The sequence below is a fragment of the Eublepharis macularius genome, chromosome 4 (assembly GCF_028583425.1).
Source record: "Eublepharis macularius isolate TG4126 chromosome 4, MPM_Emac_v1.0, whole genome shotgun sequence".
NCBI lineage: Eukaryota > Metazoa > Chordata > Lepidosauria > Squamata > Eublepharidae > Eublepharis > Eublepharis macularius.
In genome coordinates, this window is record NC_072793.1 from 181,333,367 (window position 1) to 181,475,755 (window position 142,389).

The 142,389-nt window shown below is 46.5% G+C and overlaps 6 protein-coding genes and 1 pseudogene across 6 annotated transcripts in view; 3 read left to right on the forward strand and 4 right to left on the reverse strand.

The window, feature by feature from the left end:
* Positions 1–1,863: 1,863 nt before the first annotated feature.
* Positions 1,864–11,429, reverse strand: LOC129327264 (zinc finger protein 501-like). Its single transcript, XM_054975755.1, has 5 exons — positions 11,376–11,429; positions 10,370–10,452; positions 6,370–6,496; positions 5,469–5,576; positions 1,864–3,512 (listed from the first exon to the last, which is right to left on the reverse strand). The coding sequence occupies exons 1-5, from the start codon at positions 11,392–11,394 to the stop codon at positions 2,308–2,310; spliced, it is 1,542 nt and encodes a 513-aa protein (XP_054831730.1). The 5' UTR covers positions 11,395–11,429; the 3' UTR covers positions 1,864–2,307.
* A 267-nt stretch (positions 11,430–11,696) lies between these two features.
* On the forward strand, positions 11,697–22,745 carry LOC129327260 (zinc finger protein 737-like). Its single transcript, XM_054975748.1, has 5 exons — positions 11,697–11,749; positions 12,939–13,021; positions 17,375–17,501; positions 18,544–18,648; positions 20,609–22,745. Exons 1-5 carry the CDS (start codon positions 11,731–11,733, stop codon positions 22,093–22,095), a joined length of 1,821 nt encoding a protein of 606 aa, XP_054831723.1. The 5' UTR covers positions 11,697–11,730; the 3' UTR covers positions 22,096–22,745.
* A 7,462-nt stretch (positions 22,746–30,207) lies between these two features.
* On the reverse strand, positions 30,208–37,081 carry LOC129327980 (zinc finger protein 239-like). Its single transcript, XM_054976725.1, has 4 exons — positions 37,060–37,081; positions 35,027–35,106; positions 34,659–34,785; positions 30,208–31,299 (listed from the first exon to the last, which is right to left on the reverse strand). The coding sequence occupies exons 1-4, from the start codon at positions 37,079–37,081 to the stop codon at positions 30,380–30,382; spliced, it is 1,149 nt and encodes a 382-aa protein (XP_054832700.1). The 3' UTR covers positions 30,208–30,379.
* A 2,547-nt stretch (positions 37,082–39,628) lies between these two features.
* Positions 39,629–56,080, reverse strand: LOC129327981 (class I histocompatibility antigen, F10 alpha chain-like). Its single transcript, XM_054976726.1, has 8 exons — positions 56,029–56,080; positions 49,653–50,036; positions 48,293–48,562; positions 45,591–45,839; positions 43,136–43,411; positions 42,085–42,367; positions 41,905–41,909; positions 39,629–39,711 (listed from the first exon to the last, which is right to left on the reverse strand). The coding sequence occupies exons 1-8, from the start codon at positions 56,078–56,080 to the stop codon at positions 39,629–39,631; spliced, it is 1,602 nt and encodes a 533-aa protein (XP_054832701.1).
* Positions 56,081–62,347: 6,267 nt separating this feature from the next.
* On the forward strand, positions 62,348–89,684 carry LOC129327243 (zinc finger protein 420-like; annotated as a pseudogene).
* An 8,120-nt stretch (positions 89,685–97,804) lies between these two features.
* LOC129328292 (zinc finger protein 260-like) lies at positions 97,805–123,796 on the reverse strand. Its single transcript, XM_054977255.1, has 2 exons — positions 123,651–123,796; positions 97,805–100,675 (listed from the first exon to the last, which is right to left on the reverse strand). Exons 1-2 carry the CDS (start codon positions 123,769–123,771, stop codon positions 98,931–98,933), a joined length of 1,866 nt encoding a protein of 621 aa, XP_054833230.1. The 5' UTR covers positions 123,772–123,796; the 3' UTR covers positions 97,805–98,930.
* Positions 123,797–128,697: 4,901 nt separating this feature from the next.
* LOC129326984 (gastrula zinc finger protein XlCGF57.1-like) overlaps positions 128,698–142,389 on the forward strand; it is a 22,175-nt gene continuing 8,483 nt past the window's right edge. The window contains exons 1-2 of the mRNA XM_054975337.1: positions 128,698–128,793; positions 131,459–131,588. Of these exons, the coding sequence (XP_054831312.1) occupies positions 128,713–128,793; positions 131,459–131,588 (211 nt within the window). The 5' untranslated portion in view covers positions 128,698–128,712. The remainder of the gene's footprint in view (positions 128,794–131,458; positions 131,589–142,389) is intronic.

Consider the following 142,389-nt stretch of genomic DNA (forward strand, 5'->3'; position numbering starts at 1 on the left):
GGACAAATATTCATCCAGTCTCTTCTTGAAAACTGCCAATAAAGGGGAGCTCACCACGTCCCTAGGCAGCTGATTCCACCTTTGAACTACTCTGACCGTGAAAAAGTTTTTCCTAATATCCAGCCGGTACCTTTCTGCATGTAATTTAAGCCTGTTGCTTCGGGTCCTACCCTCTGCTGCCAACTGGAACAGCTCCTGGCCCTCCTCCAAATGACCGCCATTCAAATATGTAAAGAGAGCAATCATGTCCCCCCTCAATCCCAGCGGCTAAGAACCAGCATAGTCCAAAAGAGAGAATTCCAGGAAGAATTCACATCCTGGGAGAGTTGAGAACGAAAGCTGCAACAGATAATCATAACATCATAACCTCCAGCTTCAACCCACAGGCATGGGTATGGCAGATGCTGCCAGCATCTTGACACATTCTCAGCCTAACCTACCTCATAGCTTTGTTGGGAGGATAAAATGGAGGCCACTTTGGCTCCCCACTGGGGAAAAAGCAGGGTGGGACTTTTTGTTCTAAATCTATTATGGCCTACAGTTTGTCACAAAAGGATAATCTTGGAGGCTGTTGCTTCACCCAATGTTACTTATTGCAACTCTTTTGTTAGGAGGTAGGGCTGGGGTTGCCAATTTTGGGGCAGGAGATTCCTGGATATCTGGGGGTGGAGCCTAGCGAGGGCAGAGGGACCTCAGCAGGGAATCATGCCAGAGGCCAGGTGTCAGTCTATGGATGACAGGCCATGGCAGATAGACCCCTGTTCCCTCACAGCAAGAAATCCATGATCTTGGTTAAAAGGCTTTATTCAGGAATCAATTCAAATCCATAGATATGTCCATAGGATTACTCAGAAGAAAAGCAAGCTGATAAGCAAGTTAACGGGAATATCTAGAAGTGTGAAACCCATTCTTCTTATAGAGCACAATTACTCGTCCCCCCCTCCCAACAGTAATACATAACTTTTGGCGCAAAGCAGTCTTGGGTACTCTTCGCATAGTTTACATATCAAGTCTAGACACTGGGAAGGCATAAGATTAAAGTTGAAACACCGTGATTCATGAGAACGAACAGTTTACAAGGTCAGAAGCCCTGGGAGCTTCAAAGCAGTTAGATAAGGCACCTGCGTCTTCAGTAGGCCTGTAAAAACAAGGCAATTTATGACAATGGCAATAGGACATCAAGGTACAGCATCAAATGATGGTTCACAGTAACAGCAACGGTTCATTGTAACAGCTCAGCTTAAAATAATGGCATGGATGAGGTGCAGACATGACACCAGGTTACCAAGGAGCTGATTTCTCCAGTGAAAATTAGGAGACTGAGACTGGGTAGGGAGGCCATGAAGAAACTAGAAACAATAATTAAGGAGAAGGAAATAGTGGTGGATAATTGAGATCAAGATAATTCATATTGTATTGTCGAAGGCTTTCACTGTGACACTTAGAGATCTCTGTCTTTTGGTGCTACACCTCTGAAGATGCCAGCCACAGCTGCTGGCGAAACGTCAGGAACTACAATGCCAAGACCACGGCAATACAGCCCGGAAAACCCACAACAACCATAATTCATATTGTTCTTGCTCCTTTGTTAGAGGGACCTCACTTCCGCATGTGGTGACATATACAGCATTAGGGGTGTGCTTTTTCTGAGACACTTGTAAGAAAAGGGCGTAACATGAGACAAATTCATCTCCTATTTAGATTTCGGAGACTCTTTTTCAAATCTATGGAAGATACGCTCTCTTAAGAGAGACCTGTCTTTCTAGCATGAAACGTGAGAAGTCCAAGCATCAGATCTTTCACCCATAAAACAAGTAGAAATCTTCGAGTTAATTGTTTTATTTAAAATAAAACGTAACTCTTTTCATTAGGCAAGAACTTGACAGGTACAAACAGATGCCAATTAAGCCTATCATCACAAAAAACCCACATGCAATAAAAATAATTTCCTAAACTTTACTAATTATATGAAGAAAAAACAGACTTTAACTGACTGGCAGAATCCTAGGCAATGTCTGGACTCCCCCAGCAAACACAGATCTCTGATAAAGTTTCTCCCCTGTGTGAATTCTTCAGTGAGAAGTAAGGTGTATACTCAAACTGAAGATTTTCCCACACTCCAGGCATTTATATTTTTTATTCCCTCTGAGAATTTTTTGGTGGAAAATAAGGCTTTTAAAGTCACTGAAGCTTTTTCCTCATTCCAGACCCTTAAATGATTTCTCCCATGTGAATTCTGTGACGGGAAGTTAGAGGATCTTTCCATCCAAAGGCTTTTCAACATTTCAGAAATTTATGGTTTCTCTTTCATGTGAATGCTTTGGTGGGCAGTAAGGCTTCCACTCTGACTGAAGCCTTTTCCACACTCCAGGCATTTGTACAGTTTCTCCCTGTGTGAATTCTTTGGTGGGAAGTAAGTTTGCTTCTCTGACTGAAGCCTTTTCCACACTCCAGGCATTTATATGGTTTCTCCCCCACGTGAATTCTTTGATGGACAGTAAGACTTCCACTCTCATTGAAGCCTTTTCCACACTCGAGACATTTATATGGTTTCTCCCCTGTGTGAATTCTGCGGTGGGTGGTTAGGTGTCCACTCCGTCTGAAGTCTTTTCCACACTCCAGGCATTTATATGGTTTCTCCCCTGTGTGAATCCTTCGGTGGGCAGTAAGGCTTCCACTCTGATTGAAGCCTTTTCCACACTCCAGGCATTTATATGGATTCTCCCCTGTGTGAGTTCTTCGGTGGGCAGTAAGGCTTCCACTCTCGCTGAAGCCTTTTCCACACTCCAGGCATTTATATGGTTTCTCTCCTATGTGAATTCTGCAGTGGGCGGTTAGGTGTCCACGCCGTTTGAAGCCTTTTCCACACTCCAGGCATTTATATGGATTCTCCTCTGTGTGAGTTCTTCGGTGGGAAGTAAGGTTTCCTGTGTGTCTGAAGCATTTTCCACACTCCAGGCATTTATATGGTTTCTCCCCTGTGTGAATTCTGCGATGGGCGGTTAGCTGTGTACTCTGTATGAAGCCTTTTCCACATTCCAGGCATATATATGGTTTCTCCCCTGTGTGAATTCTTTGGTGGGCAGTAAGGTTTCCCCTCTGACTGAAGCATTTTCCACACTCCAGGCATTTATATGGTTTCTCCCCTGTGTGAATTCTTTGATGGGCTATAAGGCTTCCACTCCATGGGAAGCCTTTTCCACACGCCAGGCATGTAAATATTCCCCTTGTATTATGGGTGTTCCATTGTATAGTTGTATCTGCTGTTTCAGAAAGTCCTTCTGCACTTCCAGGGCACTCTTCTCTATTGTCTCCTTTGGACATTTTCTGAAGGGGTGGCATTTCTTGAGAATTGTCACCTTGGAAAACATCACAATTTTCCCTCTCATTAAGTGGGTTTGTTCCCTCCACCACACTCAGCGCACCACAATATTCAATGTTCTCTTCCACATCGGAATACGTGTATTCTCTCTCCATCACTGGATATTCAGTTGCCACCTCCCACACACCATCTGCAGAAAAGAAAGAAAACTGTGGCATCAACACACATACATAGAAGTAACACAAATAGAAGTAACACAACTGACCTTGAGAATGGAAGGGTTCAAATGATTGATGTCTGGATACTTTCAAGCCTATGTTGGGAATGCTAGATGATATTCACCTATCCCTTGTTTGTGACAGTTAAATGGAAAACAGCACTTTAATGGGACACAGATTGGTGCAGAGATCCTTCTTCGACATGAACTGCAAGTCAGAGGAGCCAACCCAGAATGTAGCCACAAGACACTAAGTGTGTACCCAGAGAATGGACTGGTTGATTCTTTGGTCTTCCCAGCTCAGTGGGGGATGATGGAATTGGGGCAGTGCTGAAGGCCGTGTGGATTTTCTGCCTGAGGTGTCTGACCCACAAACTTCTCTCTGGTCGTAAATGGAAAGATATGTCCTGCAATCCTCAGAAAGGGACCCCACGGTTTCAGAACAAAATCTTGATCACCTTCTCTTTCAGTACAACAAAGGAGCAGTGGTCCAATTAAAGTCTTCAGTTCCAGCACCTCTTTTTTTTAGCAATAAAACAGAGGAAGGAAGAAGCGACACAGAGAAAAATACAGGGTCCAGCATACACTCAAGAAGAGAACCGGACCTGGGGAAGGACTTCACTCTCCCTTCACCTCCAGTTCCGCCCCCCGCAGGCACAGGGCCCCTGTGGATCCTCAGTCTGGGCTACATCCAGCTCAGCTCAGACCTTCACGGCTAACTCTGTGGCACTTTCGCTGAGCACTCCTGGAGGCTCCTGCACTCCCCAATGAGGGAAACGGCCCTCGAGAGAGAGGAGGCCCTGCTCAGAATCCAGGACAGAAGTCCTCCTGGTGGGTGATGGAGATTTGCTCATCTCAACTGGAATCCCCCATGACTCTCCCAACCTCACCCAGTAACCTGCTCCTTCCTCCGTATTTCAGAAGCCAAATGCAGCTGCCAGAACTGGGTAATGTTTGCAGTGTGAGCAAGAGGCAAGGCCCAAGCAGAAGAAACCAAGCAATGTGTTCCAGATAATGAGGTTCTTCACTACAGGCACAATATAGTAAATATAGTTTCAGGACTCGCATACAGACTCAGAAAAGGAAAATGGAAAGGCCGCTGACTGGCTTGATTCTTACAAGCTGTATGCATCTGACGAATTAATCCAGTCCTTGAGTTTTGGAGCAAAGAGTCTGCTAGTACCAGCTAGGCCAATAGAGAGGGGTTAACCGAAAGAGGACATGACCTGTTATCCTGCCCACCTCCAAAATCAAGGCTATCCAACAAGATAAACGTTTTTCAGCCCCAAAGCTGGTCTCTCTTCATATAATCCTGCCCTATTTATCCTCATCCATCACAAACATGAACTTTGGTTGGGAGACTCAAGCAGCTTTCTGACTCCGTGCTCCAAACAATCAGAAGTGGAGAATCCTACTTAGGGCCGAAAATATGCTTAGAAAGCTACAATTGTCTCTCCAATATGCTGGATTTTACTTTGGATGGTAGATCTTACTTTGGCAAATATCTATGGACCAGGCTCCTGAGAAACACTGACAAGACCGCTCTGTGCTGGGGGACTGGGGAGGAGGGAAGGTGTGGGCATGAACACATTGTTTGGAGTGGTGTTGTGTAATTTCTCTGTGGTACAGCATAAGCTTTCCAAGCGCAAGGTCTGTGGTTCAATCCCTGGCAACTCTAATTAAACGACTCTCAGGGGTAACAGGGCCGGGAAACGGCCGTGGCAGAGAGCTGCTGTCTGGAAGAAACAGAGCTCAGCTTTAAAAAATGGATCGGAGTGGGTAGAAGATGGAAGCTGCCTATCTTCAGACACCTTTCAGTCTTCACAAGCCTTTAAGTACTTCAGAGGATAAACAAGTGTGAACATAAGAACCCGGAAACCCACCAGCCCTTGGAAGGAACCACAAGCGACACGGAGACCCACTACAGACCTAGGCAGGCACCGGCCACTCCCTTCTCCTCTTCATCAGAGAACCCGATAAGTAGCTCCTCCTCTTCCTCCAGCCTGGATATGAGGTCCGGTTTGGCAATCAGAGTTCCTTCCATCAAAAAAAGAACCCCAGAAAATTATTATTGTTTCTTGTGCTTATCAGTTCAGCAATTCCAAGGCAGGTTCACTCCATACCTCCAGAAATACACAACAGGCAAGCAACAGAGTTACTGGAGGGGCAGGGAACACAGTGGGCCGTGAATCATCCATCCACTATTGGCAGTTCTGCTCCTGCTCCCAACCCAGTTGAGACAGAAATGCCAGCTGAGAACTCAGTCAGAGGCACTGAAGCCGGCAGACTTCCCTCCACGGCCATATCTCAGCACAGGTAAGGCAGGCCTGCCCCGACCTAGAGGGCACAGGCTAGCTTGATCTCATCAGATCTAAGTTCTTGGATGGGGAATCTCCAAGGAAGCCCAGGGCTGCTAACCACAAACAGGCAATGGCAAGTCATCTCTGTTCCTCTCTTGCCTTGAAAATCCTCTGGAGTTTTGTTAAGACAGCTGAGACTTGATGGCATCTTACACACACTAAAACACTCACCCAAGACAAGGCCCAGCCTGGAGGGAAGCCCCTGCTTAGACCCTCCCATTTCCCCAAAAACCTGGCATCTCTTGGCACCTTTTCTGATGCCCTCTCATGCGATCCCAGAACTGCTAAGCAGGCCTTTCTGTCCGTAAGACACAGCAAAACCCCTCAAACGTCAGAAGAAGGATCATGGAGGGGGGCAGCGATCAGCCATCAGCCCCAGGACACAGCCTGTCCACGTCCTTCCTCATTAAGGACCCCCCAGACTCTCCTCAGAGCATGACGGAGACAGCTCAGAAGAAAAGGACCCTCACCCAGAGAGGCCACGTTCCCAAAATTCTCCAGCATGACTTCCTTGTACAGAGATCTCTGGGCCGGGCTCAGCAGGCTCCACTCCCCCATGGAGAAATGCACAGCCACCTCTTCGAAGGACACTTGACCCTGAAGAAGAAAAAGGGAGGAAATAATAAAAAGAAGAGGAAGGAGGAGGTGTTAGCAATGTATGGACCAAGGTACGGCTAAATCCTACGTGTAGGATTGGACCTTTTTGAAAGTTTTTCCATACAGGGGTTGTTATTAAGGCAACAGAAAAGGAACACAATTTCGATCAGAGGAAGATTGTGAGTCAAAATGACTGACCAGCCAACGTCATTCTATTCCACTTCATTTTCGTTCCTTCCTTTCTATTTACGATCTCACTGTTGACGAAGACTGAAGCCAGTCTATCAGTTTTTGTTGTTATAATGTATGAATGTATTGTTATTATAATGTGTGTAATTCTTGTTATAACGTGTGAATAGTGAGCTACTGGACAGCTATGTGATTTTTTTTATTCAGTCATTGAAATATTTATGCCCCACCTTCCCACATGGTTCCAAGCATCTGACAAAATGATTAAAAACTATACAAATGAAGACCAAGATTAAAGTCCAACCCTTTCAAAATTAAATGAAGCCTGACCTTCACACCCCCTGAAAAGCCATGACTTGCAGCCCCCCTTGAAGATCTCCAAGGAGGGGGCAGGAGCCACGATGGAAAAGACCTGAGCTCTGGTTGATGTCTTTTATCTGTATTTTACATTTTTCATTGTTTCTGTTATGGGTGCTAGTTGGATTCATTTTATATATTTTTTTCGCTTCCACTTCCTTTGCACTTTGGTACTTCATTGGTTGGCAATTTGGAAAGCAACCATTTTTTCTTTCTTTCACCACAATATGCCACCATTTTCACGGCTGACTCGAAGCAGCACCTCCTCCTCTCCACCCAGTGAGATCCCTCTTACCCCTGAGATATATGAATGGCATTTTTATAGCCTGGATACATGAGAAAGAAGGACTACAGAAATTCCACCAGGACTTTGTTGCCAGGGAGCCCCCCCCCTCCTGCTCTGAGGCCTGCCATGAACTGTGCCAGTTTCCTGCGTTGTTTTTTTAAAGTTACACCAAAGACTCTGCTCTAGGGCAGCACTGCCCATGCCTGTGTCCTGACTGCCCTTCTCCTATGGACTATGCTACATATGCCTGTTTCCTGCCACTACTACAGACTATACTGTTTGTACACTGTTTCCTCCTTCCATGGACGCTTGCCTCACCTGGGCCCAGAGCCATGCTGTTAACAGCACAGTGCCAGCCGGGGAGACCCTCCACGAGCCTGGCCAGGTGCCCCCTGGTCAGTTCCCACGGGGAGTCTCTCGCAGGCCAGCCGCCGAGCTTGCCCTCCCTACCGGGCAGCCTGCTAGCAAGCCCCAGTCATGCCCAGGCGGAAGCCATGTTCTCTGGCAGCCAGAAGACCAGCCTGAACAGCCTGCTTGGAGAAGCCATTTCGTGGAAGTGTGCAGACCATGTCCACAGTGGCCCACCTCGCCCTGCTCTGCATATCTTGATAGCCGCCCCCGAATGGAAGCTAAAGTGCTGGCTGCCCTGGGCACTTCATGGTTGCATTTCTTTACAGCCTCCACATTCCAGGGCTGATACCATTCAGACAACTCCAGCTTCCTGGAAGATCCAATCAACCCGCCCAGCATTCCCCCTCCCTCCTTTGTCCCCTCTTCCCGAGGTGTCACAATCATATATTCAGATTCTAGGGTAGTTATAGAGCCATTAAGCCTTTGTTTCCCCCGTGAGAGCCACAGGGAAAGGCACCAGCCCCAGGTACGTTTTGGGGTATTTAAGCTGGCCTCCCTGGCCATATGGTGCGCGTGCCATGCCTATCCTGAACCCCTGCTGCCTCTCTCTTTGGATCTAGTGCAGGCATTAGATACCATCATGTCTCACTGCTACGTCTTTCTTCCACGCCGCGACCAGGTGAGTATACTCAGTTCCATCGTTCTCAAGTGGGCTCTACTGCTAATGCAACTATCTCTATTTTCCTACTCTTTATTTCCTAGTTCCTTGTATGTACCTTGTGTGTGTGCGCTATTGTAGGCATACACAATATTACTAGTAAAGACACGTTTATTGCTATTAGTCTCTCCTCTTTATTGCATGAGTGATCTGGAGAGGGACCCTGGTATAGCTGGTAAAGATCCGCACTAATTTAAAACCCAGACTGCAAGCTAATTTCCCCATTAAAATACTAGTTCTGGTAACAACTTCAGCGACTTCCTCTCTACCACCAGTCAATCCACACGAGAAGCACAATTTCTAGACCCCCACTATACAAATGCAGGATGGAGGCACAAGAACCACCTTAGAGAAGAAACCTGCTGATTGCCAAATGTATCTGCAGGCCTCCGGCAACCATCCCAAGCACACCAAACCATCCACCATCCACAGCTAAGCTCTACGCTACAGCCACATCTCTTCCAATCCCTCTGACAGAGATGCTAACCGGCAAGATCTAGAACAGATATTTTGGGGATTGCTGATCTAGTAAGGAAACAGATCAAAAAAGCCAGAATGATACCAACAGATAATCTGCAAGAAGATGGGCCCAAACAAAACAACATGCCCACCGGTGGCCACATGCAGCTCTCAGCTCAAACCAGTTCAACTCACCATTAATGACCTGCAATCTACGCTGGACTGTGATACTCCTCTCTCACAGCCATTGGGAGGCAGACCTTTCCTTGCCCAGAGAAAACTTCTCACTCACAATAATGAACTTCCTAACGTGGACACGGACTCTGGGACCAGGGCCTGCCATACAACAAAATCCAGACTCTGTCTCTGTATTCACCCTAACAACGTAATCTCTGGACCTCACAACACCACCCCCAGCATCTCTGGTTCATTCATTGATTGCCTTCCAATGTTACCTATGCCATCAAGTGACAACAACGCCCTTCCACTCTCTAGAACAGACAAACAGGTCAGTCCGTGTGCAGAAGAATAAATGGACATGAATCTGACTGGAAAACCTGCAACACTCAAAAAATCAACAGGAGAACATTTTAATCTTTCAGCAGCGCTCAAATAGAGAAACTTTAAAAGTGGGAATTATACTGTGAGATGCAGGAACAACTGAGTTCATTCACAAATTCAGAACAATGAAGCTCCCAGGGCTGATCAGAGACATGGAATTCTTACCTCACCACAGAGGCTAATTGTCTGCCTTACATTTCATATTGGACCTCACATCCTACCTCCCTTCTTTGCAACACTCTCTAAACCGTCTGACTGGGAAAGAAAGACTCAGAGGTCTCCATGCCTGGTTGCACCTGAAGAAGGAAGGACTTGACTTTCGAAAGCTTCTACTGTGGAAAATCTTATTGGTCTTTGAGGTGCTACTGGACTCCAGCCTTGGTTGTCCACTGCCGAACAACAAGGCCACCCATATGAAATTATCAATCCATCCAGCTTCCTATATTGATTTATTTACAAGAGTTTGGCATTTTTGCACCTGGCCCTCAACATTGTAAAATGGGCTTCTCCCGGGCAGCTAAGAAGAATCTCTCTCTCTCTCTCTCTCTCTCTCTCTCTCTCTCTCTCTCTCTCTCTCTCATACACACACACCCCTTTTCTGAATCATTCAACATCTAGCCCTCCACTATGGTTGCCAATTCCAGCATGCAACATTCCTGGAGATTGAAGGGTAACGTCTGGGGACGGAGCTCAGTGGGGATACAATACCATAGAGTCTGTCCTGACAACTGTATTGAAAATGTCAGTAGTGATTCCAAGAGAAATCCAGACCCCACCAGGAAGCTGGTAACCAGTACTGTTTTATTCTCTATCAGAGCTTCTTTGCAGATGTAAGCCGAGACAAGCTGTGGCTAGAACTAAAGGCAAAAAGCCCGATCCTTTGAGCCTTGGAACTCAGAAGGAATCATTCCTGCCCTCCATTACAGGTCTCTCCCCTGCCCCCCCCCCTTACCTGCGCTGGCTTCATGGCGGCTCCTTCCACTTCACCACGTGGAGGAGAGGCTGGAGAAGGCATCAGGGCTGCTTTTGGGCTACCTGCGAGGGAGAGAAATGGAAAACTCTTTATGCCACGCCCACATCTTCTGCGCCAGTGCCCACAGCGAGGCTCTTTCTGGATTTTCTCCAGAACACAATTCAATGTACTGAATCCAGAGCCTTTACCCAGACATCTTTCCTCCCAGTCACCCCTTTTATTCGGAGGAAGGTCCAACTGTCCTCATCTATTCATCCCGTCCCCCTGGCCGTTTTCCTCCCAACCGTGCCAAATCATTTACTGGGCACTGAGGCCCTGCGGGGAGCCCTTGGCCCTGCCGAAGCCCCCTAGTCCATCACCCCTCCAAAGGAGGTCCAGACCCTCCACCCTGCCGTACCCCTTGAGGACAGGCCAAGGGCGGAGAGGCCTTGAGGGGCTGGGGTGGGACTGCAGGGTTCAAAGCAGTGTGTTTTGGGGGGGGGGATTCCAGACCTGGATTTGGCAACTAGACATGTTCCTTTGCATCCTGGGAAAACTCCCCGCAGACAGAAAACTAGCCTTGCAAGGAGAAATTTTGTGCTCACTGTCCCTGCTTGTCTGAATTAGGTCAGAGAACGACATCTTCAAGGCATGCTGGATGGGGGCCTTTTCTCTTTTCTTCTGACCAGCACCTCAAACTGCTGGCCCTGAAGAGATCATATCCCTGGGTAACCACTCCTCCCTCCCCAAATCTCCCATCTCTCCAGCTGCTCTGCAGCCTTGACCCATCGCCCCCCCCTCCCCAGCCCCAAAAGGCAAGCAGGACCCTTTCCTAGTTGTGAGATTTTATTCCCCTGCTCTTCTTTGGGCACTGCAGAGTGGAGCAAAGGAGACTCAGGGCAGAGGAAGGGGCTCTCCCCAAATCAATCGCCCCCTCCCCTTTTCCTCTGACTTGGCTCTAGCATCCCCCCCCCCAATATCATCTCCTCCCCGCAAAGCCCCTCACCAGATTCCCATTCAGCCATGCAAGCAGCAGCGCGAAACAAAGAAGGGACTTTTGCAAGGGGGGAGGACAGGAAACGGGTTCTGCACAACCCCCCCCCCCCCGCCGCGATGCCTCTCTAGGACTGCAGACTCCCTTGTTTTAACCCTTGGAGAGCAGCTCCCCACTTAAGGAATGACCCGGGAGAGAGAAAGGAAAGGGGCCTCCGAGGCAGAGAAATCCCCTCTCCAAGGGTTAAAACAAGAGAGTCTGCAGTCCTAGAGAGAGGCACCTGGGAGGGGGGGGGGGTTGTGCAGAGTCGTTTCCTGTCCCCCCCCCCTTGCAAAAGTCCCTTCTGTTTTTCCCGGTTGCTGCTTGCATGGCTGGAAGGGAATTGGGTGAGCTCAGAGGGGCTTTGTGCGGGGGGGGGGAGGCCTGCAATGCAAGAGCCAAGGCAGAGGAAAAGGAGGGGGCGATTGATTTGGGGGGAAGAACCCCTCCATTCGGTTTACACATTCCCCCTCCCTCCACCGTGGGTTTCCGTTACTCACTCTGCAGTAACCAAAGAAGAGCAGGGGAATAAAAACCTCAGGAATATTAAAGGGTCCTGCTTGCCCTTTGGGGCTGGGGGGGGGGGCGATGGGTCAAGGCTGCAGAGCAGCTGGAGAGATGGGAGATTTGGGGAGGGAGGAGTGGTTACCCAGGGATATGATCCAGAGTTGCAGGATCTCTTCAGGGCCAGCAGTTTGAGGTGCTGGTCGGAAGGAAAGAGAAAAAGCCCCCATCCAGCAGGCCTTGAAGATGTCAGTCCCGGACCTAATTCAGAGGAGTTAGCCGTGTTAGTCTGTAGTAGCAAAACCAAAAAGAGTCCAGTAGCACCTTTAAGACTAACCAATTTTATTGTAGCATAAGCTTTCGAGAATCACAGTTCTCTTCGTCAGATGCATCTGACGAAGAGAACTGTGATTCTCGAAAGCTTATGCTACAATAAAATTGGTTAGTCTTAAAGGTGCTACTGGACTCTTTTTGATTTTGACCTAATTCAGACAAGCAGGGACAGTGAGCACAATTTCTCCTTGCAAGGCTAGTTTTCTGTCTGCGGGGAGTTTTCCCAGGATGCAAAGGAATATGTCTAGTTGCCAAATCCAGGTCTGGAATCTCCTCCCCCTCCCCCCCCCACACACTGCTTTGAACCCTGCAGTCCCACCCCAGCCCCTCAAGGCCTCTCCCCCCTTGGCCTGTGCTCAAGAGGTACGGCAGGGTGGAGGGTCTGGGCCTTCCCTAGAGGGGAGAGGGACTTGGGGGGTTCCGGCAGGGCCAGGGTCTCCCCGCAGGGTCTCAGTGCCCAGTAAATGATTTGGCAAGGTTGGGAGGAAAACGGCCAGGGGGACGGGATGAATAGATGAGGACAGTTGGACCTTCCTCCGAATAAAAGGGGTGCCTGGGAGGAAAGATGTCTGGGTAAAGGCTCTGGATTCAGTACATTGAATTGTGTTCTGGAGAAAATCCAGAAAGAGCCTCGCTGTGGGCACTGGCGCAGAAGATGTGGGCGTGGCATAAAGAGTTTTCCATTCCTCTCCCTCGCAGGTAGCCCAAAAGCAGCCCTGATGCCTTCTCCAGCCTCTCCTCCACGTGGTGAAGTGGAAGGAGCCGCCATGAAGCCAGCGCAGGTAAGGGGGGGGCAGGGGAGAGACCTGTAATGGAGGGCAGGAATGATTCCTTCTGAGTTCCAAGGCTCAAAGGATCGGGCTTTTTGCCTTTAGTTCTGGCCACAGCTTGTCTCGGCTTACATCTGTAAAGAAGCTCTGATAGAGAATAAAACAGTACTGGTTACCAGCTTCCAGGTGGGGTCTGGATTTCTCTTGGAATCACTACTGACATTTTCAATACAGTTGTCAGGACAGACTCTATGGTATTGTATCCCCACTGAGCTCCGTCCCCAGACGTTACCCTTCAATCTCCAGGAATTTTGCACGCTGGAATTGGCAGCCATAGTGGAGGGCTAGATGTTGAATGATTCAGAAAAGGGGTGTGTGTGTGTATGAGAGAGAGAGAGAGAGAGAGAGAGAGAGAGAGATTCTTCTTAGCTGCCCGGGAGAAGCCCATTTTACAATGTTGAGGGCCAGGTGCAAAAATGCCAAACTCTTGTAAATAAATCAATATAGGAAGCTGGATGGATTGATAATTTCATATGGGTGGCCTTGTTGTTCGGCAGTGGACAACCAAGGCTGGAGTCCAGTAGCACCTCAAAGACCAATAAGATTTTCCACAGTAGAAGCTTTCGAAAGTCAAGTCCTTCCTTCTTCAGGTGCAACCAGGCATGGAGACCTCTGAGTCTTTCTTTCCCAGTCAGACGGTTTAGAGAGTGTTGCAAAGAAGTGAGGTAGGATGTGAGGTCCAATATGAAATGTAAGGCAGACAATTAGCCTCTGTGGTGAGGTAAGAATTCCATGTCTCTGATCAGCCCTGGGAGCTTCATTGTTCTGAATTTGTGAATGAACTCAGTTGTTCCTGCATCTCACAGTATAATTCCCTCCTTTAAAGTTTCTCTATTTGAGCGCTGCTGAAAGATTAAAATGTTCTCCTGTTGATTTTTTGAGTGTTGCAGGTTTTCCAGTCAGATTCATGTCCATTTATTCTTCTGCACACGGACTGACCTGTTTGTCTGTTCTAGAGAGTGGAAGGGCGTTGTTGTCACTTGATGGCATAGGTAACATTGGAAGGCAATCAATGAATGAACCAGAGATGCTGGGGGTGGTGTTGTGAGGTCCAGAGATTACGTTGTTAGGGTGAATACAGAGACAGAGTTAGGATCTTGGTTTATGGCAGGCCCTGGTCCCAGAGTCCGTGTCCACGTTAGGAAGACCATTATTGTGAGTGAGAAGTTTTCTCTGGGCAAGGAAAGGTCTGCCTCCCAATGGCTGTGAGAGAGGAGTATCACAGTCCAGCGTAGACTGCAGGTCATTAATGGTGCGTTGAACTGGTTTGAGCTGAGAGCTGCGTGTGGCCACCGGTGGGCATGTTGTTTTGTTTGGGCCCATCTTCTTGCAGATTATCTGTTGGTATCGTTCTGGCTTTTTTGATCTGTCTCCTTACTACATCAGCAATCCCCAAAATATCTGTTCTAGATCTTGCCGGTTAGCATCTCTGTCAGAGGGATTGGAAGAGATGGGGCTGTAGCATAGAGCTTAGCTGTGGGTGATGGATGGTTTGGTGTGCTTGGGATGGTTGCCGGAGGCCTGCAGATACATTTGGCGATCAGCAGGTTTCTTCTCTAAGGTGGTTCTTGTGCCTCTATCCTGCATTTGTATAGTGGGGGTCTAGAAATTGTGCTTCTTGTGTGGGTTGACTGGTAGTAGAGAGGAAGTTGCTGAAGTTGTTACCCTAACTAGTACTAGTAATGGGGAAATTAGCTTGCAGTCTGGGTTTTAAATTAGTGCGGATCTTTACCAGCTATACCAGGGTCCCTCTCCATATCACTCATGCAATAAAGAGGCGAGACTAATAGCAGTAAACGTGTCTTTACTAGTAATATTGTGTATGCCTACAATAGCACACACACACAAGGAACTAGGAAATAAAGAGTAGGAAAACAGAGACGGTTGCATTAGTAGGAGAGCCCACTTGAGAACGATGGAACTGAGTATACTCACCTGGTTGCGGCGTGGAAGAAAGATGTAGCAGTGAGACATGATGGTATCTAATGCCTGCACTAGATCCAAAGAGAGAGGCAGCAGGGGTTCAGGATAGGCATGGCACGCGCACCATATGGCCAGGGAGGCCAGCTTAAATACCCCAAAATGTACCTGGGGCTGGTGCCTTTCCCTGTGGCTCTCACGGGGGAAACAAAGGCTTAATGGCTCTATAACTACCCTAGAATCTGAATATATGATTGTGACACCTCGGGAAGAGGGGACAAAGGAGGGAGGGGGAATGCTGGGCGGGTTGATTGGATCTTCTAGGAAGCTGGAGTTGTCTGAATGGTATCAGCCCTGGAATGTGGAGGCTGTAAAGAAATGCAACCATGAAGTGCCCAGGGCAGCTAGCACTTTAGCTTCCATTCGGGGGCAGCTATCAAGATATGCAGAGCAGGGCGAGGTGGGCCACTGTGGACATGGTCTGCACGCTTCCACGAAATGGCTTCTCCAAGCAGGCTGTTCAGGCTGGTCTTCTGGCTGCCAGAGAACATGGCTTCCGCCTGGGCATGACTGGGGCTTGCTAGCAGGCTGCCCGGTAGTGAGGGCAAGCTCGGCGGCTGGCCTGCGAGAGACTCCCCGTGGGAACTGACCAGGGGGCACCTGGCCAGGCTCGTGGAGGGTCTCCTCGGCTGGCACTGTGCTGCTAACAGCATGGCTCTGGGCCCAGGTGAGGCAAGCGTCCACGGAGGCAGGAAACAGTGTACAAACAGTATAGTCTGTAGTAGTGGCAGGAAACAGGCATATGTAGCATAGTCCATAGGAGCAGGGCAGGAAACAGGCATGGGCAGTGCTGCCCTAGAGCAGAGTCTTTGGTGTAACTTTAAAAAAACAACGCAGGAAACTGACACAGTTCATGGCAGGCCTCAGAGCAGGGGGGGGGGGGCTCCCTGGCAACAAAGTCCTGGTGGAATTTCTGTAGTCCTTCTTTCTCATGTATCCAGGCTATAAAAATGCCATTCATATATCTCAGGGGTAAGAGGGATCTCACTGGGTGGAGAGGAGGAGGTGCTGCTTCGAGTCAGCCGTGAAAATGGTGGCATATTGTGGTGAAAGAAAGAAAAAATGGTTGCTTTCCAAGTTGCCAACCAATGAAGTACCAAAGTGCAAAGGAAGACACAGTGGAAGTGAAAAAAATATATAAATGAATCCAACTAGCACCCATAACAGAAACAATGAAAAATGTAAAATACAGATAAAAGACATCAACCAGAGCTCAGGTCTTTTCCATCGTGGCTCCTGCCCCCTCCTTGGAGATCTTCAAGGGGGGCTGCAAGTCATGGCTTTTCAGGGGGTGTGAAGGTCAGGCTTCATTTAATTTTGAAAGGGTTGGACTTTAATCTTGGTCTTCATTTGTATAGTTTTTAATCATTTTGTCAGATGCTTGGAACCATGTGGGAAGGTGGGGCATAAATATTTCAATGACTGAATAAAAAAAAATCACATAGCTGTCCAGTAGCTCACTATTCACACGTTATAACAAGAATTACACACATTATAATAACAATACATTCATACATTATAACAACAAAAACTGATAGACTGGCTTCAGTCTTCGTCAACAGTGAGATCGTAAATAGAAAGGAAGGAACGAAAATGAAGTGGAATAGAATGACGTTGGCTGGCCAGTCATTTTGACTCACAATCTTCCTCTGATCGAAATTGTGTTCCTTTTCTGTTGCCTTAATAACAACCCCTGTATGGAAAAACTTGTAAAATGAGACCACCTGGAACAGTCAAGAAACCTGACTGATGAGCTTCAGCAAAACTCTTCTCAAAGTAATTCAAAATACGTGACAAGATTTACCCTTTTAACATTCACCCTTACAGATATTATCTACATCTTTAGATTGAAAAGGGAATCAAAAATTTTTTAATTGGTCAAACCACCCAGCTTCTGGGTGGATTCCAAATCCCTGTTCCAGTCCAATGCTGTCTTTGGGGCATTTTGACATTATTCAGAGTAAATATTCTGCCCAGTCAGACCAATTCTATGCGTCTGACTTTTGGCAGCCAGGTGCAGGACTTCCTCTCTGAACCAACGCGTTCTTTTGAAGAGCTGACTTTGCTTTGGGCCTAGGAAGGCTTATACCTTCGAACAGCCAGATGTTCAGGCCATAAAGGAGGATGGGAAGCGAACCCAGGGAGCTTTGCATTCCAACAGCCTGCTGTTCAGGCCCAAGGAGCCATAAAAAAGGGTGATAAGTGAACTCAAAAACTTTCAGAAAGGTCCAATCCTACACGTGGGATTTAGCCGTACGTTGGTCCATACATTGCTAACATCTCCTCCTCTTATTTTTATTTTCCCCCTTTTTCTTCTTTTTGCAGTGTTTGGTGTCCTTCGAAGAGGTGGCTGTGCATTTCTCCAAGGGGGAGTGGAGCCTGCTGAGCTCAGCCCAGAGATCTCTGTACAAGGAAGTCATGCTGGAGAATTTTGGGAACGTGGCCTCTCTGGGTGAGGGTCCTTTTCTTCTGGGCTGCCTCCGTCATGCTCTGAGGAGAGTCTGGGGGGTCCTTAATGAGGAAGGACGTGGGCAGGCTGTGTCCTGGGGCTGATGGCTGATCGCTGCCCCCCTCCATGATCCTTCTTCTGACGTTTGAGGGGTTTTGCTGTGTCTTACGGACAGAAAGGCCTGCTTAGCAGTTCTGGGATCGCATGAGAGGGCATCAGAAAACATGCCAAGAGATGCCAGGTTTTTGGGGAAGTGAGAGGGTCTAAGCAGGGGCTTCCCTCCAGGCTGGGCCTTGCCTTGGGTGTGTGTGTTAGTGTGTGTAAGATGCCATCAAGTCTCAGCTGACTTAACAAAACTCCAGAGGATTTTCAAGGCAAGAGAGGAACAGAGATGACTTGCCATTGCCTGTCTGTGGGTAGCAGCCCTGGGCTTCCTTGGAGATTCCCCATCCAAGAACTTAGATCTGATGAGATCAAGCTAGCCTGTGCCATCTAGGTCTGGGCAGGCCTGCCTTACCTGTGCTGAGATATGGCTGTGGAGGGAAGTCTGCCAGCTTCAGTGCCACTGACCAGGGCCGGATCGAGGGGGGGCAGGGGGGTAGTCTGCCCCCGGCGCCGCCAGGGAGGGGGCGGCGGGAGCAGCTCCCAGAGCGTGCAGGCGGCAGCATGGGCAGCCGCGCTGCCTTTCGCTTGCCCCGTGGGACATCAAAATGATGTCATCACGCAGCGTCAGGAGCGCGCGTGTGCTGTGTGCGTGCGCAAGGGCCGGCAAGCATTACCCTGGGCACTGGGAGCGCTAGATCCGGCCCTGCCACTGACTGAGTTCTCAGCTGGCATTTCTGTCTCAACTGGGTTGGGAGCAGGAGCAGAACTGCCAACAGTGGATGGATGATTCACGGCCCATTGTGTTCTCTGCCCCTCCAGTAACCCTGTTGCTTGCGTGTTGTGTATTTCTAGAGGTATGGAGTGAACCTGCCTTGGAATTGCTGAACTGATGCGCACAAGAAACAATAATAATTTTCTGGGGTTCTTTTTCTGATGGAAGGAACTCTGATTGCCAAACCGGACCTCGTATCCTGGCTGGAGGAAGAGGAGGAGCTACTTATCGGGTTCTCTGAAGAGGAGGAGGGAGTGGCCGGTGCCTGCCTAGGTTTGTAGTGGGTCTCCGTGTCGCTTGTGGTTCCTTCCAAGGGCTGGTGGGTTTCCGGGTTCTTATCTTCACACTTGTTTCTCCTCAGAAGTACTTAAAGGCTTGTGGAGACTGAAAGGTGTCTGAAGATAGGCAGCTTCCATCTTCTACCCACTCCGATCCATTTTTTAAAGCTGAGCTCTGTTTCTTCCAGACAGCAGCTCTCTGCCAAGGCCGTTTCCCGGCCCTGTTACCCCTGAGAGTCGTTTAATTAGAGTTGCCAGGGATTGATCCACAGACCTTGCGCTTGGAAAGCATATGCTTTACCACAGAGAAATTACACAACACAACTCCAGACAATGTGTTCGTGCCCACACCTTCCCTCCTCCCCAATCCCCCCGCACAGAGCAATATTGCCAGTGTTTCTCAGGAGCCTGGTCCATAGATATTTGCCAAAGTAAGATCCACCATCCAAAGTAAAATCCAGCATCTTGGAGAGACAATTGTAGCTTTCTAAGCATATTTTCGGCCCTAAGTAAGATTCTCCACTTCTCATTGTTTGGAGCACAGAGTCAGAAAGCTGCTTGAGTCCCCCAACCAAAGTTCATGTTTGTGATGGATGAGGATAAATAGGGCAGGATTATATGAAGAGAGACCAGCTCTGGGGCTGAAAAACGTTTATCTTGTTGGATAGCCTTGATTTTGGAGGTGGGCAGGATAACAGGTCATGTCCTCTTTCTGTTAACCCCTCTCAATTGGCCTAGCTGGTACTAGCAGACTCTTTGCTCCAAAGCTCAAGTACTGGATTCATTCATCAGATGCACACGGCTTGTAAGACTTAAGCCAGTCAGCGGCCTTTCCGTTTTCCTTTTCTGAGTCTGTGTGCGAGTCCTGAAACTATATTTACTATATTGTGCCTGTAGTGAAGAACCTCATTAGTTGGAACACATTGCTTGGTTTCTTCCGCTTGGGCCTTGCATCTTGCTCACACTGCAAACATTACCCAGTTCTGGCAGCTGCATTTGGCTTCTGAAATACGGAGGAAGGAGCAGGTTACTGGGTGAGGGTGGGAGAGTCATGGGGGATTCCAGTGGAGATGAGCAAATCTCCATCACCCACCAGGAGGACTTCTGTCCTGGATTCTGAGCAGGGCCTCCTCTCTCTCGAGGGCCGTTTCCCTCATTGGGGAGTGCAGGAGCCTCCAGGAGTGCTCAGCGAAAGTGCCACAGAGTTAGCCGTGGAGGTCTGAGCTGAGCTGGATGTAGCCCAGACTGAGGATCCACAGGGGGGCTGTGCCTGCCAGAGGCGGAACTGGAGGTGAAGGGAGAGTGAAGTCCTTCCCCAGGTCCGGTTCTCTTCTTGAGTGTATGCTGGACCCTTTATTTTTCTCTGTGTTCCTGCTTTCTTCCTATGATTTATTGCTAAAAAAAAGAGGTGCTGGAACTGAAGACTTTGATTGGGCCACTGCTCCTTTGTTGTACTGAAAGGAAAGAGAAAGAGTGATCAAGATTTTGTTCTGAAATTGTGGGGTGCCCCTCTGAGGATAGCAGGACATGTCTTTCCATTTGCGGCCAGAGAGAAGTTTGTGGGTCAAACACCTCAGGCAGAAAATCCACACGGCCTTTAGCACTGCCTCAATTCCATCATCCCCCATTGAGCTGGGAAGAGCAAAGAATCAACCTGTCCATTCTCTGAGTACACACTTAGTGTCTTGTGGTTGCATTCTGGGTTGGCTCCTCTGACTTGCAGTTCATGTCAAAGAAGGATCTCTGCGCCAATCTGTGTCCCATTAAAGTGCTGTTTTCCATTTAACTGTCACAAACAAGGGATAGGTCAATACCATCTAGGATTCCCAACATAGGCTTGAAAGTATCCAGACATCAATCATTTGAACCCTTCCATTCTCAAGGTCAGTTGGTTTACTTCTAAGCTCTGTTTTTTGTATGTGTGTTGATGCCAGGTTTCTCTTTCTTTTCTGCAGATGGTGTGTGGGAGGTGGCAACTGAATATCCAGTGATGGAGAGAGAACACACGTATTCAGGTGTGGAAGAGAACATTGAATATTGTGATGCGCTGAGCACAGTGGAGGGAACAAACCTACTTAATGAGAGGGAAAATTGTGATGTTTTCCAAGGTGACAATTCTCAAGAAATGCCACCCCTTCAGAAAATGTCCAAAGGAGACAATAGGGAAGAGTGCCCTGGAAGTGCAGAAGGACTTTCTGAAACAGCAGATACAACTATGCATTGGAACACCCGTAATACAAGGGGAACATTTAAATGCTTGGAGTGTGGAAAAACCTTTCAACGGAAAGATAGTTTAGCTTCCCATCACAGAATTCACATGGGGGAGAAACGATATAAATGCCTGCAGTGTGGAAAGAGCTTCATTGTTAGAGGAAACCTTACTGCCCACCAAAGAATTCACACAGGGGAGAAACCATATAAATGCCTGGAGTGTGGAAAATGCTTCAAGCAGAGTGGAACCCTTTCTTCCCATCAAAGAATACACACAGGGGAGAAACCATACAAATGCCTGGATTGTGGGAAAAGCTTCACTGAGAGTAGAAGCCTTACTCGCCATCAAAGAATTCACACAGGGGAGAAACCTTATAAATGCCTGGAATGTGGAAAAGAATTTCGACAGAAAAATTCTCTAACTTCCCATCATAGAATTCACACGGGGGAGAAACTATATAAATGCCTGCAGTGTGGAAAAAGCTTCCGTGTCAAAGGAAGCCTTACTGTCCACCGAAGAATTCACACAGGGGAGATGCCATATAAATGCCTGCAGTGTGGAAAATGCTTCAAGCACAGTGGAACCCTTTCTTCCCATCAAAGAATGCACACAGGGGAAAAACCATACAAATGCCTGGATTGTGGGAAAAGCTTCATTCGGAGTTCAGCCCTTACTTCCCATCAAAAAATAATTCACAAAGGAGAGAAACCATACAAATGCCTGGATTGTGGGAAAAGCTTCAGTAATAATGCAAATCTTACTCTCCATCAAGCAAATCACATAGAAGTGAAAAAGTACAAATGTCTGGATTGTAGGAAAAGCTTCAGTCATCATCAAAGTCTTACTACCCACCAAAGAATTCACACAGGGGAGAAACCATATAAATGCCTGGAGTGTGGAAAAAGCTTCAGTAGTAGCGGACAACTTACTGTCCACCAAAGAATTCACACTGGGGAGAAACCATATAAATGCCTGGATTGTGGGAAAAACTACAGACAGAGGGGAAACCTTACTACCCACCGAAGAACTCACACAGGGGAGAAACCTTATAAATGCCTGGAATGTGGAAAAGCCTTTGGACGGAAAGATACTCTAACTTCCCATCACAGAATTCACATGGGGGAGAAATCATACAAGGGCCTGGAATTTAGAAAAAGCTTCAGCGACAATGGAAGCCTTATTTTTCATCAAAAAAACCATGGAGGGGATAAAAAGTATAAATGCACATAGTGTGGGAAAGGCTTCAGTGATAGTAGATGCCTTTCTTACCATCAAATCATTCACACGGGAGAAACCTTATAAATGTCTGGAGTGTGGGAAAAGCTTCAGTCAGAACACAAAACTTACATTCCATTGAAGAATTCACACGGGAGAAACCTTATAAATGCCTGGAGTGTAGAAAAAGCTTCAGTGAGAGTGGAAATTTTACTGCTCACCGAAGAATTCATACAGGGGAGAAACCATATAAATGCCAGGAGTGTGGAAAAAGTTTCAGCTGGAGTGGAAACCTTACTACCCATCAAAAATTCATGCAGGGGCAAAAAATATAGATGCCTAGAGTGTGAGCAAAGCTTTAGCAGGAAGAATTGAATGAATTCCCATCAAAGAATTCACACACAGGAGACAGCCTGAAGTATTCAGATATTTTCATTCAAAGCAGAAACCATACTTCCCTTTAAAATAACTCATACTAGTGAAAAAAACTAGAGATTTCTGTAGTGTGGAAACACATTGCATCAAAACAAATTGTATCAGAAAACTAGAAGTGAATTCAATTATGTGTACTATTGTCGAAGGCTGTATATGTGTACAATATAATATTCAGAAAAACTGATTAAATGATTTGTAGATTAAAACTATATCCCTTTTTTCTCAAAAGGTTAGTTTTATAAAGAGAATACCACTGTTTACATTTTATAAATTGAGTTTTTGTATGGAATAAATACAGTTGTGGGAGCCTTTCTAACCTCAGCAGGAAGCCTCTTCTACTCCACAGGGGCCTGAAGAGAGAAAGCTGCAGTACAGGTAGTCGTTGCTCTGGCCTGTTAGCGTTGCTCAGGTGAGCGGAGCGGTTGCAGCATATCACTCTGTAGATATGTGGAACCGAGACCCTGAAATATTTTGAGGTATCAACCGGCACCTGGAATGGAACCTGACAACGAAACAGTATGTATAATATGAATTCATTGCCTAAATTTTAATAGTAATCACGTTCTGACATTCTGCAGCTACTAGCATTTCCATCTTCAAGGGCAGATCCATGAAGAGTGTGTTACAGTAGTCTGGCTACTTCGTTACTCTGGCTGGATCCACATGGCCAGATTGGCAGGTCACGGTAAAAAGCCATCCTGGATGTATAGAAGCAGATATATATTTAAGCTGAGTCTACTGTTGTAATTGTTTTTGCTCTGAGGCTGGAAAATCAGTAAAAGAACTAGTTAATTCAAGCTTTTGAGAGCACCAAATACAGCTGATCAAAGATACTTGTCATGTTTTAGTAGTTGGGAAACAGAGCTCTCTTAGTGTGTTAGCAGGATATCCAGCATTTTCCAGTGAGGAGGGGGAGATTAGGTCACCCAGCTCACCTGAATGCTTCCCAGCCATCCCTCCGAAGACAGATTGCTAGGTAAGATCTGATGCAGCTGCAATGTGGCTTGAATCCATCCGGAGCTCTGCTCAGGTGAGCGGAGCTGTTTTAGCAGCTCATGTTGGGCCCAGCCCAGCTAAGGGGAAGGGGCACAGGCTGCCTTGAAGGTCCTGTTGCAAATAGCAAACCAGATAAGCTGCCACCAGCTCCCCAGTCTATCCCTAGGCTAAGGAGTTAGGGAGCAAAGCTCCAGAGCGTGTTAAGGAATTAGTCAAGCAAAGCCTACCTTGCAAGGGTAAGCTTGCAGGCAGAGTTCACAGCCAAAGAATAATTGTTTGGTAGGTGGATCTCAAGCACACACCAGGTGAGTTCAACAAAGGCTTTATAACAGTGAGGCTTCAGAGTCTTAATAACCCACACAAGGTAAAAATATAAAGGTTTATTAAGTCAAGGTGCAAGGTTATAACACACATGACACAAAGTGAACACAAACAAAAAAACCTACAGCAGTAAGCTCTACATACCACACTGGATTCTTAGGAGGCAAAGCAAGTTGGTTTCTCAAGCATAGCAAGCAAAAGTCCCTGGTAAAGGGTGCACAAAACAGCAAGGCAAAAGATGGAGCTTCAGTCCTTCTCATCAGATAGAGCCAGAAGCAGAAGAGCATGGGCAGAGTTCTGAGGTAGACACTCACCAAAAGCTTTTTTTTATGTTGTTTAACAGCCAGGTTTTGCTGGAACCAAAGCGAGGCAGGCCTGAAACCACACCCGTTCCTAGCTTGACTACATCACCTGGCAAATGCGAAAAGGGACGTGTGGCAAGTCTGCAGCTCTTGGCACACGACCCAAATCTACAGGTGTGAAGTGAATTACCAATTAGCAAGAACAGCTTATCTCAACTGAAGAACAGAAGCACAAGTAACTTACCGCTAGCAAAAGGCCTCCAAGGTGGGAGGGAATTTCTCTAAACAAGGAAGCCTCCAAACCAGTTCTCAAAAGGGCTTCCCATATACTCTTAAACGTAACGTTTTTTCTTTGCAGGCTCAATTCAAAGTTTTGGCAATCTCATACAAAGCCCTTCCTGTCTGTGCGACAGCCTCACTCCCTCTGCTCCACCATGGCAGCTTCGCTCGTCTGAACAGGGCCATCTTCAGGTGCCACCCTGCTCAACTGCAGGGCGGTATTTGCAGAAGGCTCTGTCCAGATGAGTGAAGCTGCCATGGCAGAGATCCCTGCAGCAACTGGGACCAGTAGAGAGACAGAGAGAAGCCATGTTTCAGAAGCAGTTTAAAGGGACAACTATTTTCCTGTGGAAGCCATGACACGCCAGCGCTCGTCACAAACTGTTTTCCAGATGGGCCTCTTGATATGTAGATGCCAGAAACAAAGACCGTGATGCAAGGCACCCCCGGATCGCTGGTAATCCTACATCAAAATAATCACTTCCACCCATCAAACCTGGGGCCATCATAAAAATCAATCACTCCTCTCTGTCCTTTCATCCATCCTGAAGTGTTGCCATGGACCATCATAAAACCCGAACATTTCCCATCCACTCTTGCTCTCTGTCCTTTAGATATTCTTGAGGTGTCACAAATGCAAACATTAGATTCCAAGGTATCCATCCTGGATTTCCTTTACTCCCACTAAGGGGGCACATTAGTTGTTTTTGTTAAATTTCCTGAGAACCATTTGACTGGGCATGAAACCCACCCTGACTATTTAAGGGAGATGCTCAAACCCCTCGGGGGCTCCTCCTACCTAGTATAGAGCAGGCATCCCACTAGACACTCTGCTCCTTGCTATTGAATCTCTGCTTCTCATCAGGACAGGTGTGTATTGCCCACCAACAATATTCCTGCTAATGCAACCGTCGCTATATTTTTCCCATCTTTATTTCTTAGCCTTGTAGTGAATGTGTGTATGATTCTTGGACTCTGTAGGATCATAAGTTATTAAGTAAAAGCCTTGATTTATTGAAATACTGGTCTCCTTTCTTACTGGGTGTGCAGAAACTCTGACCCTGGTATATACACACAGGTTATGATTATGATCCCGAAATACATGCCAATTGCCTGTTAATTCCCCATCTTTGAGGCAGTTTGGCTAACACTTTTATTTTTTTCATATTGTGGATCTAGTAGGTATTTTCAGGTCGTACTTTACAGTGAACCCCAATTTTTGATATACCTTCTTGTCCCCCCTAAAAAGGAGATTCAGTGCACAAAACAGGGTTTCTGGAAGAAGTCCAAGCCCGAGCACTTCCTCGCTAATTCCCACCGCTCAGACAGCTGCTTCTGCTCCTTTGCAGGGGTGTTGAGAAGGTGGGCTGAGATCCCACCGGACACCCTTAGGGACTTGATTCCTGGAATCTGATCACCTTAGAGATCTCCCTCTTTTAACTCTGCAGACTGATCCCTCTCATCATAAACACCTCCAGGCTGAGCTGTCGGCTCTGCAGGTTCAAGGATGGAGCAGAGAAAACCCTCATCTCCTCCGAATCGTCTCTTTTCTGGATTCATCAGTTGCCTTTTTGTGGACTTCGCCTCTTTTAAGCTGCCGGGAAATGGATCATGCTAGAGTTTGGAGGGATCCTGATTTCCCTCTGGTGGGGCCAGCGTGAAAATTCATCTGCATGGGAAGAAGAGCAAGATTTGGGTCCGGTAGCACCTTAAAGAGCAACTAGATTTCCAGGGTATGAGCTCTCAAAACTCCCTTCTTCAGATAGATGGAGTGGGGAAAGGTAGGAGTCTTTTTAATCCAGGCTGAGGGTGGGAGGGATATTGCAAATGAGAGTGTCAGTAAGCAGGCTATAATACACGTAGTTGTTAGCTTAACAGAGTAGGGGTGTGAAGCACAAAAAATTGGCAAAAGCCAGTCTCCATATTCAAACCTGAGGGGGGAGAGTGTCATTTTTCCAAATTTGCAAATAAACTCAATTTCAGCAATCTTGCGTTGTGATTTTTCTTTGACATTTCTCAGTTTGAGAACTGCTACTCTTAGAACTCCAACACTGAATGCTGTCAATGAATGATGTGGGAAGAAATGTTTCCCTTTTTTCTCCTATTGGATTCAATGACAAAAGCATGAGCATTACTAGGGATATGTTTGGGTTTCTGATTCAGGTTTTTAACCTGAATAGGGCCCGATTCGGCTAGATTCGGTATTTCCAAATTGGCCCCAGCATTGCTGAGCCAATTCAGAAATACCGAAGCAAAGCATTCTGAAAGCTTCGGAGCATTTTGGAAAGCTTCGGGCAGCAGCTGCAGCACGTTTCTTGCTGTTTGCAAACCGCAAGAAAAGTGCTGCTTTGAGCTTCCTGCCTGTTTTTACCCAATGGGAGTGGGGAGGAGGGCGTTGTAGTGACAAAAAAGAATCGGAAACCCGAATCTTTTTCGGGCGTACACCCCTAAGCATTACTAAAGATCTTCTGTGAGTTCTAATGGAACAAAATCCCAAGAGGGAACAATCTCCTCTCCCCCTCCACACTTTAACCTCATGTCTCCCTTAATGACTGTGTGGTCTGGAAAGACTATGAAAAATATTTCCATACAGACAATCCTGTATGAGCCAGGCTGCAGACTCAGAGGCCCACCTGACCATCATCCTTAGGAATTTACCCGTTTCTTCTTCTTATTTCATTTTCCCCTCTTTCCTGACAGTGCTCATCAATTAATTCTTGCCACTGGGGAATCCTGCATGTGGAAAAGGAAAAGCTCCAAGCACGTAGTGCTTCAGTGCTTCCAGATGCAAATGGCTCTGGTCAAAATAAAAACAAAGGGTTTACCATCACACAGCTAGAATGTTGGACCTAATACGACAGCCGGGAACAGTCAAAAGGCAAGAAATTTTTCTCTTCCTCTTTGCAGCAGGAAGATCAGAAGAACCAGGGATTTTTTTCGGGGGGAACACGGGGGAACGGAGTTCTGGAACCTCTTGAAAATGGTCACATGGCTGGTGGCCCCGCCCCCTGATCTCCAGACAGAGTGGAGTTGAGATTGCCCTCCATGCCGCCGAGCAATCTGAACTCCCCTCTGTCTGGAGATCAGGGGGCGGGGCCACCAGCCACGTGACCATTTTCTTCAAGGGCAACCCACTGAGTTCCACCACCTCTTTTCCCAGAAAAAAAGCCCCGAGAAGAACCCTGAGGGGGAAATATCCAAGGGGATATTATAAATTCTCTGGATACAGAGAAGACGTTTCCTTCTCTCTTTCTCTTCTCTGTGGATGAGCACAAGCCACGGAAGGCCAAACGTTTACTTAGGAACTCCATCTGGCTCAAGAGGGACAATGCGCCAGGCATGAGAATTAAAGTAATGCTGGACTTTAAACTGCGGCCACTTCAAGAAATATGAGCCTATCATGATTAAACATTATTTAGGATAAGTACTGAGGGGACCACATGTTTTCAGCCTTTTCCCTGTAGCCTCGCTCAGCATGAATGCTTGAATAGTGCATGTAGACTCATTTAATTCTTTTACTCCATCTATTATGAACTAGAGGCTCTGCCCATGTCCATCCCCATCCCCATAACTCAACCCACTCACACTATTTAATAGTACTTAGAATACAGAATGGGTTCTTATGTCTCCTTCCAGAAGAGCTGCAGCAATACTGGATGAAGCAACACCAAGACAGATTATTTATTTATGGTCTACCTCACTGAGACTCAAGTCTGTACAATCAACGGGACAGGACATCCAACGCTCAAGGCAGGAGGGTTTTGATTGCATAAGTGAGAAACCAGACATCTGAAACATCTGAAATTCTGGCATGAGACGTTAAACACAGTTAAATACACTAGGATCGTACTTACAGCAACAGACAACAAGAACGATACTCGGATATATCAGGTACGAATTCAAATCAGAAATATACTGTACTGGAATTTTTTAGGCTACTAACTAGGTCCAAAACAATCCAGAAATATTCGGGTGTGTCAGGGAATACCCTTTTAATGCTCCCAGGGCTGTTTTTCTTACATTTTTCTTTTTCACAGGGTTTTTTTTCCTGGGAAAAGAGGTGGCAGAACTCTTGAGAAGGAATTGAAGAAACACATGGGATTCTTTGAAATAATATTATTTTCACGCACTATTGCCGAGTATTTTCAAGAGGTACTGGAACTCCGTTCCACCCTGTTCCCACTGAAAAAAAGCCCTGAGTTTACAGGACTCCCAGGCAACAAGAGAGAGAAAGGAGGGAGAGAAACGAGAGAAACAGCTCTCCCAGGCAATGAGATCAGACTTCAGGGGGAGCAGGAATTGTCTGCCCAATCATTATGATTTTCTCATCCCTCCATGGCTCTTAGAACATAGGCAAAGAAAACAGAAGGCATGAAGGCTACACTCCATTTCATCCACACCAATAGAACCACAAGGGTCTCTGGGGATAATAGTATAATTATTATGATGAATTTAATCCTTTTCAAAGTGCTAAGTGCTAAATATATGCAATATTAATCCAATAGACAACTACTACATAATCAAATAACACAAATATCACAGTAAGCCACTGAATAATCATGCAACAAGAATGCAGTTAGTCCATATGAAACTAGTTAGTCCATATGAAATTCCATAGTAAACCATTCATTCGCAGAAACTCCAAATCCTCTGGTGAAAAATACTTAATTTTGTTTCTTCCTTCTTCTACAGAGGTGTGTGCAAATGTTCGTTCATCAATATTAACAAAGTGGCCTTCCACACTTCGCTTGTAATGCAAATAAGCATGATGGCTGAAGAGCACAAATGCTGATAATTGCTTCCAGTATACAGCTGGCTGTATACTGGAAGCAATTATCACCTTGTTAATATTGATGAATGAGCATTTGCACACACCTGTGTAGAAGGAAGAAACAAAATTAAGTATTTTTCACCAGAGGATTTGGAGTTTCTGCGAATGAATGGTTTACTATGGAATTTCATGTGGACTAACTAGTTTCATATGGACTAACTGCATTCTTGTCACATGATTATTCAGTGGCTTACTGTGATATTTGTGTTATTTGATCATGTAATGGTTGTCTATTGGATTAATATTGCATATATTTAGCACTTAGCACTTTGAAAAGGATTAAATTCATAATAAAAATGATACTATTATCCCTGGAGACCCTTGTGGTTCTATTGGTGTGGGTTATCTTTTCTGGTGGAGCTCTGTTTTGGTTAGCCTCCATTTCATGGCTAGATTTTTTGGAGCGCTATTGTCACTTTTGCTCTGGTCTCTGCCATGGGCAGACCGTCTTGTTCTGTGCCTACATGCCAGACCTCATTAGGATGGGATTTCTAATTGGCTTGTTTTAAAAATATTTCAAGTGTTTCTGAACTTTCAGTTTTCTGGGGTGGGGGAGGGTGTAGTGGGGGGGCATTAAAAAGTTGTTTTCCTTGGTTTTATTTTGCATTGTTTTATTCTATCCTCTTGGCTTGCTTTAGAATTGCTTTGAATTTTCTCTCTTTCTAAGACATTCTGAATTTTTAAAGGGTTTGTTTCTGGGGTAGGGGAGATTTTCAGACTTGTTAGAAACTCGTTTAGCACAAAAACACTAGATGTTGAGTGTGTATTTCTCGGCTTCCCCTTCTTAATCCTTTGCAGAAGGCATGATTGCTCCCCTGCATGGACTTCAGGACGTCTGGTAAGGTCAGGATTGCAAGTGAAGCTCTTGCTACATCGGAAGCATTTGTATTGTTTCTAACCTCTGTTGGTGCTTCGATGCAAAACAAAGTGACTTTTAAGATGGAAGGTTTTTGCACACTCTTCGCTTTCACATGGTTTCTCTTCTATGTGGATTCATCAATGGACAATAAGCCCTAAACTCTTGAGCAAAGCTCTTTCCATGCTCAGTGCATTAATGTGGTTTCTACCCTGTGTGGATCAGTCGATGGTCAGTAAGCTCTAACGCCAATCCAAGATCATTCCACATTCCAAGCATTTATGTGATTTCTCTCGTGTGGATTACTTGATGGTAAACAAGACTCGACTTCTGTCTGAATCTCTTTTTGCAGTCCAAACACTGGAAGGGTTTCTCTCCTGTGTGAATTCGTTGATGAACAGTAAGGTCTGAACTCCGAACAAAGCTCTTTCCACACTCCAAGCATTTATTTCGTTTCTCTGCTGCGTGGCTACGCTGATGATCAGAAAGGGTGTCACTGCGAGCAAAGCTCTTTCCACACTGCAAACATTTATATGGTTTCTCCCCTGTGTGAATTCGTCGATGGGCAGAAAGCGCGGCATTATAAGAAAAACTCTTTCCACACTCCAAGCATTTATATGGTTTCTCTCCTGTGTGGATTCGTCGATGGGCAGAAAGTGCAGCATTATAAGAAAATGTCTTTCCACATTCCAAGCATTTATATGGTTTCTCCCCTGTGTGGACACGTCGATGGGCAGTAAGCTCTGAACACCGAGCAAAGCTCTTTCCACAATCCAAGCATTTATATGGTTTCTCCCCTGTGTGGACTCGTCGATGAATAGTAAGAGCGTCATTCCGAGCAAAGCTCTTTCCACACTCCAAACATTTATATGGTTTCTCCCCCGTGTGGATTAATTGATGAGTGATAAGGTTGGTACTCTGAGCAAAGCTCTTTCCACATTCCAAACATTTATATGGTTTCTCCCCTGTGTGGTTTCTCCAGTGCATATCAAACACTGATTGATAAATGAATGTTTTTCCACACGCAGGACAACTGATCCTTCCATGGTACAGCGGGGCGTCCTGGGATTTAGCATCTTGAGAAGCGGAAGATTTATTCCCCCTCTTCCGTTTTGTTCCAGTGCTTCCCCTTTGCTCTTTCCCTTCTAGTGGGAGCTGCTGAGGTTCTCCCTTCAACTTGTTCTGGGGACAATCAGGTTCTGTTATAAAGAGAAAAGACTAGTAAGACCTTAGAGCAAAAATGGAATCAAGGAGAAAAAAGGCTGTTAGCTACTCTTTGATAGCAACAGAACAGAAATTACCAGAAGAGAAGACAAATCCTGCCACATATTAATTGGCTATTAATTTGTCCTGCAGTTTCATCAGAGACAGGGGGACTCAGTGGGACCTCAAAACTCTTATCAAGGAAAGAAGTCTGCTAATTGTTCATGAACAGAAATTGCTCAAAGGGGAGACAAATATTAATTGGCAGTTGATTTGTCCTGGAAGGGACTTTCATCAGAGACAGGGGGACTCGGGGAGACCTCAATGTTGGTAGGAAGTGTCTCTCTGAAGGCCAGCAGAGCAAAATCTCTCAAAGTGAGAGACCTTGGCTCTGCTCCTAACAACAACAACAACAAATAAATTTGATTTATATACCACCCTTCAGGGCAACTTAACACCCACTTAGAGTGGTTTACAAAGTATGTTATTATTATCCCTACAACAAATCATCCTGTGAGGTGGGTGGGGCTGAGAGAGCTCTGGAGAGCTGTGACTGATCCAAGGTCACCCAGCTGGCTTCATGCGGAGGAGCGGGGAAACAAACCCGATTCTCCAGATTATGGTCCGGTGCTCTTAACCACAACACTACACTGCCTCTCTGCACCAAACTGGCTCTCCTCTGCCTGTGAAATCTTCCAGAGATGCCGGCTGGCCACTGTGGAAAAGGGGAAGATGGACTAGGGGGAACTCTGGCAGAACTCATCCTGTATTCAGACACAGAACATTCATTGGACAGCCAGTTCAGAGCAGAGCTTTATGCCTGAACTACTGAGATCCAAGATGAGCTCCCAACTTGTAGAGCACACAGGAGTTGTCTTGGGCCACTTCAGTGTAGTGGTTAAGAGCGCAGGACTCTAATCTGGAGAGCTAGGTTTGATTCCCCACTCCTCCGCTTGAAGCCAGCTGGGTGACTTTGGGCCAGTCACAGCTCTCTCAGAGCTCTCTCAGCCCCACTCACCTCACAGGGTGATTGTTGTTGTGGGGATAATAATGACATACTTTGTAAACTGCTCTGAGTGGGCATTAAGTTGTCCTGAAGGGTGATATATAAATTGAATGTTATTATTATTTTTCCTGCTCTTATTGGCCTCACAGGGTCATCCGGGTGACTGGAATGGAATCTGAAATCCTGCTTGAACTTCTTTTAAGGGTAAGTTTTTGCAGGAAAACACAAATTAAGGGAGGACCTGTTGCCCCCCAACATATCCCCTGCCCTGGACTCATCACAGGCCAGGTCCAATCCCTTCTCTCCAAAGCACCACTGCCCATCAGAAGAGACCTTATTGGTCCACATGGACAACACTTGCCTAAATGGGGCAAGTGTATGTGAAGGCATGCTCCCTTCCATATTGTCCCCATCCACATTCCAGACCACCTTGCACACCCTGCTCTGTGTACCCCTATATACAGAGATGTGGTCACCACAGATAGGGCATTTTCAGTGGTGGCTCCTCTTCTATGCAATCCCCCCTCCCCTTGAAGCTTGCCTGTAGCCAACCTGTTAATCTGTGTGTGAACTTATACTTACAGAGGATCTTTTAACCTAAAAGACAGCAAACATGGCTCAGAGAGATGTTCTTGTAAAGGACAGGGACTGCAGACTATTCTACTGGATACTATTTGTTTATATGTATATGCTCCTACTGGGTAGATGTCATGTTTAATTACTTATGCTTTGTTTCAGAAATCTTTCCTCTCTGTTTGGATTTATGCTTGTTTTCAAATTTAAAGTGTTCATTGAATATCCTAAGTGTTCATTTTATTGCATTTTGTTTATTGAATGCCCTAGGTGTTGATTATTTATTTATTATTTAAACTTTTCAAATAAATTTGCTAGCCCCTTCATTAAATAGAATGCACAATAAATTCTAACACATCTTCCTCATCGCACTTTACCTCAGTGCTAACTCTTTACAATACCAGATTACAATAATCTCACCAGTTTCCAGGTACAATATAACAACAGAATGAGGCGGCCATATTTAATCTAAGCTGGAACAATCAAATGAAAGGTTTTACACTAAGTATTCTTTAGACACACTCAGAAAATGAGGTAGAGGACAACTTGTAGAGAGAGAGCACAAGGGAGAGCCCAGAGTACCTTCTTTCCTGTCACTCTAAAGCTCTGCTCCTACATTTATACTTTTATTTGTGGGTCCACCTTCCATCATGTGATCCTTTCCCAAAAATCCTGCATAGGGTCTCCATAGGTGACTTGACGGCACATAACACACGCACATCCTATCGTTATATTTTCTGTCTTTCTAATAACAACGCTGACTTTGTTCACTGCTCTGAGTGTGGCACTAATCTGTCTAGAAGAGTGGTATATACGCACATTGTTATTATTACTACTACTACTATTATTATTACTATTATAAACGATGGTGAAGGATCCTGAAAATCTTGAACGCCTACTAACAACCAGAATGCTTTTCAGTCATATTCCTTTGTCTATTTAGGATATTTTTTCATCCATCCCTTCCTCAAAGGAGCTCAGAATGGAAAACTTTGTCTTTCCTTCCCTCCGGCCTAGTATGTCAAGAGAGGGCCTGCCCCTCTGATATGAAGAGCATCCCGGCAGGCAGGAATTCAGCAAGGGAAGCTCTTTGTGGCACTCAGCAAAACTTCACCCACTCAGTTCCTGTTTATCTTGGTTTCTTCTGCTGCACTGGGGCCTCCCATCCCTTTCTCTTGTATGTGCAGGCCACGCCTAAGCCTCCACTCAGGCAAGCAGAAGAGATTTTTCCTATTTATCCCTTCTGCTGCCTTCCTCTCTTCATGACAAACTGTATAGATTGGAAAGTTACTCAGCACTGCATACCTCGAAGAACAGTTGAGCCTTCTCAGTCTTCAGTGGGCCATTGGGGGAGGAGCAGGTGTTCTAGTTTATAAACTCCCATACCTGGAGAATCCCATTTTAACTAAGAAACCCCTCCCTTGCCTGCATGTGGACCCGCTCCACTCCCTCAGCAAGAGTCTCCACTGGAAGAGGCATGCTAGAATCTTCAGTTGAAGGTGGGATTTCTGCCTTCAATATCTGTGAATTAGAGCGGAACCACAAGTGACAAAAGGCACAGGTTGGACACTTGTCAGCTTCCCTCAAGTTTTGATGGGAAATGTAGGAATGTTGGACAAGTGACAGTTGAAAAGTCCATTGGACAGCAGTCAGAGAGCCAAGCTGCAAGACCAGGACGCCGACATTTCCCATCAAAACTTGAGGGAAGCTGACAAGTGCCCAATCTGTGCCTTTTGTCACTTGTAGTTCCGCTCTTAAAGGAAAGGGGAGGCTTACCCGAAGAGGCCACATTCTGACAACTGTCTTCCATAACTTCCTTGAGAAAGCTTCTTTGATCCGGATCCAGCAGCACCCACTCCTCCTCTGTGAAATACACGGATGCCTCCTCAAAGGTCACTGGACCCTGAAAAAGAAAAAATAAACCCCTCTATCCTCATAGCTAATTTAACAATTCTTCCCCATCTAAGGGGAATTCAAAAGAACTAGAATTAGATGTTTGCTTTCAGGATTCAAACTTCTACCAGGCCTTTCATTTTTGTACAGCGATCGGCACAGATAGCAGCCAACGAAAAGGAGGGGAGAGAGAAAGAGAGACAAATTGGGCGGGGAGGCACTCAGGGCACGATCCTCAGTTCCACACTTACCCCATCTGGCTGCACGCAAACTTCTTTATCTCTGCCACAAGGAGATGGCAAAGAATATACTGTTGCTGTCAAGGCACCACCTGGAAGGATAAAAGGTAATTGGAAGACATTCCCCAACCTGCTCATTTGTTTCATATCTTGTCAGTAAATGTGCAGGTGAGAAATCTAAATATGCTAATAAGTTTGAAGAAGGTTGTATGTCCAGTAAAAACAAGGTTACTAAAGGGTTGCTTTTAATTAAGGAGGTGATCTTTGAATATCTTTAAAGGATGCTTTTAGATTAGAAATCGTTATTCAAGGATTTATGTTTTTATGCTTTGAGTGGGACTTTTTTTAAAACCAGGTTTTCATTCATAACTTTCAATCTTTTGTTTTGTTATGTTTTTGTCTTATGTTTTTTGTCTTTATGTTTTTCAGTCTTTTGTTTTGTTATGTTTTTGTCTTATGTTACCCTGGAGAGGTAACATAAAGATTCTCTAAATAAATAATTATCTTTATCATACAAGAAAGCAGAGCATCCAGTGATTTTGGAGAGCTTGCTGACTCATCCAGAAGAGATCAGAGTTCTACTGTAGATTGCGAGATGAGAAGCAGATTTCTAGAAACCCAAAATCTTCCATTAGCAAGGGCAACACAAGTATGGCACACTGCAGACGTCACCCAGAAGTTACCCTCTGGTAGGAAACTGTTGCACTGAGTTTATAGGAAGAACTGTACCTTCAGTAAGTGTGCACTTCTGGAGGTAAGTAGTCTCCTGTGCAAGCACCGAGTCATTACTGACCCATGGGGGGACGTCGCATCATGGCGTTTTCTTGGCAGACTTCTGTTACAGGGTGGTTTGCCATTACCTTCCCCAGTCCTCTACACTTTACCCCTGGGAAACTGGGCACTCATTTTACCGACCTCAGAAGGATGGAAAGCTGAGTCAACCTTGAGCCGGCTACCTGAACCTGGCTTCCGCCAGGATTGAACTCAGGTCGTGAGCAGAGCTTGGGCCGCAGTACTGCAGCTTACAACTCTGTGCCACGGGGCTCCTTTACACTTCTGGAACAGCAAGAAAAACCTACAGGTCATGTGGCAGTATGCCTGTAACCGAGCAATGCTGAGCTTACGGAATGAACAAAAACATGCCGAAAGATGGGCCATTTTGCTAGAGTTTGGAGACAGCAGCTGAACACAGGGGGAAAAAACAGTGGAATGTGCGTGTCATATTCCAGGAAAAACTCCAGTGAAGTGAAGCTTCCACAGGATAAGCAAAAAAGCTCCTTTTGAATAAATGGATGCCCTGACCTGGATGGCCCAGGTGAGCCTGAGCTCAGATCTCAGAAGCTAAGCAGGGTTGGCCTTGGTTGGTAATTGGATGGGAGACCTCCAACTCAGACGAGGGTTGCAGAGCCAGGAAATGACACACCACCTCTGATAGTCTCTTACCATGAAAACCCCACCAGGGGTCGCCGTAAGTCAGTTTTGACTTGAGGGCACCACACACAAATAAATGATCACCCCTCTGGTTAACACTGCTAATGAAGCAGTGTTAAACTATTGACTCTGGCTGGTCAATATTGCAGGAATTTTTTGAGCAGACTGGAGAGTTCAATTGCCAAAAGCAGCGAGGGATTTTGCAAAAGAAATGCTCTTTAATCGCTTACCTGTTTTTAAAAAATCCTCCGGTGCTCCTTGCAGAGGAAAGACTGGAGCAGGAAGTGACTGTGTCAAGACACGTGATTCTCCTCTAGGGAGCCTCTCTAGGAATTAAAATTCCATCTCTAGGAATTGAAACTCCCTCCATTTAACCCTCTCTAGACTCTCCAGAAAGCAGAAAGGCTCTTGTCCTTGCAGAGGCTGCATCTGTTTACCGAGCCAAGCATCATTGGAGCTTCCTTGCAAACTGTGCAAAGGGAAGAGAGGATTCAACCCATTTTTCCACCCCAGCTGATGGAGTCGCGGAATGCAGAGCAACCTTTCTATATATGTCAGAAGATACCGTCTCTCATTCCCTAAGAAGAGGTGGAGATGCTTCTGGCCAGGCTCACTGCCTTGAGTCACGTAGAGCATCGCCTATGGATTGCCTTTGGAGAGGAGATTTCTTCTGGCTGGTGTGGCTTGATTTGGAGTGGGGGAGCAGGTGTTCCTGCCCTCCACCCTCAGAAGAAATTTTAAGTTTTGTTTGCATTGCTTTTGGCCAGTGCTTCCTCTTCTGTGTTTGGCTATTGGCTTCTTTGAATTTCTTGTCCCCAAAGGAAGCAAAGAAACAAGTAGGATAATGGGGGCAGCCTATTCAGGGGCCCACAGAATTAGACCTCATGGTCTCATCCTCTTGAAACTATTTTTGGGGCAGGGGTCTTAATGCATTTTCACAGGAAGCACTAGGTTGCCTGCAGTTTTGGGGATAGATCAAGAAGGGTAGCCGTGTTAGCCTGTCTGTAGCAGTAGAAAAGAGCAAGAATCTAGTAGCACCTATAAGACTAACAAAATGTGTGGAAGGGTATGATCTTTCCTGACTCACAGCTCACTAGTATCTGAGGAAGTGAGCTGCAACTTACAAAAGCTCATACTCTACCACAAATTTTGTTAGTCTTGTAGGTGCTACTGGACTCTTGCTCTTTTTTACTGCAACGTTGGTGTCATTTAGAGCCAAGCTACAAGTGACGCCTTACACAAGTTGGACACTTGTCAGCTTCCCTCAAGTTTTGATGGGAAATGTAGGCGTCCTGGCTTTACAGCTTGGCTCTCCATTACAGCTGCAAGACCAGGATGCCTACATTTCCCATCAAAACTTGAGGGAAGCTGACAAGTGTCCAACTTGTGTAAGGCGTCACTTGTAGCTTAGCTCTTAGTTGAAAAATGGTCTTCCCTGCAAACTTCCCCATGATGAACAATATCGCCTGAATAATTCTGGCATCTCAAAAGAAAATCCAAATCTGAATCCTGAACCAGTATCAGAGGACTCCAACACCAGTATTTATGTTCTTTATTTTTGTTTTCTAATTCTATTGATAATGATTTTTTACTGTACATATCCCTAACAAATAGTGTTACAGCTGAAAGCAGATTTGTGTGTGCTTGTGTGTATATAAGAGAGTGATTCCCCACTTCTCCCTCCTTGTCCCTTGGTTCTGCCGCCACCAAACCTATTCCTGCCTTCGCTTCACCAGTGAGTTTGGGCACCAGTGTGATTGTGTATGCGCACAGAGTGTGTGCACAGAGTTCCTCCTGTTTGCTCCTTGCCCAGCAAAATGACTCTTTGTGTGCGTGTGTGTACATACGCACGCATCGAGCTCTTAAGTGCATGGGAGGGGGTGTATTTTGAACACAGTCTGCTCCTTTAAAAAGGGAAAGATCTTTTATTTCATTACAGCTTGGATATACAACAGAGCACAGAACACAGGGAAAATAGTATCACTACACTCACCAACACTAACTCATATAAAGAGAACCAGACTGCCAAGCCCCGTTTCTACAGTGTTTCCTTTGAACACGGCCAGATTTCCAACATGATTATAATCTTGTAAAGGGTTATCATTGCAGTAAGGTGTATTCAATAGGGTTGCCAGCCTCCAGGTGGTGGCTGGAGATCTCCCGGAATTACAACTGATCTCCAGACTACAGAGATCAGTGCCCCTGGAGAAAAGGGCTGCTTTGGAAGATGGATTCCATGGCATTATACCCCACTGAGGTCCTTCCCTCCCCAAACGCCACCCCTTCCAGGCTCTCCCCCCCCCCAAATCTCAAGGAATTTCCTAACCTGGATCTGGCAACCCTAAATTTGTTCATTTTGGTGCTAGTCCTCTTCTTTGAGGAACTAGTGGAGAACATATGTATCTTTTTAGAATGTATGTGTTTTCTGGAACTACAGGTATCCATTCCTTGGTTGAGAAACTAGTGGAGAATTTATCCTCCAAGGTTTATAAAACTGTTGAAACAAAGGATTGGACCCAGTTGCATTAAAATCTTCATTGCTGAATGGCTGCAATAAAATAGTCGAATAGCATCTAATTTGTGTCCTTTTTAAATGGGATTTTTCTTCTTTTGTGCTGTGGATAAAAAAGATCTCTTGTAACTGGAAGTTTGCATAAAGAGGACCCAGCAGTTGCCTGGCTAATTGTTCTTAGGAAGGCTTTCCCATCAGCAACCCAGCTCTTGCTTTGCTCTGAAATAACCCCTGTTGCCACTGACATAACCTTCCTTTTGCAGCACGGAGGACAACTGAGGCACAAACTAAAAGTGACGGGTGGAGGTAGATTGAAGACTTCAGAGTAACTGGAAATGAGACCTGGCCCCTCACCACTCCCATCTCACCCACACCACCATGTGTCCTCTTAGGTATGGAACATGTGCTTGTCTGTCTGTTATTTGAAAAGAACATGCAAAGCCAGTAAAAATCATAAGGGTTTCGTTTCACCACAGTGGGTGGAGGATCCTGATTCCAAGGCAGAGAATGGAGCAGACACGCTTTCTAGTTGATGGCCACAATGCTGGTTATAGCAGAAGGGCCAGTTACGGTGCTTTCAGTAGGCTCCAGTATTGGAGTGTACAGCTGCTACTGCCAGGAATGTGCCCTAGAATGACTTCTCCCCACTCCTGGTGCATTGCACTCCCTGTTTACTTACTGATGTACCAAATGATCCCAGCCGACAGCAAGAGGGCAGCCGCAGCCCCCAAGACACCCCCCACAATGGGCCAGTCTGAAATGGAAAAAAAGAGCAAACTGATTTAACTGAACCTCAAGCAAGCTCGGGTGATTATGAGGGAGGCTTTTACATGTATAAAAAGGAGAGTCTTCAAACTCCCTGAAGAGAGAGAGTCCTAGGTGTGTGGCGCGTCTCTCCTTTCACAAAGGGAGGTCTAAAAAGAACATTGACTCCCCTTGTGAAATTGCTGAGAGCAGGGCCCCTTGGGTCGCGGTTCCACTTTGATACAGTTTCCTCCCCAAAGATGCTCTCCACTTTGAGGGAAACTCGCAAAACCTCTCTTTAATGGGACCTTTACACTGTACTGGTATGGTAAGATTTGAGTCCAGTAGCACTTTAAAAACCAATAAGATTTTCAGAATATAAGCTTTCGAGAGTCAACGTTCCCTTTGTCAGATGTATCTGTTTCCATCTGCCTGTGCCCTTTCCAAAGGAAGTTAAAGTCTCTGTGCCAGGCATAATTCATCCATAAATAAATCTGAGAATCTCCCAATAGGCTACCACTTTTAGAAGGATCATGGGAATTGCAAAGTCAAAAATAAAGGGAATTGGAACACCTGGGCCGGAATTATCTGCACAGCCACCACCCATGTGATTTGCAATGGAAGCATAAGTCATCTGAAAATTAAAAAATGGAAATTGGGCAATGGGTTTGGGATGATCACGGAGGTTGCAGAGCCCCAAAAGGAGGAACCATCCTGGCCCAGGTTATCTCCAGAACAGCCTCATGTTATCAATATTAATAAAAGAATGTGTGCATCTGTTTTCTGGCAGGCATAACGCAACAGGGAATAAGCAAAGATGATAAAAAATGGCCACTAGTAGGGATGATCATGGGAGCTGCAGTGCAACATTTGAAGAGGATCAGAGTATCCTGGCCCATTTATTTCCAGAACGTCCCTCTGCTATTTGCAGTGACAATTTAAGTGCTAGAAGCCAGGAACTTGGAAGCAGCATGGCAAGCTCTTTACAAAACGAAGGCATTTACTTGACAACTTCTCTGGGCTCTGCTCCAAAAGTCCTTCCTTTCTCAGTGACTGTGTATTTCCTTAATTAATAGCTGTCTTGACTCTTTGAAGCATCTTTTTTTTTTACAGACTTCTGCCCAAACTGAAGTCTTCTTGCAAGCTGAAGCAAAGCCTCAGCTTCAGCTATGCAGATTAAGAAGAAGGTGGGAGGTTTGAATGGTTTGTAAAGGAAAGAAAAAGCAAAGTGCACACACACATTTCTACAGTCGCAATTACTGTTAAAGATATTAACTGCTAAACAATCAACTTGCAATACTGGCCATTTCTCCACATCTTAAAAATCATGCAATACTCACAGGATGCTTCCAACTTCCTCGCTAGATTTGTGATGTTACCGAGAGGCAGGCAGTGATGACTCCATTTTTGTGGCACCGACATCACTGCCTGCCCCGGGTGACGTCAAAATTCGTGTGAGGGAACTGGCAGCATCCTGTGAGTATTGTGCGATTTTTAAGACCATGGGAGTTCTTTGGGGGACGGCATATAAAGCTATGCAGCTTATGTGGGTTCATTGTTGACAGATCTTTAATTTAATTTAATGTAATTTAATTTAATTTAATTTAATTTAATTTAATTTAATTTGCAGTCCACCTTTCTCACTGAGACTCAAGGCATATTACACAGTTAAGTCAATGCAATCAATAGGACAAGTTGTCCAATAAGTGATATAGTAGGACGAGAATCAGTCGTCTGAAACAAAGTGCAAAGTATTAGATACAATATGCTAAGCAATGCAGAGAAAGTTAGTACATAAGTATAAAAAAGATGTGAGAGTAGAGTAATACACGTACATACTATAGTTTACTATCCTGCTCCCGTCATAAAAGAGCCTTCCTGAACTATTTTGTCATAATATAGGCCTTTCTAAAATGCCTACCCGAAGAATTCTGTTTTACAGAGTTTGCAGAATGACGGAAGCATGGAAGCCTTTCTGATGACTCCCCCCACCCCCACCCGGGCAGCCCATTCCATAGGGTGGGGGCCACAACAGACAACACACACGTGTGAGCAGCTGCTGATCTTCACTGGCAATGAGTTCAAGCAAAGGAGGAAGCATCCCATCAGGCAGCCAGCTCCCAGGCCATGTAGGGCTTTGACCTTATTTAGAATCATTTATTTAAAGAATGAGTACGCTACCTCTCCAGAGACCTGATCACACTGGGCCTGGAAATGCAAAAATGTGTCACAATAGATGTTACAATGAAGACTGGCTCAAGCTCCTCGGAATTAAGTCCAAACATTTAGCACTAGCTAATGCTTTAGTCCCTCCGCTCTCCTTGTGTGAAAACTCCCAATTTCCACAGCTGCCACTAGCCCTTCCCTTTCTGCAGTCTCTCACCAGACTCCTGCCGTGGTACCTCCATACGTTTGAGGAGCCCAGCATGTTCCACGTGGCACTGGTAGCGTTCCCTGTCCTCGGGATCGATCTCGATGCTGAGCCAAGTCTGGTAGGTCCCTTCTGAGTTGGGGGTGACGTTGCCACGGATCGTTTTGTTTCCAGGCCTCCCCATCTTTCTTCCAGATGGCGTTGATCTCCTTGGGGTAGAAGCCATAGATCCGGCACGTGAGGGTCTCCAGGTGGTTAGCGCCCAGCTTGTGTGTCACCTTCATTTCTGGGGGCTCTGCGGAATGGGAACATTGGTCCTGGTTATACTGAGGTAAGATTACTGCAATGCAACCTACGTGGGGCTGCCCTTGAAACGTGCATGGAAATGTCAATTGGTGCACAATGCTGTAGACTGGAGTGGGTCATGTGAGCCATACGACTCCAGCCTTGGCTCGTTTATACTTGCTCCCAATCGGTTTTCAGACCCCATTGAAAATGCTGGTGTTGACCTTTAAAGCCCTACATGGCTTGGGACCTACATATCTGAAGGACCACCTACTCCCTTATGAACCTACTCAACCACTATGGACATTTTTGAAGGCCCTGCTTTGGGTGCTCCCACCTTCTGAGATTAGGTGGGTGATTGTGATAATTCTCTTAGACTATGACTATCATTTCCACGAGTTGCCCACTGGATGCCTCCAGAGCTTTAAGGTGAATATTACACAGCCCCCATCGGTCCAGATCTCTGTAAATTGAAGGGCACAAAGTGAACAGAATGCAGCAATGTGGTTCTTTCTTTCATGGGAAGGACTCTGAAACAGAGACTGTAGAGTAATCTGGAATCTTGCTAGCCCTTTACTTAACTCACAGTTCATTTTATCAATATTCATTTTAATATACTAAACCAATAGGCACCTACAACCTATCTTAGGCAATGGCAGGCCATTAGACCAAAGCAGGACTGGGGAGAGTAAGGGCTGGCTTTTGGAAGATTTGGGAGTGACACACAGACTGAAGTTATCTGGTCCCCCTACTGGCTTCCCTTCCAGCAATCTCTCACCAGGCTGTTCCAAGACCTCAGCCAGTGGCCCCCACACGGCAGCATGTTCCACGTGACATTGGTAGCGTCTCTTTTCTTTGGGGTCAATCTGGATGGTGAACCAGGTGTAGTAGGTCCCATCTGAGTTGGGGACAACACCCCTGCGGAGAGTCTTCTGCTCCCAAACTGCCCCATTCTTCCACCAGGTGGCGTTGATCTCCTTGGGGTAGAAGCCGTAGACCCGGCAGACGAGGGTTTCCAGGTCCTTCTTGTATGTCACCTCCACTGTGGGGGGTTCTACAAAAAATGGCAGAAATTACTTGGGTTAACAAAATATGAGCAAGTATCTGAGGAATGGAGCTTGACTGTCGAAAGCTTAGACAGTGGAAACTCTCATTGGTCTTTAACTGGACTTGATCCTTGCTTGTCAGTTCGCCATAGTTAGCTCCCGATATTCACACCTGAAAGGGCTTGTTATGCAAGTCACAAAATTAGTTGTTGCATTTGAGCCAACTGAGGGCCAAGCTACAAGTGACAAATTACACTTGAATGGGAAGTGAACAGACTGACATGTACAAGTGGAGTACAAGTGGAGCGCAAGTGAACAGGGAGGAATACATGTGAGTCTGTTCACTTGACATTCAAGTGCAATTCGTCACTTCTAGCTTGGCCCTGAGTGTGCATTACAACAATGGAATGTCCCCCATCCTAAAGCAGCGATCAGGGCTGGCTGGGCAATTTTGCAGCCATTAAAGCACATCACTCATCCTGCCACTCAATCAATTCCTTTTGGGCCAAAGAGACTTTTGATGAGAGAAGGGTCAAAGAAGGGAAGTTCTGCAAAATTTCAGAATTTTATTTGGTAGATGCTCAGAGGCAGGCAAGGTCTTGCCCGGCCTTCCTATCTTCCTGCTACAGCACCACCCGGCAGTGTAACACAAAACAACTGCAAGGGCTGAAGTTACAAAAGGGCACCTTGATTTCTAAGATAAATGAAAGAGAAAGCGTGCTCAAAAAAGAGAATAAGAGGAAACAACAGCTATAACTTATCAGACAATCGTAGAATTGGAAGGGGCCTTACACACCATCTAGTCCAACCTGCTGCCCGATGCAGGAACAGCCTAAAGCATCCCCGATACATATTCATCCAGCTGCTCCTTGAAGACAGTCAATGAGGGGGAACCCACCAAATCCCTAGGCAGCCAATTCCAGTGCTCACTTACAGAATGAACTTTGGAAAAAGAAATTCCCCAACCCTCATTTTCACCTTTTCTTTATATCCTTGCTCAGGTTGATGTTTGTACAGACTGTGTGTACTTTTTTCAAACTTTATTTTATTTTGAATGACCAAAGCCTGATCTCTGTACCCGCACTATGCCTATTTGGTCCCACTTTCCAAAGAGTTGTAAAGGGGAGGGGTGGTAGTTGAGCTTACCATCCCTGAAGCATGAAGGCATGAAAGGGCGATAGATTATCCCCGTGCTAGCTGATATGACCAAAATGGGACACACAGCACCTAGACAGAGCCTTTTAAAAGCAAAGCAGATATAGAGGGATAGATGTATTTATTCTCTTTCAGATGTGTTGGTGGCAGCATATACTACACGGAGAGAAGCTGACAACTCCTCAGCAGGCAAATACTTAAGATGGCAGTGGCAATTTCGGGGCTCCCTGGACCTGAGGAAGTGGGCTGGTGAGACCATTCCATCACACTCGGTTTCCCCAAAATAAAGCTAAAACGTGTTGTGTTAAGAGAGCTTCCAGCAATTAGCCTTACGAAAGGATTTGAGTATTGCACTGGTTGGTAGCAGCACGATGCAAACGTATGTTTTTCAAAAATGGTTTTGTATGGCACTCCTGAGCATGCAACAAAACATTTCAAAAGGCAGGTGGAGAATCATGATGGCGGCTTGTCAGCAGAGGGAACGCAATCCACATCTGGTGTGAAAGTGATTGAAGACAAGGATATTAACAGGGATTTTTTTTAAAAAAAACAGATTACTCTGTGCCATGTAAAATCACTGCTGCAAATGGGAAACAATCACACTTGGGACGGGGCCACTTTGGAAAAAACACCTCGTGTGGAATCAGCCCTGGTGAAGTGGGATCTTCCGCTTCAAATTCCAGGGGCAGGGATGACATTCTAGAATTTCCCTCATCTGTGTGTTTGGGGGAGGGCAGCTTGTGAGAAGAAAGTTCACACAAGACAAAAATCATTTCAGGTGGGTAGCTGTGTTGGTCTGTAATAGAAGAGCGGGACCCGAAGAAGGCAAAAACGTTTTCTAGGTTCAGGGAATGAGAAAATACAATACAAAAATATAATTCTCCGCCACCATTTTTGTCCAACATGGCAAATACCTTATCTTCAAGACTATGAAGAGATGGCATAAATATGTTCTAAATAAACAAATAAATTCTACCCTGTGTGTAAAGGTGACTGTTCACTTTAGGATCCACTGATATTTTCTCCACTCACCTTTCCTCTTCAGAACTTTATCCCCATATTCCAGGTATTCTTTCAGCATCTTAATGCAGTCCAAGTGGGGGCGGAAGATCCTCTTATGAGTCCAGTAAAAGAACTCCTCTGCCTTTCTGTTTTTCGAGTGGGCCTCTGCGCTGAGGTGCTTGATTTCTCTCCCATCATAGGCTTCCCGGTGAAAGTATCTCCTTTTGGTCTGGTCTTCAGTCAGCTCACAGCCCTGGAAACACTGAAAGGTGTGAAGCCCTGGAAAAGAAGTGAGGAACTGGATTTGCAAAAGAAGCTGAGGTTTTCGATGTATTGTTGAAGGCTTTCACGGCCGGAGAACGATGGTTGTTGTGGGTTTTCCGGGCTGTATTGCCGTGGTCTTGGCATTGTAGTTCCTGACGTTTCGCCAGCAGCTGTGGCTGGCATCTTCAGAGGTGTAGCACCAAAAGACAGAGATCTCTCAGTCTTTTGGTGCTGAGAGATCTCTGTCTTTTGGTGCTACACCTCTGAAGATGCCAGCCACAGCTGCTGGCGAAACGTCAGGAACTACAATGCCAAGACCACGACAATACAGCCCGGAAAACCCACAACAACCATCAAGCTGAGGTTCTTCGATGTATTGTCGAAGGCTTTCACGGCCGGAGAACGATGGTTGTTGTGGGTTTTCCGGGCTGTATTGCCGTGGTCTTGGCATTGTAGTTCCTGACGTAGTCTCAGTGTCAGGAACATTGTAGTTCCTGACACTGAGAGATCTCTGTCTTTTGGTGCTACACCTCTGAAGATGCCAGCCACAGCTGCTGGCGAAACGTCAGGACACTGAGAGATCTCTGTCTTTTGGTGCTACACCTCTGAGGTTCTTCTTTTGTGGAAGACTTAGAGCGGAACTACAAGTGACAAAAGGCACAGATTGGACACTTGCCAGCTTCCCTCAAGTTTTGATGGGAAATGTAGGCAGCTTGGCGGAATGTTGGACAAGTGACAGTTGAAAAGTCCATTGGACAGCAGACAGAGAGCCAAGCTGCAAGACTAGGATGCCTACATTTCCCATCAAAACTTGAGGGACGCTGACAAGTGTCCAACCTGTGCCTTTTGTCACTTGTGGTTCTGCTTTTAATTCATCAGAAAATAAGGGGAGGATTTGAAAATTGGCAACCAGCTGCAAGGTGACGATGGGATTGTCACTGCCCAAAATGAAGGGAAGTCCGTACATCTCAGCACAGATTAGCTTCATATACACAACAACCCTGTGTGTTATATGGAATGGATGTGAAAGTTTACTCACAAGAAGCCAAGAAATTGGAGGCCACATAGACAAGAAGTGTGGAAAATATCCCCTCCTTTAAAAATCAAAGTGTGTCTGTGTGTGTCCATTAAGAACTTCCCTGAGATATCAGAACCAGTGTGATGCACTAATAAAATAAAAATCTCCATTAAATAAACCTAGTGTGATGCAGTGGTTAGAATGACAAACTAGGATCAAATAGATCCAGGTTTGAATCTCCGGTCTGCCACAGAAGCTTGCTGGGTAAACTTGAGCCAGCCACACACTCTCAGTCTAACTTACTTCATAGGGTGTGGTTGTGAGGGAAAATGGAGGGCAGGAAAATGATGCATGTTGCTCTGGGTCCCTGTTGTGGAGAAAGTCAGCACAGACAGGGAGGGTGGAAACTAACCTTTTCAAAACAACTTCCCTGGCCTATCAGAGCCTGTGTGGTATAGTGGTTAGGGTATCTAGGAATTAGGAGCCCCAGATTCAAACTCTGCCATAAAAGCATGCTGAGTGACCTTGGGCCACTCAGCCTCACCTACCTCACAAGGTTGTTGTAAGAACAAAATGGAGGTTAAGAGAACAGTGTAAGCCGCTTTGAGACCCCATTGGGAAAAAAGGCAGGGTATGACATTGGTTACAAATCTAACATTGGCTACAGTTCACAAAAAAAGGGAAGATCACTTTCGCGGTTGCTTCATCTGGTATTGCAGCAACTTTTTTGGCAGGAGGCAAAGCAGCTCTTTTGGTATTCATACTATTGTTAGACATGGTGAGGTGAGCAGAGGCGGGCCTCTATTTTTAAATTAGACATAAAATAAAATCTATATTGAAAGGGGCTAAGCTAATTTAACACCTATTGGGGTGGGTAAAAAGTCATTTTGCTTTACAAAATAATACAATCAAACCTGTTAATGAAGAGTAACTCAGGGATCTCCGGTAGGAGTCTGTCCCTCTGTGAAGTCCCCTGGTTAAAGAATGTTGACTTTGGGGTCAACCTCAGAGTGTCCTTTGTGACTGAGAGTCTTTCCCACTGAACACAGTCAGCATCCACAGCCGTTTTCACACTACTAACCTGCTTCTGTGATGTTGCGAAATGTCACGCAAAAAACGCAGAAGATAGCGTCTTCTCGCAAGAGTTTTGCGTGACATCGCGCAGAACTCACGTGAGAAGATACTATCTTCCGCGGTTTTTTGTGCAATGTTTCGCAACATCATGGAAGCAGGTTAGTAGTGTGAAAACAGCCCATTTGTATAAAATTTGTGTCCATTCTTCAGCAGATAGGCTGACCCACTTTGTCTACCATAACACACTGTTGCTGCCCTGGAATGTCACAGGTGGAACTTCAGGCACTTTGCAGCTTCTTAACCCCACTGTTCACAGTATTCTTTCCAGACAGAAAGACGGATAAATTGATAGATGCCCCTCTTCAGTTCCACTCACCTCCAGTTTGATTGTAGCGCTTCTGTAGAAACCCCAGGTGGCCCCTGAATGCCCCCTCATCATACATTGTACTGTTGGTCTGCTCCTCCCAGTACTCGTTGTTCAGGCTGTCCTCCATCCAGGATGCCCGAGGAAGAACCTGCCTAGAGTTGCTGTCGAAGTATGTAATGGGCTGACCATCTATGTAGCTCGTTTCCATGAATAGGAGCAGCCCCTGGCCCAACTTGGTCACTGCTGTGCGGAAATAGAACAAGGAGTGCACAAAGGAGCCTAGGAGGGAAGGGAAGGCAGCATGAGGGGACCTGTAATCAAGAACCCAGACCATCTCTGAGAGCCAAGCCACACGTGACAAATGACACTTGCCTGGCAAGTGGACAGACTCACGTGTATTCCTCCTTGTTCACTTGCCCTCCACTTGCGCTCCACTTGATCACGAAGTGAGGGCAAGTGAATAAGGAGGAATACACGTGAGTCTGTTCACTTGCCAGGCAAGTGTCATTTGTCACGTGTGGCTTGGCTCTTAGTCCCCTCTTTATGTCCCAATCCCTTCTGTCCAGGAAGAAAGCGCACACCACTTTCTGTTCCATCTCACAGAAAAGGCAAGTTAGGAGAGGGTGAGGAGAAGGGGTCTGTCTTAAGTATAGAAGACACGCTAGAGGAGGGAGGAAATTGGTCCCCAAGAACCCCAAAGAGAGACAAAACCGTATTCCCTTGTCCTGACATTTTTGGGGAAGGAGGTAACTAATAGAAACTAGCAATGGAATTGGGGAAAAGAGTAAGCGAAGGTGAAATGAAGAAAGGGTCAAGGTGAAGACTGCAATTGCAAAAAGGGAGACGGGGAATCCTTGATCCAGCATGGATGCTAGTTTTTCTGCAAAGTTACCAATGTGACAGAGTAGTCTAGTAGTTACAGCAGAGGAACAAACATCTCGTGGCCCCTTACATGCCCAGAGTTAGGCTGATCGCATCCTTGGGGTCAGGTAGCAATTTTCCCCAGGCCAGTTTGGCTAGGCATCCTAGTGGTGCTTTGCCATCAACTGGTCTTGGAGTAAGGGTCACTGTGTGTGTGTTCAGTGGGGCATTTGTGATTTTCCTGCATTGTGCAGGGGGTTGGACTAGATGACCCTATAGGTCCTTTCTAACCCTGTGATTGTATGATCCACACAGAGCTTGTGCTTATCTTTAGCAAGGAAATGTGAGTCCTTATTTTAGGAACACCGCTCAGGATAGGAAAGAAGCAGAGCGTTCTGTTCTAACTATCTGAACTAGGATGCCAACAGATGCAGGAGGCACGACGTGCCCTCGTGGCTGCAAGGTGGAGAAGAGAGAGAGAGTGAGGAGAGGAAGATGGGATCCTCACCCTGAATGGCACAGAGGTCCTCGCTCTCATCAGTCTCATCCCGACAGTCGTCCTCCCCATCACAGATCAAACTCAGGGAAATGCAGCGCCCGTTCTTGCATGCGAACTGGGCGCTGGTGCAAGAGCAATGGGCTTCGTCGCTGTAATCTGGACAGTGGTCAATCCCATCACAGGCCAAGCCTGTGGGAATGCAGCGCCCGTTCTTGCATGCGAACTGGTCACTAGCACAGGTGCAGTTGGCTTCATCGCTGTCGTCTGGACAGTGGTCAATCCCGTCACAGGCCAAGCCCGTGGGAATGCAGTGACCATTGTGGCATGTGAATTCGTTGCTGGAGCAGGAACTGCTGCAAGCTGCTCCGTGGCTCTCGTCCCTGCAGCCATTGCCTGTAAACAGGAGTAGGACATGAGCAAGTGGCTGCTAAGTCCGGATGGGGTTGCCATTCAACCTGCCCCCCCTTCCAAACGACAAGCAGATGGAAAGCCCCCTTGTCTAAACAACAGGGCTCAGGCTACATTAATTAATTCATTAATTACCTTTATGGATAGCCCACCTTTATTTGTAATTTGCCAATGTCCAACTGATGCTACAAGCGGGAGACATTTGGGTCCTTGTTTTGAATTGGTTTAAAATTATTAATGATGTGAATACACAGGGCAACACAGAGTTTGGCTGGCAATCCGTTGCGTGTTTTAACTAACTTTTAAGGTATTATATATTTACACATTTATACTCTCCATTTTTCAGTGTATTGATGCATTTGTTATTGGTACACGGAACATTGTTTAAAATTGTACACTTGTCACCTATATTTTTGCATATTGTGGGTTCGGGGGGTGTATTGCATTGGTAGTTTACACCCATATTTCTTTATACACCTTTTTTGTATTTTTGGACTTTGTCATTGCATTCTAGCTCTATAGCTCTCTGTCCAAATCTCCTGGTGGTGCAGTAGAAGTGCTGAGTCGCTGCCTGTCAGCTGTGGTCAATTGGCTGAAAGTGAAGACATTGAAACTGAACACAGACAAGACAGAAGTGACACTGGTTGAGGAGGTCTTGAAGGTCTTTGTGCTCACCACTTTTGAGGGGGTTCAGCTGACCCTTGCAGTCTCCGTTAGGAGCTTTGCGCAGCTGCAAAAAATGTCTTCTAGTTTTGCCACAAAGATACCCCCCCACACACACACTTCTACACAGCCAATCAAGCCACTGGGTAACAGAGATTTGACTACTGTAATGCACTCTATGGGAGTCTCCCCTCTAAGTCAGAGACTCCAGCTGGTGCAGAAAACTGCAGCATGATTATTAACAAGAGCTAGATGGAGCATGCATATTATTCCCATTTAGCAGCCAGTCCTTCAGCTACCGATCAGTCACAAGTCTCAATTAAAGGTACTAGCTATCACATATACAGCCCTTCATAGCCTTGTTTCTTTATATCTATGAGAGGGGAAGTCTCTCAAAGCTCTGCCATGACAGCTCAGCTCAACAGGGTCTTCAGTAGGTGCCGCCTGGCAAACGGACAAAATCAACAGCTGCTCATATGGGCACATTCTCCATCGTGCCTCCCGCTTTATGAATAGCCTGCCTGAAGAAATCAGGGAAGCTCCCACTCTCCTAGCTTTCTGCAAACTATGCAAACCCGAATTATTTAGGAGGGCTTTCTTACACGAGCAATAAGGCTGTGCTGTAAGGTTAGGCTGAGTGTGTGACTGGCCCCGGGCCACCCAACAAGTTTCCATGACAAAGTGGGGATTTGAACCCGGGTCTCCCAGATCCTAGTGTGACATGTTAACCACTATACCACACTGGCAGTCAATGCAAATCAAGGCAAAACAGTCAATACATACTGTGCAAAGTAGTATTGTCCACATGCCGTTCCCTTTATTAAAGTATCTTCTTCTTGCACCGTCGTGTTATAGTATAGCCCTATCACCTTTGTCATTTCCTAAAAAAATCAGTTTTGCATAGTTTGCAGAATGCCAGGAGAGTGGAAGCCTTCCTGACCTAATCAGGCAGGCCATTCCATAAGGTGGGGGCCACCACAGAGAAGGCACATGCATGGGCAGTTGTTGGTTTTGCCCATTTTCTGGGTGGCACCTGTTCAGATAAGTGAAGTTGTTGAGGCGGGGCATAGGAGGTGGTGCTGCAAATATGAGAGACCAAAGCCAAGAAGGACTCCATATGTAATAGCCAATACCTTGAATTCAATCTAGTAACTGATGGGCAGCTATTGCTGTAACTGCCGAATGGGTACAATATACAGGCTTTGGATGGCTCCAGTACTGTGCTTAGATAGTCAGGAAAACATACTGACCAAACGTAAAATGTTCTCTCATTCCAGGACAAAGATCCTCTCTTATTTTCCCCTGGGAACGAGATTTGAGGCTGTCCTGGAGGGAAAGTGTTAAAATATGACCTTCCCCACCTTGCACAGGGCCTTTATCTGGGTGCAGAGTCTACCCTCCCTCCTTGGTATGTGAGGGCTGGAGTTTAGTCTCCAGCGGTACAACTCACCAGAGCAGCCTCTCAGCAGGACAGCCAGCCCCAAGGCCAGGAGTGGCCACTGAATCAAAGCCATCCAGATCTCATCTTCAAGTCTCTTCCTCCGCTCTCTTCATTCCCAATCCGTTCATCCAGTGGAAGAACTCTCTCGAAGGACGAGCTGCAGTTGGTGAAGGTGGAAAATCAAGAAGAGAAACGCACTGCAGTCAATGTTTGCTGAGCACATCTCCTTTCTACTGGACAGACTGAAATGGGAAGAGGAAGGAAGTTTGCTCTCAACTGAGGTCAGAACTTCTCTGGCACATTCTTTTCCAGTAATGGATTAAGTAAGGCATGAATAACTGTTCCCTTTAGCTGCTCAAGAAAACTGCCTTGGGTCAGTGACTGATTTCTAATGGGCCCTGGGCCTCACCAATCTGCCATTCAAGGTGCTGCTCAGTTGAGTGTATGTGGGACTCTGGGAATCTTGGCAGCCAAATCAACAGCCTCATTCCTCTCCCAATTCAGAGGAATTTATTTTCCAAGCAGAAAGGCACATAAATCCTAGGATAGCCAGGCCTCCCATTACGGCAGGAGGTCTCCTGCCATCAACCATGGTTGACTGTCACAGGCAATTCTCCTGGCAGGAGAATTAAAAAAAAAACTGTTGTTACATGCAGCATGACGTCACTTCTTGAGAAAACCAGGATATCCTATCACGTTCCTCGAGGGATTGCCAGAAATGTCTCACTACCAGTTTTTTTTCTGAAAGTGATATTATGGCTTTCATGTTGCCAGTGCCTCCCCCATATCTCCTCTTCCAAAGCTCTTTTGGATTGCCAGGCATACCAAACCGACTTCAGAGACTTATATGTACTTTCATAAAGGAATATGGAGTTTAGCATATCCATTCAGGGCCTGCCAAAGGGCTTTTGGCACCCTAAGCCAGCTGGCCAGCTCAGGGTCTCCCTGAGCCACTACCTGGTCATTCGGCCTAAGTCCAGCCTGACAACCAGCAAGAGACTGGGGATGAGGACATGGAGAGGCAGTCATCGGCGACAACATGATGTCTCTTCTGGGGAAACCTAAAAATGCCTCTCTAGTAATCACCAGGTTCCTATAGAGGACTAATGTCATTTCCAGGTTTTTCCTGGAAACCATAGAGTTTCTGGCCATTTCCTAGAGAAGCATGATGTCACTTCTAGTTGAAAACAGGAAGCTGCATCACATTAACACCAACTGGTTTTTTTTCTTCCTTCCTCTACACTTTGGACTGCCTATGGACAAAGCCCACTGGGGTAGGAGATCTCCCAACCCCAAAGGAGAAAAGGCTAGTCTGGCCTGGTCTGATGTGCCCAGAGGTGTCCCGGAGACAGCTGTGAGACTGGAGTACTAAGAGATTGTAGACTTTGGATGTTCCAGATTCCCCCCATCCTTTGGGTCCCTAGGCAATAGCCTAGGGAGCAACCCCTGCCCCTGCATCCTTGGAGCCAGTTACAAAATGAAAGTCTGGAAGTCTGCAGGCAGCAGCTGGGTAGGTAAGGATTTTTGCATGCTGGAAAGGGTTTGTTGTGAAGACACTTCTCAGACATAGCCAAGAATCGGAATGCACCTTCCATAATACCTTTTATTATTGGGACCAACCAAACGGCATATAACAGCATGCAAGCTTTTGAGTTCTCTAGAACCCTTCATCAGGCTGGATGGTATAAAAGACTGAAAAAAATGAGATTTTTAAATTAAAAAAAAAATAACATTCCACCTGATGAATCAAAAAGCTTACACACTCCTATATACCATTTGGTTGGCCCTAATAAAAGGTATTATGGGAACCATATTCTGATTTTTTGGATTTTGCTTTGGGACTCACACAGCTTCTGGAGACTTTCCCCATTTGTGATAGCTGGACAAACCAGGCCAGGTCTGCTGCATAGTGTTTGGAACTTAACTTGAAGGAGGACCAATCCCAAGGAATTTATTTTGGCCAGCCAGGTCATAGTTCTAGAGCAGCTAGGAGCAAGGACTGCCTTCACCACAAGGCACCCACGGCAAACCCACACATCTGGAATTAGAGAACGGAGCCCCTGTGACGTGGCTTCCCCAAATGCTTGAGCCCAGTCATTTCTCCTTTTTTGAAAGCCAATGCAGACAGCTTCTTATAGCTAGGAGCTAACGCCAAGCCTGGGAGTGAAAACAATCCAAATAAAGGGGAGGGTAGCCAGGGGGTTAGAGGGCCACCTTTGTTCAATTCCAGTCTAGGGTTGCCAGCTTCAACTTGGGAAATTCCTGGAGATCTGGGGAGTGAAACCTGGAGAAACCTGGAGAAAGTGGGGTTTGGGGAGTGAAAGGACCTTGGCATGGCATAATTCCATAGAGTCCACCCCCCAAAGTAGCCATTTTCTCCAGGTGAACTGATCTCTGTGGCCTGGAGACCAGTTGTAATTCCGGCAGATCTCAGCCACTACCTGGAGGCTGGCAACCCTATTCCAGTCCCTGTTATCAGCAGCTAGAAATATTTTGGATTCTGTGGCCAGAAAACGCTGCAATATTTATGCCATGCAACAGAGCTGGATTTCAAAACTGGAAAACAATTCAATAAAAACCATGTAAGGCATGGAAAAATTTCAAGATATGTTAACTATACCCTTATAGCACTATTTAATAGAAATGACCTGCTGCACAATGCCTGATCTCATTTGGCAGGCCATTCCCCCAGGAAGGAGTCACAACAGAGAATGTTCTATCTTTATCAATTTGCAAGGTGACACCTTCAGAAGGCTTTGTAGCCCAAATGTCATGAACTCAATCACTGATATCTCCAGGTAGATAGATTTTGGATAACACGGTTGGTAAATGTCTCTCACTGTGTGATACTTGGTACAGCCGTTGCCAGAACAGACCATGCTCGGATCGACTGACCGATGTTCTGCCAGTGACCTACAACAGTGGACTAGGCAGCTTCCATCTACAGAGGACTGAGCAGAGAGCAGGGTTGCCAAACTCCAGGTGAGGCACGGCAATTTCCCAGAATTACAACACATCTCCTGTCTACAGAGATCAGTTCCCCAGGAGAAAATGGGTGCTCTAGAGGATGGACTATATGGTCTTACACCCTTTTGAGTTTACTCCTCTACCAAATCCCTGCCCTTTGCAGGCTCCACCCCCAAAACTCCAGAAATTTTCCAGTCTAGCGCATCCCTAGTACAGAGGCTGCGTGCTCCTTGCACACTCTTTCTTCCTCACACACAAAGAGTTTACAGCTGGTATTGCTACTGCTTGCAAAGGTTTTGAGATGTGCCGCCACTTTTCTGCCATCTGTAAGTTAGCAGAAAGAAGATACCCTTGAACCAAGAATTTGATGAAAGAGTCCTCAATAACACGTAAGTATCCAACTATATAAAAAAACTAGGCATATTCAAGACAACTCACTTCCTACCCTGGTGCTCCTCTGGGGGGCACTGCTGTGGAGGGAAGCCCAGGTGAGGCAGCCAGCCCTCCAGAAAGCATACAACTTAATACAAGGAATAATTAATAGAATTATACTAAATCCAAATGCACAATGTATTTGTGGCTATGACCATAAGGATATAGTATTTCATTGTTCTAGAACAGAGGCTTTAGTACGCACTGTTTGCTTAGCTTCTCAGCCGCCACTTTTGACTATGTAATAGCATACCTTATGACAAATTGGGAAACAAACAAAGAATACAGAGTATTAAACTTGGTGGAACTGTAACCGCCCCAGAAGAGGCGGTTTCTTCAGATGAAACAACAGGGAACGGGTGCTGGCCCTGATTGCCAGGCGAAGGGGTTACGCCCTTGGGGACATCTTGGATCTTTTCCACCTGTAAAGCAACAAAAAACATTATTTTTATACAAAAGATTTGAGCTACTTACCTTGGAGACTTGCTGATGGGACGTTCTTCCTTTGTGGACTATACAGAAACATGTTGCTCTGACCATGAGGATATAGTATTTCATTGTTCTAGAACAGCGGCTTTAGTACGCACTTTGCTTGTAATTCATTGCTATTAATTGGTGTTTAATTCTTCATGTAAATACATTGCACATTTGGATTTAGTATAATTCTATTAATTATTCATTGTATTAATTGCTGTTGAATTTATTACATAATTAATGATTGTTTGGTGATTTTGTTTCCTTCACTTGTAGTTTTCTACTCTTGTGCAATGGTATTAGGAGCAGAGCAGGTGGCAATGCCCATCTCCCATCCTAACACAGGTGGTATTAGGAGTGGAGCAGGTGGCAATGCCCATCCCCCACCCTAACACAGGTGGTATTAGGAGTGGAGCAGGTGGCAATGCCCATTCCCCACCCTAACACAGGTGGTATTAGGAGTGGAGCAGGTGGCAATGCCCATCCCCCACCCTAACACAGGTGGTATTAGGAGTGGAGCAGGTGGCAATGCCCATCTCCCACCCTAACACAGGTGGTATTAGGAGTGGAGCAGGTGGCAATGCCCATCCCCCACCCTAACACAGGTGGTATTAGGAATGGAGCAGGTGGCAATGCTCGCCCTGCTCCTTCACCTGACTGGGATCAGGCACAGAGCAGGAGGCAATGCCCTTCTTCCCTTCACCCAGCTGGGATAAGGAGCAGGTAGCAATGCCCACCCCCCTTTACCAAGCCTGTATTGGGCATGGAGCAGGTAGCAAAGCCTACTACCCCTTCACGTGGTCGAGATCAGGTGTGGAGCAGGTGGCAATGCCCAACCCCCTCCTTCCGTGACGGAGGAGGGATGCCTGCCTGCCCGCCCTCCCCTTTCCAGAGCCTGTCGTCATTTTTCCCACAATAGGCTTTGTTGCTAGTTCCTAATAAAACCACAATAGAAACAAAAAAGCTAAATATATAACCATAGAAGATACATTGATGACTCATCAACAGCAAAATAAAAAATAGCAGAACACAATACAAGTCCAGTAGCACCTAAGAGATCGATAACATTTGCCAGGGTATAAGCTTGCGTGAGTCATTTGGTCAGATAAATAGCATGCTCTCATGACTTTCTTCTCCATTTCCTGAAAGTCACAGTTTAAGAAGAAAACATGTCAAAAATATTCACTGAAACGGAATGATTAATGTATTTCCTTAAATGTGTGTGTGTGTATTGCTCAATAAAAATTTCCTCGCTTCTTTTTTGCTTCCTCTTTTCTACTTCGACTTTTCAGGGAAATATCAACTTTCAGATTGAATTAATAAGTACCTTTAAAAAAAAAGATAAAACACCTAAAACACACCTTCAGATGTCAGCAGTATTTTAAAAAATCTTTTATAAGGCAACGTGTTTTCTTCTCTCAGTTGCTAAGCCTGCTTGCCTCTTACCCTTTTTTTAGACATTTCGGAGCTGGCATTCTTGCTCACAGAGTACCGATGTAAAACTGCTTTATTCAGGAACAGGGAGGAGAGACTGGCAGGAACATGATGGCTGCCAATAACACAAACAATATCTGAAGCATCTTGGCTGTGCTTCCGTTTAGCTCTTCCTGTCTCAGGTACTTCCAGCCCTTGGGTGTGAGTTGAAGGGCAGGAGCCAAAGCATTCCTGGCCCTTTGGTAGCGGCTTGTGCCTCATAGCCTGGACAACTGACCTGGGCCCAGGATAGTTGGTTCATGTTGTCTCACTACAGGAGCCTCAGACAAGCACTGGAGAAAGCCAATGGGACAAGACTGAGAGCCAAGCTACAAGTGACGCCTGATGCAGGTTGGACACTTGTCAGCTTCCCTCAAGTTTTGATGGGAAATGTAGACATCTTGGTCCTGCAGCTGTAATGGAGAGCCAAGCTGTAAAACCAGGATGCCTACATTTCCCATCAAAACTTGAGGGAAGCTGACAAGTGACCTACCTGTGTCAGGCGTCACTTGTAGCTTGGCTCTAGAAAAGGGGGCCAATCAGGAAGCAGGAGCCCCTAAGTCCTTTCTTCTGTGTGGAGTTCCTGTTCACTGCAGTTTCTGGGCTGCTTTTTTGCTCCTCTAGAGTGTGAAGGGAGGGGTGGAGAGGTCACTTCCAGCCCCCTCTCCCAAGATCAGGAGATCAGGACTGGAGGGGAGGAAAGAGACCAGGCTCCCCCTGATTGCCACAAGCAGAGGAAGAGGGCAGAAAGTCCCAGTGAGCAGGGAGTTTTCACGTGATGCAGAGAGAGATGGGTGGGTTGCCAAGTCCAGGGCTGGATCCTCCCACCCCCACCCCCTGTCCTGAGACCAGGTAGTCCCACTCCAGCCCCTCAGGGTCTTCCCCCTCCTGGCCTCTCCTCAAAGATGGGGCCGTCAGGACGGTCTACGAATCCCTCAGAGGGCAGGGGGGAGAGGGGCGTCTGGCAGGGCCATGGACTCCTCAGAGCCCAGGGATGGATTTGGCTGGGATGCTGGGAGGAAACCTGGACAGGGGTGGGGCAGAGGGATGAAGAAGAGAAACATTCTCTATAAGGAATGGCTGGAGGGGAAATGTGGGACTAAAACCTCCAGATCGTGAATCAAAAAGTGATTTTCCTCCATCTTTCTTTCTCTCCCTCCCAGGCGGACAGAAAACACCACTGATGCTGTTACACAGAACTGTGAACTTTTGCACCGAACCAATTTGAAACAAAGGAATGAGACTGAACACGGGCTGGAAAAGTTGATTTATATATTGCAGTATAGACACAACCTCAAAGCAGGCCTCCGTGTATTCTAGTAAGACAAAGGAATACCTGATCTTTTATACCTTTTGCTTACATCTCTAAGAGCATCACTTTACATAGTGGTTAATTACTGGTTTTCACATACCCTTGACCACCTATATACACACTGATTGGTTTTGTTCACTTTGCACAATTATTCTCTTCATATTTCTGCAAGCATTGTGTAGCCTATCGTATTGCTAAATTGCATCTTTTGCCTTGTTTGGTTTAACACCAACCCCTTTTCCAACACTATGATCTACTCAGTGCCAAACACGTATCTTTCAAGAGAGGAGGGAGTGTATGCTCATCTCTTATCACTTCTGGAGAGAAAGTCAACCTTGGAATGTTTTTAACTGCTCCACTATGTGGCAAAATAGAAAACTTTCTATTGTACCCATGAAGGAAGCTGGAAGGAAGGGGGGGAACCACTTTACACACAGGCCACTTATGATTCCTTTTATGCTGGTTCCACAATGCCTTCTCCGCCATCTCATCCAAGTGGATAACTGAAAAGGGCCACCATGAAGCCCACTCAGGCAAGCACGGGGGCTGGGGGATTAAACGGGGAGGATGCACAGCAGAGGGCAGGAACAGTTCCTCATCTTTTCCACACTGTGACACTGAGAGATCTCTGTCTTTTGGTGCTACACCTCTGAAGATGCCAGCCACAGCTGCTGGCGAAACGTCAGGAACTACAATGCCAAGACCACGGCAATACAGCCCGGAAAACCCCCAACAACCATCGTTCTCCGGCCGTGAAAGCCTTCGACAATACATAGTTCCTTCTCTCCTTGCCCTCGGTCTTTTATTAATTGAGGTGACATGACAGATGCTTCAGAGGCCACAATGCTGGTAAAAGACTGGCGGTAGGAAAATGACAGGAGAGGAGTCCTTTTTCTCTCTCCTCAGCACAGAGCATCCCAGAGCTTAGTCATGGAAATGGCTCTGGCCAAAGTCAGAAGAAAAGTTTCGCTATCTCACACCTCTGCTAGAATGTCACCCCTGAAGGAGAAAATAGACAGGGACAACCGAATGGCTAGATTAGGAGTCTACTACAGGGTGCCTGTGGGTGCCATGGTACGGCCAGCATCTTTCCTGGCACCCACTAAGTGTCTTTAGAAAGTTACTGAACCACATGTTGGTCCCAGTCGATAAAGAGCAAAAACATTTGATGTTAAATACAATTACAACAGCTAGGATTGCATATGCAAGACTTTGGAAAATGACAACTATCCCAACACAAGATGCCACTGAACTTAAATCTTGCTGGCCTATACTGGTTAAACATTATTCAGGCTAACTATAGAGTTTAGAGGTGTTTGAGTTATTATTAGTATTAGTGTTACAGAATTAAGACAAAGAAGTAAAATCAGAGGCAAAGCAAATTGTTCAATCCCACTCATTATCTCCATATTCCTCTTCAGAAGAATGGATGAGTGTGTTACACTTTTTGACTCTCATGTTCAAAGCGCTGATCTATCTTTCTTCACCTTCATGGCTTCTGTATAACCCCCTCTTTGGGACTGAGAGGACACAGGCCAGCCGCAGAAAAGATGCCCAGACTTCTTTGGACGACTAGGAGCACCTCTCTTCCCCCTCCATCTGCTGCCGAAGAGCAAGAAAGACTCTTCTTTTTCCACACAGGCCACACTTTCAGTCAAATAGGGTCAGGAGGCAGGGGCAGCAGTGTACTGTGGTCCATGGGTTCCCAGGGTAGGTGGTGGCGACCCTCACCTCGTGTGCGTGCTCCGGCCCTGCGCAATGACTTCACTTTGTGACATCATCACGCTGGAGCACCCCCTCTCCCAGGAGCACTCCCATAGTTCGGGACACTCCCTGTCCCTTACCGCTTCGCCGCAGCTGCCCACACCGCCACTGGGCACCAAGATGTCACCAGCAGCGTGGGCATCTGCAGCAAAGAGGTAAGGGGTGGGAAGGAGAGTGGGGAGGCAAGCCGCCTCCCTGCTCACCTCTCCACCTGCCACACCGCCTGACCGCCCAGCTCGCAGGGCGCTGACAAAGGCAGCAGTGGTGAAAGGGCAGGGAGGTGTACCACCTGCTGCGCCCCAGGGGCAACCAGCTCGCTGGGCGCTGAGGCAGGGAGCAGCACCAAAGGGGTGCTCTGGGAGGGGGGGCATGGATGTGCCGCCCCCTCCCTGCCTGCCACGCTGCCCGAGCACTGGCAAAGGGGCAGGAAGGCAGGTCGCCTGCTGCGCCCCAGGGGCAACCAGCTCGCTGGGTGCTGAGGCAGGGAGCAGCACCAAAAGGGTGCTCTGGGAGGGGGGGCATGGATGTGCCGCCCCCTCCCTGCCTGCCACGCTGCCCGAGCACTGGCAAAGGGGCAGGAAGGCAGGTCGCCTGCTGCGCCCCGGGGGCAACCAGCTCGCTGGGCGCTGAGGCAGGGAGCAGCGCCAAAGGGGTGCTCTGGGAGGGGGGGCATGGATGTGCTGCCCCCTCAAAATTTTGCACATGGAGCAGCTGTCCCCTGACTCCCCCCACGTTATGCCTCTGGACAAGGGTCCCATTCATGCAGCCTCTATTGCCAACCAGATGCCCCTCACATATTGTGGCCTGCAGAGCTGCCCTGCTATGTTCCCTTCTGTGCAAGACGTCGCCCCTCCACAGCCCCCCTTTGCTCACCTACCCATCCTCTCCCAAGGTGCTGTCTCAGGGAGTCCCTCTGATAGTCTCATGCTCAGGGCCCCATAAACATGGACTCCCCCCACCCACCTGAGGGAAGCTGCACCCAAAGCCATTTGGACCAGGCAAGAACGCCAGTCAGCCGATGGCCTCAGTCTGCAGAATAAAAGTGGGAAGGAGAGCGAGGGAGGGCAATCGGAAGACCTTGGAGGGAAGCCAGACCGGGCCAGATGAAAAGGGCCTGGGTCTGGGAGAAGTTCTCCTGCCCCAAACCCCACTGGACCCCACAAGAGGCCCCTTCAGCCCTACCACAGCTGGGCATTGTGAGGATCCAGCAACTCTCTGGGGCCAAAGGAACCTTTTCATTCATGGCTGATTGCAATGCCACTCTTTAAATCTACTGTACTGCCCGATCTGTTTGGAGGGCTGGGAGGGAGAATTTCCTCCCAGCTCCCCACAGGTGGATGATCTAAACAGGCAATTTTTGAGACAAAAAGGCCTTTTCGGTTTTTTTTAAAGTGTTTCTCAGTAAGCTTCAGGGCATCTAACAGGACAAAAACAAAACGAATACACACACATTAATACAAACAACACACAATGCATTCAAATCAGTAAGGCTACATTGTTGTTTCGAAGATTATTTAAACTCAGTTTCCAGACATTCAGATCACTTTTCACGCCCAGTGTTGAGCACGGCACAGAAGACCCCGCACAAGGCAAAGGCCAGCCCCGCCCTCCTGCAGCGAAAGGAGGACTTCCCATTGGCTGAGCTCTCCCTCCATCTCAGCTCTTTTATTTTGACGTCGCAAAGGCACCTGGGAAACGTAGTTCACAGCAGGAGGGTCAAGGGAAGAACAAAACCTGAAGACGCGGGCAGAAATCCCTCCTTCCCCGCCGCCTTCCGTCCCTCTCCAGCTGATCTCTCCTGCAGCGGGCCCTCCTAGGAGGCTTCTCCGAGGCAGGAGAGCCGGGGAACCTCCTCTTTCCACCTCTTTGGGGCGGAATGGAGGTCCAGGGCGGCTGGCTTCTCTCTCGGCTTCCCCGGGCGGTGGGAGACCTCGGGTTTTTCGCATCTGAAGGGGAGGTGAGTTCAGGGCGGCATGCACGGATCTGGCTCGAGGGGAGGGAAAACACGTGTGAATGGGATGGAGGGGGAAGAGGGGCTGGGGGGTGGGGGTGAGCCCTGCCTGCACCTGTCCCTCTGATAAATCACCTTTCCTAGGAGCAAAGTGGGGAGTGATCCCAGTCAGTAAATGAGGCAATTATGAAATTGTGTTGAAAAGGAAACAGCCCCATAAGCCCCCTGTCTGAGTTGGCAGAGTTGCTAGCAGACAAGGAGTTGGAGACCCCGAGACTTATCCTTCTGGGAGACTTCAACATCCCTGCTGAGCAAGGCAGACGAAGAGAGGCCCTAGGCTACTCCACTTGTGAGGCCCCTCCCAATCCCCCACCCTCAGGACTAGAAGAAAATGGAAGAGTGTTATAAACAAAATTGAGTGAAGCCAAGGATGATGCCGGGTATTTAAAAATCTACAATTTCTCCTCTAAAGGACAGAAGATGTTATTGTTAAATACCATAGTGATGGTAAAAAAATGCATACATGTTAAAATTAACACTGAAAAACTCTTGCAATAACTGAACTTTGTAAACCTTTTGTGGAATAAGCATTAATTTTTAGGAAAATGAAGTTGTAATGTTATTCTTTTTTAAAAAAACTTGACTTTACAAATTATATTGCCTGGGAAGTGTAAATAATATTGTCATGATTACCTGACAGTGTGACACTTTTAGAATCAACTTTATGTTGTCATTAAACAGTTATGTCGAAGGCTTTCACGGCCGGAGAACGATGGTTGTTGTGGGTTTTCCGGGCTGTATTGCTGTGGTCTTGGCATTGTAGTTCCTGACGTTTCGCCAGCAGCTGTGGCTGGCATCTTCAGAGGTGTAGCACCAAAAGACAGACATCTCTGTGACACTGAGAGATCTCTGTCTTTTGGTGCTACACCTCTGAAGATGCCAGCCACAGCTGCTGGTGAAACGTCAGGAACTACAATGCCAAGACCACGGCAATACAGCCCGGAAAACCCACAACAACCATTAAACAGTTAGTTTTAAAATACGTATTAAGAAGTAAACTACAACCATCAAATACAGTAAGACTAAAAATGGTTTTTTCTAGCCTTCCTCATAGTAAAATCATCCAAAACTTCATCAAAATTTGTCTAAATTTGTCACTTTCAATGTATGGAATGCTCAGTGCGGACAACCTTTCTTGAGACATCGTGGCCCTTAATTCATTTTTAATTCTTTTGAGTCTTGAAAAACTCCTCTCTCCCGAGCAGTTAGTGACCATAAAGCTAAGAAACAGCCACAAGATTGCTTCCACATTAGGAAAGGCCATCTGAATTTTTTCCTTGTATATAATTTGATAAAGATCTGTATGAGACAGAGAGTGCTCTTCTGTAAGCCTATGGCTTTGTCTCATGTACAGGTGAAAGAGCAAACGTTCATCAATATGTTTCTGGTCAATATCTTCTTGGTATGCTTCCATCAACAGTTCAACACCTTCCTGTATTTCTTGCTTAGATGCTGTCAGATTAGCAAGAATGGAAAACAATTGTGAAGCATCACTGTACACAGTACTTCTTTTTAAATTGGCTTCCAGTGCATCCAATATAGGAATAAAGGATTTTATCCTAAACTTATCTCTTGAAGAAAGTGTATCTAAAGCATTAGGTGCACTTCTGTCATTTCTTTGCCGTTCCCTTACTCTCTGTCTCCTTGTTTTGTAGTTAACATTTGGCAAAGTGGCTTTTGCTTATTTCTCAAGCTCATCAAAATCTTCTCTAATTTTCCTTAAAAAATCCAGAGGTGAACTGTACAAACTTGCACAAGAACTCGATAACAGGTCTGATTTCTGAAGGGCTTTGCTGACCTTGTGAAAATGACCCAGCATAAACACAAGTTCCAGTTCTTCCATTTTCTGCAAAAGATTGTTAGCTTGAAGCCTGGTCTCCCCCTTCCCATTAATGTCAGAGTGCAAATGACTGAGGACATCAGTGATAGCACTGTAACTTTCCAAAACAGCTTCTGTGGCTTTTGTGTGTGCGTCCCACCTAGTATCTGACAAATATTTAGGCACTTTAGACTCAGGTGGCAAAAATGATTTTAGAACTGCCCATCTCTTTGTGGAGATGAAAAGAATGTATACATTTAATTGATAATGCCAAAACAGTTCACTGCATCAAGGCAGCAATCCACAGCTGAACGATCCACCAGATTTAAAGAGGTGACCTGCGCATGGAAGAAATCTTGCAAATTGTTTTTTTTGATGATTTTTTGCTGCATACCGTTGTACTTACCAGCCATGTTGGCAGCGTTGTCATAAGACTGCCCACAGCATTTTCTAAAGTCAATTTCAAGCTCAGTAGTAAAATAGTTGGACAATAAATCAGTCATGCTTTCTCCTGAGTGGTCTTTTAGCTCGAGGAAAGTTAAAAATCTCTCAGTTGGCAAGCCATCTTCAGGTGATACATATCTGATCATTAAAGTTAACTAATCAGTATGTGAAATGTCAGGAGTGGAATCTACTGAAAAGCTAAAATATCCAGTTTCTCACATCAGCCAGAAATCCATCCTTAACTTTTTTTGCCATGAGTTGAATAATTTCCTCACATACAGTTTTTGACAAATAAGAGGGATTGCCTGATCCAGAATGTCCATACTGATTGATATGAACAAGTAAAAATGGATCAAATTTTGCCACTAGTTCTAAAAGACCAAGATAATTGCCATTATTTGGAGATCCAAAGTGTTCATTGTCTCCTCTGAATGATAAGACTCGTTCTACAAGAGTGCATATTACAGCAATAATTCTCTCCATGACATGCTGCTCTGTCTAAATATAGACAAAGGCCATGCCTCCTTATTGCTCCTCCAGGATCTGTCTGCAGCCTTTGACACAGTAGACCAGGCCATCCTGTTGAAGCACTGAGAGACAGAAGTGGGCTCTTGAAAAACCTAAGCCCTTAAACATGCAGAAGCTAAACCAAAAGAGGTGTGTGGCCAGATTTGGTGGTAAGAATTTTCAGCACATTCTGTGCCTTCCTCTGGAGTGTGATTCCCATGAGCGTCACCGTCCACAAGACCTCTGAACAGGCAACTGGTCCGATGGTTGTTTTGGAAAGGAGGGGACATTTTCCACCCTCCCTGCCTGTCCTGCCTCCGCCTTCCTGGCCTTTAGGAAGGAAACACCCCCCCCCTTCCAGGGCAAAAGTGCGGAGGGACATTCTGGAGAGAACCTGGGCCAGGATGATCCCTTTCCCTTTGTTTTTCGCAGTGCAGCTCCCACAGGAATCCTCTTATTGGTGGCCAATTTTAACTCTCCTGGTCTTCATTTTCTTTTTGTAGATTGGAATACGCCCCCCACCCACTAATTTAGTAATTTTTTCAATATCTTTCTCTTCACCCCTTTCTTTCATTTGAGAGCTAAAATCTGTCCAGATGATGCAGTAGCTTCCTTGTTGTTGATGGCTGTGTTGTGCAAGCAGCAGCCATTCATAATGTACAAATATTAGGAAACATCTCTGACAGGCAGCAGGTTTGCGCATGGCATTCGGTGCCCTGAATCTCTCACCTGCCAAGCCCCAAGGATCACAACCTGGGGTCAGTAATCCATGGGTTTGTTAGGGAGGAAAACTGAATGAAAGACAGGATGACCTTATGAAGGTCAATTTATGTTTACAGAGCCAGATGCAAGCTTTAGAGTAACACAGGAGAATATTTCAAGCAGAAACGTTCTGTGCAAATGCAGTTTACATGTATTTCTTCAGTAAAATTTGCAAGATAGTGCAATAGAAAGCTGCATAATTTTGTTAGGGTTTTTAAATATTTAATTGAACTCAACCAACAGAAGGCCAGTTCTGTGCAACATCTTGTGGTTGTATTTCTTTGTGACTTTCTGTATCTTATACATGTCAGAGACGGAAAAACAGGATAGTGCTGTTTTCCTTGCCATCTGTTTGATGTTTGGTATTCACTTGATCAAATGGCTGGCTGGTGGGATTCTGCTTTCTTTCTCGAATGCTCAGGAAGGGAAATAGATGATCAAGGGGGCAACATTTTCCTCTTTCAGAGCTCCCAGATGTCCTTTGAGGAGGTAGCCGTGTTCTTAACAGAGGAGGAATATGCTCTCCTGGATCCAGGCCAAAGAAAACTCTACTGGGAAGTGATGCAGGAAAACTACGAGACCGTGGTGTCTCTGGGTAAGGAGCCTTTCCTTTTATTCCTAACTACAGAAGGGAAAAGAGGGGAGTAGGAGGCGCATTTTCCTTTAGTCCTCTTTGATTTCAAGACTCAACTTCATTGGCCACAGAGAAAAGATTGGAATTCCAGCCCTGGGGATATTACAGACCTTGAAAAAGAAAACATTCAATACATTCATGTTGCAGAGAAATCTGTTGATGAAGGGGGCTCTGATCAGGTTGATATGTTAATTAGGTTCAGGCTAGCAAATCCCTGCAGTTCATATTTCATTCTTTGGTCTTTGTATTTTGACATGGATTGGCTCTATAGGAGTCCTCTCCTTACATGATTGAAGCTGAAGGGAGGAGGACGGAACTGGTCTTGCTGATTAGACAAGGGCAGAGGAGGGGCCCTGGATCTGTAGTACAGGCTTTGCTTGTTGAACGTCACTGGTTCAGTCCATGACCATTGGAAAGGGGTTTAGAGAGGAGGGTCTTTGTTTGGGCTGAGAAAGTACCCTGGCTGAGGCCCTCCTCAGGCACCCCCCCCCCAGTGGACTGGAATCTGCTGGGCTTGATGGAAAGTTCCAAGCAAAATCGTGGCGGAGGGGAAAATGTGTGTTTCCTGTGAGTCTTCGTTTGCGTCAGAAAGTTGAGGAGCAAGGAAGGTTGGATGCTGCTGCCAGGTTCCAAGTGATGAACGGGGATTTTTGAGTCAGAACTGCTTCCCCTTTTAACATTTCTGCTGGTCCTGGTGAGAGCAATGGGTGCTGAGCCAATCTTGGGCCAAGCCCATAATCACATTCTCCGAGAGTATCAAGTATTCTCAGATCCTTTAATAGGCCCAGGATGGATGAGGAGGGCAGTTGGACTCCCTTCTCTCCCCTCTTCTGCAGTTCCAGAAATGTCTCTTAGATGGTTTGGAAGAACAGTGTGGACTTGGGCCTTCTACCTCCTCCCTACCTGCCCCAGACAGGAACACTTTATCCTTCATTCTCTTGGAATAACAAATGTTACTGCAATCTGCCACTTTATTTCAACTGCCGATGGATAAAACACGCCCAAATATATTGGAAACCAAGCCTCAGAACATAATATCAAATGAAGAGCATTGTGTGATTGCAGTCCTGCTCTGCAGTAATGTTTGTAATAAACCACACCAATACAAGAGATAAAGTATCGGGAGCACTTCTGTTCTGGTTTCTGAATGTGGTTGTGTTTCATTATATTGTATGTTTGACCACTCAGTAAGGCCTTAGGTCCAAAACGTGTCTGGTCTGCCTTTGTTTTGATCTTTGAACCATACCATCATCTGTGTACGGAGAACTTTTTTAGCAATTTTTAACATGTGCATGTAGCCTGCCATTCAGACTTTACTTTTTAAACTTGTTTTTAACCTATATTTTGGGTACATCTTTCTACATAAGAGGGAAGCCGTATTCCCGAGAACACATATTTTATCCTGGTGTGCGATTGTGTCGTGGTGGTGGATTGGCCAAACGAGCCACCCTGTTCCTCCGGAGGGCGCCATGGTTCCTGGGTTTTCTAGGACTTGTTGTTGTTTTTTAAGTCTCTGTCCATAATAAATACCTTTGTGGAATGTATTTTACATTTTAGGTTGTAATTTGGCCCTTCCATTTCCCCCCTGCTTATTCTACACTTGAATTCTGTAGCTTGCTGAAAAGAACAAGAGTCCAGTAGCACTTATACAACTAACAAAATTGGTGGTAGGGTATAGGCTTTCATGTGTCACAGCTCACTTCTTCAGATACAGGGAGAATGTGAGCCCATCTATCAACTTTGCTCTCGTATAGATCCCAGCAAAACCATCAGAGAACATCAGCAATACCCTCTCAGGTTCACTATCCTGCTCATCCTCTAACGTGATTTATGCGATCAAATATCAGCAATGACCTTCCACCCTCTACATTGGACAAACTGGCCAATCCCTTCAACAAAGACTTCATGGACATAAGCCTGACATCAAAAATCACAACATTCGAAAACTGGTGGGGGAACGTTGACATTCAATCCAGGACATTCAGTTGCTAAAAGTATCAGTTGTCCTGCAGAGAAATTTCAAAGGGAGATTAAACGGAGAGACTCTTGAATTGCAACTGAAATCAAAGCTCAGGTCAACGCATCCCCCTGGATTGAATAGAGATCTAGGCTTCCTGACTCATTACCAATGCTGATTTTTCCACACTCATTACCTCTGCATACCCCACCCTATCCAATCACATTTGCTATTGTCATTTACTGGCTTTTGTCATTCAGCATCTGATATCACACTCCAAAATATCAGGACAGGTGGACTCACATTCTAGCTGTACCTGACAGAAGCAACCTGTGACTCACGAAAGCTCATACCCTACCACAAATTTTGTTAGTCTTATAGGTGCTATGGATTCTTGCTCTTTTCTACTTCTATGGACAGATGAACATGGCTACTCATCTTGACAAAGCTCATTGTGCTGATGTGTTTTCTTTTGAGTTAACGCTTACCAAAGACAGGGAAGTGTCGCTTCTGTTGCCTGTTCCTGATCCCAACCGGGTGAAGGGGGGTGAGTATTGCCACCTGCTCCGCTCCTGATGCTGGCCAGGTGAAGGTGGTGGGTGGGCACTGCCACCTGCTCCGATCTTGATCTCAGGTGGGTTAAGGGGTAGGGCATTGCTTTCTGCTCCATGCCTGGTTCCAGCCAGGTGAAGAGAGGCGGCATTGCTTCCTGCTTCGTGCCTGATCCTGGCTGGGTGAAGGGGGATGGGCATTGCCACCTGCTCCACTCTTGATCCTGGCTGGGTGCAGAGGGGGCAGACATTTCCACCTGCTCTGATCTTGATCCCATCTGGTTGAAGGGGGGGAGGGCATTGCAGTCTGTTCTGCTTCTGATTCTAGTGGGGTGAAGACAGGTAGTGGTCATGGCTACCTTCTCCATGCCTAGTTCCAATTAGGTGACGGCGGTGGGCAGGTATTGCCACCTGCTTTGCTCCTTATTCCCACTGGGAGAAGGCGGGGGCAGGCATTACCACCTGCTCTGCTCCTGATCCTAGCTGGGTTAAGACCGGGGTTGGGCATTGCCACCTGCTCCGCTCCTGATATCAGCTGGCTGATGGAGGGCTGGGCATTGCCACCTGCTCCACTCCTAATATGAGCTAGTTTAAGGAAGGGAGCGGGCATTTCCACCTGGTCAGCTGCTAGTACCAGCTGGGATAATGCAAGGGTGGGCATTGCCACCTGCCTCCCTCCTAATACCGAAATGTGAAACTAAAAGATGGCTGCTTCCATAGAAAGCTGAAGCAAACAATGGGAAACTCGTCCCCCGGGTAGCGCAAAACAATCCTGAAAGCTTATAACTGTTTATATGAAATTTTTTTATATTTTTTATATATTTGTTAAAGTACAAGTGCTATAAATTAATTTAGTGTGCATTCATACATACATAAATAACAATTCATCAATTATAATAATGACAATTCATCACATCTACAAGCAACTATGAGAAATCCTCCCCAGTAGAAGAACGGCAGTAACAGTCCCTGTGCCAATACAATGTATTCTACCGGAATGACCGGGTACGAAAAAGTTCTTGTCCAAAGCTCGTCTCCGTTGTCCTTCTTTGTAACAATCATTTATTCGCTGAATCCTCCCAGTAAGGAATTGGCCGTGGGATTCTAGCTGGTAAAAAGAGTCCTCCCCACGCTCAATCTGGGGCCGGCTATACTCCACAGATTTCGTTACATCTTCATCAAGAGCAACCTCTCTGTACAGAATATATACAAATGTATTCACACAACCATCTTAACAATCTGCCCATTTCAACTCCCGTCTCACATTTCATCATAAATTCACTCACACGGCATATACATGGAGAATTCACTGTCTGGATATCCCGGTGCAGGCGGCAGTGTTTTCTATCGCGCACCCGCCCGTTGTTCTGTGTTTGAACAAATAGCAAAATCAATTAGCAAAATCAATTATACCATGACCTCTCTCTTAAAGTGACCCCCCTAAATTGTGATTTCTCTTACAGAAAGCAGCTCAAAACTAATTCGTTATTTAAGCCTCTTGGTTGGATCGTGTCTAACTTAAATATCCAAAACGCCTCCCTGCGGAGAAGGGTTGTTTGTAAAGAGCCCTGCACATCTCAAGAATAATGATTTCAAAATCATGAGCCAAATGTCCCTTCTCTTTAAAGTGTGTTGTCAACGGAGCCTCCTGAACGTTGTTCCAGATACGTGAACTATGTTCAAGTGCTCTGACCTTAATTGGTCTCAACGTGCAGCCAACATATAATAAATCACATGGGCATTGCAACGCATGTATCACCGCCTTAGTATTGCAATTAGCAAAGTGTTTAAAGGTGTACTTCTCATTTTTGAGTATCACTTCCTTAGATTCCCTTAGGTTCTTACATATCTGGCAGCGGCCACATTTATAATTGCCAAATGGTAACTGTTGTTGTTGAAGAGCACCAGTGACAGCCACATTAGCATTGACCAGACTGTCTCTCAAGCTTTTAGTCCTACGGAAACCGACCAATGGCGGCTTCTCACATCCTTTGATGTCCGACAATAGTCTCCAATGGTGATGCACAGCCTTCTTAATCCCCATGGCCATTGGGGTGTAAACTAAGGACCACACAATCCTATCCATTTCTCCCGTTGTTTTGGGGGTAAACAAGGACTTCCTCTCTACTGCACAAGCCTTCCCCCAAGCCGATTGTATCACCCTCAATTGGTAATTTCTGCGGAAAAAATTCCCTCCTAATACCAGCTGGGTTAAGGCCGGGGTGGGCATTGCTACTTGCTCCACTCCTAACACTAGCTGGGTTAAGGCAGGGGGCAGGCATTGCCACCTGCTCACATCCAGATCCCGGCCTGGGCATCCAACCATGGCACGTTTTCTGGAGGGACCTGGTGCCTTTCCTGGGCTTCCCTCCACGGCAGCGCCCTCTGGTGGTGAACCAGGGTATGAAGTAAGTCATCTGGAATATGCTTACTCAATTATATAGTAAAGTAGTGAGCTTAACAAGTGTTTCCCTCTGGTTTCCTGAGTTTCCCATAGACTCTTTGTTTAGGATCATTGCTTTTTTTCAAAGAAAGAAAGTTTCTTGTTTGTAGCTCCCCTGTTTTGATGTCTAGTGCAGTATGTACATATGGGCAACGACATAAAATTGGGTGGGCATCTCATTTTGTTCTCCCCCACTACCCTTTCTCCTTTTCCTGGTAACTTCCCTTCTTCCCACCCATCAGCCAACCTACCTTTATCTATCCTCACCTCCATGTATAGCTTTCCCTTCTTCCATCTCCTTCTCACTATTTCTGAAAAAACTGTGTTTGAGTTGTAAAGGGTTGCCAACCCCTGGCCAAGAGTTTGGAGAAATGCTGAACTGTGCCGCCATGCAAAGGGCTAGCTATCAGCCATGCAACCCCCCCCCCCCCACCCCCAGCCCCAGAGATGTCCAAATGTGCAGATCAAAGCAGTGATGTTTCCAGAATTCCTGATCTCAGACCCTCTGATTTCCCCCCTCACTTCTTCTCTACTTGCAGGCACTCAGGAATCTGATGGCTCTTCCGATCCTACAGTCATGGGTCATCAATCGACCTTTTGGTCCTCTTAGATATGGCTGATCAAACCTTCTTCGATTTTATTGTCTCACCTCCGGAGGCAATCTTTGAGTTATTGTCATGAGCAAAAGACCCCATCCTTCCCAAAGGATGGGTTTTACCCTATAAAACAGGCTGCTTTCTGACCCAAGTGTGTGCCTCCTCTTAGATCCGACACAGGCACGTAGTCTGAGCCCCCGCCCCCCCAGTCCTGTCTAGGAAGCGCAGGTCGTCTCAACACTGCTTTCCTACAGACATCCCCTTTCTTCTAGATTGATAACCATAGCTGTCCCTAGAAGTGCTTTCCCATTTATTCACTGTTTTCTGGCTAGTTCTCTATGTGTGTGTGCATGCGTGCTGTGGGTATTCTGTGAAATTGTTCTTTATTACTTACTTTAATAAAAACCACTCCTGTTGAACATCCACCTGTTCACTAAAGCGATCACTAGAGGAATGATCCTGCTATACATTCGTGAAGATTCTGCAGTTACCCTCCCCTTGCTGCCTCTCATTGTACCTAATTTCCTCAACGCTCAAGGAGATCATCTCTTTGGGTAATAGTTGAAGTGATCAGCTGCCATGTGAGGCAGCCAAACTTCTGGCCAGGAGATGGCATCCGTCTTCCTGCCTGTCCAGTCAGCATGTGTTAAAGCGTGGGCCTGTTATGGCCACAACCCCCCCCCAGCTGATTATTGAGAGTGACCAAGTTGGGAAGGCTGGCAATACTAGGATTGCCCAGCAACAGCCAAAGAGGGCTGTAATGATTTCAAGAAATGGGTGCATGTGTCTTTAAATGTTTGGTGAGATAGGTGAAGTGTGGGGGTGAGAGAGAGAGATGAGTGAGTGATATGATTGGTTGATGACTGAGAGTGTGGGCGGAGCAAATGCAGTTTAGACTGAGAGTGCCTGGTGAAAGGGGGGAGTCAGAAGAAAGCAGGCTAGCTGTGTGCTGCCTGAATATGTTGGAGTGTTTATGACAAAAATATAACCTGTGTGGAACCTGAACTGAGCATGTTTGTGAAAGGACACTCAGTCAGGGAACAAGAGGCCAGCTGCGTGCTGCCTGAGGAGTTTCCTGTGAGAGAAATATAGAGCCTAGAGAAAGAGGCTAACTGTGTGTGAAGCCTTACAAGAGATCCGTGTGAATGAGTTTGGATGAACTAAGAACTACTTTTATGAGACCAATACGCTTCTTAAAAAATAAACTTTTATTTTGTTTTGTTATATCCCAGAGTAGCAGTCATTGTTATCTCCCATTCCTATCCTCAGGGCCACATAGAACCACGAAGAAGCCTGACGCTTAGGAATGTTACCAAAGGGAAAACTTAAATAGAATATATTGGAATTTAATATTCCTGGTGGCAGCTAACTACCCAGAGGGTGTGAAGGGAAAAATTAAAAGAAATATCTACCCCCCCCCCAAAAGTAAAGGTCATAACAAGGGCATTTTAAAATAATAGTTACAGGCAGGGCTTCTATTTTTGAGGCGAGGGAATAATCTGCTAATGATTCTTTTAGATTCTTAATTTTTTTCAAATTATTTAATGTGCAAAGTAAAAAAGAAAAAAACCCCTCACACTCGCCCCCAATGCTGGCAGATCTTACTGTATAATTAAGTGTATTTCAAAGACTCGCTTCCTACCTTGGTGCACCAACAGAGGACGCTGCCATCGAGGTAAGGCCAGGCAAGGCACCAGGTCCCTCCAGAAAATGTGCTGTGGCAAGAAGCCCAGGCCAGGATCAGGATGGGAGCAGGTGGCAATGCCTACCCCCCTCCTTCATCCGTCTGGTATTAGGAGTGGAGTAGATGGCAATGGCAACCCCTCACCATAACCCAGGTGCTATTAGATGCGGAGCATGTGGCAATGCCCACCCCCACCTTAACCCAGCTGGTCTTAGGAGCGGAGCAGGTGGCAACGCCCACCGCCTACCTTAACCCAGGTGCTAATAGATACGGAGCTGCCATCGAGGTAAGGCCAGGCAAGGCACCAGGTCCCTCTAGAAGATGTGCCGTGGCGGGAAGCCCAAGATCAGGAATGGAGCAGGTGGCAATGCCCAGCCCCCAAATTAACCCTGCTGGTATTACTAGCAGAGCCGGTGGCAATGCCCAACTCCCACCTTAACTCAGCTGGAATTAGGAGCAGAAAGACTACACAATGAAAAATCACCCGGGTATTTAGAAAAATATTCAGTTGTTATTATGTAACAAAAGGACAATCACTATGTGAAAAATTCTTTTTCTTTCCATTTCTGTCCAACCAAAAAGCAGCCCTAACTGCAACCAGCTAAGCGGCAGATTTCATCCTCATGACTTCCTCAGGGGCTGGTGGACCCCTAAATCACATGCAAAAGTATTCAGTGAAGAATCTGGCAACACCGTATTGACTAATATCCTCTCTGCATACCGCAGCCCAACCTTCAGGAAGACTGCAGGGAAGGCGAGGAGAAGGCTGTGCTGTGCTGATAGGATGCTGAACGCCAACCGTCTCTCTCAGTCCAGGCTCGACTACTTGTCTCAGAGACATGTCCTCATGTATATGGAAGATGCAGTAAGCTAGCTGCTCGAAAGCAGAGAGGATATTAGTCAATACGGTGTTGCCAGATTCTTCACTGAATACTTTTGCTTATGATTTAGTGGTCCACCAGCCCCTGAGGAAGTCATGAGGACGAAATCTGCTGCTTAGCCGGTTGCAGTTAGGGCTGCTTTTTGGTTGGACACTACTAATAACATCTGGGAAGACACCTGTATGGAAAGAAAAGAGAAGAAAAGACATCAAATATATTAAGGATCATAAGTGTGTTACCAGAACTGCTTTTTATAATGGGGAAATTAGCTTAGCAGTCTGGAACTAAAATTAGCGCGGATCTAACCAGTGTTTACGGAGGTGCCGATTCCAGACACTCTAGTGACAAAGAGGCAGACTACAAATAGGTTCAATAAACACGTGTATTTACTAATAGTGTGACGTAAGCCTGAACTTGCACATATATACAAGAAAGCATACAAGGACTAGGAAATGCAGAGTAAGAGATACAGAGACGATCGCATGAGCAGGTACCCACGATGATAAGGGCGATACTTACAATCCTGAAGCGGAGCAGAGACAGGACAGCGAGGTGGTTCAATGCCAGCAATGGATCCACAGACAGACAGCAAGGGGTCTTGATAGGAATGGCGTACGCAACATGTGGTCTGAGGGACCAGCTTAAATACCCCAAAACATACCCTGGTGCTGGTGCTGTACTTGGTGGTTCTCACAGATTAAAACAAAGGCTCTAATGGGTTACTGAATGGCTTAGATGGGACACTTTAGGAATCTGATTGTGTTAAGTGACACCTCAGGAAGAGGGGACAAAGGAGGGAGGGGGAGATCCGAGCGGGCTGAATGGATGTTCCAGCGGACAGGGCTTGTCCTGATGTCATCAGCTCTCGAATGTGGAGGTTTCTTTCAGATGCATTCTTTAAGTGCTTGGGATGGTCGGCACTTAGCTTCTTCTCCGGGTCGGCTCCTAAGATATGCAGAGCGGGGCGAGGTTCTCTCACTGCGGACGTGGTGTGTCCGCTTCGCCGAAATGGCTTCCCAAAGCAGGCTTCTTCTCTTGGTCTTCTGGCTGCCTAAGAACATGGTTGCCGGCTAGGCATGGTGGGGGCTGGTTAGCAGGTTGCCCGGTAGCGAGGGCAAGCTTGGGGACCGGCACGCGGGAGGCTCCAGGCGGGGACTGACCAGGGAGCGCCTGGCCAGGCTCACTGGAGGTTTTACAACTTGTTTTATTGCACTGGAATAAGCGGGCTTGTTTTTAGGCTAGCAGGGGAGCCGGGGAATTCTTCTCAGCCCTCCTTCCCGCTCGGCGGGGCGGGGCTGAGATGCAGGCCGCGGCGGGAAAGTGCTTCCTGGGCTGCAGCCAACTGTCCGTCAGAGATGTTTGGGGAGGGCGTGACGCGGGGGAGCAGCCATGCCCTGGACGTGCCTGTGGGAGAAAAAGACACATGTGGGCTTTGCCTCGTTCCACTGGCGAGGCAAGCCCCACACTCCGCCATCCGGGAGGATGCACATAGTCGAGGGCAGCAGCGACCAGCTGATGCATGACAGTCTGACGAGGATGCACTCAGCCTTGGCAAGCCTTTACCTTTACGGGAGGGAATGAGCTGGTCATAACAAACACCTGGTCACATGTGGTTTTCAGGGCGCCTGCCTCTGAGGCGGCCGGGGCAGCCATGGTCGCCCCCCACCCCTGCTGGGCCTCACCCAAAGCGGCAAGTGAGCGGGTGGGTTCAGGTGAATGGGCGGTTTGCACTAATCTGCGGAACGGGCCCCCCTCCCCCCTCCCTCCTCCTCACCTGTCAGCGCTCCGTCACTCATCACCAGGCAGGAGCTCCAGAGGGTACCTGCAAGGAAACAGGAGAGGCTGCGGTTAGTTCACCAAGTGTCATTCCCTTCTGTCACGGAAGGGTTAATTTGTTTGTGCTTAGTTGGAAGCAACTAGCATGCATGAGTCCAGTTAGATGTTGAGTCGTTCTTCCTGTCAGAGTAAAAAGGGAGTTAGCCAGACATTTGCACTTCTTCCCTTTTACGGGAAGTTCCCCCACTTTTTCACGAATTTCCCGGAGTGCATTCCGTGCCTGCCACCGTGAATGCCCTCACCCCCGTTCGGTGTTCAAAGGGGCAACGCCACGCAGTACATGGACAGAGGAACAGAGCTTCCGGCCAAGTGCTCACTTACCTGAGGGGTTTGGCCGGTGCTGGCCAGATGTTTTGTAGGGCGCGGTCACAGATGATTGGGTGTGGAGAGGGGGGCTCGTCCACGACGGGTGCACACGCTGATTGGTTCCCGGGATAGTTCTCATCCTATGCTCCTTCGGTCCATGGAGGCGGGGCGGGGTGCTCGGAGAGGGGGCATGTTTTTCGCTGTTCCATGGGCGCCTATGGGCTATGCCTTCTTCTTCCGTGGCGTAGCTTTTTTGCGCTGCTGTGGGTGTTCCCGCTTCTGGAGGGGCTTAGGGAGCAGACTGACTTTGACCCCCCCCTCCCCCACGCCTTCTCACACCGGCGCAGGGCTCTACGCCGCTCCTCTGCCTTCACCCGGCCACCTGAGGCTTGCACTGGTGCCGGCCCGCCGGCAGGCCAGAGCTGCGTCCCAGCGCGGGCGGAGGGCCACTTACGCAGGCGTAAAGACCAGATACGCTGTCGCAAGCCTTAGTTCAGTTCCTATTCACTTTCCCCGCCCCTCTTAGGATTGGGCTGCCTGAAAGCACTTCCCGTGGTAGATCAGCAAGGATGTATATGGGTTTGCCTTCGCCTTTAAATGATCCCCTTACTCTGGCTTCTTCCATTATCTTCTTTCTTGTCCTTTGGTCGGGTACTTCTATGATAATATCTCTTGGGTGTTCTTTACTTTTATTTTGTTGATAAGGTCCCACCCGGTAGGCTTTTGGGATGTAGGGGAAAACTCCTTCCTCCAGCTTTAGTTGTTTAGCTAGCCAGTTAGCAATGAAGCTTGTAAGATCTATGTTGTGCGTATGCAGTTCATCTATCCCCCGTATCTTAATATGATTTTGCCTGGCATTTATTTCAAGTTTTCTTAGTCTGTCTTGTTGTTCTGTAATTATTCTTTGCATATCAGTAACGTCTTGTTGGGCCTTTACACTCACATCCAAAGCTTTGTCGGCTTTATGATTAGCCCTTTGTAAATCGTGTTTTATGTCAGTGAATTGTGTAGCTATAGGATTAATGAGTTTAGTCATTTGCTCCACAATGTCTTGTCTCAATTTTGCAAGTTGCGGGTCTAGATAATTTTCTGAAGGGTTTACCTTTCCCACGTTGTCATTTGCAGCGATTTCCGCCGTTTTGTCTTTCTCCGCTCTGCAGCGTTCTGTCCCTGCCGGCCCTCCTGAAACCACGAAGAATGCTTGTAAGTTTTTTACCGCTTTTGGGTCGCTTTTCTTTTTCTTAGAGGAACTTGTGAGCATTATTTTTCTTTAAGTTATTTTCCATTGTAGTGAATACAGTCGAGGTTTGGGGTCGGGAGGGCTGGAGCGCTCTCTACAAGCGTCCATTCCTCTCCGCCACGACGCCACAACCCCCCCCAAAGGAAGTTTTTGATCGTATTCATCGTGTGGGGAAGCAGATGGCCGAGTGGATGAGGCCTAGAGATGTGGTAACGTGCTTTGGAAAATATGCATTAAAGGAGAAAGTGCTTAAAGACATGAAAGCCTTGAATAGACTTGATAAATTACTGTATGAGGATAAGAATGTGATGGTGTTTGAGGACCTATCACAGGAAACAATTGCAAGGAAGAAGAACTTAAGAATGTTTACTAGGGTGCTGCAGGAGAAGGAAATGAAATATAATTGGAGAATAGCACCCTTTGCCTTAAGACTGCTATGTAAAGGAGAAACGTTGGTTGCAGAAGATCAAAAGCAAATGGTGGCTCTATTCAAGCATGTGGGACTGCAGCTGCCTAAGGACTATAAGCAACTTCCTGATGGGGAGTCAGAAGAAGACAGTGATTTGGAAGAGGAGATGGAGAGCACTCAGAAACACAAGAAGAAAAGAAAAAAAGACGGGATTTCAGAGAAAGGGCTAAGGATAAGAAATGAAGGATTAATGAAGAAGGAAGGAAGAATAAAGAACCGGATAGCTCAGCATGGACAGCTTTCTGTTTATATTTAGTGGGACTGGTGCCTTGGTTCCTCCCCCCAGTATGGTTGCATGGGGTTGCTGGATGGTTGGCGTGAGAAGGGGGATGAATGGGAAGGGGAGGGGGGAATGGAATATGGTTGGAATGATGTCGGTATGGTTGGAGTGTGTGATTGTGGAATGGTTGGTAGTCTGGGGTAAATGGGGTGGATGGGTGGATTATGAATGGAATAAGGAAGGGTATGAATGCATATTGGGAGGAATGTCATATACAAGAGATATGCCAAGAATTCTGGCATATCAACCTTCTCTTGGTTGGGCAGAGGGGGATTGGGTGGTTAGGTGTGGGGTAGATTGGCACTGTCAGGGGGTGGTGGTAATGGGATGTGGGGGACAAGGATGCCAAGCTGGTGGAGAACAGAAGAGGAATGGGAAAGAGCAATGGTTAGTAGTAATATGACAAAGAATGTAAATATTATATGTACAACTCTTAATGTGAGAGGGTTGGGGAATTTGGTGAAACGTGAGAGAATTGGAAGATATATTTTGGACTTAAAATCTGATGTGGTGTTTCTGCAAGAGTTACACAAGGGGGCGGGAGAGAGAGGTGAACTTTCCTGGTTTTGGGAAAGGAAAGAAATTTATTGCTCCACGCTCCTCGAAAAGTAGAGGGGTGGGAATAGTAATAAATTCCAAGGTTGATTTTGTTGAGGATAAAGTATTGAGAGACAAGAATGGAAGGTTTATTTTTGTTCAGGGTCACCTTGAGGGAGAGCCGGTGGTCTTAGCTTCTATTTACCTCCCTAATGTGCACCAGCTGAATGTATTTTATAAGTACTTGCGGAAGCTTAATAATTTCTCGCCTCATATTAAGATAGTAGGGGGTGACTTTAATATTAATTTGCAAGGGAAAAGTAGTTTTAAAAAAGGAAAGGTAGGGAAATTTAAAAGAATGTGTGGGAAATTTGGTTTATTGGAACTCTGGATGGAAATGTATCCTAATGATGATTCATATTCATTCTATTCTGGTGCACATGGAACTTATTCAAGATTGGATGGTATTTTAATTTCTCAGGAAGTAAGGAGTTGGGTAAAAGTTATGGATATTGGAATGATTAAGATTACAGACCATGCCCCTGTTTCAGTGTTTTTGCAAGTAGGTCATTTTAATAGGCCTTATTTTTGGAAGTTTAACCCATGGTTAGTTGCAGATGAAGTAAGCAAGGGTAACATTAAAAAAGCAATAGAATGCTATTTTGTGGAGAATAAAAAATCAGATACGTCATTGACAATAAGATGGGAAGCAATGAAAGCTACTATTGGAGTATGTATGCAGAATCTGGTGAGATTGAAGAAAGGTAAAGATAGGAAGATTAAAGAAGTAGAAGAAGAAGTTAGGGTATTGGAGGAGAAATTTAGGAAATCTAAGAAGAAGAAGGATAGGGAACAAGTTAATAGGAAAAGAGAAGAGCTGAATGTATTAGATGTTAACCGGACCACCTTAAAATTATGGTATAGTAAACAGAAGTATGAGTTTGAAGGGAAAGGAGGGAAAATATTAGCAAATAAAGTTAAGAATCTCCAGGTAAGAAAAAATATAAGGACGATTAGGGATGATAAAGGGGAGTTGGAAACTGAACCTAAAAAGATATTGGAGAACTTTTTAGATTTTTATAATAAACTGTATGCAAACAAAGGAATTAAAAATTATGATATAGAACAATTTTGCGAGGGAGTGGAATTCACAGAATTGAGTGAGGAAAGTAGATGGGAACTAGATAAGAATATAATGGAAGAAGAAGTTAAGATGGCCATAGACTCTATGAACGTGCATTCTGCACCCGGATTAGACGGGTTCAATGCAGTGTTTTATTAGCATTTTAAGGACATATTGGGGCCACATGTGACTGAAGTGTTTCAGGGAATTCTGGACGGATCTACCCCACCAACATGGTTAGAGTCGAGGTGGGTGTTAATCCCTAAATCGGGGAAAGACCAGACTCTAAGGGATTCATATAGGCCAATTTCTATCACCAATATGGATTATCGAATATTTACAGAAGTTATGGCAATGAGGCTTAAAAAATGTATAACACAATTGATAGCGAAAGATCAATTTGGGTTTATGCCTCAGAAGTATTTGGTAGAAGTGGTTAGGAAGGTGATGGGTATGGTCTATTTAGCTAAAAATAAGGAATTGCCTCTTACGCTTATGGCGTTGTATATTTATAAAGCGTTTGATTCGGTGGATTGGACGTATATGAAAAATATATTTCAAAAGTATAAATTTGGGGAGAAATTTCAAAACATGATTAAGGCAATATATACCAAGTCCAAGGCGATGGTAGGAGTTAGTGGATCAGCAGTGGGGTATGTTCAAGTATTGAGTAGTACAAAACAGGGATGCCCTCTATTTCCTATGTTATTTATTTTAGCGCTGGAGCCGTTGGTGCTTAAATTAAAAAAGAATAAAGGAATAGTAGGTTTTGAAGTCCCAGGAAAAGGGAAAGTAGATGGGAATCTGTTAACATTGTATGCAGATGACATGATGGTGACAATTAAGGATTTGGAGTCCGCAATGGCCCAGTTAAAAATGGTATTACAGGAATTTGAAGAGGTGTCAGGGTTGAAAGTTAATTTTTCAAAATCTTCAATGATGTGTTTTAATGTTAAACCGAAAATACAATTAGCAGCTGCTAAAACGTTGGGGATTCCTATAGCAAACAAAATGGTGAAATACTTAGGGGTTAATATTCCTAGGAATGATAAAAAAATATTTGAGTATAATTTTAAAAGAATTTGGAGTGGAATTCAAGATAAAATGAGAGCTTGGGGGAGGAGGAAAGATTCAATTAGTACAAGGAATGCGATGGTTAAAATGTTTTTAGTTCCTAGGTTGACTTACCTTTTCTATGTACTACCTTGGCATATACCAGGATATATATTGAAGAAGTGGCAAGGAGCTATAGATAGATTTGTTTTTGCTTCTAAGAAACCAAGGACGGCGGGTAGGTATAGATATTATGGAATAAAAGATGGGGGGTGGGGGATTCCCAGTATTAGTTTTTATTACGATGCATATCAATTAAGGCATCTAATGATTTGGTTGCAGGGCGAGTTAGGAGAAGGTCTTGGTTGGATAGAACGGGAAAATTTTGAGGTAGTAGGGGGAAAGGAAAGTTTGTTTGATAGGAGGAAAAGGAGGAAGAAGATAGGCGACAAATTATCAACTTTTCAGGGATCCTGTTGGGTATGGGAGAAGTGGAAAAAAGAGCTCACCCCGGGGATATCACCTCTTACGAAAATGTGGTATTATGATAAATTTGCCCTGTTGAGGGGATCAATGTCAAAGGAGGTAGGAGATAAATTAAAGAAGATGACGATTATAGAGTTGAAAAAGGTGTGGGGAGCAGAAGGATGGTGGAAGAGGAGAATAATATTTTGAATTAAGATTAATTGGCTGCAAAAAACCCAAATTTCCTCATTGTTGAAGGAGGAAGAAATTAACGATATTGATAAAAGATTAACTACTCCCTTTGAAAAATTAGTGAAAAGAGTATGGAGAAGTTAAGACAAAAATAGTTTCAAAATTGTATAAGGTTTTATTAGGCATAGGGGAATCACTGAGAGAATTTTTGAAGGAGTATTGGGAAATAGATATCCAAGGTAAAATTAGGGATGAAGAGTGGGAAATGATTTTTAGGTTACCTCCTTTAGTTACTACTTCTAGGTTAATGCAGGAGCAAGGTCTGAAGACGATACAGAAATGGTACTATACACCGGTTAAGTTATATTTCAAAATTGAGGAGTAAAAATTGTTGGAGGAAATGTGGAGAATTGGGAACATTCAATCACATGTGGTGGGATTGTCCTTTAGTAAAAAAGTTCTGGGATCAAATTAGTATGGAAATGTCGAGGATAGTGAGAAGAAGGGTAAGAATATCTAAAGCAATGGCACTTATTAATCTGGATGGAATAGGGCTAAGGTTAAGAGAGGAATCTAAGTGGATAAATTTGATGTTAGTAGCAGCAAGACAGGTTATAGCAAGGAATTGGAAAGAAACTGAGGAATTGACAATTAATCACTGGAGGGGAAATATGAATAATATAATAGTTTTAGAGTACCTTACGATGAAGATACGTAGAATGAATGGGTTAAAGGTTAGGGAACAAGAGGAGAATTGGTTTAGAAGGATGGTGAGGTAATTAGAAACATTTAAACAATTTGGGATGATTAGTCGGTTAATAGGAAATTGAGAGGTTAATTTAATTATAAGGCTAATTGGAATGATCTATAGAGCAATAGAGTTGTACTGGGAGTATTTGTGAATATGAAATAACATTGTATGGAATAATATTTATGTATCTACTGCCCGGAGGTCCCTACACGGGTGATGTCTGTGACGGGTGGTTATATTCGGAATAATAAAACAAAGTATTTTATAAAAAATAAAATAAAATAAATATCCTCAAAAATAAAGGAATCTTTGATTCGGTTTCGTTTTCGCAGCCATGTCGGACGCTCCTCTCGGCAGGTCCGAGAGGAAGCGGCCGAGCCGCCTGGCCGGGCGGCTGATCTGCAAAGGTTAGCCCCCAGACTCTCAGGCAGGGAGTCTGAGTCCGGGACGCGGCGGGAAGAGCCCTCTGACAGATTGAGGCAGGGGGTAAATCGCCCGTTTGTCCCTATGGAGGCCGGCAGACGAGCGCGGCACCCAGTGTGCTGCCGGGCTATTGAAAACGGCAAGGAGCAGGATTAGGCGAAAAGCCTGTAAGTAAGCGAATCCCTTCTGTTACTACAAGCGCTGTGAGGAGTGGTGGGGTCTGAAGGTTAGAAGACTTGGATTTTTCCCCCCTCATAGAGTCTCGGAAGATTGGCGGTTTCCCCCCCCCCTAAAATGGCAGCAAGAAAGCAGAGTCCTTCTCTTGGCAAGTCAGTTACGGCGGCCTTGCAGAGGGGCGAGACGCTTGAAGAACTGGTTAAAAGAGCAGTTAAGGAAGCCATAAAACCCTTTGTTGACAAGCTGAATGAAACAGATCAAAGGGTGGGCTTAATTGAAAGCGATGTGAAAGCCATTAAAGAAGCAGCGGGGGGGGGGGGCAGAGAAGTCTGCCCGGGAAAGTGCGTCACTTACGAGAGCAACGAACAGGGAATTAAAGTTGGTGGAAAACCAGCTGATCGGACTGCAAGTGGAGCGAACACCAACCATTTTGCGCCTCCAGAATGTTAAGGAGGAGGAAAAAGAGGATTTATGGGATCTTGCCTCGGAACTTTTAGCGACACCCGCGAGGGCAACTAAAGAAGAAGTGAAAAGCGCCATTTTGGGAGTCCGTCGGGCATCTTCAAAATATGCAACGAAGCGGCAGCTGCCTCGCGAGATTGTTATCGAGTTTTCATCTAGGAGGGTCCGGGACAGTATCCTATATAATTCATATAATGCGGAATTGGACTTTCTGGGAAATAAAGTCAAGATATTGAAGGACGTTCCATTTCTAGTGCGGAAGAAAAGATTTAAGTACAAGATGTTGGCAGCTCTTTTGAGGGAAAGGGACATGAAAGATAAAGCTTACAAGATTAATTCGGAAGATCAGCTAAGGGATTTTGTGGATAAAAATTCAGTATTTGGACCAGACACCAAGCAAAGAGAAGAGGATCCGAAGCCTGAAGGGAGGGGGGAGGTAATGAGCGCTCCGGCGGTAGCTGCGCAGAGGGAATTGCGCCCGAGGCCCAGGGGAGGGAAAAAGATTTAATTTGAACTGTAATTTGTAATTTGTATGATCAACCACTCCGTCACTATCTTATTAAGCTATTTTTTTACTGTGGCAGTATGAAGGGAAAGCATTGAAATGTAGCGTTTAGTGTTTGTAGATTGCCTTCCCATTTCTCTCCACACCCCCCCTTCCCTTTCTCTTTTTTCTCCTTTCCTTCCCATCCCTTGTGTTATTGTAGTCTTTTGTAGTTACTGTTTTGTAGGTTATGTATGTATGTAGTAGTCTTGTATGTTAGATATTGAAAAATAAAAAATATTATTAAAAAAAAAAAGGAATCTTCTAATACAAAATTAATATGAGTAATTACTTCCTCCGAGAAGGATTGAATAATCAACATGTCCAGAACATACGATAAAGAGACACAACTTGTAAGTTACAACACCAACTATTGAACACTGTACTTAATCCTTTACTAAGAAGGCACAGTGGTGTACAATATACACTCAACCTAATTTTTTGCTGAATGAGTTGCAGCTTAATTTCCAAAGATCCATGTCCCATTACTTTGGCAGAATTGGATGATCTAGTTCACAAGATTGTCATTTCTTCCTATCCAGAGACTAAGGGTGATGCCTGGTGACCAAGTGTCACCGCCTTACCCTCTCGTATGCAGCATCCCCAAGGGGGTAATCCTCTCCGCTATGCTGTTTATTATCTTATGCACCCCCTCACCCAAGTAGTGGATATTACTGTTTGATTAGGTATCTTAGATCTGCTCTATTGTTTATATTGTTTTTATTGTATATTATTTATTATTTTGTAGTTTTACATTTTAATGCAGTGATTGTAAACTAAATATGAACAATAAGTGTGATGCAATGGCAAAAAAAGCACATTTAGTCTTGGGTTGTATCAAAAGGCCCATTGCATCGAAATTGCTGGAGGTCATAGACCTTCTCTATGCTGCCTTGGCCAGGCCGCACCTGGAGTACTGTGTGCGGTTCTGGAGGCCTCACTTCAAAAAAGATATGGACAAAATGGAGAGGGTGCAGAAGAGAATGACAAGATCAGTCTGAGGGCCTTGGGAATGTTTAGTTTGGAGAAGAGGAAATTGAGGGGGAACATGATTGTCTCTTTAAGTATTTGAAAAGCTGTCGTTTGCAGGAGGGCAAGGAGCTGTTCCAGTTGGCAGCAGAGGATAGGACTCGAAGCAATGGGCTTAAATTACATGCTGAGAGGTACTGGCTGGATATTAGGGAAAACTTTTTCACGGTCAGAGTAGTTCAAAGGTGGAATCAGCTGCCTAGAGAAGTCATGAGCTCTCCTTCATTGGCAGTTTTCAAGAAGAGGCTGGACGAATATTTGTCAGGGATGCTTTAGGCTCATCCTGCATTGGGCAGGGGGTTGGACTAGAGGGTCTCTATGGCCCCATCCAACTCTTTCTGAAACCCATCCTGAGCCTGGTTGTGGAGATGGAGGGCTAATAAATAGAATAAACTAAATTAAACTATTCCATTCATCTCTTGGACACTGCATACCATATTTATTAATCCTTTTAAAAATTTCCATATTGTTCTACAAACCTAGGGTGTTTTTATGTTTATCTGTCCTCTAGAAACAAAGCCTGTTGTGGGAAAAATTACATTGGGCTCTAGAAAGGGGAGGACAAGCATGTGGCCATTGCTGCCACCTCCATACCTCATTGCAACTGGGTGAATGGGGGTGGGTGGGCATTGCCACTTGCTCTGCTCCAAATTCTGGCTGGGTAAAGGGAAGAAGGGCATTGACTCCTGCTCTGCGTCTGATCCGAGCAAGGTGAAGGTGCAGGGTGGGTATTGCCACCTGCTCCACTCCTGATCTCAATTGTGTGATAACACAGGCGGGCATTGCCACATGCTTCATGCCAGATCAAGGCAGGGTGAACAGGGGGCAGGAATTGCCACCTGCTCTGCACCTGAACCTGGCTGGGTGAAGGGGGGGCGGGAATTGCCACCTGCTCTGCGACTGATAAGAACTGTGGGATGGGGGAGGGCATTGCAACCTGCTCCATGCCTGATCATGGCCAGGTGAAGGGGTGTGTACATAGCCACCACTCTGGCCTGATCCCAGCTAGGTGAAAGAAGAGCATTGCCACCTGCTTTGCTCCTGATCTCGTGGTTAGATATTATATGGTTATAGCAGGCCCCCGGATCGCAGTGTAAAGAGTACTATTCATACTGATTTTACTTGCTTACACATATTTTTACCTTTTTTATTTCCTCCTTTTTCTGTTTTGTTTTCTTTCTCTCCTTTGCAGCTGCAGATGTGAGGGAGATAGCAAGTGAAAAGGAACCAGGAAGGGCAATTGCGGAAAGAGATGAAGATCTGGAAGGAGAAGCAAAACCGGGGGACCAAGTGGTACAAAAGAAGGAACAGAGAAGCAAAATGAAAGCAAAACAGAAGCCTAGGAAGAAATTGCTTGCCCATCAGAGCAGATATACTCCTGAGGTCACTGGCCAAGATGAAATTCAGAAGAGAAAGAGAAGGCATAAGGGTCCCATGAAAGTCAAAGCGTCGAAATGCAAACTGAGAGTTAAAATCTGTCCGAACATTACAACATGCTGGAAAACGTATAAATGTTTGGAGTGTGGAAAGAACTTCTTTCAAAATTACAAACTGAATAAACATCAGAGAATGCACACAGGGGAGAAGCCCTATAAATGCTTGAAGTGTGAGAAAAGCTGCTCTCAGAATGGCCACCTAACTAGACATCAAATTCTTCACAGAGGGAAGAAGCCTTGTAAATGCTTGGACTGTGGGAAGAGCTTCTCTCGGTATAGTATCCTAACTAGACATCAACGTGTTCACACAGGGCAGAAGCCATATAAATGTTTGGAGTGTGGCAAGAGCTTCTCCCATAATGGCTCCCTAACTGTCCATCAAAAAATTCACACAGGGGAGAAGCCTTATAAATGCTTGGAGTGTGGGAAGAACTTCTCTCACAGTGGTAACCTCTCTATACATCACAGGATTCACACAGGGGAGAAGCCTTATAAATGCTTGGAGTGTGGGAAGAGTTTCTCTCGGAGTGGTAACCTCACTATACATCACAGGATTCACACAGGTGATAAACCATATAAATGCTTGGAGTGTGGGAAGAGCTTCTCTCAGTATAGTAACCTAACTATACATCAACGTGTTCACACAGGAGAGAAGCCATATAAATGCTTGGAGTGTGGGAAGAGCTTCTCTAACAATGGCACACTAACTCAGCATCAAAAGGTTCACACAGGGGAGAAGACTTATAAATGCTTGGAGTGTGGCAAGAAATTCTCTGACAATGGCAAACTAACTCAGCATCAAAGGGTTCACACAGGGGAGAAGCCATATAAATGCCTGGAGTGTGGGAAGAACTTCTCTCACAGTGGTGACCTCTCTATACATCACAGGATTCACACAGGTGATAAACCATATAAATGCTTGGAGTGTGGGAAGAGCTTCTCTCAGCATAGTAACCTAACTATACATCAACGTGTTCACACAGGGGAGAAGCCATATAAATGCTTGGAGTGTGGGAAGAGCTTCTCTCGGAGTGGTAACCTCACTATACATCACAGGATTCACACAGGTGATAAACCATATAAATGCTTGGAGTGTGGGAAGAGCTTCTCTCAGCATAGTAACCTAACTATACATCAACGTGTTCACACAGGGGAGAAGCCATATAAATGCTTGGAGTGTGGGAAGAGCTTCTCTAACAATGGCAACCTAACTCAGCATCAAAAGGTTCATACAGGGGAGAAGCCTTATAAATGCTTGGAGTGTGGGAAGAACTTCTCTGACAATGGCAAACTAACTCAGCATCAAAGGGTTCACACAGGGGAGAAGCCATATAAATGCTTGGAGTGTGGGAAGAGCTTCTCTCGGTACAGTAACCTAACTAGACATCAACGTGTTCACACAGGGGAGAAGCCATATAAATGCTTGGAGTGTGGCAAGAGCTTCTCCCGGAATAGCTCCCTAACTGTCCATCAAAAAATTCACACAGGGGAAGATGCCATATAAATGCTTAGAGTGCGGGAAGAGTTTCTTCCAGAATGGCGCTCTAACTTACCATCAAAAAGTTCACACGGGATAAGCCATATAAATGCTTGGAGTGTGGGAAGAGCTTTTCTAAGAAAGGCTCCCTAAATAGCCATCAAAACATTCACATGGAGGAGAAGCCATATAAATGCTTGGAGTGTGGGAAGAGCTTCTCTCGGTACAGTAACCTAACTAGACATCAACGTGTTCACACAGGGGAGAAGCCATATAAATGCTTGGAGTGTGGAAATAGCTTCTCCCAGAATAGCTCCCTAACTGTCCATCAAAAAATTCACACAGGGGGAGATGCCATATAAATGCTTAGAGTGTGGGAAGAGTTTCTTCCAGAATGGCGCTCTAACTTACCATCAAAAAGTTCACACAGGGGAGAAGCCATATAAATGCTTGGAGTGTGGGAAGAGCTTCTTTCGTTATGGTAACCTAACTACACATCAACGTGTTCACACGGGAGAAGCCATATAAATGCTTGGAGTGTGGGAAGAGCTTTTCTCAGAAAGGCTCCCTAAATAGCCATCAAAACATTCACATGGAGGAGAAGCCATATAAATGCTTGGAGTGTGGGAAGAGCTTCTCTCACAATGGTGACCTCAATAAACATCACAGGATTCATACAAGAGAAGCCATATGAATGCTTGGAGTGTGGGAAGAGCTTCTCCTGGAATGGCAACCTAACTCGCCGTCAAAAAGTTCTCACAGGGGAGAAGCCATATAAATAATTGGAGCGTGGGAAAAGCTTTTCCAGGAACGGGGGCCTAACTTTGCATCAAAGGATTCACACGGGAGAATCCTTATAAATGCTAGGAGTGTGGGAACAGCTTCTCTGACACTAGTACCCTAACTAAACATCATAGGATTCACACAGGGGAGAAGCCATATAAATGCTTGGAGTGTGGGCAGTGCTTCTCAAGAAATCGCACCCTAACTAGCCATCAAAAGATTCACACGGGAGGATCCATATAAATATTTAGACAGTGGGTAGAGTTTTCAGTGAGCAGGTTTACAGTAGTACTCAAGATGCACACCATGAAATAGCCATTCCATCACCAGATTATGTTTTATGGTAGCTTACCTTGATGAGGATCATCTCTCTTCTTAATTTCCTCTTTTTTCTCCATTTCCCCGCCATGCTTTCTGTTAACATTAAATAAACTTATACATTCATCAAGGTGGTCACATTAATTAATGCTTCTTACTTCCTCTTCCAAAATAAGGAGCCCTGTTTTTTTCCGGTAGGTAGAATGGCATGTCCTATCTACTAAGAAATCGAAGATTTCGCATATGTGATCACATAAAAATATGATTAGTCTTGCATTTAGCTGATTCTTCAGATTTTCAGTCATGTGACATTCTACGAAGCTAAGAGGGATGCTCTGTTGCAGTTCCAACATGAACTTCATGCATCTTTAAAAGTTGAGAAAATGTTAAGCGAGTAGGTTATGAATGATTACACACTTCTAGCAAAGAAAGGATCATTTATCCTGTCCGCTATTTTTAATTGGTTGTCAAAAGATAAAATGAACATCTGCGTTGTTGTACAACCTGCTATCAAAGTACAAAGTTCACTAGAATACACGTATAGTTATAGAGTATAATATACTCCAGTTAACATTATTGATAACTGGAGTATATTATCCAGAAAAGAAGCATAATAAAAACATTAGTAGACCGTGCAAGACGGATATGTGAACCGCGCTTTCCCAACAAGGAAACTAATCATCTAAACCACGCACTTCAAGCAAATGGCTACGCCAGAAATGAAATCAGAAGAGCGATTAATCCAAGGATGAACAACTAAGGGAAAACAGTCTCCCACAGGAAAAGTGTTTTTGCCATATATCAAAGGAATCACTGATCAGATGGGAAAGCTTATGAAAAAGCACAACTTACAAACAGTATTCAGACCCACCAGAAAAATACAACAGATGCTACAATCAGCAAAAGACAGTATGTCAGGCCTGCTATCCAAAGTAACGCCATCTTGTTTTCTGATGCTTCAAGAAAAAGCCATGTGACTCATGGCCCCGCCCCCTGGTGCCCAAAGACTCCGCCCTGGCTGCCTGCTCCTCTTTCTTTCTTTCTTTTTTTCTTTTTCTTTCTTTCTTTCTTTCTTTCTTTCTTTCTTTCTTTCTTTCTTTCTTTCTTTCTTTCTTTCTTTCTTCCTTCTTTCTCTCCACATCTCTCCTTCCTTCCTCTTTCTTGCTGCCCCACCCTGCCGCCTCTCAGCTGTTTGGCGGGCTCCACCAGCAGCAGCAACAGCAGGGTTACTCTGTGCCTGCTTCTCTGGCCTTTTCCCTCCCTCCCTCCCTTTCTCTTACTTTCCTTCTGTTTCCCTCCCTCCCTCTTTCCACATCCCTCCTTCTTCCTTCGCAGCTGTCTGGTGGCCTCTACCGAAGCAGCAGAGAACCTGGTTCCCCGGCCTTTTCCCTTCCTTCCTTCCTTCCTTCCTCTCTCCCACCCTTACTTTCCTTCTCTCCTTGCTTTTCTTTTTTCCCCTCCCTCCACATCTCCCCTTCCTTCCTTCCTTCCTTCCTTCCTTCCTTCCTTCCTTCCTTCCTTCCTTCCTTCCTTCCTTCCTTCCTTCTTTTTTGCTGCTGGGCCCTGCAGCCTCTCAGCTGTTTAGTGGGCTCCACCAGCAGCAGCAGTAGCAGGGCTACTCCGTGCCTGCTTCCCTGGCCTTTTCTCTCCCTCCCTTTCTCTTACTTTCCTTCCCTCTTTCTTTATCTCCCTCCCTCTCTCTTTTCACATCCCTCCCGCCTTTCTCCCTGCCACCTCTCAGCTGTTTGGCGGGCTCCACAAAGCAGCAGAGTGGCTGCTTCCCCAGCCTTTCCCCTTCCTTCCTTCCTCTCTTCCACCCTGTCTCTTACTTCTCTCCTTGCTTTTCTCTTTTTCTTTCTCTCCCTCCCTCCCTCCACATCTCTCCTTCCTTTGTTCCTTCCATTGAATTGTTTCAGGAGCTGAGGGTGGAAAGGAATGAGCCCACAGTGGGAATTTTAGATTAGAACAAACTAAGGGGACTTTGTATGGCAGAAAGTTGTAAAACTATGCGTAGTGTGGGAAGACTGAACTTTTCTCCCTTCCCCAAAACATGAGCACTTGGAATTGCTCTCTCTTAGTTTAACTTCTTTACAGGGTTGGTGTTATGGGAGTAATTCTCAAGTGACATACATGATGTTACATATTACTTGTAAGATTGCACGTGTTCTGGTCCTCAGTTTCTCTTGTAAAGTGAATGCATGTTGATTTTCTCACAAAGAGGTGTATCCGTGCAGGGCAGGACTTGCGGGGCCCCTGCTGTTCAAGGGGAACATTGTGGGTCCAACATGGCAGGCAGAAAATCCACACTGGCTGTAGCAGCAGCACAATTCCATCCTCCAGCACTGACCTAGGAAGAGCAAAGAATCAACCAATCGATGGACTGAGGACTAACTTTGAGGCCTATGGCTACACTGTGGGGAGCTCCTCTGACTCTGAATTCAGGCCAAGAAGGAACTCTGTGCCAATCAATGTCCCACTGGAGTTCTGTTCTGCATTTACTTTGACAACATGGGCCTCTATCCACATTGTCTAGCATGTCATTGGACCAGAATCCCATTGCTTGACTTTTGAAAGTATACAGACACCAACCCTTTGAATCTTGCATTCTTTACTATGCATTCCTAAGGGTGGGGGGTGAAAAATGCACAGGGTTGCACGGGTGTATATGACACTTACTTTGGTGTAACCATACTTTGCTGGTGGCCACTCAAGCCGCACTATTGTGGCCAGGTCGCCACCCGCGAGGACATTTCACAGATGGACAGAAGCGGAAGTGTGGCATAAGGTCTCGCACTGACATGAGTGGGTGGGGCAGGGGGCAGACCATGAGTTATTCTGCTTCCAAAGCTGCCCCAGGCCCAGGAATGGCCACTGCAACAGCGCACAGTTACACCTTGAATAAAGGTGGAGTAGCAAGTAGGTGCCCATTGAACGGGAAAACTTGGGTCCCTCTCCTGGCTCCCAGCCCTACTCCCACAACCTGATGAGGCATAGTGTAGGAACTACCACAAGGACCAATCTGTGTACACTTCTAGGGTGGGCAATCCCCCCCTTCCTGTGCCCAGTTAGCTCCCTGGGCACCTTACTTAATCTCCAGTGGTGCCACCCTTGAAGTCAGGTAAGTGGGCATGAGGCTGGGGGCTCTGCCCAGCAATCACCTGCCACGGGAACTTTGTGCGTGAGGTGGGAGAGTGGGTATTCATGGTAGTAGGTCATCATGAGTTCACTGAGAGGACTTGGCAGAAAATTGGGAGCACTTTGCACTCGTTCAAGGGAAGAAGAACAAAATACAGATTGTCTGACTACTACTCAAGTTCCCTTGTATGTTTTCTGCCTCTTGAGTCCTAGTTCAGGAAGGGGCAAGGGAGCACTGACAGGTGAGAAGAAGCTGGGGTGGCAGCTACCCTGGCTCACTGATGAGTGCCAGCCGTCCCCCCCACCTGAACCCCTTCGAACGCCAGCCTCTGCAGATGAAGCTCACGGGGGGGGGGAGGGGTTTGATGGCAGTACTTGCCTGCCACTAAAACTCTTGCCTAGAAAACTGCTCTTGACACAGCCATGCCCCGCCAGCTACCCATTTGGGGGCTCTGATCAGACTTCTTTAGATGGGACTCCTCCTGGCAGAGGAGGAAGTGCAGCCACAGGTTGGGTTGGCTGGGTGTTCGTAACTCCCTGTCGATGGAAGGTGCTCAGGCCCTTCACTTTGTCCCTCACAGGATGAAGCCATTCCAACGCACAGCACTTTCTCACCAGAGGGTCATACTTCATCTGGTTGTGGGCTGGACCTGTGATTAGGGGTGTGCAATTCGGTATTCTGATTAGGTTAAAGTTACTGAATCAGGGCAGTTTTGGTTTTTTTCAGTATTACCGAAACTTTTTTTTTAAAAGAAATTTTTATTGGTGAGTACATAAATTTTACATAAATACCCCATATTACCTAAATTATAACAACCCCCACCCTTTCCCCCCTCCTTATAGACTTCCAACAGCTTTCCAACCCTTAACCCATCTTATTGTTTAAATTATTTTAAATTATATTCTTCTAAATCTTATATATATTATATCCCTTATTCTAAGCATGTTCAAATTCTTCTATATCTCAGATTCTCTAATATATCCATTCTATACCTAACTGTTTAACCTATCTATTTTTAATACAATCTTCTTAATAATAATATTAGCTTAGATTAATTAATAACTAAATTTCCCCCTTAATGGTAAAGTTACTTCTCTCTCCCCTTCATAAAATCACAAATTAATAGTTCTCAAACTGCCACAGTCCTCCTTTCACATCCCATTTTTTTTCTAGATATTGTTTCAATTTCCCCCAATCTGCAATATATTCTCCTGGATCAAGATCTTTCAATTTTCTTGTCATTTTGTCCATTTCTGCCACGTACAACAATTTGTAAATCCAATCTTCTATAGTTGGTATTTCTTGCACTTTCCATTTCTGCGCGTACAAAAGTCTTGCTGCTGTGGTCATGTAGAATAACAATGTTCTATACTGCATTGGAACATCTTCCATTCCCAAGTTCAGTAGCAACAATTCTGGGTTCTTATTTATTTGGGTTTGCAAAACCTCATTAATTATTTCTATTGTATCTCCCCAGTATTGCTTAGCTACCTCACAAGTCCACCACATAAGATACAATGATCCTTCATGTTTTTTACATTTCCAACATTTATCTGACATATTTGCATTTCCAAGCGCAATCTTCTTAGGTGTTAAATACCACCTATGCATCATTTTATATACATTCTCTTTAATATTGGTGCAAGTTGGAATCCTCAGAGTGTTTTTCCACAAGTGTTCCCATGATTCCATTGTTATTTCTTTATGAAAGTTTATTGCCCACTTCACCATCTGGACTTTGACTGTCTCGTCTTCCATATGCCATTTTAAGAGTATTTTATATATTTTTGAAATGGCTTTTTTACCTTCTTGGACTTTGGGGGGGCCATGTTATGCCCCCCCAAACAAGGTGCCCCATCCTCCTACACTTCCCATGGTTCTCTATGGAGAAAAATAAGTCATCTTTCTAGGTGGCTTGGGGTGGCATTTTGCAAGCAAAATGCAACCAACTTTCAGGGGACCTGCTCCCACCTGTTCTCCCATCCTCCACCAAGTTTCAGACAGATTCCACTTGGGGGGGGCATTTTTGGCCTCCCAAAGAAGGTGCCCCATCCACCTCCACTCCACTATTCTCTATGGGGGAAATAAGAGAGGCTTATCTGGCTAGGGGTGGCGTTTTGCATGCAAAATGCCCCCAAACTTCAGGGGACCATCTCCCACTGTTCCTGCCAGCCTCCACCAAGGCCCAAGCTGATCCCACTTTGGGGGGCCATTTTATGGCCTCCCAAAGATACTGCTCTTCGCCCCCCTTTCTCCATTATTTCCCATCAAAGCTTGAGGGAAGCTGACAAGTATCCAATCTGTGCCTTTTGTCACTTGTGGTTCTGCTCTCAGTTCCTCTGATTCCCCCCCTCGCTTCTTCTCTTCTTGCAGGCCGTCAGGAATCTCCTACAGTCATGGATCACCAATCGACCTTTTGGTCCTCTTAGATATGGCTGATCAAACCTTCTTCGATTTTATTGTCTCACCTCCGGAGGCAATCTTTGAGTTATTGTGATGAGCAAAAGACCCCATCCTTCCCAAAGGATGGGTTTTACCCTATAAAACCGGCTACTTTCTGGCCCAAGTGTGTGCGTCCTCTTAGATCCGACACAGGCACATGGTCTGAGCCTTCCCCTACCCCAGTCTTGTCCAGGAAGCGCAGGTCGTCTCAACACTGCTTTCCTACAGACATCCCCTTTCTTCTAGATTGATAACCGTAGCTGTCCCTGGAAGCGCTTTCCCATTTATTCACTGTTTTCTGGCTAGTTCTCTATGTGTGTGTGCATGCGTGCTGTGGGTATTCTGTGAAATTGCTCTTTATTACTGACTTTACTAAAAACCATCCCTGTTGAACATCCACCTGTTCACTAAAGCGATCACTAGAGGAATGATCCTGCTATACATTCGTGAAGATTCTGCAGTTACCCTCCCCTTGCTGCCTCTCATTGTACCTAATTTCCTCAACGCTCAAGGAGATCATCTCTTTGGGTAATAGTTGAAGTGATCAGCTGCCATGTGAGGCAGCCAAACTTCTGGCCAGGAGATGGCATCCGTCTTCCTGCCTGTCCAGTCAGCATGTGTTAAAGCGTGGGCCTGTTATGGCCACAACCCCCCCCAGCTGATTATTGAGAGTGACCAAGTTGGGAAGGCTGGCAATACTAGGATTGCCCAGCAACAGCCAAAGAGGGCTGTAATGATTTCAAGAAATGGGTGCATGTGTCTTTAAATGTTTGGTGAGATAGGTGAAGAGTGGGGGTGAGAGAGAGAGATGAGTGAGTGATATGATTGGTTGATGACTGAGAGTGTGGGCGGAGCAAATGCAGTTTAGACTGACATGTCTAGTTAGGCGGTAAGATTCAGAGAAGCTCTTCCCACACTCCAAGCTGAATTGGAATTCATATGCAAATTTGACTCTGTCAAGCTGGGACTGAATAGAGACTATGGATGGTTATCACATTATCACAGGTAACAGATTCCCTTTACAGAGGCGTGGTCTGGGGGAGCCCAGTGACGCCTGGTGTGGGCTTTCGGGGACCACAGTTCTCTTTGTCAGATGCAGCTGGCAGGGAGAGCTGTGGTCATCCAAGGCTTATACTACATAGGAATTGGATACTTTCACTGCTACAAACTAATACGGCAAACTAACTGCACACCAAAAGGAGATGTTTACATTTCCAAGCAAAGGAATGTTTTGACTGCCTCCATGCTAATTGCATTCTGTCTCCTTGTGATATATGTCCCCTTCTTTCTCCCCTCTCTCCCCTCCTCTTCTGTATTTGACCAGTTCGGATCATGCATCTGACGAAGAGAACTTGATTCTCGAAAGCTTATGCTACAATAAAATTGGTTAGTCTTAAAGGTGCTACTGGACTCTTTTTGATTTTATAATCATGTGATCATTTTATAATTAGTGCTGTTCAGGGGGTCATTTCATAGAAAAAGAGCTGGAGGAACTCATTAGCATAACTCATTAGCATATGCCATGCCCTCTGACATCACCAGAAGTGTGTCAGTAACACGACTGATTTGTATATGCCACACACACCCCTGACATCACCTATCCTGGCTGTTTAGGAACCCAATCCTGGCCATTCAGATGCGAAATTGGACCCAAAATGGCAAAAAAGGGCTGAAAAGGGGCCCAAAATGGTCAGGATCGGGCTGCTGCTGTGCTGGAGAGTGATCCACTACCCGTCAAAGGCCTGATCCGGGCTGTTTCGGCCCCAATCCAGGCCAAAACGGGCCCAAGATGGCTGAGGGTCAGATGGGCAGGGCCACCTGTCATGTGACCTCTTCAGGGAACTGCCAGAATTGTGTTCCTGTACAGTCCCCTTCGAAATGAGCCCTGGTGCTGTTGTGGGTGGATAAAATGTGCTCTCAGAATAACACAACCACATTTCCGGACAAGGTGCTAATATTGCATCCCAGGAGGGGGCAAAGACTGGTGCATGGCAATCTTCTACTGTTTGTGGATCGAGTGCTAAGAAAGTCAGGAACAAGGTGTGCAAAAAAGCCCAGAGAGCCAGCCAACATAGGCCAAATGCTCTGGTGTGCTGCTCTTAGGCACAAGTGTCCAGGGCTCCCTCCCCCTGTTCTAAAGACTGAACAATGAAGCCTGTACAGAGCCTTTCAAAGGGCCCGCTCTTAGTGCAAAGATCGCATTCAGTTTTGTGTTTTATTAGCGCAGAGATAAAAGGGATGAGAATGCTTCCCTATTCCTCTAATTTTTTGTCTAAACCCCCCTTTAAAAAATGTTCAGAATTTCTTCTCTACAAAAAAAAATTGTGATTTACTGCCCAACCCGAAGCAAATTTATTTAGAAGTCAATTCTGTTGAGTTTAATCCACTCCCAGGTGGCACCACACAGGCCTGAAGTGATGAAGTCCAGCATGAGGCTCAATTTCTTGGAAGTGTCCCTCTTTACCAAAGTTCCAAAGAGTTTATTGTCTATAGCCATTGGCCGTCACAATTTACCAAACATCAACTAATAGTTAAATCCATTATCACAGTTTGTAGCGGTTAATTAAAATGAATTAAAACAGTACAGTATGCCAAACAATCCCAGGGATCACGAAACAGCCTCATTCAGTACCACCTTAGATCTTATCTTTTTGGCTGCGAGTGCGAAATGAGAGACTCTATAGGACACATGATTATCAATATCAGATAACAAAAACACAATCTTCTCTATTTCAGAATATGTTTGTGACTGATAGGATTCTGGCCAAGAATTTAGCTCTGGGTACCCTATATAATGGACAATATATACGCAATATAATGCCAAACTGATTCAGAACTGGCCATCCGGCAACCCTCGTGTGAACACTTTTGTGTGCTGAAGGAGATACACCTTCAGTCAAGCTGCGGTTGAAATAATCTTTTTGCCGATTGCAAGAGATGTCCTTTCATTTTTTGCTTGTGACAAATTGCTTTGGGAATTGAAATTTGGAACATAGAAGAACATGAAGGAAATGACTTGTTTCAGGCGGTGAAGATGGGAAGAAATTAGCCCGCAAGGAAGTTTTAGATTAGAACAACCTAAGAGGACTGTTTATGGTGTGGGGTTGTAAAACTACACATACTATGGGGAGACTGAACATGAGGTGCCTTAAGGGAGGAGAGAGAAAAATATGCACGTTTTGCTCACCAGGGGTAGTATGTAAGTTTGTTTGATGTTAAGAGAAAGGATGGAGGGGAGAATAAGGAGGGAATTAGAAAGATAGATGATCCTAGTCAAGGAAAGCTACTATCAAACACTTCATGAAACAAAGAAGGCAAAATTAGATGATGGTGGGATGGCTATTCCCTAGTGTGCTTATTGAGTTGTACAGTACGGTTGCTCCTATCATTGAAGCTCTTCCCACATTCCAAGCATTTATATGGGTTCTTCCCTGTGTGAACTTTTTGGTGTCTAGTTAGGCGGCTATTGAAAGAGAAGCTCTTCCTACACTCCAAGCATTTATATGACTTCCCTCCTGTGTGAACATTTTGATGGCTAGTCAGGTAGGTATTCTGAGAGAAGCGCTGCCCACACTCCAAGCATTTTTATGGCTTCTCCCCCGTGTGAATCTTTTCATGTCTAGTTAGGCGGTAAGATTCAGAGAAGCTCTTCCCACACTCCAAGCATTTATATGGCTTCTCCTCCATGTGAATGTTTTGATGGCGAGTAAGGGAGCCTTTCTGAGAAAAGCTCTTCCCACACTCCAAGCATTTATATGGCTTCTCCCCCGTGTGAACCTTTTCATGTCTAGTTAGGTGGTAAGATTCAGAGAAGCTCTTCCCACACTCCAAGCATTTATATGGCTTCTCTCTCGTGTGAACCTTTTCATGTCTAGTTAGGATGTAAGATTCAAAGAAGCGCTGCCCACACTTCAAGCATTTATATGGTTTCTCCCCTGTGTGAATCCTGTGATGTTTAGTGAGGTCACCATTGTGAGAGTAGCTCTTCCCACACTCCAAGCATTTATATGGCTTCTCCTCCATGTGAATGTTTTGATGGCTAGTAAGGGAGCCTTTCTGAGAAAAGCTCTTGCCACACTCCAAGCATTTATATGGCTTCTCCCCCGTGTGAATCTTTTGATGGACAGTTAGGGAGCTGTTCTGAGAGAAGCTCTTCCCACACTCCAAGCATTTATATGGCTTCTCCCCTGTGTGAACCTTTTGATGGCTAGTTAGACTGCTATTTTGAGAGAAGTTCTTCCCACACTCCAAGCATTTATACGGCTTCTCCCCTGTGTGAACCTTTTGGTGTCTAGTTAGGAGGTTATTGAAAGAGAAGCTCTTCCCACACTTCAAGCATGTATATGGCTTCTTCCCCGTGTGAACCTTTTCATGTCTAGTCAGGTACGTATTCTGAGAGAAGCAGTGCCCACACTCCAAGCATTTATATGGCTTCTTCCCCGTGTGAACCTTTTCATGTCTAGTTAGGGTACCTTTCCGCGAGAATCTCTTCCCACATTCCAAGCATTTATATGGCTTCTCCCCTGTGTGAAGCTTTTGATGGCTAGTTAGGGTACCTTTCTGAGAGAACCTCTTCCCACACTCCAAACATTTATACGGCTTTTCCCGTGTGTGAAGCTTTTCATGTCTAGTTAGGTGGCAAGATTCAGAGAAGCTCTTCCCACACTCCAAGCATTTATATGGCTTCTCTCCTGTGTGAACCTTTTGATGCCTAGTCAGGTGGCTATTCTGAGAGAAGCTCTTTCCACACTCCAAGCATTTATGTGGCTTCTCCCCTGTGTGAAGCTTTTGATGTCTAGGTAGGTTACATTTATAAGAGAAGCTCTTCCCACATTCTAAGCATTTATATGGCTTTTCCCCTGTGTGAACCTTCTGATGGACAGTTAGGAGTCTATTGAAAGAGAATCTCTTCCCACACTCCAAACATTTATATGGCTTCTCGCCCATGTTCATCTTCTGATGTTTAGCCAACTTGCTATTCTGGAAAAAGGTCTTTCCACACTCTGAGCGTTTATATCTTTTCCAGAATGTTGAAATGTTCTGACATATTTCAAGTCTGAGTTCACATCTCAATGATTTGGCTTTCCAGTGACCCTTATGCCTTCTCTTTCTCTTCTGCATTTCATCGTTGCCTGGGTCCTCAGGTGTCTTCCTGCTCTGATGGGCAAGCAATTTCTTCCTCTGCTTCTGTTTTGCTTCCCTTTTGCTTCTCTGCTGCTTCTTTGGTACCACTTGATCCCCTGGTTTTGCTTCTCCATCCAGATTTTCATTTCGTTCCACAACTGCCCTTCCTTGTTCCTTCTCACTTGCCATCGCCCTCACATCTGCAACTGTAAGAGAGAGACAGAAATCAAGTTTTTAAAAGCTGGACATAAAAAAGATAAAAATATCTGTTAGCAAGTAAAATGAGTATAGTACTTTTTACACTGAGATCCAGGAGCCTGAAATAATTACAGGCATATGTAATCACTAGCAACAAAGCCCGTTGTGGGGAAAAATACAACAGGCTCTAGAAATGGGAGGCCAGATAGGCAGGCATTCCTTCCTCCTCCATCACTGATCTTGGCTGGTGAAAGGGGGGGAAGGTTTCCTGCTTCACACGTGATTTCTTTTACTTGAAGGGGGGGTTCCTACCTGCTGCATGTCTAATACAGGCCAGGAAAAGGGGGGGCGGGCATTGCCACCTGCTCAGCTTCTGACCCCACCTGGGTGAAGTGGAAATGGCCATTGCTTCCCGTGCCACGCCTGATCTCAGTCACGTGAGAGGGTGGTGGGCTTTGCTACTTGCTCCCCACCTGATACAGGCCGGGTAAAGGGGGGGTAGGCATTGCTACCTGGTCTGCTCCTGACTGCAGGCGGGTGAAGGGGAAACAGGCATTGCCTCCTGCTCCATGCCTGATTACAGATGGGTGAAGGGGTTGGGTTTGGCCACCAGATCAGTGCTTTATTTTGGTAGGTTGAAGGGAGTGAGCATTGCAACCTGCTCTGCTCCTTCTCCCGGCTGAGTGAAGAGAAGAGCATTGCCTCCTGGTCTGCACCTGAACCCAGCCAGGTGAATGTGCGAGGAGGGCATTACTCCCTGATTCACTTCTGATCCCAGCTGGGTTACAGCAGCAGGCATTGCCACCTGCTCTGCTCCTGATCCCAGCTGGCAGAAGTGGGGTGGGCATTGCCATCTGGTCCGCTCCTAATACCAGCTATGTTAAGGTGGGGGGTGGGCATGGCCACCTCCTCCACTCCTAATACCAGCTGGCTTAAGGCGGCGGTGTGCATGGCTGTCTCCACAGTGACTTATTCCGATAGACTGAAGGAGCTGGGCATTGCCACCTGCTCCGTGCCTTATCCTGGCTGGGAGAAGGGAAGAAGGGCATTGCCTCCTGCCCAGACAGGTGAAAGCGTGGGGTGGTCATTACCAGCTGCTCCACTCCTGATCCCAATGCTAACACAACTGGGGCACCCAGGATACAAAAGAAATTTGCTGACAAATTTTCCACCTGTAGGACACCTAATGTGGTGTATATTATCCAATGTGGATGCCCTTTAGTGTGCATAGGCAGCACCAAAAGACCTTTGAAAATCAGAGTGCAGGAACACATTTCGCGCATCAGAAATGCAGTAACAGAGGCACCACCTGTAGCCCACTTTTTGGAACCTCATCATGGAGCTAGAGATATTAAAGTATCTGTCCTGTTCTCTTTGGATTCGAAACCCCAACAGGATTGTTCACGTAAATGGGAATACTTGTGGAAAACTACAATGAAGATAACGACATGTACTAATATTAAAGAGAACATTTACAAAATGATTTATCGTTGGTACATGACACCAAAGAAGATTGCGCTAGGGAACTTGAATACTTCTAATAAATGCTGGAAATGTAAGAAACATGAGGGCTCCCTCTACCACATGTGGTGGTCGTGTGAGGTAGCTAGGCAGTACTGGGGGGAAATAATAAGAGAAATGAGTGAAATTTTACAGTTTCAAATAAATAAGAACCCAGAACTCCTGCTACTAAACTTGGGAATGGAGGGAATTCCAGCCCATCATAGGACGTTGATATTTTATATGACAGCAGCAGCTAGACTTTTGTATGCGCAAAAATGGAAAGTACAAGAAGTGCCAACTATTGAAGATTGGATCTACAAATTGCTGTATATGGCTGAAATGGACAAGATGACGAGAAAATTGAGAGATCTGGACTCAGGGCAGTTTAACACGGACTGGGAGAAGCTGAAACAACATCTGGAGAAGAAATGGGAGGTGGGAGGAAAACTGTGGCAGTTTGAGAACTACTGAAGTATAATATAAGTATAAAAGAGAGGGGTGACTTTACCGGGGGAGGAAGAGAAAAGTGAACTTATAAGCAGTTAGATTAATAGATTGATATATATATATAGATATGTATAGGTTAATTGATAGAACATTGATAGAGAATAATTAATGATAAGGTTTAAACATGAGGATTGAGTAACTAACAATATTTTCTTTCTTTGATAAGATTTATATGCACCAAACTGAATGTACAGAAGAGTTAAATTGATTGACTATGTGATGAGCTATATAGAATTACCATAAAAAGATGAAATGAGTAACATATAGAGAACAAATCAAATTGTTTGATTTGTTTGATTTAAATGTGGGAAATTTTTATGGTTTATGATATATAGGTTTATGATATATAGAAATATTCAGAATGGGAAAAGGGGATAAATTGTTTATCCAAGGACGTACAGTTTGGGTGTATAGTAAGTAAAGGAGTTAAAGATGTACTGCTTAATATAATGGAGAATGCATATCTGTTTTAGATAGAGGAATTTAATAGAAGTAAGGGAAAAGGGACAGAGGGGGGGAAAGCTGTTGGAAGTCAACAAAAGGGGGGGAAAGGGAGGGGGTTAGAAATGAAAAATTTGGGGAAAATTGAATGTAATGTAAAAATAATAATATTCTAACCCAATAAAAATTTTTCTAAAAAAAAAAAAAGGATTGTTCACGTAAATTATTACAGTTGGAAACAGAATGTATTTATTAATTTAGCTGCCTGCTCCCCTATGGGTTGAATCATGAAATGGAATTTTCTTGTTTTTTGTAAAATCAATTTGTATTCTGTAAATAACTTGCTCCTTTTAAGTGCCTTTTTGTCATTTGTATATGGTCCGGATAGATTATTTCCTGATAAGATGGTGTACTTAAATATTGGATAACTTACAGACTTTGTCATTAGATTGTAGCTGCATTCACTATGATTTATTTGTGGTTACCGTCCCTTTAATTGGCTGGATACACAAGAGTTCACTGCCCCTTTAATTGGCTGGTTATATAAGAGTTTAGTGTTTGGTGAGTCACACGGCATTGCTCCGTCAGATCTTACCAACTGGGTGTTATGATTAAGGCTTGTGAGAGACCAGTGACTATATGGCTAGGACACGGTGTTGTTACATTCATATTAATAATTTCCGACCATTACATATTTGTATTGTATCTTTTTTATAGTTTGTTCAATCATGCCTGTGAAGAAGTTTGTTGTGTGAAACAGGAATTGAAAATCAGCTGGCGTAAGACCCGTAGGCTGTTGTTGAAGATTGATCACAGCTCCTTTTCCATTTGGAGAATGGTCTGCTCTTTGAAAAGGACATATGGAAAACAATAAGTGTTTCTCTCAGCAGTTGGAGTGTTTATAATTTGAATGACTTGTCCATTGACTGAATATGTATTGTGGTTTATGACCTTGTAGATTTTGTATCATTCACATGTTGCACTTTGCACTTTAAAATTTCTAAAAACTTCCCATAGCCTGAAATATACATAAAAATTTATATAAGTATTTTTAGATAATTATACTGCCTCCTTGTGGTAGTTGGTGTTTTTGCCACTCCTGATCCCAACTGGGTGATGGCCGGGGTGGGCACTGCCACCCGATCTGCTCCTGATTCCAGAAAGGTGAAGGGGGCAGGCACTACAATCTGCTCTGCTCCTGATCCAATCTGGGCGAAGGGGGGTGGGCATTTTCACTTGCTCCACTCCTAATACCACCTGGGTTATGGTCAGGGAGGGAATTGCCACCTGCTCCACTGCTAATACGAGCTGAGTTCAGGTGGATGCGGGCATTTCCACGTCCTGCACTTCTATCCCAGCTGGGTTAAAGTGGGGATGGGCATCTCCATCTTCTTGTGATCCCAGCTGGATGAAGGGGAGGCAGGCATTGCCACTTGCTCTGCTCTTTATACCAGCTGGGTTAAGGTGGAGGTGGGAATTGCCACCTGCTTTGCTTTGAATACCAGCTGGGTGAGGGGGGGCATTGCCACCTGCTCTGCACGAGATCTCAGCTGGATGAAGGGGAGTGGGTGTTGCCACCTGCTCTGCTCCTAATACCAACTGGGTTATGGCAGGGGGTGCGAATTGCCACCATCTCCACTTCTAATATCAGCTGGGTTAAGGTGGGGGTGGGCATTGCCAGCTGCTCCACTCCCAATACCAGCTTGGTTAAGGTGGGGGTGGGCATTGCCACCTGCTCTGCTCCTAATTAGGGGTGTGCAAGCCAAAAATTTTCGGCTAAAGCCGAAAGCCAAAAGCCGAAAGAGGAATCTCTTTCGAATAAGCCGAAAGCCGAAACGGCCAGCCGTTTAGGCTTTCGGCTTTCTTTCGGCTTTTTCAATGGGAAAATGCCTCCGGCGTCTTCCCGGACGTCTGGGGGAGGCATTTTCCCACCGAATCAGCCCAAAATTGGTGGGGACCTTCCTCTAACCCCTCTCTACAAACCCCCAAGTTTCAGACCGATTGGACTTTGGGGGGCCATGTTATGGCCCCCCAAAGCAGGTCCCCCTATCCTCCCATAAGAAAGCGAAGGAGCATCTTCTTCATTATTTCCTATGGGGAAAAAATGAAGAAGCAGGCTTCCTTTGCCAGGGGTGGCATTTTGCATGCAAAATGCCCCCTTACCCTCAGGGGCCCTTCTCCCACCCCTCCTCCCAACCCCCCACCAAGGCTCAGCCTGCTCCCACTTGGGGGGGGCATTTCATGGCCTCCCCAAGTAGCTGCTCTCATCTCTACCACTGACAGCTGGGGGAGGCTTGTCTTGCCAGGGGTGGCATTTTGCATGCAAAATGCCCCCCATCCCTCTGGGGCCCTTCTCCCACCCTTCCTCCCACCCCCCACCAAGGCTCAGACTCCTCCCACTTGGGGGGGCATTTCATGGCCTCCCCAAGTAGGTGCTCTCAGCCCCCAAAGTCCACCCCCTACAGCCCCACACAAACCCAATTCCCTCCCAGCTGCCACACACAGGCCCAAATCCCAACATTAGCCCCTCACAGACCCAAATCCACCCCCAGCTGCCCCACACCCACCATAACCCCAGGGACAGGCTGGCAAAGGCCAGCCCTCTCCCTTTGTTCCCTATGCTGGGAACTTCTAAACTCTCTTTCCCTGGGCAATTCTGCACAGCCCAGGGGTGCCACAATGGTGGGAACACTTCTGAGTGCCACCTGGTCCCTGTGAAAGAGCACCTGAACCACAGACACCCTCCCTCAAATTCCCCCACCACCTACAGAGATGGCTGGCCAGCCAGCCCCATTGTTCCCTATGATGGGAACCAAGTGCACAACAAAGAATAAAACAAGAACAACACAAAACTAAAGTTTTTAAAAAAATATTTTCTCCCTTCCAAAGTACAAGTAGGCAAAGCATAATGACACATTACACCAGCAGTCCCCCACACAGAAAAATAACATGACTCACTTAACATCAGAGAATCACAAAGCATGATTCCTGTCAAAAACATTTTATTTCTTGAACAGCTTTAGGTTACACAGCAGGGGGGAACACCAAAGGGCATGGCAGCAGTATCTTACACAAAAGTAACACAACTCACTTAACATCAGAGAATCACAAAAGCACAATTCCTTTCAAAAACACTTTATTTCTTGAACAGCTTTAGGTTACACAGTAGGAGGGCACAACAGGGCATGATAGCAATGTACTACAAAAAATAATACAACCCACTTCACCGTTTTTGACAGCAATTGTGTTTGAGTGATTCTCTGATGTGAAGTGAGTTGTGTTATTTTTGTGTAGTACACTGCTTTCCTGCTCTGTTGTGCCTTCCTACTGTGTAACCTAAAGTAGTTAAAGAAATAAAGTGCTTTTAACAGAAATTTTTTGGGGTGATTCTTTAATGTGAAGTGAGTTGTGTTATTTTTGTGTAAGATACTGCTGCCATGCCCTTTGGTGTTCCCCCCTGCTGTGTGGGGGGTGGGAGGAGGGGTGGGAGAAGGGCCCCTGAGGGTAAGGGGGCATTTTGCATGCAAAATGCCACCCCTGGCAAAGGAATCCTGCTTCTTCATTTTTTCCCCATAGGAAATAATGAAGAAGATGCTCCTTCGCTTTCTTATGGGAGGATAGAGGGACCTGCTTTGGGGGGCCATAACATGGCCCCCCAAAGTCCAATCGGTCTGAAACTTGGGGGTTTGTAGAGAGGAGTTAGAGGAAGGTCCCCACCAATTTTGGGCTGATTCGGTGGGAAAATGCCTCCCCCATACGTCCGGGAAGACGCCAGAGGCATTTTCCCATTGAAAAAGCCGAAAGCCAAAAGAAAGCCGAAACGTTTCGGCTTTTTTTCTTTCGGCTAAGCCGAAACGTTTCGGCTAACCCGAAAGAAGCCGAAACACTTTTGTTTCGGCTTTCTTTCGGCTTTCAGAAAGCCGAAATGCACATCCCTATTCCTAATACCCTAACTGGAAGAAGCAAAAACCCGCGAGAGTACCAAAATCATTAAACAGATTATTAAACAGCATGGGCACTTAGTTGCCCATTTACCATGTTGTCACAACCCACCCAGGGTAGGTTATAGACACATGTATAGCCTTCGTGATAAACTGGTACATTCAGACATGCAGCCACAGAATCAGGAGAGATAACTCCCCAGAGGTCATCACAACTGCGGCCACTGCAGTGTTTGCAGGTTGGCAATCACAGGTAACGTGGTGATACTTAAGCAATCCAATGGACATCTTCAGTTGAAGACGTTTTCTACCTGCAGCATTCCAGGTGTGGTATGTCTTATAGAATGCCCGTGTGGTGAAATATACATTGGCAGTACCACCCGTGCAGTGAGGATTAGGACACAGGGACATCAATCCAAAATTAGACAGAGGGTAGAGGAAGCTCCCCTCACTTCCCATTTTGTTCGTAAGAACCATACAGAAGGAGATCTAAGATACACAGTAACAGAGGTGGTTAGGGACAAAGACGGCAGAATACAACATCATCATCTTTGGAGACGGGAAGCCTGGTGGATTGTTTGTTGAGCAGGAATTGTTGGCAAGCGCCCCACACAGAGCCACTGGAATACTGGCATTTGGATTTGGGCTTTGCTTTTGGATCAAAACTCCAAGAAGGACATAAACTCCTGGCTGAATGACGTGCCTTCTCCAGACTATTTTGCATTGGAGATTTTGATTGTGAAATTTGGAATGGATCCAAATGTTTAAAGATATTCAACAGGTAAGTATGAGAAAAGTCAATAAATATCTCAGTAATAAATGTTCTTCTCTTTTCAGATGAAGTGTTGATGGTGGGTTGCAGCTGTATAGATCCACGATGCCCGATGTGCAGTGCCGGCTTAGTACCGCAGTTTCATATTCATAACCTCCTCAGGGGAAAAGTATATCCACCCCAACAATAATCATTCAGTACGTCTGTAATCAAGTCCATCCAAATAGTCAAAGTCAGTACAATCACAATGAATCTCAAATGCCGTTCTCACCTGTTGAATATCTTATTGTAACTGAGTGTTGCATTGTTGGGCATTGTGGACTCATACAGCTGCAACTCACCGTCAACACTTTATCTCTAAAGAAGAATACTAATTACTGTCTTTATTGATGTTATTTATTGACTTTAAAGATAATGACCTGATGAATATCTTCCTTTATTGGTTGTTGTATTGTTCCCCATGTGGACACTTCTAGGTGCATGGAATTATTTGTTGGTGCATGACATTTTGATGATGATACATTTGATTCCTTGATTGGTACTGGTGAGTTTTTTACTCTATTATATTGTTGTGATAACTTTTAGTGATTGAGCATTATTTCCTACTTGTGTGTTATTCACTTGTTCTACTTTTCACTCCAAATTCCAGCTGTGTTAAGGCGAGGGGTAGTTATTGACACCTACTCCGGTCCTAATACCTGATGGGTGAAGGGGGTGCGGGCATTGCGGCCTACTTGGTGCCTGATTCCGGCAGGGTGAAAATGGGAAGGGCATTGCCGCCTGCTCAGTGACTTATTCTCGTAGATTGCCACCTTCCCTGCTCCTTATCCTGGCTGGGTGAAGGGAAGAAGGGCACTGCCTCATGCTCTGACCTGATCCCAGCCAAATGCAGCCAAGGAGTGGGCATTGCCACGTGCTCCACTCCTGATCCCAACTGCGTGATGGTGGGAGTGGGCATTGCCACCTGCTCCCCTCCTGATTCCAGACAGGTGAAGTGGAGCAGGCATTACCATCTGCTATTCCTGATCTCAGCTGGATGAAGGGGGGTGGGCTTTGCCACCTGCTCCACTCCTAATACCAGCTGGGTTAGGTGGGGGTGGGAATTGCCGGGGGTGGGGACTGCCACCTGCTCCACTTCTAATGTGAGCTAGATAAGGTGGGGGGTGGGCATTGCCACCTGCTCTGTTATTGATCCCAGCTGGCTGAAGAGAGGTGAGTATTGCCATCTGCCCCACTCCTAATACCAGTTGGGTTAAGGTGGGGGTGGGCATTGCCACATCCTCAAGTTCTAATACCAGTTGGGTAAGGTGGGGGCAGGCATTGCCACTTCTGATCCCAGCTGGCTGAAGGGGAAGTGGGCACTGCCACCTACCCCACTCCTAACACCAGGTGGGTTAAGGCAGGGGTGGGCATTGCCACCTGCTCTGCTCCTAATATTAGCTAGATTAAGGCAGGGGATAGGTATTGCTGGGGGTGGGTATTGCCACCTTCTCCACTTCTAATACCAGCTGAGTAAGGTGGGGGCATGGGCATTGCCTCCTGCTCTGCTCCTGATTCCAGATGGTTGAAGGGGGAGAACATTGCCACCTACCTCGCTCCTAATACCAGCTGGATAATGCAGGGGCGGGCATTGCCATCCCCTCTGCTCCTGATCCCTCCTGGCTGAAGTGGGGTGGGCATTGCCACCTGCTCTTCTCCTAATACCAGCTGAGTGAAGATGGGGGGGGCAGGCATTGCCATCTGTTCTGCTCCTGATCCCAGATGGCTGAAGGGAAGCAGGTATTGCTACCTGCCCCGCTGTCATGGTCCAGCCTGGGCTCAGTGAGAGTGAGGACTCCTCCTCAGGAGGAGAGGGGCTTCGTGTAGCCAGCCAGGACTCCTCAGGAGAAGAGGAGCTCCATGCAGCCAGCCCTGACTCAGCAGAGGCTGGTAATCAGGAGCCACAGCTGTTGGCTAATCAGAGCCTACAGCCAGCAGCTGAAGCAGAGCCATCAGTACTCTCCAGCCCCAGCACCACAGGGGAAGTGCAGCCAGGGACTTCCACAGGGGAAGCTCAGTCAGGGACTGCCAGCACCACAGGGGAAGCCCAGCCAGAGGCTTCCACCCCCCCAGGTTCACCCACACCCAGAGAACGCCGCAGACAGCGCCAGAGACTGGAGCTGCAGGAGAGACGGCGCAGTGCTCGTCTCCTGAGCCAACGCCAGCTGCTGGAGGGTGATGATGAGTAGCTTCAGGATGGAGCCCCAGCAGCTGGCTGAAAACCATGCCTGGCTATAAAAGCCAGTCAGGAGCAACAGCCAGGCATGGAAGCAACGTCTCTACTGTCTGCAACCACTCCGTGCTCCGTGAACCTTGCCCGTGCCTACTGTTGGACCTGACACTACCGGTAACTGACCTTGGACTGTGCCTGACCTTGCTCTTGGACTCTGGACTCAACTCTGGCATTAGCTTGTGCTCTGACCACTGCTTTGACTTGGCTTTTGGCTCCTGAAACTCCCTCTGGACTTGGTATCAAGGTTTGGACCTGCACCACCCTGCTTGGGCTGGCCCAGCCCGTGACAGATTGCTTCCACCACACTTCCCGGCATGGACGCAGTGATGCCCACCCCGGGAAGCCTGGCAATGCTGCAGGACCAGGTGCTGCAATTAACCCAAGCACTGGTGACTTTGCAGCAGCAGATTGCTACTCTTCTTGTTGCCCCTGCTGCACCTCTGCCTGCAAAATGCCCAGTGAGGCCTCCTGACAGTTTTGAGGGCAATGTGGAAGAATTCCCAGCGTTTCTTGCCCAGTGCCAGTTGTACATTGAACTCCGGGCCAGAGACTTTCCCACGGATAAAGTCAAAGTTGGCTTCATCCTCAGCCTGTTAAAGGGGCAGGCAGCAAGATGGGCCACACCCTTGCTACTGGCTAAATCCCCTCTGCTGGGGGACTTTCCAAACTTCGTGGCTCACATTACCGCCGTCTTTGCCAACCCTCTGAAAGCCATCAAAGCAAACCAGAAAATCCGTGCCCTCACCCAGGGAAATGGGACTGTGGCTCAGTATACCACAGATTTCCAGCTACTGGCTCAGGACCTGAACTGGAACGAGGCAGCCCTAGTGGATCAGTACCTGGAAGGGCTGTCCGACGAAGTTCTTGATGAAGTGGCTCGATCGGAAAGGCCGGTGGATCTGCAGGCTCTTATTCTCCTATGCCTACGAATCGAGGGGAGACTGGAGAGCAGGAAAACAGCCCATGCATTGCGCCATCGGCCTCCGTCCAGAGCCTCACCTGAAGACAGGGGTAAGCCTGTGCAGTTAGGGGGGCCTCGCCCCCCCTTGCCCCCAGAGGAAAAGGAGCGACGCCAGGCCCACCACCTCTGTTGGTACTGCGGTGAGGCAGGCCACTATGCCAACAGCTGCCCTGCAAAGAAGAAAATCTCCGCTACAGGGCGAGAGCAGCCTCTTGTAAAGCAACTGGTTGGGGTGGCCAATGCCTCCGACGACCATCCTGAACCTTTCTTGGTGCCAGTGAAGCTTTGCTTACCCGACAGCCGGGTCCTGTTTGTGTATGCCATGATAGATTCGGGAGCCTCCCACTGTTTCATAGATGCTCACTTCGCAGCCCAGCACAAAATTCCTCTTCAGTCCAAGGAGGCACCCACCATAGTTGAAGCCATTGACGGGCGCCCGCTATGCTCTGGCCCAGTGGTCAAAGAGACCCAGCCACTCACGCTACGAATCCAGCAGCATCAGGAGAAGCTCTGCTTCGACGTTGCGAGTACACCTCGGTTCCCCCTCATCTTGGGACTTTCCTGGCTCAGCCTCCACGACCCCATCATCAGGTGGGGCCAACTGGACCTCCAATTTCGGGACTCATGTCCGCACCTGACCCAGCCTACGGTCCTGGCCACGGTCACAGCTGCACCAACCTCGTCCACCCTGCCCAAACTGTATATGGACTTCCAGGATGTGTTTGAGGAGAAGGGAGCGGACCAACTTCCCCCCCACCGACCATATGACTGCGCCATTGACCTGCTTCCAGGCTCACCCCTGCCGGTGGGACGCCTGTATTCACTGACAGAGCCTGAGCTGGCTGCACTCAGGGATTTTCTTGCCAAAAACCTGCAGCGGGGGTTCATCCGCCCGTCCACCTCGCCCACCTCCGCTCCTGTATTATTCGTCAAAAAGAAAAGTGGGGAACTCCGGTTATGCAACGATTACCGGGCCCTGAATAAAATCACTGTCCGAGACAGGTACCCACTTCCCCTGATCGCCGACCTGCTAGAGCAATTGAAGGGAGCCCAGATCTATACCAAACTTGATCTTCGGGGGGCATATAACCTAGTGCGTATCCGGAAAGGCGATGAGTGGAAGACAGCTTTCAGTACTCGATATGGACAGTATGAGTACCTTGTAATGCCGTTCGGGCTGACCAATGCACCAGCTGTGTTCCAGAGGTTCATGAACGACATCTTTCGCAACCTCCTGGATCAGTTTGTCATAATTTATTTGGATGACATCTTGATTTATTCCCGGGATCCTGCAGACCACCCACAGCATGTACGAACCGTGCTTCAGCGACTACGGCAACATGGTCTGTTTGCCAAGTTGGAAAAGTGTGCCTTCCACCTCCGGACGGTGGAATTCCTTGGCCATGTAATTTCACCCCAGGGGATTCAGATGGACCCCAGGAAGGTTGAGGCCGTACAGACTTGGCAAGCCCCCCGTTCCCGAAAGGATGTGCAGCGTTTTCTGGGCTTCGCCAATTATTATCGCCAGTTTATCCCCAGCTTTGCCGAGACCACTGTACCACTGACGCAGCTACTGCGGCCCCGGGTGCCATTCCAATGGACTCCTGAAGCAGACCAAGCTTTCCAAGCCCTGAAGGGCTGCTTCACTGCTGGACCGGTCTTGCGATACCCAGACCCCCAGCTGCCATTCACTGTGGAAGCGGACGCTTCTAGCACCGCGATTGGGGCTGTACTGTCCCAGCGAGAGACATCCTCAAGCCCTCTGCGACCCTGCGCCTATTACTCCCGCCAGCTCACCCCAGCAGAGAAAAACTATACCATCTGGGAGAGGGAATTGCTCGCCATCAAGGCAGCCTTTGAGGTTTGGCGGCACCACCTTGAGGGGGCACGACACCCGGTCCAGGTACTCACAGACCACCGAAATCTGGAACACCTCCAGACAGCTCGTCGCCTGAACCAGAGACAGATCCGGTGGTCCTTATTCTTTTCCCGGTTCAACTTTAAAATCACCTATGTGCCCAGCTCCCAGAATAAACGAGCTGATGCCCTCTCGAGAAAGCCGGAGTACGCTTCACCGGCTGGAGAGGAACATCCCCTGACCACCATATTACCTCCAGAAGCTCTTGCAGCCGTCCAAACCACCCCGGGACTCTCTGCCAGAATTCGCATGCAACAATTTCAGGACTCATTCGCCCAGAAGCAGCTCCAGGACCTCCACATGTCCTCACACCCAAATGCATCTGGATTTGGGGAAGAACATGGCCTGCTCACCCAGCGGGGTCGGGTTTATATTCCCCCAGGCCCATTGCGCACCGAAGTACTACAACTGGCACATGATGCCAAGCCTGCTGGACATTTCGGCCGTCACAAAACCACCCACCTACTGACCCGGGAGTTTTGGTGGCCCCGGATTCAATCTGACGTGGCCCGATATGTGAGCACCTGTGATACCTGCAGACGGGCCAAGGACCACCCTGAGAAACCATCTGGACTCTTATTGCCCCTGCCTACACCTCCGGGGCCCTGGAAATTTATCTCCATGGACTTTATCACTGACCTGCCCTGCTCCAAAGGTCACACCTGTATCCTGGTGGTGGTGGACCTGTTCACTAAGATGGCTCATTTTGTTCCCTGTCCCGGACTTCCTACAGCCCCGGCTACTGCACAGCTCTACTTACAACACGTCTTCAGGTTCCATGGTATACCCGACCATCTGATCACAGACCGGGGAGCCCAATTCACCTCCCGGTTCTGGCGTGCCCTGCATACCCTCCTCGGCACCCAGGTCCACTTGTCCTCTGCGCACCACCCCCAATCCGATGGGCAAACTGAACGCACAAATGCAACCCTGGAACAGTACCTGAGGTGCTATACGAACTACCAGCAAGATAACTGGGTGGCCCTACTCCCCCTGGCCGAATTCGCCTACAACAATGCGGTGCACACGTCCACCCAACAAACACCCTTCATGGCAAACTATGGATATCACCCTCGGTTCTTCCCCAGCACTACCCCCTCCACTGGTGTTCCTGCTGCCAATGACTACCTCCAAGAACTCCAGTCTCTACACCAACTCTTGAACGAGCAGTTGCAACAGGCCAAGGAGGCATACAAAAAGGCTGCAGACCGGAAGCGCCAACCCGGTGAACCCTTGAAGGTGGGAGATCAGGTCTGGCTCTCAACCCGCCACATACGGACCCAGAGACCATCCCGAAAACTGGATGCCCGATTTATCGGCCCATTCACCATCACGGACCAGGTCAACTCTGTGGCTTTCCGACTGCACTTGCCTCCTACGCTCCCGATCCACCCGGTCTTCCATCGATCTCTCCTCATTCCTGCCTTGCCCCTGGACCCACAGAGACCCAAGCCACTTCCTCCCCCACCAGTGCTTATTGATAGGCAAGAAGAATATGAAGTTGCCCAGATCCTGGACTCCCGCCGCCGCCGGGGACAGCTGCAATATCTAGTCGACTGGAAGGGTTATGGCCCGGAAGACCGATCCTGGGAGCCTGCCAGTAATCTCCATGCTCTGGACATCATCTGCCAGTTCCACAGGGCCTACCCCCGGAAACCCGGCCCGCGGAATGGAGGGGGGCCTGAGGGAGGGGATGGTGTCATGGTCCAGCCTGGGCTCAGTGAGAGTGAGGACTCCTCCTCAGGAGGAGAGGGGCTTCGTGTAGCCAGCCAGGACTCCTCAGGAGAAGAGGAGCTCCATGCAGCCAGCCCTGACTCAGCAGAGGCTGGTAATCAGGAGCCACAGCTGTTGGCTAATCAGAGCCTACAGCCAGCAGCTGAAGCAGAGCCATCAGTACTCTCCAGCCCCAGCACCACAGGGGAAGTGCAGCCAGGGACTTCCACAGGGGAAGCTCAGTCAGGGACTGCCAGCACCACAGGGGAAGCCCAGCCAGAGGCTTCCACCCCCCCAGGTTCACCCACACCCAGAGAACGCCGCAGACAGCGCCAGAGACTGGAGCTGCAGGAGAGACGGCGCAGTGCTCGTCTCCTGAGCCAACGCCAGCTGCTGGAGGGTGATGATGAGTAGCTTCAGGATGGAGCCCCAGCAGCTGGCTGAAAACCATGCCTGGCTATAAAAGCCAGTCAGGAGCAACAGCCAGGCATGGAAGCAACGTCTCTACTGTCTGCAACCACTCCGTGCTCCGTGAACCTTGCCCGTGCCTACTGTTGGACCTGACACTACCGGTAACTGACCTTGGACTGTGCCTGACCTTGCTCTTGGACTCTGGACTCAACTCTGGCATTAGCTTGTGCTCTGACCACTGCTTTGACTTGGCTTTTGGCTCCTGAAACTCCCTCTGGACTTGGTATCAAGGTTTGGACCTGCACCACCCTGCTTGGGCTGGCCCAGCCCGTGACACTCGCTCCTAATACCAGCTGGGTTAAGGCATTGGACGGGCATTGGCACGTGCTCCGCTCCTAATATCAGCTGGATTAAGGCAGGGGTGGACATTGCCACCTGCTATACTCCTAATATTAGCTGGGTTAAGGTGGGCGTGAGCATTGCCACCTGTTCCGTTGCTAATACCAGCTGGGTGAAAGCGGGCAGCTGGTATTGCCACCTGTTCCCATTCTGATCCTCGCCTGGCCTTCCTGTCACAGCACATTTTCTAGAGGGACATTGTGCCTCGCCTGGGCTTTCCTCCACAGCAGTGCACCAGGGTATAAAGTGAGTTGTCTGAAATACGCTTACTCAATTATGTAGTAGGACTAGCAACAAAGCTGGTTGTGGGAAAAAATACAATGGGCTGCTTGCCTGATCCTCCAGGGTGGGGGGACATTGCCACCTGCTCCACTCCTGATCCAGGGTGGGTGAAGGGACAGGCACTGCCGACTGCTCTGCACCTGAACATAGCTGAACATAGCTGGGTGTAACTAGGAGTAGGCATTGCCATCTGCTCCATTCTTGATTCCAGTTGAGTGAAGGGGGGTGGCATTACCTCCTAATCCGCACCTGATAATGGCTGGGAGAACGGGGGCAAGCCTTGCCAGCTGCTCTTCTCCTGATCCTGGCTGGGTGATGAGGGGTGGGCATGGCCACCTACATCCGCTCTTGATCCTGGCTGGGTGAAGTGGCAGTGGGCATTTTCCCCTGCTCTGTGACTGATCCCAAATGGGTGACGAGGGACAGGTATTTTCACCTGCTCCGCACCTGTTTGCAGCCATGAAAAGAGAAGGTGGGCATTGCATCCTGCTCTGCACCTTATCCCAAACCTAGCACAAATGGATGGCTATTTCTGCATGTACTTTTCAGCATACCCGGATATGTATAGGATGCATATGGATTGTAATCTGCTCCTTATATTTCATTGCTGCTATTATTGCATAGGATATACTTTGTAATGTTGATATGAAATGATTGTTCAATTTTTATTATTGTATGCACTGATAAATTAAGTAGCGCTTGTACTTTAATTGATAAATTGGGGAATTGAAAACGTATTGTGTGGAATTCCTGTGGGATCGCCCCTCTTTGTTTTTGTTCTGCACCTTATCCCAGGCAGCTGAATGCATGGGGTAAGCATTGCTACCCGCTCCAAGCCTGATCCCAGCCAGGTGAGGGGTGGCAGGCATTGCCTCCTGCTCCATGCCTGATTTTGGCCTGGTGAATGTTGCGGGCGTTTCTGCTTCTTTTGAGCCTGATCCCAGCTGGGTGAAGAAGGGTGGGCATTGTGACCTTCTCCACACCTGATCCCAGCTGGGTGTAGGGGGGAGAGGTCATTGCCTCCTCCCCTGTGCCTGATTCTGCCTGGGTGAAGGTAGGAGGTGGGTGTTGCCACCTGCTTCATTCTTGATCAAAGCTGGTTGAAGCGGGGTGGGCACTGCCACCTGCTCTGGTCCTGATACCAGCTGGGTGAATGCAGGGGCCACTTGCTCCGCATTGCCACATGCCCCGCATTGCCACATGCTCCTCAGGTGCAATTATTTGTTTTTTTTTAGCCTGCCCTCTGATAAAGAGTCCCAGGTGGGTTCACAATGTAAAACTACAGAATAATAACATCCAATAAAAACAATATAAACATACAATAAAGCAGATTTAAGACACCAGATCAAACAGTAATTACCACCATCTGGGTGAGGGGGCGCATATAGATATAAAACAGCATAGGGGAGAGACTCACCTACTGAAGGACACCACATACTAGAGGATAATGTGGTGACACCTGGTCTACAAGCGCCACCCTCTGTGCCAGACTGTGGAGAAACAACAGTCTAGTGAGCTAGATCATATGCTCTGCACATGTCTGGTTATTTGGTCCTTCTGGGAGGAAGTCATTACTCATATTAATTTTGTGTTAGAACTTATAGACTTATCAACATTTGAAAATATCACATACAGACAATGCATGGGGAATTATTTTTAGGTATCTAGGGATTTTTTATAAACGCTTATTGTCCGAGGCCCGGCCCGGAGGCCTCGGATTCGCCGCAGCAGCCCCCCGCCCCCGCAGCAACGCCCCCCGTCTCCCGCAACGGCTCCCCGCCCCCGCAGCAACGCCCACCCATCTCCCGCAACGCCCCCCCGGCCCCCGCAGCAACGCCCAACCGTCCCCCGCTATCACCCCCCGGCGCTTACCAGGGGGACGGCAGCACAGGGGGAGAAGGCGCGAGGCGCGACGGCCCACGAGGCGGCCCGCCCTTCCCCGAAGCGCCCGCCCGGCTGCCGGTCGAGCATGCGGGCGGATGGCCGTTCGTCGGCGCAACGCCCCGGCGGCATCGGTGGCGGCCAGCGCTGCAGCCGCGGCGGCAGGGCACAGGCAACGGGAAGGCCAGGGGCAGGCCAGCCCGGGCCAGGCGGCCAGACGCCGGCGCAGGCGCTCTCGGCCAGCCCGGACCCCGCCCCGCGGCGGCAGGGAGGGGGAGGGAAGGAGGCCAACCAGGCCCAGCCCAGCCCTCGGGCGGGAACAGAACAGGCCGAGCGCGGCCAGGAGCGGCCCGGCCCGCCGCCAGTCAGGAGGAGGGAGGGCAGTCGGGCCAGGGAGGCGGGAGGGATCCATGGAGCCCGCCAATGGGCTAGGACCGGGTGGGGCCAGCAGGTATGGCCGCACCTGGCCCAGGTGGTGGGGATGACTGTGGGTGGAGGAGCATGGGAGAGGGGGTGGGGCTGAAATGAGCCAAAGGGTACTTAAGAGGGCTTCCCTGGCAAGCCGAGGAGAAGAGGTGAGGTCAGACTGCCCTGAAGCCAAGGTACAGCTGACCGGGTGGAGCCAATTGCTGTCCGGAGACCCCCGGTACAGACAGGGGCCGCCCTTTCTGAGGCAGCCAGGGGAGGGGACCCGCTCACCCGTGTCCCCACCAAGCCAACCCATCACCCCAGGACGGACCCGCCGGAGTCAGCCCGCCAGGACCCGCCGTCACCACCACTGGGGGGCGCCGCCGGGCTTGACACTTATGTATAGATTTTCTGGCACTGTGTAGGACTGGTGTTTGGTTTTGCCTTGCTGTTTCTTTTTTGCTTTCTTTTTTGTTTCTTTTTTACACAAATAAATAATCTGAAAACATTATTTTAAAAAAAATCACTTGGGGATTATTCCTCCCTCCCCAATAAATAGAAGCAATGTGTATAAACATCTTATTATATAAAAGAGTAAGCATGTTCCAGACAACTCACTTCCTATACTGGTGCCCCACCAGAGGGTGCTGCTGCAGAGGGAAGCCCAGGCAGGGCAGCCTGAACTCCAGAGAGCTCAGGGCAGCAGGCAGTGCAGGCCAGGTTCAGGAAGGGAGCAGGAGGCAATGCTCACCCCCCTCCTTCACCCAGCTGGGATCAGGAACAGAGCAGGTGGCAATGCCCACAGCCTGCCTTAACCCAACTGAGATCAGGTGCAGAGTAGGTGGTAATGCCCAGCCCCCCTTCACCCAGTTTGGATCAGAACAGGAGCAGGTGGCAATGCCCGCACATCCAGCAGGGTATAAAGCAAAGAGCAAGAGACAATGCCTGCTCCCCGCTTCATCCAGCAAATATCAGGCATGGAGAAGGTGGCAATTCCTGTAACCTGCCTTCACCCACTTGGGATCTGGACTAGAGTAGGTGGCAGTGCCCACCTTTTGCCTTCACCCAGTTGGAATCAGGAGTGGAGGAGGTGGCCATGCTCACCACCCGCCTTCACCCGGCTGGGACCAGGGCAGAGCAGACAGCAATGTCCACCCTTCCAACAACCAGCTGGGATCATGAGCGGAGCAAGTGGCAATGCCTGCTCCCACCATCACCCAGTTGGGATTGGGAGCGGAGCAAGTGGCAATGACCTCCCCCCTTCAACCGGCTGGGATCCGGCGTGGTGCAGGAAGCGGCCACTTCAGACAGTGGAGTACGTGGTAATGTCAGGCTCCCCTTCAACCCACGGGAATCAAGCACAGAGCAAGCCGCAATGCCCCCCTTCTTTACTCAGCCTAGATCAATGTCTACCACCCCTTCACATGGCTGGGATCAGCTATGGAGCAGGAGGTAATGCCCACTTCCCGCCTTCACCAGCCAGGATCAGGAGCAGAGCAGGTGGCCTTTCCTGCCTCTCTTCACTTGGCGTGGATCAGACACCGAGCAGGTGGCAATGTCCGTCCCGTGCTTTCACTCAGAGGAAGTGGCAATGAGCACCCTCCACCCTCACCCAGCCTGGATCAGTCACACAGGAGGAGGCAGTGCCCACCTGCCCACCCTCCCCTTTCAAGATCCCATAATATTTGGTTGTTGTGGGTTTTCCGGGCTGTATCGCCGTGGTCTTGGCATTGTAGTTCCTGACGTTTCGCCAGCAGCTGTGGCTGGCATCTTCAGAGGTGTAGCACCAAAAGACAGAGATCTCTCAGTGTCACAGTGCGGAAAAGATGTTGGCAGGTCATTTGTATCTACTCAGGAAGGTGGGTTTGGGCTGAGTCATCCTGTAAGAGTTTCCCAGGGTGTGGAATGCTAATTGAGGGAGGCTTCACTGTATCCTGAGGAGGTTCTTTTGCATATGGATTGTGACAGATAAAGGTAGGCTGGCCAATGGGTGGTAAGGAGGGAAGTAATCAGGAAAAGGAAGAAGGGTACGGAGGCTTTCAGGGAAGGGAAATAGGAAGTAGGAGGCGAAAACAAAATGAGATGCCCACCCAATTCCCTGTAGTTGCCCATCTGTAAACATGCTAGTCATCAAAATTGTAATGCTACAAAGAAGGAACCACCTTTGCTTGAAAAAAAACTATGATGGTAAGAAAAGAATCTACAGGAAATGCAGGAAACTCTTTCCCACCCACCCAGAGAACAGTTGTTAAACGCAATCTCTTACTATATAACGGAGTAAGCGTATTCAAGACGACTCACTTCCTACCCTGGTGCACCACAAGACGGTCCTGCCATGGCAGGAAGCCCAGGCTGGGATCCAGACAGGAGCTGGTGGCAATGCCAGCCCTTTGCCTTCACCCAGTTGGTAATAGGAGCGGAACAGGTGGCAATGCCCACCTCCATCTTAACCTAGCTGATATTAAGAGCAGACCAGGTGGCAATGCCCACCCTCCACTTCAACCCAGCTATTAGGAACAGAGCAGGTGGCAATGCCCGCCCCACTTCAGCCAGCTGGGATCAGGAGCAGAGTAGGTGACATTGCCCACCTCCTGCCTTAACCAAGATGGTATTAGGACCCACTCCCCTTCACCCAGCTGGGATAAGGCTTGGAGCAGGAGGTAATGCCTGTCTCCATTTCACCCAGCCATAATCAGACACGCAGGAGGCAATGCCAGTTTCCCCTTCACTCGTCTGGGATCAGGAATGGAGCAGGAGGCAATGCCTGGCCCCATTTATCCTGGCTTGTATTAGGTGTGGAGCAGGTAGCAAAGCCCACCACCCCTTCATATGGCTGAGTTCAGGTATCGAGCAGGTGGCTATACCCATCCCCCTCCTTCAGTGGCTGGGATCAGAGACAGAGGAGGGGGGAATGCCTGCCTGCCTGGCCGCCCTCCCCTTTCTAGAGCTCGTTGCCCTTTCCCCCACAACGGGCTTTTTTGCTAGTCTATGTGAATAAAAGGCTTCTACAGTCAGCATAACTTCTCAGAAAATAAAGCTAGATGTCCTCAAAATTGGGTACTAGCTTTGGGATGATTGAAGATCAAACACAGGGCAAAACACAAAAGGAATCGCAACATCCCAGACCACCCAATCTCCCCAAACCTCAGCTCCCTTGGCTTTATGCTTCAGATGCAATGGCCGTCCGGGGCAGGCAGGCAGAGCTCACCCAAAGATAAAGAGAGGGGCCTCAAAATTGGCCTCTTGCTTCAGGATGGAGATGGGACTTGCTATGCTCCAAACGAAGGTAATTGGGCCACTGAGGTCCAGCTAATTTCCAGCACCTCCCCCCACCCTGAATTTCCAGCAGAAGCTACAGTTGACTATGGCAGGCATAACTCGTCAATAAATAAAGGTAAGGGTCTCAAAAATGACACACACACACACCCGTTGGCAGCCCAGAGAAAGAAAACAGAACACTATCCCCTCCTTTGGTAAACAAAGGAGGTTTAAGAATGTTCCTGAGCTAACATAGGCAGTGAAGTTCAGTGGTTAGAGGACCTCTCCAGGATCTAGGAGGTTCACAAACGATTCTCCATTTGTCACTAAAAGTGGACGGTTGACCTTGGGTCAGGCATGCATATTCCGCCTAACCTACCTCACAGGGGTTATATAAATCTTTAATTTTGCCTACAGTTTGCCAGGAAAAGATGATTTCTGAGGTTTTTGCTTCATCCAGTATTCATGGGACTCTTTTGTCTGGAGGCAGAGCTGGGGCTGCCAACTCCATTTCGGGAAGTTCCTGGAGATTTGAGGGTGGAGCCTAGAGAGGGTGAGGCATAAGGCCATAAGAGTCCTCCCTCTAAAGCAGCCATTTTCTCCAGAGGAAGTGGTCTGTTTACTATGGAGATAACTGCTAGTTTAGGGAAATCTCCAGCCCCCTCCTGGATGGCAACCTCGGTCAGAACTGCTCACTCAGTATTCAAAATACTGTTAAATGTCTCAAATGAGCATACCCCAACCAAAATAATATGGCAGTCACTGAGGCTAATGGAGCCGGCAAGCAAAGCGAGAGGTGAGACGGCGCCCCTCTATAATAATTGGGAAAGAGGAAGAAATGGAGAGGGGGTTCCTGGAGATGGCCCGTGAGAAGGAAGCCCAGACACGGCAGCTCGAAAATAAGACGAAGGGGATTCAACCGCCCCTTCCCGGAGCTCTCAGAGCCAGGGCAGGGCAGCGATTAGAACGTCTAAGTATTACCTCAGAGACCTGCTTTGTATCCCCGGGACACTTCCCTGGATTCTCCCTGGGTGACCTCGGACCAGCCACCATCTCTCAGCCCAACGTACCTCTCAGAGGAGACGCGAGGATAAAATGGAGAAGAGAACCACGTCAGCTGCTTTGGGTCCCCGGTGGGGAGGCACAGGGGGCAGAAGCGAAGTACATACCGCATAGAAGGGACAGTTGCTCGTCTTTGGCAAGCAGAACTCAAAAGAAAACACAGGAGCACAGCGAGCCAATGGGTAGCCATGTCAGACTGGACCAGCATCATCATCACTACCTTCGATTTATATCCAGGATGACTGAACACCCACTCAGAGCGGTTTACAAAGCATGTTATTATTATCCACACCCTGTGGGGTGGGTGAGGCTGAGAGAGCTCTGAAAGAGCTGTGACTGGTCCAAGGTCACCCATCTGGCTTCAAGTGGAGCCGTGGGGAATCCAACCCGGTTCTCCAGATTAGAGTCCTGCACTCTTAACCGCTAAACCAAACTGGCTCCTTTGGTGTTATCTTCTGAAGTTTCCAATGTATCGGGGTGAGTTTCATCAATCTGCAGTTGAAATACTGTGAATATGGGGCTGGCCCAAGGTTGGCTTGGCACCCACTGCTCTCAGCTGGACAAGGGACAGGAGAAATGTTACAAGGGGAAGCAGTTCTGACTCAAAAATCCCCGTTCATCACTTGGAACCTGGTGGCAGCATCTGTTGCCCGGCACCCATTTCTTTGCTCCTCAACTTTATGATGCAACAGAAAACTCACAGATTCCACTCCAACCAAGGGCGGGGGGGGGGGGGTCTGCCTGCAGAGGGCCTGAGCCAGGGGCCTTTCCCAGCCCTGCAGTCAAAGGCCCTCCTCTCTAAACCCCTTTCCAATTGGCATGAGTCGAACCAGTGAGTTTCAACAAGCAAAGCAGGAGCTCTGCCATGGAACAAGGGCCCCTCCTTAGGAAGACCAGTTCCTCTCTCCTCCCATCAGCTTCAATCACACAAGGAGAGGACTCCTGCAGAGCCAATCCATGTCAAAATACAAAGACCAGAGAAGGAAATATGGACTGCAGGGATTTGCTAGCATGAACCTAATCCAATATTGTCCATATCTCTTGATCAGAGCCCTCTTCATCAACAGATTTCAGCATGAATGTATTGAATGTTTTCTTTTTCACGGACTGTAATATCCCCAGGGGTGGGAGTTCCAACCTTTCCTCTGTGGCCAATGAACGTTGAGTCCTGAAATCAAAGAGGGCCAAAGGAGGATGCAGCTCCCTCCCCTCCCTTCTATTCTGTAGTTGGGATAAAAGAGAAAGGCTCCTTACCCAGAGACACCAGGGTTTCGTAGTTTTCCTGCATCACTTCCCAGTAGAGTTTTCTTTGGTCCGGATCCAGGAGAGCCCATTCCTCCTCCGAGAAGAACACGGCTACTTCCTCAAAGGACATCTGGGAGCTCTGAAAGAGGAAAATGTTGCCCCCTGGATAATCCATTCCCATTCCCGAGTGTTCAAGAAAGAAAGCAGAATCTCACCTGCCAGCCCTTTGAGCCAATGAATACCAGACATCAAACAGGTGGCAAGAAAAATGGCATTATCCTGTTCTTCAGCCTCTGACATGTAAGACACTGAAAGCCTCCAAGAAATACAACCACAGGACGTTGCCCAGAACTGGGCTTGTGTTGATTGAATCCAATTAAATATTTAAAAAACTGAACTGATTGTGCAACTATCTACTGAACTTTCTTGCACATTTTGTCCCAGAAATACATGGAAAATGTATTTGCACAGACTGTATCTACTTGATGTATTTTTGTTTGTAGAGGTTTACTATGTTACTTAAAAGCTTGCATCCAATTCTGTAAACACAAACCAGCCTAACTAAGGTCATTATATCTTTTCTTTAATTCCCACCCACTCAACACACCCATGGCCTGACCCCAGCCGTGATTTTTGGGACTCGGCAGGTGAGAGATCCAGGGCACCGACAGCTACGCACAAACCTGCTGCAGAAATCTGAGACCTTTTGTGCATTATGGAATGTTTGACAAATGAGCAACAAGGAAGCCACAGAATCATTTGGACGGATTTTGGCTCTCAAATGAAAGAAAGAGTTTAAAGGAAAGATATATTGAAGAAAAATTACTGGGGGGGGGTCCATTTATAACAAGAAATTGAAGACTAGGCAAGTTAAAATTGGCCACCCATTTCAGGATCCCTGTGGGAGCTGCACGGCCAAAAACAAGGGAATGGAATCCCCCTGGCCCAGGTTCTCCCCAAAACGTCCCTCTGCTATTTTGCAGTGGTCCCTAAAAGCCAGGAAGGCGGATGTAGGGGGGGAAAGACAGAGAAGAAAATATCCCTTCCTTTCCAAAACAAACCTTTAAACCAGGTGCCAATTCAAAGGTCTTCTGGAGAGTAATGCTCACTGGTAACCATATTCCAAAGGAAGGCATAAAATGGACTGAGAATTCTCTACCACCAAATCTGGCCAAACACCTCTTTTGGTTCAGCTTGTGCACCATGCAGGTCCAGAGAGCCCCTTAAAATTGTTCAAGTGCCGGGAACCACAGGGACTGGGAGAACAGGCAAGGAGACCCTTGGATCAGACCAGGGGCCCCTGCAGCGCTTAAGAATAGGATGCACCCTGGCTGGCAGCCGGGAACACGGTGAAGAGTGCGAAAACACGCACCTTCCCCACGCAGATGCCACCCAGGCCATTTTCTCTTTAACGTTAATTCTAGCAAATATTGCTAAGAACCATCACCACGCCCTGTGATCTGCCATTCCAATCCAAGAATAAGCAAGCAATCTAGGCCCAGAGACATTTATGGAGAATCATGTTGTTATGTTGTTGCTACTGAACTTGGGAATGGAGAACGTTCCAGTGCAGCACAGAACATTGTTATTTTATATGACAGCTGCAGCAAGATTATTGTATGCGCAGAAATGGAAAGTGCAAGAAGTACCTACTGTAGAGGATTGGATTTACAAATTGCTGTACATGGCAGAAATGGACAAAATGACAAGAAAACTTAAAGACCAAGACCCAGAACAATTTATGGCAGACTGGGCGAAAATGAAACAATATTTGGAGAAAAAATGGGATGTGAAAGGAGAACTGTGGCAGTTTGCGAACTTTTAAACTATGATACTATAAACAGAAGAGAGAAGTGACTTTACCAATAGAAGAAATCTGTGTTTATATTAATCTAAACTAGGATTATAGTTAACTATAGGAGGGGTAGAATATATAACTGATACTTAGAAATGGGATTGTTATACTAGAAAAAGTAATATAGCATACACATAATAAGGGAAGAGGAAATTATTTAGAGTAATAAATGTTATTAAGTTAGAATATTAACCTAACTATTATTAAGTTTGAATTATGGTTATGTATATGAGAAGTATGCTGTTAATTATGGGAAGAAGTATTAGTAAAATTAATTTGATAAGTATGTTATTAATTTTGGGAAGAAATATCAGTAAAACTAATATAGTATGTATAGATTAATATACTGAAATGCATTCCAATGAAGGCTATGCAAGAAAACTGGCAGTCACTGCTCCCATTATCTCCAACGGGCCTTTAAGCTTCTCCCATTATTTCCAACGGGCAATCCGGACATCCCTTATAGTGCATCCCATGCCTGGAATGCTTCCTTTCCAAAGCAGTTTCCTCGTTGCTTCCCCAGCCTCGAGGGTGCCTCATTTACTGACCTGCATCACCCCTCCCCCAGCCCCTCTTCGTCCTCCATCCCGTTCACACGTGTCTTCCCTCTCCTTGCCCTAGATCCGTGCACGCCGCCCTAAGCTCACCTCCCCTGCAGACGCGCAGAAGCCGAAGTCTCCCTCCTCCCGGAGAGCCCGGGAGATAAGCGAGCCGCCCTCGACCTCCATTTCCCCCCGAAGCACCTCCTTCTCCGCCCCCTCGACGCCGGAGAAAGGCGGGCTGGCCTCTCTGTGCGCGCGGGGCCTTCTGGGCATTGTAGTTCCTGCGCAGGCGGAGCCCAAATGAGACAAAGAAGCCCAAGGGGGTGGGAAGGGGAGGTTTCCCGGCTCGCTGGGCGGGACGTCTGCATTGTGGAGGGTCTTCTGTGCCCTGCTCGGAATTGGGCGCGGGAAAGGATGGGAACGCCTGTCTGTACGCTGACCTTAAATAATCTTTAAAACAGCAACGCCGCTTTACTGATTTGACTGCATCGGTGTTATTTCTAGTAATGTACTTTATTCATTTTGGTTTTACCCTGTTAGATCCCCTGAAGAAGCATACTGAGAAACACTGTTTGGATCATCCACCTGTGGGAGCTGTCAGGACCCCCCCCCCCCCCCGCCAGACATAGATCGGGCAGTACAGTAGATTTAAAGGGTGGCATTGCAATCAGCCATGGATTGAAAAGCTTCCTTTGGCCCCGGAGAGAGTTGATGGGTCCCCACAATGCCCAGCTGTGGCCTGGCTGGAGGGGCAAATTTGAAAACAATTTTTCACATTAAAACATTCTCCAGAAACCCTTGTGATTAGAAATTGTTATTACACATTACTTTAAACAAACCAACTCATTTGTGTTATACTGTATATAAATTGCCTTTATCAAACTGATTAGAAATTGTCGTTATTACATATTACTTTAAACAAACCAACTTATTTGTGTTATACTGTATATAAATTGCCTTCATCAAACTTATATAAATTGCCTTTATGTTAAACTGTATGGGGTCCCCATTTTTTCATATGCATCATAATTGTTGATTTATAGATTGTATATATTTTGATTGCCAATTTATTACATTTCTGATTGAGTAGTATACTTTTTAAACTGTGTTGCTACCTTCCCTGTTTGTTCTGTTTGTACCTTAAGTGGGAAGGGGAGCCCCTTGCTTTCCTTTTCCTCTTCAAGCATACAAATCAGGACAGACCCCAGAGGGGGACAGACTCTCAAAGGAGGGGAGATTGTAAAGTCTGTACAGTTGGAAGACGCCTGCTTAGCCCTTATTTCTTGGGCTTTTTGGTACACAAGCCACAAAGGATGAGGGACTCTCTCTTAACCAAGTAGCAATGGGTATTTCGAGAGTCTCAAAAGTTTATATGAATACTTGTCTGGATTGGATTCTGGATGAATACTTGTCAGAGATGCTTTAGGCTGATCCTGCACTGGGCAGGGGGTTGGACTAGATGGTCTGTATGGCCCCTTCCAACTCTATGATTCTATATCCTGAAAATCTTTAAGGTGCCACTGAACTTAAATCTAGCTAGCCTATTCTAGTTAAATATCATTCAGGCTAACTACAGAGCTTAGAGGAGTGCGTGTTTTCACCTTTTGTTTGTACCCTTGCTCAGCCTGATGCTGGAACAGACCACCTTTAGTTATTTTTGTTGATAGTCTTCCTTATCCGTTGAAGGCTGTAAGCCAGACCACACCTATTCGTCTTGCTGTATCAAGAGTGGCTGCCCTGTTCTGTCCCCTTCTATACAGCAAGACTTCTACCCTCCACAGCCCCCCCCCCCCTTTGCTCACCTACCCATCCTCTCCCAAGGTGCTGTCTCAGGGAGTCCCTCTGATAGTCTCGTGCTCAGGGCCCCATAAACATGGACTGCCCCCCACCCACCTGAGGGAAGCTGCACCCAAAGCCATCTGGACCAGGCAAGAATGCCAGTCAGCCGATGGCCTCAGTCTGCAGAATAAAAGTGGGAAGGAGAGCGAGGGAGGGCAATTGTAAGACCTTGGAGGGAAGCCAGACCGGGCCAGATGAAACGGGCCTGGGTCCGGGGGAAGTTCTCCATCCCCAAACCCCACTGGAGCTGATGGGGCAGCACAAGAGGCCCCTCCAGCCAGGCCACAGCTAGGCACTGTGGGGACCCATCAACTCTCTCCGGGGCCAAAGGAACCTTTTCAATCCATGGCTGATTGCAATGCCACCCTTTAAATCTACTGTACTGCCCGATCTATGTCTGGCGGGGGGCGGGGGGGGGGTCCTGACAGCTCCCACAGGTGGATGATCCAAACAGTGTTTCTCAGTATGCTTCTTCAGGGGATCTAACAGGGTAAAATTAAAATGAATAAAGTACATTACTAGAAATAACACCGATGCAGTCAAATCAGTAAAGCGGCGTTGCTGTTTTAAAGATTATTTAAGGTCAGTGTACAGACAGACATTCACATCATTTCCCAAGCCCAATTCTGAGCAGGGCACAGAAGACCCTCCACAATGCAGACGTCCCGCCCAGCGAGCCGGGAAACCTCCCCTTCCCACCCCCTTGGGCTTCTTTGTCTCATTTGGGCTCCGCCTGCGCAGGAACTACAACGCCCAGAAGGCCCCGCGCGCACAGAGAGGCCAGCCCGCCTTTCTCCGGCGTCGAGGGGGCGGAGGAGGAGGAGCTTTGTGCGGAATGGAGGTCGAGGGCTGCTCGCTTATCTCCCGGGCTCTCCGGGAGGAGGGAGACTTCGGCTTCTGCGCGTCTGCAGGGGGGGTGAGCTCAGGGCGGCATGCACGGATCTGGGGCGAGGGCAGGGAAAACACGTGTGAACGGGATGAAGGAGGAAGAGGGGCTGTGGGGGCTGATCCCTGGCTGCAGTTCTAGGAGGGAAGCGGGGGGCGGGGGTGATGCAGGTCAGTAAATGAGGCACCCTCGAGGCTGGGGAAGCAATGAGGAAATTGCTTTGGAAAGGAAGCATTCCAGGCATGGGATGCACTATAAGGAATGTCCGGATTGCCTGTTGGAAATAATGGGAGAGGCTTAAAGGCCCCTTGGAGATAATGAGAGCAGTGACTGCCAGTTTTCTTGCATAGCCTTCATTGGAATGCATTTCAGTACAAAAAATGTTGAAAATAACAACATGATTTTCTTTTTTTAAATTTTTTTTTATTGGTGAGCATAATTTCAAACAATATTTCAATTAAACCCTATCTGATTGAATCTAACCTAACCCCCACCCTTTCCCCCCCTCCTTCTTGTCTTCCAACAGCTTTCCAACCCTCTGCCCCCTTTATTACTTAACATATCCTATATTAAACAATCAAGCATCCCTACATAGCAGTCCTTGCTCTAAGCCCTAATTACTCTATAATCTATACATACTATATTAGTTTTACTGATATTTCTTCCCAAAATTAATAACATACTTATCAAATTAATTTTACTAATACTTCTTCCCATAATTAACAGCATACTTCTCATATCTTATACTTAACCATAATTCAAACTTAATAATAGTTAGGTTAATATTCTAACTTAATAACATTTATTACTCTAAATAATTTCCTCTTCTCTTACTATGTGTATGCTATATTACTTTTTCTAGTATATCAATCCCACTTCTAAGTATCAGTTATATATTCTACCCCTCCTATAGTTAACTATAATCCTAGTTTAGATTAATATAAACACACATTTCTTCTATTGGTAAAGTCACTTCTCTCTTCTGTTTATAGTATCATAGTTTAAAAGTTCGCAAACTGCCACAGTTCTCCTTTCACATCCCATTTTTTCTCCAAATATTGTTTCATTTTCGCCCAGTCTGCCATAAATTGTTCTGGGTCTTGGTCTTTAAGTTTTCTTGTCATTTTGTCCATTTCTGCCATGTACAGCAATTTGTAAATCCAATCCTCTACAGTAGGTATTTCTTGCACTTTCCATTTCTGCGCATACAATAATCTTGCTGCAGCTGTCATATAAAATAACAATGTTCTGTGCTGCACTGGAATGTTCTCCATTCCCAAGTTCAGTAGCAACAACATGATAACAACATGATTTTCCATAAATGTCTCTGGGCCTAGATTGCTTGCTTATTCTTGGATTGGAATGGCAGATCACAGGGCGTGGTGATGGTTCTTAGCAATATTTGCTAGAATTAACGTTAAAGAGAAAATGGCCTGGGTGGCATCTGCGTGGGGAAGGTGCGTGTTTTCGCACTCTTCACCGTGTTCCCGGCTGCCAGCCAGGGTGCATCCTATTCTTAAGCGCTGGAGGGGCCCCTGGTCTGATCCAAGGGTCTCCTTGCCTGTTCTCCCAGTCCCTGTGGTTCCCGGCACTTGAACAATTTTAAGGGGCTCTCTGGACCTGCATGGTGCACAAGCTGAACCAAAAGAGGTGTTTGGCCAGATTTGGTGGTAGAGAATTCTCAGTCCATTTTATGCCTTCCTTTGGAATATGGTACCAGTGAGCATTACTCTCCAGAAGACCTTTGAATTGGCACCTGGTTTGAAGGTTTGTTTTGGAAAGGAAGGGATATTTTCTACTCTGTCTTTCCCCCCCTACATCCGCCTTCCTGGCTTTTAGGGACCGCTGCAAAATAGCAGAGGGACGTTTTGGGGAGAACCTGGGCCAGGGGGATTCCATTCCCTTGTTTTTGGCCGTGCAGCTCCCACAGGGATCCTGAAATGGGTGGCCAATTTTAACTTGCCTAGTCTTCAATTTCTTGTTATAAATGGACCCCTCCCCCAAGTTAGTAATTTTTCTTCAATATATTTATCTTTCCTTTAAACTCTTTCTTTCATTTGAGAACCAAAATCCGTCCAAATGATTCTGTGGCTTCCTTGTTGCTCAGTTGTCAAACATTCCATAATGCACAAAAGGTCTCAGATTTCTGCAGCAGGTTTGTGCGTAGCTGTCGGTGCCCTGGATCTCTCACCTGCCGAGTCCCAAAAATCACGGCTGGGGTCAGGCCATGGGTGTGTTGAGTGGGTGGGAATTAAAGAAAAGATATAATGACCTTAATTAGGCTAGTTTATGTTTACAGAATTGGATGCAAGCTTTTAAGTAACACAGTAAACCTGTACAAACAGAAATACATCAAGTAGAAACTGTGCAAATACATTTCCCATGTATTTCTGGGACAAAATGTGCAAGAAAGTTCAGTAGATAGTTGCACAATCAGTTCAGTTTTTTAAATATTTAATCGGATTCAATCAACAGAAGCCCAGTTCTGGGCAACGTCCTGTGGTTGTATTTCTTGGAGGCTTTCAGTATCTTACATGTCAGAGGCTGAAGAACAGGATAATGCCATTTTTCTTGCCACCTGTTTGATGTCTGGTATTCATTGGCTCAAAGGGCTGGCTGGTGGGATTCTGCTTTCTTTCTTGAACATTCGGGAATGGGAATCGATGATCAAGTGGGCAACATTTTCCTCTTTCAGAGCTCCCAGATGTCCTTTGAGGAGGTGGCCGTGTTCTTCTCGGAGGAGGAATGGGCTCTCCTGGATCCGGACCAAAGAAAACTCTACTGGGAAGTGATGCAGGAAAACTACGAAACCCTGGTGTCTCTGGGTAAGGAGCCTTTCTCTTTTATCCCAACTACAGAATAGAAGGGAGGGGAGGGAGCTGCATCCTCCTTTGGCCCTCTTTGATTTCAGGACTCAACGTTCATTGGCCACAGAGGAAAGGTTGGAACTCCCACCCCTGGGGAAGAAGACATTTGATACATTCATCATTTGAGTCAGAACTGCTTCCCCTTGTAACGTTTCTCCTGTCCCTTGTCCAGCTGAGAGCAGGGGGTGCCAAGCCAACCTTGGGCCAGCCCCATATTCACAGTATTTCGACTGCAGATTGATGAAACACACCCAAATACATTGGAAACCTCAGAACATAATACCAGATGAGCCAGTTTGGTGTAGCGGTTAAGAGTGCAGGACTCTAATCTGGAGAACCGGGTTGGATTCCCCACGGCTCCACTTGAAGCCAGATGGGTGGCCTTGGGCCAGTCACAGCTCTTTCAGAGCTCTCTCAGCCTCACCCACCCCACAGGGTGGGGATAATAATAACATGCTTTGTAAACCGCTCTGAGTGGGTGTTCAGTCATCCTGGATATAAATCGAAGGTAGTGATGATGATGCTGGTCCAGACTGACATGGCTACCATAGGGACATATCTGGCTGTGCTCCTGTGTTTTCTTTTGAGTGCTGCTTGCCAAAGCCGAGCAACTGTCCCTTCCATGCGGGATGTACTTCGCTTCTGCCCCCTGTGCCTCCCCACTGGGGACCCAAAGCAGCTGACGTGGTTCTCTTCTCCATTTTATCTTCACGTCTCCTCTGAGAGGTACGTTGGGCTGAGAGATGGTGACTGGTCCGAGGTCACCCAGGGAGCATCCATGGAAGCGTCCCGGGGATACAAAGCAGGTCTCTGAGGTAATACTTAGACGTTCTAATCGCTGCCCTGCCCTGGCTCTGAGAGCTCCGGGAAGGGGCAGTTGAATCCCCTTCGTCTTATTTTCGAGTCTCCGTGTCTGAGCTTCCTTCTCACAGGCCATCTCCAGGAACCCTCTCCCCATTTATTCTTTTTCCCACTATTATAGAGGGGCGCCGTCTCACCTCTCGCTTTGCTTGCCGGCTCCAGTAGCCTCAGTGACTGCCATATTATTTTGGTCGGGGTATGCTCATTTGAGACATTTAACAGTATTTTGAATACTGAGTGAGCAGTTCTGACCGAGGTTGCCATCCTCCAGGAGGGGGCTGGAGATTTCCCTAAACTAGCAGTTATCTCCATAGTAAACAGACCACTTCCCCTGGAGAAAATGGCTGCTTTAGAGGGAGGACTCTTATGGCCTTATGCCCCACCCTCTCTAGGCTCCACCCCCAAATCTCCAGGAATTTCCCAAAATGGAGTTGGCAGCCCCAGCTCTGCCTCCTGACAAAAGAGTCCCATGAATACTGGATGAAGCAAAAACCTCAGAGATCATCTTTTCCTGGCAAACTGTAGGCAAAACTAAAGATTTATATAACCCCTGTGAGGTAGGTTAGGCGGAATATGCCTGCCTGACCCAAGGTCAACCGTCCACTTTTAGTGGCAAATGGAGAATCGTTTGTGGACCTCCTAGATTCTGGAGAGGTCCTCTAACCACTGAACTTCACTGCCTTTGTTAGCTCAGGAACATTCTTAAACCTTTGTTTACCAAAGGAGGGGATAGTGTTCCGTTTTCTTTCTCTGGGCTGCCAACGGGTGTGTGTGTGTGTCATTTTTGAGACCCTTACCTTTATTTATTGATGGGTTATGCCTGCCATTGTCAACTGTAGCTTCTGCTGGAAATTCAGGGTGGGGGGAGGTGCTGGAAATTAGCTGGACCTCAGTGGCCCAATTACCTTCGTTTGGAGCATAGCAAGTCCCATCTCCATCCTGAAGCAAGAGGCCAATTTTGAGGCCCCTCTCTTTATTTTTGGGTGAGCTCTGCCTGACCCAGACAAGCTTTGCTACCTGCTCCACACCAAATACAAGCCAGGATAAATGGGGCCAGGCATTGCCACCTGCTCCATTCCTGATCCCAGCCGAGTGAAGGGGAAACTGGCATTGCCTCCTGCGTGTCTGATTATGGCTGGGTGAAATGGAGACAGGCATTACCTCCTGCTCCAAGCCTTATCCCAGCTGGGTGAAGGGGAGTGGGTCCTAATACCATCTTGGTTAAGGCAGGAGGTGGGCAATGTCACCGCTCATGATCCCAGCTGGCTGAAGTGGGGTGGGCATTGCCACCTGTTCTGTTCCTGTTCCCAACTGGGTGAAGGCAAGGGGCTGGCATTGCCACCAGCTCCCATCCTGATCCCAGCCTGGGCTTCCCGCCATGGCAGGGCCCTCTTGTGGTGCACCAGGGTAGGAAGTGAGTCGTCTTGAATACACTTACTCCATTATATAGTAAGATTTAGCAACTGTTCTCTAGGTGGGTGGGAAAGAGTTCCCTGAGTTTCTTGTAGACTCTTTTCTTACCATCATACCTTTTTTTCAAGCAAAGGTGGTTCCTTCTTTGTAGCATTACAATTTTGATGACTAGTGTAGTGTTTACAGATGGGCAACTACAAGGAATTGGGTGGGCATCTCATTTTGTTCTCGCCTCCTACTTCCTCTTTCCCTTCCCTGAAAGCCTCCATACCCTTCCTCCTTTTCCTGATTACTTCCCTCCTTACCACCCATTGGCCAGCCTAGCTTTATCTGTCCCAATCTTCATCTCCAGCTTTCTCTGCTTCCATCTCCTTTGCACCCTTTCTGGAACAACTGAGGTTCAGTTGCACAGGCCCAGTGGCTAGGGCTGGGTCCATTTGCACAGGGTTGAACATGCAATGATTTCTTTGGGGGGGGGGGAATACTTTGTTTTCCACTATATCCCCTTCTTTACCCCTATTTCCTCTTTCCTTCCTCTTGGCAACCCCCTTATTTCCAACTTTTCTTTCTCACCCACCTGCAAAGCTACCTGTATCTGCCCACCTGTGGTCAGTTTTCCCTCCTTACTTTCCCCAGGCACAGTTATGATGTAGCAGCCCAGCGGTGGAAAGGACAAAATAGAGCTGGAAAGGACTCCGCTACCTCCTCTTGTTAGTAGCCAACTCTGGCCCCTGTTCCCTTTTGTTGTAAACACACACAGCCTGGCAAGTCAGGAATACAGTTGCCAACTCCTTGCCAGGAGCTGAAAAAGTACTGAACTGTGGGACCTTGGGAAAGGCTAGCTAGTTTGGTGTAGTGGTTAAGAGCGACAGGACTCTAATCTGGAGAACCGGGTTTGATTCTGCACTCCACCGCTTGAAACCAGCTGGGTGACCATGGGTCAGTCCCAGCTCTTCCAAGCTTTTTCAGGCCCACCCACCTCACAGGGTGATTGTTGTGAGCATAGAAATGACAAACTTTGTAAACCACTCTGCGTGGGTATTAAGTTGTCCTGAAGGGTGGTTTAGAAGTCAAATGTTGTTTTTATTATTTTAGCTACCCCCTGGAGATGCGTAGGTTTTCAGATCAAAGTAGAGATCTTCCCAGAGTGTCTGATCTCAGTCCATCTGACCTTCTCCCTCACCTCCTCCCTAATCGTAGGCACGCAGGAATGCGAGGGCTCTTCTTATCCCACAAGCGCTGGTGATCAATTGACCTTTGGGTCCTCGTAGATGTGCCTGATCAAATCTTCTCTGGTTTTATTGCCTCACCTCTGGAGACAGCCTTCCTTCCTTCAAAAGGCTCCTCCTGCTCAAATGATGGGTTTTACTGTATAAAAGTGACTGCTTTCCAGCAGGTTTGGTGCTCTTAGATCCGACACACACCCTCAGGCTACGTGTCTGAGGCCCCGCCCTTGCCACAACCTGCAGGTTGCCTCTCTGCTTCTTACCTACAGATGTCCCCTTCTAGATGGGTAAATTTAGCCGTCCCTGGAAGTACTTTCCCATTCATTCACTGTTTTCTAGTTAGTTCTGTGTGTGTGTGCGCTATGTGTATTCTGTGAAATTGCTCTTTATTACTCACTTTAATAAAAAACCACTCCTATTGGACAGCTGCCTGTTCATTAAAATGTTCATTAGAGGAATGATCCTGGTATACATTGGAGAAGATCCTGCAGTTACCCTCCTCCCGCTGCCTCTCGTTGTAACTAATTCCCTCAGCACTCAAGGAGACTATGCTTATACCCAAATATGTGATCTGCTTTCACCCGTGTATACTGTCAGACTGCGGCATCCCAGTTAGCCAGAGTCTGCCTTCCTCCCTTCTGCAAGAAGCCAAGGTCTCTTGATTTCAAAAGGTTTATTTGAAAGACAGCATTCAAGCCCAGATGTCCACATTCCAGGACCCAGATGGCCCTGGCTGAACACAAGCTTTGTTAGGAATGAGGTACAAAGTGAAAGTTGCTACACATCAAACTCTCCGTTCCCAGCCTCCCCCCAGAGTTCACACTGCTGAGCGCTCTTCTGTGGGGAAGCGGGGCTCGCCAAGGTCGACCCTGAAGAAAGCAGATAAGACACAGCTTCCTCTCCCATGGAAAGTGCGGTCATGGCACAGCTTAGACATGGAGGGAGAGAAAGACTAACAACTACTCATTTTAACATGATGTAACTCAGGTTAAGCACTCATAGCATGACAGATCCTGACATATACTAGGATTGTTTCTCTAGAGAACTCTTTAATGAGCAGGCAGATATTCAACAGGAATAGTTTTTATTAAGAAGCGTTAGGAATTCAAGCAGACAGAAAATACATACAGCATACACACAGGGCTAACCAGAAAACAGAGTAGAGGTGGGAAAGCAATTCAAGGGTTACATTTACTAGTCTTGGAGGGGAGGACATCCTTAGGAAAGCAGCATTGAGGCGGCCTGCGCTTCATAGCAAGGTGGGGGGAGCTCAGACACGTAGTCCGAGGGTTTGCATAGGATTCATAGATATACATCCTGTTTTATAGGCTAAAACTCATCCTTTGGGCCAGATGGTACTTTTTGCCCATCACAATAATTCAAAGCCCGTCTCTGGAGACGACAAAACTGGAGAAGGTTTGATCAGTCATATCTAAGAGGACCAAAATGTCGATTGATGACGCGTGAGCCAATCTTCTGGGCAGGAGATGGCAACTGTATTCCTGCCTTGCCAGTCAGTGTGTGTTAAAGGGTGGGCCTGTTGTAGCCACAAACACCCCAGCCTCTTGTTGAGAGAAGCCAACTCTGGAAGGCTGGCAATACTGTGATTGCCTAGAAACAGCCAAAGAGGGCATTTATTTTTTTTTAAAAAACTAGTGACAAAACCGGTTGTGGGGAAAAAATATTATGCGATCTAGAAAGGGGAGGGTGGGCAGGTGGGCACTGCCTCCTCCTCTGTGACTGATCCAGGCTGGGTGAGGGTGGGGGGCATTCATTGCCACTTCCTCTGTTCCTGATCCCTGCCGAGTAAAGGCAGGATCAGGCACAGGGGAGGAGGCAATGACCTCTCCCCCCTACACCCAGCTGGGATCAGGTGTGGAGAAGGTCACAATGTCCACCCTCCTTCACCCAGCTGGGATCAGGCTCAAAATCAGGCATGGAGCAGGAGGCAATGCCTGCCACCCCTCACCTGGCCAGGATCAGGCTTGGAGCAGGTAACAATGCTTACCCCTGCATTTAGCTGCCTGGGATCAGGTGCGGAGCAAGAGGCAATGCCCACCTTCCCTTTTCATGTCTGCAAACAGGTGTGGAGCAGGTGAAAATGCCTGCCCCACGTCACCCATTTGGGATCAGTCACAGAGCAGGAGAAAATGCCCACTGCCACTTCACCCAGCCAGGATCAGGAGAGGAGCAGGTGGCAAGGCTTGCCCCCCTTCTCCCAGCCATGATCAGGTGCAGATTAGGAGGTAATGCTGCCCCCCCCCCTTCACCCAGCCAGAATCAGGAATGGAGCAGATGGCAATGCCCACCCCCAGTTTCACCCAGCTATGTTCAGGTGCAGAGCAGTTGGCAGTGCCTGTCCCTTCACCCACCCTGGATCAGGAGTGGAGCAGGTGGCAATGCCATGTCCCCCTACCCTGGAGAATGAGGCAAGCTGAACGTGGAGGATCAGATGGGCAGCAGGCTCATTTCCCACAACCAGCTTTGTTGCTAGTCCTACTATATAATTGAGTAAGTGTATTTCAGACAATGGTCTGACAACAGCTGCAGGGTATACGGTATGCTCCTGCAGAGGTAAGGGGGTCTCTACTGTCTTTTGCTGAATGTAGCATCTGTTGTATTTTTCTGGTGGGTCTGAATACCGTTTGTAAGCATGTGCTAACAAAACACTCTTACAAACGACCCTCTGTCTAATTTTGGATTGATGTTCCTTTGTCCTAATACTCAATGCATGGGTGGTACTACCAATGTATATTTTACCACACGGGCATTCTATAAGACATACCACGCCTGGAGTGCTGCAGGTGGAAAACTTACTCAACTGAAGATGTTCATTGGATTGCTTAAGTATCACCATGTTACCTGTGATTGCCAACCTGCAAACACTGCAGTGGCCGCAGTTGTGATGACCTCTGGGGAGTTCTCTCTCCTGGTTCTGTGGCTGCATGTCTGAATGTACCAGTTTATCACGAAGGCTATACATGCGTCTATAACCTACCTTGGGTGGATCATGACAACCCGGTAAATGGGCAACTAAGTGCCCATGCTGTTTAATGATCTGTTTAATGATTTTGGCACTCTCGTGGTTTTTTTTAAAAAATTTTTTTATTGGATTAGAAATCAGTATAATCAATACAATCAATTTCTTTTCAATATTCCTGTTCTAACCCCTCCCTTCCCCACCCTTTTGTTGACTTCCAACAGTTTTCCAACCCCTTGTCCGTTTTTCCCCTACTCGTTTCAAACTTATTTTATCTATTATACATATACTTTCACTCTCTTCTAAGCTTATCTATATCAACTAAATATTACATTTCTGGCATGTATTCTTTAATAATAATAATCATTTGTCTAATTTTAATACTCTGTACTCTGTTTTACTCCTTCTAATCTCGTCTTCCTTATGGGACAATTTGTCCCTCATTCTACCTAGCTCCAAATACTTCTATAAACATTGTATACATTCAATATAAGTCAATCAATTTAACTTATACTCTATATGTTACTCTTTACTTCCTTCTACATATCTTATCTTCATACTATTTTAATTATATAGTTTCTCCATTATACAGCTGTCTACCAAAAATGATCAATCAATTTGACCCATAATCTGCACATTTCTAAATACTGCTGTAAACACAATATACCTTCAGTATAAGTCAATCAATTTAACTTATCTTCTATATGATACTATATATTTCTTTCCACCTTACTTACATTCATTCTATTTTAATTATATAATTTCTCCATTATACAGTTATCTGTCAGAAATGAAATTAGTTAGTTTCCATCCTTATAATTCCTGTAATATCACCTCTATTACTTAATACTAAATATAATAATCAACTAGAATAATTGCTTAGAAATTCTCATTTAGCTCTCCAGTCCCCGGTAAAGTCACCTCCTTTTATTGTATTTCAGTAATTTTCAAACTGCCACAGTTCTCCTCCCACTTCCCATTTTTTCAGCAAATATTGTTTCAGCTTCTCCCAATCCGTGTTAAACTGTCCTGGATCCAGGTCTCTCAGTTTCCTTGTCATTTTGTCCATTTCCGCCATGTACAGCAATTTATAAATCCAGTCCTCGATAGTTGGCACTTCTTGCACTTTCCACTTTTGCGCATACAAAAGTCTGGCCGCTGCTGTCATGTAAAATAACAATGTCCTGTATTGTGCTGGAATACCCTCCATTCCCAAGTTCAGTAGCAGGAGTTCTGGGTTCTTATTTATTTGAAATTGTAAAATCTCACTTATCACTCTTATTATTTCCCCCCAGTACTGCCTAGCTACCTCACAAGTCCACCACATGTGATACAAAGATCCTTCATGCGTTTTACATTTCCAGCATTTATTAGACGTGTTCAAATTCCCTAGCGCAATTTTCTTTGGTGTCAGATACCAACGATATATCATTTTATAGACATTCTCTTTGATATTAGTACATGTCGTGATCTTCAACGTATTTTTACACAAGTATTCCCACGCCTCCATTGTTATTTCTTTATTAAAGTTTATAGCCCACTTCACCATTTGCACTTTAACTGTCTCATCTTCAGTGTACCATTTTAACAACACTTTATAAGCCTTAGAGATTTCCTTTTTATCCTCTTGTAGAATTACCTCCTCTAATTCCGAATTCTCCATTCTTATCCCTCCCTTCGCACAGTCCGAGTTATAAAGATCTCTAATCTGTCTATATTGAAACCAATCGTAACTTGGAGACAGCTCATCTTGCGTCTTTATTCTTAGTTTAGAAAATTCTATTCGTGTTATCTCCTTGTACGTTAAACGCTGTTGTTGATTATCGACAGTTCTCGAATCTATTACTTCGTAAGGAACCACCCAGGAGGGAATTCCTTCCTGTAGGTAATCTCTGTACTTCTTCCAAATTGTGAAGAGGTTTCTCTGAATATAATGGTGTAAAAACATAGAGTCTGCTTTTACTTTATCATACCACAAATATGCATGCCATCCAAATATTTTTTTATATCCCTCTAAGGCCAGTAATTTGCGGTTTTTCAGCGTCATCCAATCTTTCAACCACACCAAACAAATTTCATCATAGTAAAGTCTCAGATTGGGCAGTTGCATTCCGCCTCTTTCTTTTGCATCCTGTAATACTTTCATTTTCACTCGAGGCTTCTTGCCTGCCCAAACAAAATCTGATATTTTTCTCTGCCATTTTTCAAACTGCTTAGAGTCCCGAATAATTGGTATTGTCTGTAACAGAAACATCACTCTTGGCAACACGTTCATCTTGACTACTGCAATCCTTCCCAACCATGATAAATTCAATCTATTCCATTTAATCAAATCTTGCTCTATCTGAGTCCACAATTTCTCATAGTTGTTTTTGAATAGGTCTATAGTCTTTGCAGTCAGTTCAGTTCCCAGGTATTTCACCTTACTTGTTACTTCACAATCTGTTATTTCCGTTAATAACTGTTGTTTTTGTTTAGTCATATTTTTACATAATATATTTGACTTCTTTTTGTTTACGTAAAACCCTGCCAAATCTCCAAATTCCTTAATTTTCTCTATTACCTTTGGCATATTCTCAGTTGGATCTTCCACAATTAGCATTATGTCATCCGCAAATGCTCTGACCTTATAGGAAAAGTCCTTTATTTTTATTCCACGGATTGCATTATCTTCTCGAATCTGTATCATCAATATTTCCAAGACCAAAATAAACAACAGTGGAGACAACGGGCAACCTTGTCTTGGACCTTTACCTATAATCAATTTCTTGGTCACCTCATCATTCACCACAATTGCTGCACTCTGGTCTCTGTAAATTTCTTTCACTGCTCTTATGAATCTTTCTCCCATTTGTAGCTTTTCCATGGTGGCAAACATAAAGTCCCAGTTCAAATTGTCAAACGCTTTTTCAGCATCCACAAAGAAGAAACCAACCTCCTTATCACAACGCTTGTCATAGTATTCAATAGCATTTATAACTGTCCTTAAATTGTCTTTAATTTGTCTGTTTGGTAAAAAACCAGCTTGTTCCTCCTCAATAACTTCAGAAAGCCATCCCTTTACTCTTTCCGCCAATATCTTCGCAAAGATTTTATAGTCATTATTAAGCAACGAAATAGGTCTATAATTTTTAACATTAGTCAGATCCTGTCCTTCTTTGGGGATCAATGATATATTGGCTTCACTCCAAGTATCTGGAATCCGTTGATCCTTCAAAACACCATTGATCACTTCTTTCAGGAATGGCACCAGTTCATTTACCATTACCTTATAAAATTTAGCTGTAAGTCCATCAGGTCCTGGCGCCTTTCCCAAATTTGTTGACTGTATTGCCGTCCTTATCTCTTCCTCCGTTACTTCACTATTCAATTTATCTCTCCATCCTTCCGAAATTACTGGGAGCTTCATTTTCCCCAAGTATGTCGCTATTGAGTCTTTGTTCACGTCTTTTTTGTTGTACAGTTTAGCATAAAATTTATAAAAGGCTCTGCTAATAGCCGTCTGTTCCAGGTATACTTTATTATCCTCACATATTTTATTTATTGTCTTCTTCTCCTTTCTTTTCTTCAATTGCCACGCCAGATATTTCCCAGGTTTATTTGCACCTTCAAACGACTTTTGATTCATTCTCTTAAGATTCCATTCCAGTTCTTTATTATTCATTGCTGTCAACTGCTATTGAAGGATTTTGATGTCCTGGTATATTTTCTTTTTCCCTGGTCTTTTCTTTAGCTGTATTTCTTTGGCTTTTATTTTCTCCATAATCTCCTGTCTCTTCTCCTCTCTTTTTTTCCTGGCTCTTCCGTTTAAGTCCATTAAAATGCCTCTGATTACTGCCTTATAAGTATCTCATACCTTATTGGTTGGTACTTCTCTATTCATGTTGTATTGTATGAAAAACTTAGTTTCCCTTCTCAACGTCTCCATATTTTCTCCCTCTTGCAGCAAGTCCTCATTTATTCTCCATCCTCTCCTTTTACTCCTTTTCCCCAACTTCCACATAATTGGATTATGATCTGAGCCTACCATAGGCATTATTTCCACATCCTTAGTCCAAAGCGCTAAGTCTTTTGAGGCCCAGATCATATCAATTCTTGATAGCGTAGAATGTCTCGCGGAGAAAAACGTATATTGTCTGCCTTTGGGATTCTGTCTTCTCCATACATCTTCCAAAGTTTCCTGTTGCGTTAATACAAAAAAAGTCTTTGGTAATAATCCTCTTTTCTTTTGTGCAGTTGCTGATTTTTTATCCAGTTCCAAATTTGTAACTCCATTGAA

Coding starts and splice junctions, on each gene's coding strand:
- LOC129327264 (XM_054975755.1), bottom strand. Junction 5,577..6,369: donor TGGGAACGTGGCCTCTCTGG/GTGAGGGTCCTT, acceptor TTTTGATGGAAG/GAACTCTGATTGCCAAACCG. Junction 3,513..5,468: donor AGTGGCCGGTGCCTGCCTAG/GTCTGTAGTGGG, acceptor TCTTTTCTGCAG/ATGGTGTGTGGGAGGTGGCA.
- LOC129327260 (XM_054975748.1), top strand. Junction 17,502..18,543: donor TGGGAACGTGGCCTCTCTGG/GTGAGGGTCCTT, acceptor TTCTGATGGAAG/GAACTCTGATTGCCAAACCG. Junction 18,649..20,608: donor AGTGGCCGGTGCCTGCCTAG/GTTTGTAGTGGG, acceptor TCTTTTCTGCAG/ATGGTGTGTGGGAGGTGGCA.
- LOC129327980 (XM_054976725.1), bottom strand. CDS start 37,081: ATGCTCTACGTGACTCAAGGCA. Junction 35,107..37,059: donor GCTCTACGTGACTCAAGGCA/GTGAGCCTGGCC, acceptor TTATCCTTCCAG/GTGGTGCCTTGACAGCAACA. Junction 34,786..35,026: donor TTTGCGTGCAGCCAGATGGG/GTAAGTGTGGAA, acceptor TTTCTTTTTCAG/GGTCCAGTGACCTTTGAGGA.
- LOC129327981 (XM_054976726.1), bottom strand. CDS start 56,080: ATGTTTCTGTATAGTCCACAAAGGAAGAACGTCCCATCAGCAAGTCTC. Junction 45,840..48,292: donor GCGCTACAATCAAACTGGAG/GTGAGTGGAACT, acceptor CTTCTTTTCCAG/GGCTTCACACCTTTCAGTGT. Junction 42,368..43,135: donor TGAGGTCTTGGAACAGCCTG/GTGAGAGATTGC, acceptor CCCATTCCGCAG/AGCCCCCAGAAATGAAGGTG.
- LOC129328292 (XM_054977255.1), bottom strand. CDS start 123,771: ATGTCCTTTGAGGAAGTAGCCGTGTTCTTCTCGGAGGAGGAATGGGCT. Junction 100,676..123,650: donor CGAAACCCTGGTGTCTCTGG/GTAAGGAGCCTT, acceptor TCTCTCTTACAG/TTGCAGATGTGAGGGCGATG.